General features: G+C 44.2%; 2 protein-coding genes across 4 annotated transcripts; one reads left to right on the top strand and one right to left on the bottom strand.

Moving 5' to 3' along the window:
• Window positions 1-20,131: 20,131 nt before the first annotated feature.
• Window positions 20,132-51,235, bottom strand: rag2 (recombination activating gene 2). 2 transcript variants are annotated; one of them, XM_078549581.1, is made up of 3 exons: window positions 51,092-51,235; window positions 45,357-45,442; window positions 20,132-22,363 (listed from the first exon to the last, which is right to left on the bottom strand). In XM_078549581.1, the coding sequence occupies exon 3, from the start codon at window positions 22,337-22,339 to the stop codon at window positions 20,786-20,788; it is 1,554 nt and encodes a 517-aa protein (XP_078405707.1). In that variant the 5' UTR covers window positions 22,340-22,363; window positions 45,357-45,442; window positions 51,092-51,235; the 3' UTR covers window positions 20,132-20,785. The 2 variants fall into 2 exon arrangements, with proteins under 2 accessions (XP_078405707.1, XP_078405708.1); XM_078549582.1 differs by lacking the exons at window positions 45,357-45,442; window positions 51,092-51,235 and adding an exon at window positions 24,209-24,272.
• Window positions 28,619-93,740, top strand: iftap (intraflagellar transport associated protein). Of its 2 annotated transcripts, none has more exons than XM_078549583.1 (6): window positions 28,619-28,680; window positions 57,437-57,589; window positions 71,935-72,075; window positions 81,251-81,313; window positions 91,735-91,868; window positions 93,388-93,740. In XM_078549583.1, exons 2-6 carry the CDS (start codon window positions 57,460-57,462, stop codon window positions 93,541-93,543), a joined length of 624 nt encoding a protein of 207 aa, XP_078405709.1. In that variant the 5' UTR covers window positions 28,619-28,680; window positions 57,437-57,459; the 3' UTR covers window positions 93,544-93,740. The 2 variants fall into 2 exon arrangements, with proteins under 2 accessions (XP_078405709.1, XP_078405710.1); XM_078549584.1 differs by lacking the exon at window positions 28,619-28,680 and adding an exon at window positions 44,749-44,769.
• Window positions 93,741-114,272: the final 20,532 nt, after the last annotated feature.

The following is a 114,272-nucleotide window of genomic DNA, read 5'->3' as shown; positions in this document are numbered from 1 at the left end:
TAGCAAGAGTCCGAGAACAGGTGTTGCAAGGATGGTCAAATGCACAAGTCTCTGAAGAATTAAAACCATTCTGAGTTGTCAAAATGGTATCTTGTTATGGGGAGCAAGAGTCGCTTTCTCTGTGTAAAGAAGTTTATTGGAAGAACTTCACAGAGCGCATCCTGGTATTTCAAAAATGAAGATGCTCATACAAAGTTATAACTGGTGGCCAGGTATAGACAGTGATATAGAAAAAATGGTGGAATGCTGTCTCCAGTGTCAGCAACGGCAGAAGTTGCCTGTTTCGGCTCCAGTGCATCTACAGGAGTGGCCTGGACGACCCTGGGTTAAAGCACAAATAGACTATGTAGGTCCATTTCTAGGTACCATGTTTCTTGTGATCATTGACGTACATTCAAAGTGTATGGACGTGTTTGAAGTGAGATCACTTACATTGTCTGCAACCATTGAAAAACTACCCCAAAGTTTCAGTGTTCATGGTTTACCTGAGGTTATTGTGTCAGACAATGGTACTGCTTTCACTAGCACCGAATTCCAAAGATTCATGAATCTACATGGGATTAAACATGTCAGAGCAGCACCGTAACAACCCTTGTCCAGTGGGTTAGCAGAAAGAGCAGTACAAACCTTTAAAACAGGCATGAAGAAACTATCCAAGAGAATGTTAGAAACACAAATTTCAAGACTTCTGTTCAGCTATTGTATAACTCCTCATGCGCCCACTGGTTTAACAGCTTCTGAATTGCTAATGAAGCATCGACTTCACACAAGATTGAGTCTAGTATTCCCTAATTTAAAGGGGATGGTGGAGAGAAGCCAAGGGAGTCAGGAAGTGAATTATAATGTTCACAGTAAAGGTTAAGGATTTACTGTGGGAGAAACAGTTTTTGTACCAAATTTTGCAACTGGACCAGGTTGGAAAAGTGGAAAACAGGATTGTTGGGAAAGACGTGGATCACCTCAGAAGTTGAGACACACTCTCCAACAACCAGTTACTCCACCTGCAATCAAAGTCAAACCTTTAATCTCTGAGGTGACAGATTGACAAAGAACAGACAAACCTGATGTCTCTGTTGAAGTAAATAATTCTGAGCTGCCCTTGTCTAAGGATGTCCCTGAAGCTGCAGCTCCCGATCAAACCCATCCAATGGAAGAAACTCCAGTTGTCTGTTTTCCAGCCTAATCCTGTTTATTTCCCAAAATTCTTCATTATCTCTTTTTCTTATGCCTGAGGAATATTGAAAAATAGTTTATTTTATGTAAAATAAACTAGTTGTTGGTTTGATGGTGCTCGATAGAATGCTTTCTCAGTCAAACCTTAGAGATGGAACATGTATCATTTCAGTGGATGATGTAAGGAGCAATGTTTCTCATTTTAAAAAAACCCGTATTTATATAGCACCTTTAACCTAGTTACATGTCCCAAGGTGCTCCACAGGGGCGCTTTCAAACAAAATTTGACACTAAATCCTTATTCATTGGCAGCTTCCTGTCTTGTGGGTCACGCCATGGTTGTCGACTCTGTGTGAAGCATCGCCTGGTGTGGCTCAGGGGCCTCACTCTGACATGGCCGTCTCTGTCACACTCACTGCAGAGGAAGACACTGGGCTGAGAGGGTGTGCAATTCACTGGCCTCTGCTTTCTCTGGGTCCTCTTCCCAGTTGGCTGACCTTTCCCTTTCTGCTCGTCTGTTCCGTTGCCCTTCCAGTCAACCTCCAGAGGTCATGGCCATTGGTGATTGTCTCCCAGTTGTCAGTGTCGATCTCTACCAGCTTCCTATCTTGTTTGCAGGTTACCTTGTAATGGAGGTATGGACACCCAGGTGGTTGTGACCCAGTGGCTAGTTCACCGTGTAGACAATCTTTGGGTGTACAGCCATCACCCATCCCAGTGTTATTCTCCTGCCTTCTCCCCGTATCCCTGCAAATTCCCCCTTTTCAGAGAATAATCCAATTTGTAGGGGGTGGTGTGTGTGTCGGCTTTGCCTCTGACTTCTGAGTGGTCCGAATCGCTCCCACTCCCTGGGTTCTGGACCTTGGACTTATTTTGGGGTTGTGACAAAGTGCAGCAGACAACTGGTTTTGGTGCAAGAAAAAAAACTGGGTTTATTGAAGTCACGAATGAACTTATAACATTAGGATTACACTGAGATTATACAGACCTACAAAGTACACTTAGTTAAAAATGGGGAACACACGGCATAACGAGGGAAAATCACGCTACTAATCCCCTTACCCTTGTCCCACCCCCAAAACCTAACTAAACTGAACTAGGAGAGGTCAGGGATCATGCTCGCTAACCAGGGTTCCTTGACAGTTCGAAATCCAGCCAGGTAAGCCGGTTGCAGTTTTGGGGTACGCTCTTTGTGTCCTCTGGGGCCTGCCATCCCCACGTGGTCCTGGTCTGTGGAATCTGCGAAGGTTCTTCCGTTGGGTGGAGGGCGCGGTTGTGGGTGGTCGATCTTCGTAGAGGGCTGTGGTTGCGGCCTTGTTGCCTTCAGTTGAGCCTACCACCCCGTGCCCCTCGCTGTGATGTTGCCTGTGGGTCTGCAAACCTCCAGATCTCCTCCCTCCATTTGGCTCAGCTCCCTGCTTAAACTCTGCTAATCCTCCTGTGTACGCTTTCAAAACTGCCCACCCTTCTGTCTCACTGCGCAAAACTGCCTCCCCTTCGTAACTGCTGGCCCAGTTATACTGTTTTTTTCAAAATTCTTATCTGAAACCAAATCAAGGTTATTTCTTTGTCTGATTTGGGCTTCTTCAGGTGATTGTTGTCTCGTTGTTTTTAATGGGCTCGCATGATGTTTATCATTGTCTTCCTGCCCCCGTAACTAGTCTTGAACTGAAAGCCATTGTATATGTGGAGTATTGATGGGTTTGCATAATTGCATTGATTGTGGCCTTCCTGCCTTAGTAGTTAGTAGCGTTTATTTATGCAAGATTTTGATGGACTTTAGTTTCGTGTAAGATGAAGTCTTTCTCTGGGTTGATTATTTTAAAGGGAAGAATGCGTATTCTGTCTCCTCTCGTCTGGTTACAGGCAACAATCCACACTGCACTCAACAAGCCCAGGCATGTCCAGTTCCAGGCCTTCATGGGCTGCAGGGTTCTACACTTAACTCAGCAGGTGGATCCTCTGCCATAAAAGTCCAAAAGTCATATCCTTGTTGATGATATGAAAAATGTGGGAATTTTGAGAACCTTTCAAATTCCCTCTTGAATGTCTCGATTGAACCTGCCTCCACCACACTCTCAGGCAGTGTATTCCAGATCTAACCACTTGCTGTATGAAAAAGATTTTCCTCATATTGCCATCACTTCTTTAGTCAATTACCTTAAATCTGTGCCCTCTGGTTCTCGACCCTTCCACCTATGGGAACAGTTTCTCCATATCTACTGTGTCCAGAGCCCTCAAGATTTTGAACACTTCTGTCAGGTCTCCTCTCAACCTTCTCTTCTCCAAGGAAAACAGTCCTAACTTCTCCAAGTTCCTCACCCTGGAACCATTCTCATGAATCTTTTCTGCTCTCTCTCCAATGTCTTCACATTCTTCTGAAAGTGTTTTTCTTCATTCATGGGATGTGGGTGTCACTGGCTGGGCCAGCATTTATTGGCCACCCCTAATTGCCCTTGAGAAGGTGGTGGTGAGCTGCCTTCTTGAACTTTTGCAGTCCATGTGGTGTAGGTACACCCATAGTGCTGCTAGGAAGGGAGTTCCAGGATTTTGACCCAGTGACAGTGAAGGAACTGTGATATATTTCCAAGTCAGAATGGTGAGTGACTTGGAGGGAAACTTCCAGGTAGTGGTGTTCCCATGTGCCTGTTGCCCTTGTCTTTCTAGATGGTAGTGGTCATGGGTTTTGAAGATTCTATCTAAGGAGCCTTGGTGAGTTGCTGCACTGTATCTTGTAGATGGTACACACACTGCTGCCACTGTGCGTCAGTGCTGGAGGGAGTGAATGTTTGTGGATGGGCTGCCGATCAAGTGGGCTGCTTTGCCCTGGATGGTGTTGAGCTTCTTGAGTATTGTGAGAGCAGCATTTATCCAGGCAAGTGGGGAGTATTCCATCACACTCCTGACTTGTGCTTTGTAGATGGTGGACAGGCTTTGTGGAGTCAGGAGGTTAGTTATGCGCTGCTGGATTCCTAGCCTCTGACCTGCTCTTGTAGCCACAGTATTTATATAGCTAGTCCAGAACTGATGGTGCCCAGAACTGGACACATTATTCCAGTTGAGGCTGGAATGTTTTTTCAGGTTTAACATAACCTCCTTCCTTTTATACTCCTTGTCCCTATTAATAAAGCTTAGGATACTGCACGTTTTATTCACCACTCTCTCAACCTGTTCTGTCACCTTCAATGATTTATGTACATATACAGCCAGCTCCCTCTGCTCCTGCACTCCTGTTAGAATTGTACCCTTTGTTTTATATTCTCGCTCCATGTTCTTCCTGCCAAAATGAATCACCTCACACTTCTCCATATTGAATTTTGTTTGCTAACTCTCCACACATTCCAACAGCATTAGTCGGGTGCACCTACCCATCTATGTCCATTTGAAGTTCTACACTACCCTCCTCACAGTTTACAATGCTTCCAAGTTTTGTATCATCTGCAAACTTTGAAATCATGCCCTGCACACCACAGTCTAGGTCATTAATATACATCAGGAAGAGCAAGGGTCCCAACACTGACCCCTGGGGAACTCCACTACAAACCTTCCTCCAATCTGGAAAACAAAGGTCCACCACTACTCCCTGTTTCTGTCACTCAGCTTATTTCATATCAACGTTGATTCTGTTCCTTTTATTCCACGAGCTCTAACTTTGCTCACAAGTCTGTTTTGTGTAGGGTGGTCAGATTTTCAGAAGTCAAAACTGGGATGGTGAGCTCCATGATGAACGCCATGTTGGGTGACCAGTGGCAGGAATCTGGGAGGGGAACAGCTGAAGGCAGGAGGTCATCTGATGACACAAATAATCATCTAATAATCATGAGTGTGAAAATCCTGTGACCAATTTGACTTAGTTGTTATTGCTTGCATTCCTTTTTGCTGATTTTCAGTATTATAATTTTAGGATGCCATTATATCGTGAGATTGGTGTTAATGTAATTGCATTTAAAGTGAGGGGCTGGTGTGGGGGAGGGGTTGGGCTGGTTGGAAAGGGGTGGAGGGGAAACAGAGAAAGGTGGTGAAGCCCAGCTCAGGCCTTAGCTCCAGCCCCTGTGCCCGGAATTGGTTATGGCTTCCCAGCTGGGCTTTCACTCACTGACTGCGGCTGTGGTTGTCTGCCAGCTCTGGTATGCTGCGGACAGAGCAGCCTGGGGCAGTGTGCACCATGCTACAGGGCTGTACCTGGTACGTATGTCTTGGTCCCAGTCCAGGGAGGAGGGGGCCTGTCAGTACTCTGTCAGTTGTACCCAGCATGGTGTGCAGGGAGTGGTCAATGCTTCACACATTTGAGTCCTGGGGGCTGGTGCCCTGGTACTGGGCCACAGGTTGCACAGTCACAGTCAGCTGAGGCACCTTCAGCCTGTAAATGGGGAACTGGTAACTAAGAGGGGGTCACTCAATGTTCTCATGGGGGGGTGTATCTTGGTAGGTCCCTGTGCATTGGGCCTCTGATGGGGAGGGTGAGGCCGACATGGGGCATGGGGACATTGAGAGAAAGCGGTTCCGGGGGAGGACAGGATATCAACTACTACTACAATGGGCTCCAAGGTTAAAGGGGGAGGCAGGAGCGTGATCGGAGGGAGGGAAACTTCACATGATGTTCTTCCAGGATGATAGGAGGGATTCTGAGGGTCACAGGGGGTTAGGAGGCGTTGGAAGCTGGTCTTGGAATAGAACCAGAGCAGCATTGTCTCAACAGCTAATAGAATGACACAGTTGAAAAATAACCTTGGAAAAAAATCACCGGGGAGGGGTCTGAGTGTTTGTGGGATGAGTTGATTACTGCGGTTTTGGGCTGATTGAAGGGGCACGAAATAATTACCACTTCAGGACATGGAGGGCAAGGCTGAGTTGAAGAATGTTGTAGTAGCTGAAGGTATAGCCTCTCCTGCTGTCTATCAGGGTCACGTGATGTTCTGGGAGGGCACCTGGAGGGAGGCCAAGGTTCCCCATCCACCTAGCCACTGATGGATCCCAATCATAGCTACAGCGATGGTGGGCAGGCCTGAGTGCATATCCAGCAGATACTGCTGGACCAGTGTCTCCGTGGCAACTGCCAATCTTCCACTGGTGACCTCAATGCACTCGCATGCTGGAGCCACAACATCAGAGAGAACGTGGATAGGCTCCTCCACCCTTCATTCTAATCTGTTGACGACCTCTGACAACCCTGCCTGCTGTACCCTTGCCTGTTTTTGGGACTTCAACATTTCTCTCAGGGCCAATTTCAGAGGCTGGTCATCTGACTCGGACTCAGCAGTGGCCTGGTCTCCAGCAGACCTCCGAGTGTCGGAGACCTCGGCTGTCACTGCCTCCACCTTCTGTGGAGTTACTTCTGTGCTGTGCTCACCAGATCGTGACCCCAGGCCTGCTCTAGAACTAGTTCCCTCCGAGGTGTGTGTCTCTGCGCTGGTGGAGGGTGCAGATGAACATAGTGACGGGTTCCCCTCAGGATCCTCAGGATCCTTATCCGAGGTGCTCTGGGAGCTGGGGCTAAATGGGCTGGCTGGTGCTGTCCTGGTGCCTTTTCTTGCTGGTGGCTGTAGAGAGAAGAGATAATTAGTGGTTGGCTGGACCAAAGTGGCCTCAATTCCAACATTCCCCCTCTGTTCTGGGGTCTCTCCCTCTTGTTGTGGGCGATATTGTCCTGCATAAAGACAGATGAATAGACTGTGAGCAACATGGCTGCAAGAGCAGATCATAAGCGTGCATGCCTGCTCTGTGTGCTGAGTTCTCGCCAGTAAGGGCTGATGACATGCCTTGTGCAGGATGTTACAGGAGATGATGATGTTACAGTGTATGTGAGAGAACTTTTTTTTAAATTCATTCATGGGGTGTGAGCATTGCTGGCTGGGCCAGCATTTATTGACCATCCCTAATTGCCCTTGAGAAGTTGGTGGTGAGCTGCCTTCTTGAATCTCTTGAAGGGACACCAGTGCTGATGCCCCTCCTGCTAGTAGGAAAAGGAGAAGAAAAGTGAAACACTCCCCTGCTTTATCCCCATATTCTTGCACATTCTCTCTTTTCAGGAAGCAATCCAATTCCCTTCTGAATACCTCGATCGAACCTGCCTCCACCACTCTCTCAGGAACCTGTCTCCACCACTCTCTCAGGAAGCTCATTCCAGACTCCAGCCACCCTCTGGGTGAAAAGATTTTTCCTCACATCACTTTTACTCCCTTTGCCAATTACTTTGAATCTGTGCCCATTAGTTCTTGATGCTTCCTTGAGTGGGAACAGTTTCTCAATATTTACCCTGTCCATACTCCTCAGGATCTTGAATACCTCTGTCAAGTCTCCTTTCAGCCTTCTTTTCTCAAGGAAAAATAATCCCAACCTCTCCAGTTTATCCTCATAGATCCAGTTCTTTATCCCTGGAATCATTCTTGTGAATCTCCTGTGTACTCTCTCCAATGCCTTCACGTCCTTCTTCAAGTATGGCGCTCAGAACTGGACGCAGTACTCCAGATGAGGCCTAACTAGTTTCTTATACAAGTTCAACATGACCTCCTTACTCTTGTACTCAATGCCCCTATTAATAAAGCCCAAGATACTATATGCTTTATTAATGACTCTCTCAATATGCCCTGCCATCTTCAATGACTTATGTACATATATACACTGTTATGGCACAGTGGATGGTAAATATTGAGCTGCTCAAATCCCAGAGGGAAACTTGAAACTGCCACAACTGTTTTGCAATTTGTATTTTTATTTCGAGATGCATGCCTTGAATTCAGTAGTAATAAGTCCACCAAGTCTTAGAGGTTTTTTTACAAAACTAAATTAAACATTTATTAATAAAGGCAATGATTTTAAGCACATACATAGGTCTACAAATTACTACTATGATAACTCCTAGCTCCCCACATTAATCTGACTCCAAGTTACACCTCCATTAAGGCAACAGTAAAACAACATAGATTTGAATAGACCCAGGCAAAGCACACAGTACCCTGGACAATGATATTCAAAGTGAATTCGTTTAGCTTCAGTTCCTGGAGACAACAGCTTGGTACACAGAGGCTGGAGGCTTTTCACACTTGTTGGATCTTAGAATACCTCCTTCCTTACACATAACCTCATCTCCTTTATACACGTTTCTCCCTTTTTAATGTAAATCCCATTGTACCAATATGTCTTTGCAACTTTACTTTTTCCACAATATAAATCTTCCACAGTACTCATATTATCAGTAGCCTTTCAGAATCACAGAATCACACAATGCAGAAGAGGCCCTTCGGCCCATCGAGTCTGCACCGACACATGAGGAACACCTGACCTACCTACCTAATCCCATTTACCAGCATTTGGCCCATAGCCTTGAATGTTATGACGTGCCAAGTGCTCATCCAGGTACTTTTTAAAGGATGTGAGGCAACCCGCCTCCACCACCCTCCCAGGCAGTGCATTCATGACCATCACCACCTTCTGGGTAAAAAGATTTTTCCTCACATCCCCCCTAAACCTCCTGCCCCTCACCTTGAACTTATGTCCCCTCGTGACCGACCCTTCAACTAAGGGGAACAGCTGCTCCCTATCCACCCTGTCCATGCCCCTCATAATCTTGTACACCTCGATCAGGTCGCCCCTCAGTCTTCTCTGCTCCAATGAAAACAACCCAAGTCAATCCAACCTCTCTTCATAACTTAAATGTTTCATCCCAGGCAACATCCTGGTGAATCTCCTCTGCACCCCCTCCAGTGCAATCACATCCTTCCTATAATGTGGCGACCAGAACTGCACACAGTACTCCAGCTGTGGCCTCACCAAGGTTCTATACAACTCCAACATGACCTCCCTACTTTTGTAATCTATGCCTCGATTGATAAAGGCAAGTGTCCTATATGCCTTTTTCACCACCCTACTAACATGCCCCTCTGCCTTCAGAGATCTATGGACACACACGCCAAGGTCCCTTTGTTCCTCAGGACTTCCTAGTGTCGTGCCGTTCATTGAATACTTCCTTGTCAAATTACTCCTTTCAAAGTGTATCACCTCACACATTTCAGGGTTAAATTCCACCTGCCACTTATCTGCCCATTTGACCATCCCGTCTATATCTTCCTGTAGCCCAAGACACTCAACCTCACTGTTAACCACCCGGCCAATCTTTGTGTCTTCCGCAAACTTACTAATCCTACCCCCCACATAGTCATCTATGTCGTTTATATAAATGATGAATAATAGGGGACCCAGCACAGATCCCTGTGGTACGCCACTGGACACTGGCTTCCAGTCACTAAAGCATCCTTCTGTCATCACCCTCTGTCTCCTACAACTATGTCAATTTTGAAACCATCTTATCAAATTACCCTGTATCCCATGTGCATTTGCCTTCTTTATAAGTCTCCCATGTAGGATCTTGTCAAAGGCTTTGAAATCCATTTAAACTACATCAACTGCACTACCCTCATCTACACACCTGGTCACCTCCTCAAAAAATTCAATCAAAGTTCTTAGGCATGACCTCCCTCTGACAAAGCCATGCTGACTATCCCTGATCAAACCTTGCCTCTCCAAGTGGAGATAGATTCTCTCCTTCAGAATTTTCTCCAATAGTTTCCCTACCACTGACATGAGACTCACTGGCCTGTAGTTCCCTGGCTTATGTCTACAAACCTTCTTAAATAGCGGAACCACATTAGCTGTTCTCCAGTCCTCTGGCACCTCCCTCGTGGACAGAGAGGAATTAAAAATTTGGGTCAGAGCCCCTGCGATCTCCCCCCTTGCCTCCCTCAGCAGTCTGGGACACAAATCAACCAGACCTGGAGATTTGTCCACTTTTAAGCCTGCCAACACCTCCAATCCCTTGTCACTCCCTATATCAATTTGCTTAAGAACCTCGCAGTCTCTCTCCCCAAGTTTGATACCTTCATCCTCGTTCTCTTGGGTGAAGATGGATGTGAAGTATTCGTTCAACACTCTAGCGATGTCCTCTGGCTCCACCCATAGATTGCCCCCTTGGTCCCTAATGGGCCCTACTCTTTCCCAGGTTATCTTCTTTCCATTGATATACTTATAGAATATCTTGGTATTTTCCCTACTTTTACCAGCCAGAGCCTTCTCATATCCCCTCTTTGCTCTCCTAATTGCTTTCTTAATCTCCACCCTGCACTTTCTGTTCTCCACTAATGGCTGATTTGCTCCCCTTGTACCTGCTAAAAGCCTCTCTTTTCCTTCTCATCGTATCCTGAATATCTCTGGTCATCCATGGTTCTCTGGGCTTGTTACTCCTTCCTATCACCCTAGAGGGAACATGTTGAGCCTGTCCCCTCCCCATTTCCTTTTTGAACGCTCCCCAATGCTCCTCTGTAGATTTCCCCACAAGTAGCTGTTCCCAGTCTACCTTGGCCAGATCCTGCCTTATTTTGTTAAAATCTATTCTCTCCCAATCCAAAATATTTTTTTGCAACTTGTCGATTTCTTTGTCCATAACAAACTTAAACTGTACCATGTTGTGGTCACTATCACTAAAATGCTCCCCCACCACCACCTCAGCCACCTGTCCGGCTTCATTCCCCAGAATTAGGTCCAGCACTGCATTGTCCCTTGTTGGATCCTCTACATATTGACCTAAAAAGTCCTCCTGTACACATTTCAAGAAATTGGGTAAAATAAACACACCGTTTGGCTAAGCCACTGTCAGCTAGGTGTAACACCTTACCATCTCCTTGAAATTCACTACTCGGGTTTATCTAAAAATACAAATGTTCTTCACACCTCACAGTCTAAAACTCCAGCCATGTTTACATATTTAGCATTTCAATCCTAGCTTCTCTTCTGTTACATCAAAGCCCCCAGACTAGTTTCCTGCAATTCAATTAAACCACACCCCCCACATCATACACCTACACACAGAGAAACTAATCCAAACCCCACTGTTAGCCTACCTTTGCAATAAATTACGATAATATTATGAACATTATTATATTTCCATGACAACACAGAGGTCCCTCGGTCCCTGCATCTGCTTTAGAGTTTCTCCCGTTATTTTATCCGATGGGACCTTTTCAGAATCTCAGGAATTTTGGAAAATTAAAACCAATGCATCTACTATCTCAGCAGCCACGTCTTTTAAGAACCTGAGGTGAATCCCATCAGGGCTTAGGGACTTTTCAGATTTTAGCTCTAATAATTTTCTCAGTCCCCATTCCCTGCTAATTGTAATTGTTTTAAGCTCCTCCATCCCTCCCTTTCACCTCCTGATTCACAATTATTTCTAGGATGTTATTTGTATCCTCTACAGTGAAAACAGATGCAAAATATCTGTCCATCTGCCATTTCCTTTTTTCCATTATTAATTCTCCATTCTTAATCTCTAGAAGACTAACGCTCACTTTACCTACTCTTTTCCTTTTTCAATGTCTGTAGAAACTCTTACTGTTTTTATATTTCTAGCTAGCTTCCCTTAGAGTATTCCCTTGGAATCTTTCTTTCTCATTGGAATATATCTTTTTTGAGTATTCTGAAATATCTCCTTAAATTTCTGCCATTGCATCTCTACTGACCTATCTCTTACCCAAATTTCTCAGTTCACTTTAGCCAACTTTATCTTCATGCCCTCATAATGGCCCTTATTTAAGTTTCAAACACCAGTCTTAGATCCACTTCTCTCTCCCTCAAACTGAATGTGAAATTCAATCATATTATGATCACTGCTACGTAGGGGCACCTTCATTAATTAATCCTGTCTCATTGCACATTACCAGGTCTACTATAGCCTGCTCTTTGGTTGGTGCTAAAACATGCAGCTCTAAGAAACTGACCCAAAAACACTCATTGAACTCATCATCCAGGTTACCTTTGCCAATCTGATTTGTCCAATCCACATGTAGATTAAAAACACCCATGGTTATTGTAGTATGTTTCTCACCAGCCCTGGGGCTTGTTTCTTCCTGCATACCCTGTCCTATAGTGCCATCACTGTTAGGGGATCTATAAAGCATTCCCACAAGTGACCTCTTACCTTTACTATTTACTATCTCTACCCAAATCTACATTTTGATCTCCAGAATACGGTCACCTCTCTCTATTAACCAATGTCATCCCAAATTAACAGAGCTACCCCTCCACTATTTCCTCACTTCCTGTCCTTCCTAAATGTCATGTACCCTTGAATATTCAGGTCTCAGCCTTGGTTTTCCTATAGCCATGTCTCTGTAATGGCTATCAGATCAGACATATTTATTTCTGTTTATGCTGTCAATTCATCTGTTTTGTCATGAATGCTATGTACATTCAGATACAGAGCCTTTAGTTCTGTTTTTTTCCCAATTTTTGTAACCTCTAGCCTTATCTGCTGATGCACTCTTAGGTTTGTACACTCTGTCCCATCCAGCCATGCTCTGATCATCATTTCCCCTATTCCTACCTTGCTCTTTTGCCTTGTTTAACTTATCACATCTTCCCAAACCAGATCCCTGACCCCCACTATTTAGTTTCGAGTTCTCTCTACTACTTAGTTGTACAACTCATCAGAACACTGGTCCAATCACAGTTTAGGTAGACTGTCCCAGTGGTACAGTTCTCACTTTCTCCAGTACTGGTGCCAATACCCCATGAATCAAAACCCATTTCTCCCACGCCAATCTTTGAGCCACGTATTTGACTCATGAACCTGATTTACTCGATGCCAATTTGCTCGTGGCTCAGGGATTATCCTGGAGATTATTCCCTTTAAAGTTCTGCTTTTTACTTTAGCTCATAGTTACTCATACACACTCAACAGAACCTCTTTCCTAGTTCTACCTATGCCGTTAGCACTGACATGAACCATGACCATTGGATCCTCCCATTCCCACTACAAGTTCCTCTCTAGCCCTGAGTAGATGACCTGAACCCTGACACTGGGTTAGTAACACACCCACCTGGACTCCCGCTCTTGGCTTTAGAGAGCTATGTCCACCCTCCTGAGTATACTGTCTCCAGCTACCACTACATTCCTATTAACTGCCCGTCCTCCACTTGAATGGCTTCCAGTGTCACGGTCAGTTTGCTTACCCACCCTGCAGCCACCGCTTTCACCCATATAGGTTGCAAGAACCTTGAACCTGTTGGACAATTGAAAAGGCTGAGGCTCCTCAGGCCTTCAGGGTCCCCACACCTATCTTACTCTTGGTCATACCCTCCTTCACTGACCACTGACCAAAGCAGTAAACTTTAACCTAAGGAGCGTGACCACATCCTGGTACAAAGTATCCAGGCAACCATTCCCCTCCCTGATGCATCACTTTGTCTGCAGCTTGGCCTCCCTCTCAATGACTCTGAGCCAAAGATCCTCAAGCTGCAGAACTCACTGCAACCCATTGTCCAGGATCCCCACATTCTGCAGTCGCAAAACATCACCAGTCCCACCATCTTTATTATGTGTTAATTAATTTATTTTTAATTTAGTTATCTTTTTATTAATTTACAATGAATAAACACTGCTATTTCCAATAACCTTTACTACTTTTATTAAACAATACAACAACCAATAAAACCTTATAATTACTGATAATTTGCATGGGTTTTGAAGATAAATGAGAAAAATATTCTCAAAGCAATCACTTAACCATTTTCCTGTGATGTCACATTAAATTTCTCTCAGGACTTGCCTGCTTCGGTCTGGAGCCAGAGACTGGATTGGACTGGGTAGTCATCTAGGTGGCAGGTACTGCCCCTGGGTCCTCCTTTCTCCTGCACTGTCTGCAGTAGGTGTCTGTGTCTCTGTCTGTCTAGCTGCAGCCAGTGTCTGGGTCTGTGTCTATCTGTCTGCAGTCGGTTTGTGTCTGCCTCTGCCTGTCTTCTGTCAGTTCGTCTGTGGTGTCTGCATATTTCTCTGCAGCCAACAGCAGCCTCCACGCCCCCACTCTCCCACACATCCACACATCCACACATCCACACCCCCACACCCCCACACCCCCACACATCCACACATCCACCCTCCACAACCCCACACCCCCACACCCCACACATCCACACCCCCACACCCCCACACCCCCACACATCCACACATCCACCCTCCACAACCCCACACCCCCACAACCCCACACCCCCACACATCCACACATCCACCCTCCACAACCCCACACCCCCACAACCCCACACCCCACACATCCACACCTCCACACACCCACACAGCCTCACACCCACACAGCCCCACAGCCCCACAGCCTCACACTCCACACCCCCACACTCCCACACTCCCACACATCCACCCCCACACCCCCACACATCCACCCCCACACCCCCACACGTTCACACTCCACACTCCACACTCCCACACCCCCACACTTCCACACCCCCACACATCCACACTCCACAGCCCCACACCCCCACACCCCCACACTTCCACACATCCACACATCCACACATCCACACCCCCACACATCCACACCCCCACACCCCCACACATCCACACTCCCACACCCCCACACATCCACACCCCCACACATCCACACATCCACACATGCACACCCCCACACCCCCACATATCCACACTCCATACCCCCACACCCCCACACATCCACACACGCACACCCCCACATATCCACACTCCATACCCCCACACCCCCACACATCCACACACCCACACCTCCACACATCCACACTCCAAACCCTCACACCCCCACACCCCCACACATCCACACCCCCACACATCCACACTCCATACCCCCACACCCCCACACATCAACACCTCCACACCCCCACACCCCCAAACATCCACCCTCCACACCCCCAAACATTCACACTCCACACCCCCACAACCCCACACACCCTCACACTCCCACATACCCACACCTCCATTTGAAACTGCTGCCACTCAAATGTGCCCATCAGCACCCGTAACTCTGATTGGATGCAGCTCCCTCACATGACCCACCAGCCAAAGACTTTTGTTACGGGCCCACTGATTGGTTGTGGCTTCAGCTCGGCCCTATTCACAATTTACAATTTAACAGGATTTTACTCTTAACATCAGTTATATTAGATTCTCCAGGTATGTTAACGATGAATATGAAATGGAATGCGAGGGGTGGGTTAAAGGGGAGGGGTCTCAGTGGAACTGAAAATCTGGCAATCTGTTGGGACACTGGGATGCCTAGTTCAAAACCTGGAATGTCCCAGCAAAACCGGAACAGCTGCTCACCCATGTCGTGTGGCATTTCATCAAGTGCCTTTTGAAAGTTCATGTACACCACGTCAACACATTACCCTTATCTACTCTCTCGGTTACCTTATCAAAAAACCCCAGCAAGTTAGTTAAGCATAATTTGCCCTTAACAAATCCATGCTGGCTTTCCTTAATTAACCTGCATTTGCCCAAATGACCATTAATTTTGTCCTGAATTCATTTCTAGAAAATTCCCTACCATTGAGGTGAAACTGACTGGCTGGTGGTGGTTGAACTTATCTTTACATTCTTTTATGAACAAGGGTGTAACAATTGCAAGAATGTGCCAAAGATGGTTGATCCCAGAACACAGCCCTGTTTGATCCCACTGCAGATCTCTGAGGGTTCCCATGTTTCCCTGTCTATGCTGACCTTACCCATCTTGTTGTCATGGAAATAGGGGATCATATTGAGCAGTTTTGGAGGGCAGTCAATTTTCTCCAGCAGCTTAAATGGATAGCCTCTCCTCACATGGTCGAATGCCTTGCTGAGATCGATGAAGGCAAAATATAGCGGTCTCCTTTGCTCTTGGCATTTCTCTTGTAGCTGTGGGACTGTGAAGATCATGTCAATTGTAAAACCTCCAGTTCTGAAACCACACTGGGACTTGGGGGCGATGCGTTCAGCCTGGTAAATACTTGTCTATTGCTGAAAAAAGAGACATGTCAAAGCTTTTCATCTTGAACTGATCGCAAGAATACCAATATAAGGGGTAAGATAACTATTTGTGGCCTAGAGGAAGAGAGTTCTGATTGGTTGGCAAGTGGTGTTGCCATGGAGAATGCATCACTGATGATGACTGACAGCTAACTGCCAAGCATTGTGTGAAATTTAAATCAGGCAGTTTGACCCTGCTTGGTCAAGGCTGGCACATTCCTCAGGGCAAATGCTGCCTTGATGTCAAGGGCAGTCACTCTCACCACCTCGGGAGTTCAGCTCTTTTGTCCATGTTTGAACCAAGGCTGTAATGAGGTCAGAAGCTATGTGGCCCTGGCAGAACCCAAACTGAGCGTCAGTGAGCAGGCTAATGCTGAGTAAGTGCTGCTTGATAGCACTGATGATGACCCCTTCCATTACTTTACTGATGATGGAGAGTAGACTGATGGGGCGGTAATTGGCTGGGCTGGATCTGTCCTGATTTTTGTGTACAGGACATACCTGGGCAATTTTCCACATAGCTGGGTAGATGCCAGTGTTGTAGCCGTGCTGGAACAGCTTGGTTAGGGGCGCAGCAAGTTCTGGAGCACCAGTCTTCAGTACTATTGCCGGAATATTGTCAGGGCCCATAGCCTCTGCAGTATCCAGTGCCTTCAGCCATTTCTTGATATCATGTGGAGTGAATCAAATTGGTTGAAGACTGGCATCTATGATGCTGGTGACCTCCAGAGATAGATCATCCACTCAGCACTTCTGGCTGAAGATGGTTGTGAGTGCTTCAGCCTTACCTTATGCATTAATGTGCTGGGCTCCTTCGTCATTGAGGAGGGGGTTATTTGTGGAGCTTCCTCCTCCAGTGAGTTGTTTAATTGTTCACCACCATTCATGACTGGATGTGACAGGACAGCAGGGCTTAGATCTGATCCGTTGGTTGTGGAATCGCTTAGCTCTATCACTGGCTACTTCTGCTGTTTGGCACGCATGTAGTCCTGTGTTGTAGGTTCACCAGGTTGACTCTTCATTTTTTGGTTTGCCTGGTGCTGCTCCTGGCATGCCCTCCTGCACTCTTCATTGAACCAGGGTTGATCCCCTGGCTTGATGGTAATGGTAGAGTGGGGGATATGCCGGGCCATGAGATTACAGATTGTGGTCGAGTACAATTCTGCTTCTGCTGATGGCCCACAGCACCTCATGAATGCCCAGTCTTGAGTTCTGTTGAAGGGCCATGAGGACTCGATACGTCAACTGTGCTCTTCTCCACTGATGCTGCCAGACCTGCTGAGTTTTTCCATGTATTTCTGTTTCTGTTTTTGTTTTGGATTTCCAGCATCCGCAGTTCTTTGCTTTTATCTTTGAGTTGTTAGATCTGTTTGAAATCTATCCCATTTAGCATGGTGCTAGTGCCACACAACATGATGGAGGGTATCCTCAATGTGAAGGCGGGACTTTGTCTCCATAATGACTGTGTGGTGGTCACTCCTACCGATACTGTCTGAACAGATGCATCTGCGACAGGCAGGTTGGTCCCTCTTGTTCGTTCCCTCAGTTGCTGCAATCGCTGTGGTTGTCTTGTTCTTGCACAGGGTCACAGTCATTGCATCCTGCCCATCCTGGGACACTGCCCCCTCCCTCCAGCAGAGACAGGGAAGGTCATGCAGATAGTGTGGCGGCTGTGCCTGTTTCCTGTGTTTGATGAGTTCAGGTTGTATAGCATCATCACCTGGAGCTTTATCCATGGCAACCGAGTCAATAGCTTTTGCTGAGCTCCTTCACTGTGATTTCACTATCCAGCTCTGCTATGGCAGGCTGGTTTTTGATGGTGCCTACAGGTTCCTCGATTTCTCTCTAGAGAACAACTCAAAGTAATGTTCCATGCATCTCTCCATCTCTGTATTTCAGTCGGTGATGATCTCCTCTGCCTTTGTTTTCAATGAAGTTGTTTTATTTGCTAATCGGCTCATTGCCTTTTTTGATCCCTTCATACATACCCAACCTTCTCCATGTCAAACCTCATCTGGATATTCTGGCCAGGTTGTAAACAGCAGTCATTGGTGAACCCACTCGCAGCCTGTGGCTTGGTGCCTGTTGATACCAACCACATAAAAGACCCGTGACCAGAAACTTTGGGAGTGACATCCAGAGCTCAGAGCCTAGGAAGCTAATCACAGTTACCTATGGTGGAGCGATTAAAGCCAGAGGCCAGAACTGGAGGAGCACAGAGATCTCAGGGACGGGATGGGGGGAATGGGGTGGGGAGGTGCAGTTGGATGGCTGGAGAAGGCTACAGAAATTGGGAGGGGCAAGGCAGTGGGAGAATTTGAACACACCAATTCTAAATGTAAAATCGAGGTGTTGCTGGATTGGGAGCCAATGTCGATCAGAGAGCACAGGGGTAATGGCTGAATGGGACTTGGGTGTGTCAGTAGAGTCTGCACTGCCTGAGTGACTTTCGATTGTAGGGGGTGCAAAGTTTTCTTGCAACTATGACTGGCAATGCTAAATGGAGAATAACTACAGCAAAAAAACAGAAATGTGTGAACAAGGATTGTATATGGAAATTTATTAAAGAATCCACTGTTTTTAGTATCTTCAGGATGTATCGAGGACTGAGCGGAGTGCAGCATGGATCCAAATTTTGGGAATAGTCACATTATCTCAATTTCTACAGAGCACAGCTCCTTTCAGCCTGTTACATTGTCATGTTCCATCATACTCCCCATGGAATGGTGTGTATCAGAGTTTGTGTTGATAATTGTCCCACTAAAGTCAAAGAAAACCCTCAAGTTTGTGAATATTATTTTTATTTCTTTATAGAATTAGCACCACAGAAGTCAAGTTAATAATGGTTGTTTTAACAAGCATAGCACCAAAAGTACATTTCCAATCAGGTTCTTTCAAACTTGTTTTGTGCACCAAATATTGGGTTCAGGGCAGTGACATCAAAGAAATATCAGAGCTAAAATTACAAAATAGCAAAAGTTCAACAACAAACCTCCTATGTTTCTGCACAGCATCATTTAAATATCAGTCCCCGTTTACATAATGCTGTTTATTGCTTTATAAATGTGCCCTACTCTGGCCTCCTGAACACTGAGGGCTGAATTTTCCCCCTGTCGGGGAGGAAGTTGAATGGCGGGCACGCACTTCCGATTGGTGGCCCTGATCGGGGGTGCAGCGCCATTTTACGTGGGCGGGCCAATTAAGGCCCACCCAGCGTGACGTCCACACAGAAGTGCTATGTGCTCCCTGTGCGGGTGGGGGGGATATCCCAAAATCGAGAGTGCGCTCTTTCATGCATGCGCACGATAGAGCGACTTATCTCCCTGAGGCTAAGTGCAGCCTCAGGGAAATCGGCTCAAAATGTAAAAAACCTAAAAATAGAAAAGTAAAATTTCCCAAACATGTCCCCTCATGTGATGTCACACGAGTTGGGACATGTTCATAATTTTCACAAAAACTTTATTAAAATTTTAAAAAACATACATGAAACCTCAGCCCGCCCGTGGATGAGGTTTCATGTTTTTTCTAGTTCGCACCAGGGCTCCTGGCCCTTTAATGACTTAATTGACTCTGTCACTGGCCTCAATTGGCCATTGACAGGTCGGCGGGTGCGCAGCTGATTTCGCTGTCCGCTCGCCTTCCTGAAAATTTAAATGGGGCGCGGTGACATCGGGAGATCCCCCCAACGTCACCGCATGTCATTTTAAGCGTTGGCAAGCGGGCCCCACCCCCACTCACCGACACGTAAAATCCTGCCCTGAGAATCTTGTGCAACTCACAGTGAAGTAGAAATAAAAACAGCGAATACTGAGAAAACACAACAGGTCATGAAAATTAATGTTTCAGGTCAATGTCAGAACATTTTATTCCTACCTTTCTGAACTCTTGTCCTGATGAAATGTCATCAACCTCTCTCCAGGGATGCTGCCTGACCTGCTGAATATTTCCGATTTCCAACAGAATATAGAACCATAGAATGGTTACAGCACAGGAGGCCATTCAGCCCATCCTGCCTGTACTGAGTCTCTGAAGGAGAAACAGTGTCCTTCTCCCCTGCCTTCTCCATGTAACCCTGCACATTCTTCCTTTTCAGATAATAATCCTCAATGGAATCTGCCTCCACTACACTCTCGGGCATTCCAGATCCTAACAACTCACAACGTGAAAAAGTTTCTCTTCTTGTCTCCATTTCTTCTTAAGCCAATTACCATAAATCTCTGTCTTATGGTCCTCGATCCTTCCGCCAAAGGAAACGGTTTCTCCCTATCTACACTGTCCAGACTCCTCATGATTTTGAACACCTCTATCAAATCTCCTCTCAGCCTTGTCTTCCCCAAGGAAAACAATCCCAACTTCTCCAACCTATCCACATAACTGAAGTTCCTCATCCCTGGAACTATTTTTGTGAATCTTTTCTGCACTCTTTCTACTACATACTTTGTTAAATAAGAAAATAGACAGTATTTTATTTAACAAGAAAGAATTCACAGCTTGGTGCATGTAGACTATACAATGTTGACATTGAGATGACTTTTGGCCCAATGTTTGTTGTGTACCGCATACATATTATTCAATTACACATAGTCCACACAATTATTCAATTATATATAGTCCACACAATTATTCAATTATACATAGCTTATGCAACTATGCTGGGTATTTTTGTACAGTAATATGTTTAAAATAAGCTAGATATCAGAATGCACAAATATTGCCATGACCCCAAATGTTGAATTCTAAATTGTTGCTAATTGTCAATCATTTTCAAGTCTCATTTACACTAAAAATCTCACAGTTTCAATCAAACAGTCTCTTCAGAAAGCTCTTCTTCATTGGCGTCTTTTTCAGTGTTGCTGGCGATTTCTTACGTGGGGATTTTATTGGTGTTCGCTTTATCTGCTTTTTCTTTTGTGGAGTTCGAATTCCCCTATGATGCTCGTTGCAAAAATACTTTGTGTTTTCCTGAGAAAACTGAATCAGCTGTGATTCTGAGAGATCCATGCACTGGGCATGTACCCAGTGTCCATCATCCCCTTCACTGGAGCAGAAGATCATTGCAGGTTTATTGAGTTCTGTTGAGTAATAAGGCACCCAGATGTTAACGTTCATTTTACAGGTGGAGCTGCATTTAATCCAGTAACCTTCCTCATCAGCATTGTCCAAGTTCTCTGCATCATCAGAGCAATCAGCTTCCACTTCAAAGTTAAATTCTTCTGAATCTTCAAATGTGCTGCATTCTTCCGGATCAGTAAAGGATTCCTGGCTGGCAGAGGCTTGGCTTTCTTCCTCTAACTGTCCAAAATTTGCTACATAGAAGAAGTGTGCCTCAGCTGTGTCGTGCTTGCTTTCTCCTGGGATGCCGATTAACACAGCGCTGCTTCCCATGTTGCTACCGAACCAGGTTTTGCTTGCTTTAATATCATTTGTCCATTCTGGAGGCTCCCTTTCCAGGATCTGAATGTTATCATTCTCCAAAATGATGGTATTACAAATCATTCGCTTCTGGTTCTCAGATTCATAACCACCAACAATTACGAATTCATCTTTGCTCGCCTGGGTCACTATTGCACTTGATACAGAGATGCCATCATTAAGTATTGTACACTGTACACTTGGATTGGTCCCGAACAGATCAACTTTTAGACTAAGCAACCTTGCAGGCCGATGATTGTTTTCAATGGAATGGCCACCCAATATGTAGACAGTGTCAATTTTTGCAATGGAGACATGGAATGAAAACCCATCTTCTATTTCTGGAAGTGTATGGGATGTGCAGTTCCCACTGTTTATATCAATCAGGAAAACCTGTGGTAAACAATCGACTACACTGTTCCAGTTTTCTGTGGTTCTTTGCCCTGGAGGCCGGTAACATCTACCCCCAAACAAGACACACATGGCCTGTCCCTTGTTCTGAATCACATTGATGCTGTGACCATATCTTCCTTGAGGGACATCTCCTTTAAGATTTTTCTCAATGCAGCAGAGCGATGTTCTCTTGTGACCGCTGCTGCTGTAAACCCTCATGAAGTAAAGTGAATTAGGTAATTCATTATTTGGATCTCTTCCACCATGAATGAGATATAAAAGGCTGTTTGAGTCGGAGGGATCGGAGTAATGAGTTATTGCAGGGCAGCGCAGAGGAGGGAGGTAGCATGAGTCAGGCGAAAATGAAACAGCTTTCAGTTTGAGAATGTGACCTTTGAGATGAAGGAGAAAAACTCCCGTGCTACAGGATCTCTTTGGCCACCCTTTCTGACCAAAGAAAAAGACCTCGCCATGAAAATTGAACAACGAGAATCCCGGATAGATGAGCGTAGAATTGCTGCAATCTGAAACCATTTGCAGTGACATTGCTGCTGCAGAAAGCTGATATACCTTCGAAAGGAAAAGAAATATAAAATAACATTAGAACTGAAAGATTTATCAGGGAATTGATTATTATGGATTGTGATGATGTGGAACTAACTGTTCTGCAACTTCTTTCCTGGGTGCAAAGATGTTGTTTTCCCCATAATTTGTCCGATAAATCAACAATTTAAAATGACCTTCACTTTATATTTCAAAATTCAATTACTTTAGGTTATGAAATTCTTTTACTATTAAATGATGAAAACATTGTACATTGATTATTTTGTTTTTAAAAATCCATTATTCGTAATGCATAAGCTGTAATCGCTTTTAACCTGGTTACTGCAGTTTAGTTTCAATAAATCTTCATTCAGCTCACTTTGTTTCTCTCCAGTTCCAGCTCAGGATATGCTTTGTATTTGAACTATTCTCCCTTTGGAATGTGGGGTGGGGTGGGGGGTGGGGATGGGGGTGGGGGATATTGGGGGTGTGGCAGTGTTGGGGGCAGTAGTTCTAAAAGTTACAATGGAATTCTCCAGTAGCAGAGCCATGTCATTGGAGACCCTAAATGGATTGCTCGTACATCAGCTGGAGGCGAAATTGGTTTGCAGTGTCAGGGAAATGGGTTCAGGGAATAATCCCCATGATGGAAGAGGTTGGGAGGCTGCAGATCCCTGCTGGGCATCACCATGGCTTTGCCCACCAAGTACTGAACGCTGGGGGATTCCACTGTGTACACCCTGCGACCTAAAGCGACCTCTGACTAGAACGCTCTGTTTTCATTCCCTTACCTCATGTTGTACCCATGCTGCTTCTGTCTATTCCCATAGACTTCAAATTTGCTAATTTGTGTTATTTTATCAAAAGCCATTTGGAAGTCTGTACACAACATCAAATGCACTGTCCTCATCTACCCTGATTGTTACCTCATCAAAACAAAAACAGGATTTCCCCTTAACAAATCCCTGCTGGTTCTCTCTTATTGGTCCATACTTGTCCAACTGGTTGTGAATTTTCCCATGGATTTTGTTTCTAAATGCTTTCCCATTGCCCATGGTAACCTGACTGCCCTCCTTCTCCCCTTTTTGAAAGAAGCATGTAACATTAATAATCCACCAGCCCTGCGGCACCAGCCCTGTATTTAATCGGCCAGTATCTACCGTTTCTGCCCTTGGAAACTAGAACGCACCCCACCTACCAAGTGGCTTATCTACTTAAATTCCTCTTTTATCTCATCCATTATCCCAGCAGCCTCATGGTTTACCTTAGCCTTGGGAAAGTCCTTTTCCTGGGCAAACATCTCAAGAACGAATAAAAAAAAGTAGGAATATATCCTCCATAGAGACGAGGTATAAATCCCTCACCTTAGCACCGCACCACCCACCTCTCCAAGCAACTCAACATAGAATTTTTATTTCAAATAAGATGTGTCAGTAACTCCTGATCATTTACAGAAGGTCAACAACTGCAATTATGCTGTAATTTTATGCAGTTAAAGGGCACTTAAATGGTTTTAGTACAAGTAACCTGTGAGATTAATTCAAGTTTAATGTGCAAATTCAGCAAATGTAATGGTAGGGTTGAAGGTGAATTGTCATTCAGACAAATAAAACGGTGTAAATGAAGCCATGGTGGTTTGCAACTTATGGAGTGTCTCTTGCCTGAACTTGTTGGTCAGCTTTAGCTTATTGAATTGGATTGAATTTACAGCAGAGAATCAGGCCATTCAGTCCAACTGGTCAATGTCAGTGTTTATCAGCCATGTGAGACTGCCCCAACTTTACTTCAGCTAATCCTTTCAGCACATGTCCTTCTATTCTGTTTTCCTGAGTACTTAGTGAGCGTTCCTCTCAATAAATTTATGCTTTTCACCTTGACAACTCCTTATGGTAGCAATGAAGTTCCACGCTCTTTGGGTAAAAAGGTTTCTCCAGAGCCATGCAATGAGGCAGCTGATGTTAATTGCTGCACAAACCAAATCCCAGAGGGAAACTTGGCTTATGGGCCCCAAACTTTTATTTTATATTCTGAAAATGAGAAGAAGATGCGCTGATCTGAGCAATACCAGGTCCAGGAACTCATTTGGGATTTTAAAAATTAAAAGTAAAAGTTTTATTAAACAAGAATAAAAAAACTTAAGCACACAAGATTACAGTTACACAATTAAGGTTAGTCTTACAAAACATTCCCCCAAAAACTCTCTACTTAGTCAGACCCACCATCCAGGCAACACTCCCTTATAGATATTAACTATAAAGAAATCCAGTAATATTACACAAGGCAAACTGCTGTAGCTTCAGCAAAGGCATAACACAGGACCACTACTCTCATCCACTCTGCAGTGGAATCCACTTCAGAATAAAACTGCTTGTTGTAGCCCAATGCTTTTCTGACTTGATTCTATGGCTGATTCAAACTGCATCTCCTCCCAGCCCAGAGCTAACAACTCCCAGCTCAGCTCCAGCTATCTCCATCTAAGCTCTCCACAGTAACTCTAAAATATATTTTATTTCCCCCATTTCATCTCTAGTTCCATTGTTCCCACACCTCTTTGAAACTCAAATCCTTCCAAATATAAAATCTTTTATGTCTCTGTCTTTGCTTTCGGGTCAATAAAATATAATGTCCCCATTACTATTTATCTATGGAACTCCTGCAAGATGCAAACATTTCTTAATACCTCTGACTCCCCTTTGATATTCAAATAAACTCTAAATTTGTCTAAAAATGCAAATGTTAGACCTGACCTATTCACTTGTACCTCAACCTAACACTTCCATCCTTTTCATGTTTTAAACCCCCCAGGCAACCTGGCTCATATCAATCTCTTGCCAAGTTGAATTAAATCACACACACACACACACACACACACACACACACACAGTCTTCTTTGCAGAATAACATAATATTCCCCAAAAATATAAAAATAACATCCATTCTCAAATTTCCCTCCTTAGCAAAAAATGAACCATCATAATTCCAAAAAGAAGGTTTTTGAACCTATCTCTTAACTCTTACTACATTTAACATTATACAGACAGAACTATTACACTACAGTGTACATGCGTTAGCCATGAAAATATATACAAGTCTTGGTTAAAAATAGAGTTCATTCCAGTCCATTCTCCATTTGCCAATATCCAAGTTCTCTTGAATTCTAAATTCTTGACAATGTTTCTACAATCAAATCTTTTCATCCAGCCACATGTATAATTTGTAAATGGAATGGTTGCAATAATAAACTCCACTGAAACAGCCCATTGTTTCTGTTCCAAAACTTTTCCAGAAACTCCACAGGATTATGGTCAGTATATATAACTGTGTCTGAATAATTGTTTGCAACATACACTTCAAAATGCTGCAAAGCTAACACCAAACTTAAAGTCTCTGTCCCTACAGTTGAAAATTTCTTCTGATGTACATTCCACTTCTGTGAGAAATACCCTATCGGCTTCTCAATGCCTGGTTCATCTTCTTGTAGCAACACAGCAACAACACCCACAACACTGGCATCAATACCAATATCACTGGCATCAATAACAATATCACTGGCATCAATATCAATATCACTGGCATCAATATCAATATCACTGGCATCAATACCAATATCACTGGCATCAATAGCCAACTTAAACTGCTTTGTATAATCAGGTGCTGATAGAACAGGTGAAATTGTTAGTACACCTTTCAAGCTGTCGAATGCATTCTGATACTCCTGTGTACATTGGAATTTTCTGTTCCTTTTTAGCAATCCAGTCAGCAGAGTAGCTACATTGTTAAAGTTTGGCACGAATTTCCAATAAAATCCACTCATGCCTAGAGAGCTCAGAACTTCCCATTTTGTTTCAGGCACTGGGAATTCCACATCACTCTGTACAACTGAAGCATAACCTTCCTACTCTTGCATTCAATTATCCTTGCAATAAACGATAATGTTCTATTAGCTTTCCTAATGACTTACTGTACGTTTTGTGATTCATGCACTAGGACACCCAGGCCCCTCTGCATCTCAGTGCTCTGCAATCTCTCACCATTTAGATAATATGCTACTTTTTTATTCTTCCTGCCAAAATGGACAATTTCACATTTTCCCACAATATACTCCATTTGCCAGATCTTTACCCACTCACTTAACCTATCTCCAACCTTTTGTAGCCTCCTTATGTTCTCTTCACAATTTACTTTCCTACCTATCTTTCTGTCATCAGCAAATTTAGTAGCCATACCTTTGGTCCCTTCATCCAAATCATCTAAATAAATTGTAAAAAGTTGAATGTTTCTAAGTGCCCTGCTATAACGTCTTTAATAATAGCTTCTAACATTTTCCCTATATTAGATATGAAATTAACGGGCCTATAATTTTCTGCTTTCTGTCTCGCTTTCTTTTTGAATAAAGGAATTACATTTGCTAATTTCCAATCTAATGGAATCTTCCCCGAATCGAGGGAATTTTGGAAAATTCAAACCAATGCATCAATGATCTCACTAGCCACTTCTTTTAAGACCCTAGGGTGAAGTTCAGGACCCAGGGACTTGTCTGCCCGCAGTTGCAACAATTTGCTCAGTACCACTTCTCTGGTGATTGTAATTTTCTTGAATTCCTCCCTCCCTTCCAATTCCTGACTTACAGCTATTTCTGGGATGTTACTTGTATCCCCTATAGTGAAGACCGATGCAAAATGCCTGTACAATTTATCTGCCATCTCTTTATTTTCCATTATTAATTCCCCGGACTCACTTTCTATAGGACTAACACTTACTTTAACTCTTTTCTTTTTTAAGTGTCTGCAGAAACTCTTACACTCTGTCATTATATTTCTAGCTGACTTTCTCTAGTACTCTAGGTTCTCTCTCCTTATTAATCTTGTTGTAATTCTTTGCTGTTTTTATGTTCTGTCCAATCTTCTGACCAGCCACACATCTTTGCACAAGTATATGCTTTTTCTTTAAGTTTGTTTCTATCATTAACTTTTTTAGTTAACCATAGATGGTGGGTCCTCCCTTGGAATTTTTCTTTCTTGTTGGAATGTATCTATTATGTGTATTCTCAAATATCCCCCTTAATGTCCACCACTGTATTTCTATTGGTCTATCTCTTGACCTGAATTTCCAGTTCACCTCTGCTGGCTCTGCTTTCATGCCCTCATAATTGCCCTTATTTAAGTTTAAACTATTAGTCTTAGACCCACTCTTCTTTTCCTCAAACTGAATGTAAAACTCAGTCATATTATGATCACTGCTACCTAGGGATGCCTTTGCTATGAGGTTCTCAATTAATTCTATCTTGTTACTCAATACCAGGTCTAGTATAGCCTGCTCTCTGATTGGTACCAGAACGTGCTGTTCTCAGAAACTATCTCGAAACTATTCTATGTGCTCCTTATGTATGCTACCTTTGCTTATCTGATTTTTCCAGTCTATATGTAGATTAAAATCCCCCATGGTAATCACTGTACCTTTCTGAAAAGCTCCCATTATTTCTTCTTTGATATCCTGTCCTACTATGTGATTATTGTTAGGGGGCCTGTACACCACTCCCACAAGTGACTTCATACCTTAATCATTCCTCATCTCTGCCCAAACGACTTCTACATCCTGGTTTCCTGAACTTAGATCATCTCTCTCTAATGTGCTAATATCATCTTTAATTAATCCACCTTTTCCTAGCTCCCGGTCCTTCCTAAATATCACATACCCTTCAATATTCAGGTCCCAATCTATGTCATCTTGCAGCCACATCTCTGTAACGGTTATTAGATTGTGCTTTTTTATTCCAGTTGCACTATCAGTTCATCTGTTATGTTTCGATTGTTATGTGTATTTAGATACAGGGCCTTAAGTTTTGTCCTTTTATTATTTTTGTAACCTCTAGCCCCATCTGCTGATTTACTCTTAGATTTACTCTCTGACCCTTCATGTCACCACTTGTTTATCATTTCCACATCAATACTTTCTCTCTTGCCTTGTCTCTACTCTTTGGTATACCACATCTTTACAATCCACTGTGATATTTGTGGGATTAATTATTTGGGAGCATTGGATATAACAATATATTCAACATATTTATAGGATACATCATCTTATTATGGAATGCTATAAGAGACATAAGATGACACATCTGCTCCCCACTTGCTCCCCTGGGATCCGGAACCAATTTTCAGACAGTTGATTTGTTAGGTGGGCCCATTTCCGGTGGGTACAGGCCGCTCTGCCTACTGGGAGGTGTAGTTCCCAACTCCGCCCATCAGGACCACAGCTCCCAGCATTCCCCGCGCCCCCGGCGCATGCCCAGCGCCCCGGGCCCAGCCCCGCCCACTTGGCGTTGCTAGGCGACAGGACAGAAGGTAAGAGAGCAGCAAACTCCAAAATTATTCAAATGTTCATCACAAACTCCAATTATTATATTAATTATAGAGCAGGATTATAGTAACGGCTCATTAACAACAAACTGCAGCTTGGAGCCGTCTGAGTCCTCAAACCCCAACAAATAATAGATTAAATACTCCCGGAGCAGGACCAGGACCAGGATCTGGAACAGGACCAGGATCAGGATCAGGATCAGGATCTGGAACAGGACCTGGATCAGGATCAGGACCAGGATCAGGACCAGGATCAGGATCAGGATCAGGATCAGGACCTGGATCAGGACCAGGATCAGGATCAGGACCAGGATCAGGATCAGGATCAGGACCTGGATCAGGATCAGGATCAGGAGCGGGAACAGGATCAGGAGAACCATCAGGATCTGGATCAGAAGCTGGATCAGGAGTGGGAACAGGATCTGGATCAGGAACAGGATCAGGAACAAGAGCTGGATCAGGAGCTCGATCAGGAGCAGGAGATTGACTAGGAGCAGGACCTGGACCTGGATTAGGATCAGGAGTGGGAAAAGGATCAGAAGGAGAAGGAGGAGCTGGATCAGGTGCTATCTAGATCAGGATCTGGATCAGGAGCAGGAGTGGGAACAGGATCAGGATTAGGAACAAGATTAGGAGCAAGATCTGGATCAGGATTAGGAGCAGCAGGACGAGGATCAGGAGCTGGATCTGGATCATGAGCAGAAACAGGATTTGGATATGGAGCAGGATCAGGCTTCAGATACCCTCCACTCTTCAGCATCTTCCCCCCAATCACTTGCCCAACCCTGTCCACACAGAATGACACCAGGTGCTGGTAAAACCAAACCCTAATGATCTCTCTGCCTTCAGGAGAGTGCACACCTTCTACTCTTTCACAGGATGTGGGCTTCACTGGCTGGGCCAGCATTTATTGCCCATCCCTAATTGCCCTTGAGAAGGTGGTGGTGAGCTGCTTCTTGAGCCGCTGCAGTCCATGTGGTGTAGGTACACCCACAGTGCTGTTAGGGAGGGAGTTCCAGGATTTTGACCCAGTGACGGTGAAGGAACGGTGACATGATACTGTTAGTGGATAAGATTCGGCCGAGATTCTCTTATATTTATTCACAAAGTCCCATGGGTTCTAATGAGCTCCAGGTGATCACTATCATTCAGGAATCACTGTAGAATCATAATTTATACTGTACAGAAGGATGTCGTATGGTGAATTTTACCTGTACTGCCTTTCAGAAAGAGCAATGCACACAGTCTCAGCCCTTTGTTCATTCCCTGTACATTTTTCTTTTTCCAAACATTGATTTATATCTTTTACCATTTAATACATATAGAAAGCTCTCTTTATTCATCCTGTATAAGCCTTCATCTTTCTGGATTAAATTTCATCTGACATCAGCCCATTCAGTTTACTAACCTGCCTTTGTCTTCCTGGACATAAGAACGTAAGAACTAGAAGCAGGAGTAGGCAATTCAGCCCCTCGAGAATGCCCTGCCATTCAATACGATCATGGCTGATCTCATTTCAGCCCCAACTCCAATTTCCCGCCCTCTCCCCATAACCGTTCAACTCGGTTACTAATTAAAAATCTGTCTATCTCCTCCTTAAATTTATCCAGCATCCCGGCATCCACTGCACTCTGACTCACATAGACTGTTCCAAAGTTAACCATGCTTCCTATTTTGAACAAAAACAGAATTACCTGGAAAAACTCAGCAGGTCTGGCAGCATCGGTGGAGAAGAAAAGAGTCGACGTTTCGGCTTCCTATTTTGATGTTTGTAAGTTGAAATCATGCCACTATACAATGTCTATGCCTGCAATATATATAATACAGACAAATGCATACCACTATAACATCCTCATACATTAACGTGTCCCATGTCACCACATTCCCTTTAATACTGTGTGCCTTGAACTTATCCAGAAGTCTCTTTGTTGTTAGCTATATCAAAGGCACCGAATGTATGGTAGCTAAATTTGACGATGACACCAAGACAGGTGGAAAGTAAGTTGTCAAGAGGAGGTAGAGAGTCTGCAAAGAGATATGGACAGGTTAAGTGAGTGGGCAAAAAATTTGACAGATGGAGTATAACACGGGTAAATGTGAACTTGTTCATTTTGGCAAGGAGAATAGAAAAGTAGAATACTATTTAAATGGAGGGAGATTACTGAACTCGGGGTTACAGAGGGACCTGGGTGTCCTGGTCCATGAATCACATAAAGTTCGTGTGCAGGTACAGCAAGTGATTAGGAAGGCAAATGTAATGTTGGAATTTATTGCAAGATAAATGGAATATAAAAACAGGGAAGTTTTACTGCAGCTGTACAAGGCCTTGTACAGACCACATCTGGAGCACCATGTGCAGTTTTGGTCTCCTTATTTAAAAAAAAAGATAGAATTGCTTTAGAGGCAGTTCAGAGAAGGTTCACTGGACTCATTCCTGGGATGAAGGGGTTGTCTTACGAAGAAAGGCTGAACAGGTTGGGCCTGTACCCATTGGAGATTAGAAGAATGAGAGGTGATCTTATTGAATCATATAAGATCCTGTAGGGACTGGATATTTTGGATATCTGGAGGACGTTTCCTGTTGTGGGGGAGACTAAAACTAGGGGACACAGTTTAAAAATAAGATGTCTCCCTATCAAGACAGAGATGAGGAGAAACCTTTTCTCCCAAAGGGTTGTTGCTGTATGGAGTTCTCTTATCCAGCGAGCAGTGGAGGCTAGGTCTCTGAATTTATTTAAAGCAGAGTTAGGCAGATTTTTGATAGACAAGGGAGTCAAGGGTTATGTGGGGTAGACAGGAAAGTGGAGTTGAGACCACAGTCAGATCAGCCATGATCTTATTGAAGGGCGGAACAGGCTCAAAGGGCCGAATGGCCGACTCCTGCTCCTATGTTCCTACATCCACCTGAGCAGACAGATGGGTTCTCAGTTTAATGTCTCAGCTGAAAGATGGCACATCCGACAGTGCAGTGCTCTCTCAGTACGCTACTGAAGTGTCCGCCTTAGGAATACTCTTGTCCTTTGGCACAAGCAAACATCCTTGCATGTTTGGAAGGCTGTGTTCAGAGCCTTTGCTCTTTCCTGTCTGACTTTACATATTCAAGGTTGCTTGCCATCAGGGTCCCGTGTGTTTTCCACTTTTGAGTTACACCACTTTCTATTACTCTATCCTATGGCACATGTATAATTTGTACAGTTACAACATTTTGCAAAAACAGTTTTGCTATGGGCATTTCATTTTCTCTTTTCAATTCTAATATTCCTGCTCTTGCCTTTGGGCTTGGTGCATGTGTAACACCTCAGAAAGCAATACTTTAAAAAAAATAAGTTTCAGTGACTTTTTCTCCCAAAATACAGTTCATTGAAACATGTCCCTAGAGGTACTTGTTGCAGAAAGAAATGGTGTTAACCACCGGGCCACCTGGTCTGCTGAGTAATCCAGTCTTTAGGTTTTGTCTGTATTGAAACCATTTTTTAAAAAAGAATCCGGTTTGCCTTTACGAACCAATATTGCAACACCTGTTCTTATAGTTTGTGCAAGAAATCTGACAATATCATGTCATTCACATTTCTAGAATTGTTTCTAGAATGTACTTTTAATCTGGAACTCAGATTGAAATTTTTCAATCAGCGCATTGACTAATGGGAATTTGGCTTTCTTCAGTAACCACTGAACAGCACAAAGTGAACCTCAGGCTAATTCTTCATGTTCTGAAGGTGTTTATGAAAATGGAAAATCTTCATTAGTTAAGTAATGTGTAATGAGAGGATTATGACTGGTTTTTAAAGTAGTTAGTCTTACCTCAGAAATACAATGTTTTAAACATCTCCCTAAATATGGTTTAAAACAACAGTATTGTTATAAAATCCAAAATACTGATGATTTTAGTTGAGCAGATGTAATTTAATCTTAGTATGCAAAAGAGGATTGTACAGGAATTTTTAATGACTTGGCGGGTGAATTGGGTAGTTTGGCATTTATTTGGATCTGCCACTTCTTTATTAGGTGCCAACCTTGGCTCAGTTTTAAAACTCTCATCTCTGAGGTTGTGGGTTCAAGTCCCACTCCAGAGACTTGAGCACATAATCCTGGCTGACACTTCCGTGCAATACTGGGGGAGTGCTGCACCGTTGGAGATGCTATCTTTTGGATGATATTTTAAACTCTCAATTGGATGTAAACAATCAGCGCTATATTTGAAGAGGGAAAGGGTTATTCTAGTGTCCTGGCCAACATTTATTCCTGAACCAAATCCTCCAAGTGGCTACAGGAAGGCACTTGCCTTGCTCAGTGATGTTGTCTCATTTTTAATATTTGGATTTGTTGGATCCATCTGTCTGAACTATCAGTTATACTTTCAAGTTTCAGCTTCTATTGACCTTCAAATTAATTTTGATTTTAGCTGTTTACTATTATTAAATCGTTCAGCAGTTTGAAATGGTGACAGCAAACAGTTATCTTAATGTTTTTCTTTTTATCATTACATACAGTGGTCATATATCCCTGCTGTCAGTCTGTGTTTAGTGGTGTAGAAGCAAAAGAGAAGTAAAAGCACTTAGTGTTGCCCTTATTGTCACTTCACTGACATGATATAAAACAGCAGGTAATCTCTAGCAAACATCAATCATTACAGATAACAGCAAAATACTGTGGATGCTGGAAATCTGAAACAAAAACAAAAATTGCTGGAAAAACTCAGCAGGTCTAACAGCATCTGTGGAGAACAAGGACAGAGTTAACGTTTCGAATCCAGGTGACTCTTCTTCAGAACTAAAGCAAAGTAGAAATGTGGTCAAATATATACTGTTTAAGGGGGAGTGGGACAGGTGAAGCTGGATAGAAGGCCAGTGATAGGTGGAGGCAAAGGAGAGATTGCAAAATATGTCATAAACAAAAGGTCGAAGGAGTGTTGATTGTGGTGATACTGGCTAAAGGAGGTGCTAATGGTGACATTAAGAGTAGAAAGCAGGATGATCAAGTGACAGATGGCCCTAGTGGGGGTGGGGTGGGTGGAGGGGATTATGTAGGAGAAAAGATCAAAATAGGCTAAATCATTACAAATAAATCACTACAGCCTTGGTTTAAACATGGACAAAAGAGCTGAACTTCTGAGGTGAGGTGAGAGTGACTGCCCTTGACATCAAGACAGCATTTGACCGAGTGTGGCACCAAGGAGCCCTAACAAAACTGGAGTCAATGGGAATCAGGGGGAAAACTCTCTGCTGATCTGAGTCATACCTAGAACAAAGGAAGATGGTTGTGCTTGTTGGAGGTCAGTCATCTCAGCTCCAGGACATCACAGCAGGAATTCCTCAGGGTAGTGTCCTCGGCCTAACCATCTTCAGCTGCTTCATCAATGACCTTCTTTTCATCACAAGGTCAGAAGTGGGGATGTTCACTGATGATTGCACAATGTTCAGCACCATTCACGACTCCTCAGATACTGAAGCAGTCCATGTCCAAATGCAGCAAGACCTGGACAATACCCAGGCTTGTGTGGCAAGTAACATTTGTGCCACACAAGTGCCAGGCAATGACCATCTTCAACAGGAGAGAATCCAATCATCGCCCCTTGACTTTCAATGGCATTACCATCATTGAATTCCCCACAATCAACATCCTGGGGGTTACCAGAAACTGAACTGGACTAGCCACATAAATACTGTGGCTACAAGAGCAGGTCAGAGGCTAGGAATCCTGCGACGAGTAACTCACCTCCTGACTCCCCAAAACCTGTCCAAGGCACAAGTCAGGAGTGTGATGGAATACTCTCCACTTGCCTGGATGAGTGCAGCTCCCACAACACTCAAGAAGCTGGACACTGTCCAGGACAAAGCAGCCGCTTGATTGGCACCACATCCACAAACATTCACTCCATCCACCACCGAAGCACAGTAGCAGCAGTGTGTACCATCTACAAGATGCACTGCAGGAATTCACCGAGACTCCTTAGACAGCACCTTCCAAACCTATGACCACTACCATCTAGAAGAACAAAGACAGCAGATAGATGGGCACACCACCATCTGGAACTTCCCCTCCAAGTCACCCACTATCCTGACTTGGAAATATATCGCCGTTCATTCACTGTCGCTGGGTCAAAATACTGGAACTCCCTTCCTAACAGCACTGTGGGTGTACCTACACCACATGGACTGCAGCGGTTCAAGAAGGCAGTTCACCACTATTGATGGGCAATAAATACTGGCCCAGCCTGCGAAGCCCACATCCCATGAATGAATAATAAAAAAATACTTAAATTCTCTTAAGACCCAAAGATAAAAACAAAAAGCTAAAAGCTACTGCGGATGCTGGAAATCCAAAACAAAAACAGAATTACCTGGAAAAACTCAGCAAGTCCGGCAGCATCGGCGGAGAAGAAATCAGTTAACGTTTCGAGTCTTCATGACCCTTCGGCAGAACTTCAGACCCTGTTGCATTGTGATCCACAGGCATACTTTTAGTAGACCTTCTGCTGTCAGCTAACTGTATGAGTTACAGTGGCCTTGGCAAATGGTTTCTACATGATTCATATATTTTGGTTTTTCGTAAAGTTGCTTTATGCTGCTGCTGATGCACAGCATTTGTACTGAATGACACAGTGTTACTCCAAAACTGAGTGAACAATAAATACTGCAGCAGAGAGGATCGAATATTTTACAGAAACATTTCAGTAGTTGATATTCTATTCGGTGGTGTTATCTAGGACTTTCAGTGCTTATTACACCTATTGTCAGTTTTGAATGTCCATGACTGAAGAGACTGCAACATGGAGACAATGTGCAGAATAGATTTTTGTTTTCAGTTTTCATGGTTAATGATGACCATGGCAGATCAGGAATTAAATAATATTTTTCTTTCGCCTAAGTATTAGCTAAAATTCAACTTTTATACAAAATTTACATTTATAGTAGTCTTTGTCCAAATTTGTAATTAGTTTGCCTTTTGCTTGTGGAGTAACCCTTTGGAGTTTTACACATTTTAAAAAGAATCTAACCAATATCCAATTTGGTAATCATATTCTTATTCATATAACAGAAACAGAAGGGAGTTTGTGGGCTGTCCTTCCCTGATCCTCCTCCAGTTCTCTTTCCTTAAGGAGAGAATCAGGTTGGAGACAGTTTCACCTTGACCAACTGCCCTCTGGTACCTCACCCAGCTGACCAGCTTTGATCACATCTGTCCTCAAATATCGAACTTGTCAGGGTGCAGACAACTACAGCTATCATTTTCATGGGCTTTGGATTTAAATTCTGAGGCAGACACAATTGGAAACTAACTGATCTATTTCGAGAGTTTAAGTTCAAAATGTTTATTTCCAGACTGTGACCCGAGCAGGTTATAGGGTAACTAAATGGCTCTATAGTGTTTCAAAAACTACAGTATAGACCAACAAATACCAGAGGATGTAACATCATCAAACTTCAATAAAAAAACAAACTTTCTCACAACCTGGGTTATAAAATGGTTGCTTGTCACTGTCCGTAGTTAATGTTAAGTCTATTTCAGTTTATCTTTTCTCTCTATCCTCTGTGCTAAATGTATTTCGAGTTACCTTAGCTTTCTTCCAATACAATGACAGCTGTGAAATATTACAGGTTTTTAATCACTGTCTTTCCTGGTTCCAGATTTCCTTTGAATAAAACTGGAGTAGATTAGTTCCCGGCCTATTCGATTTTCTGATCCATTTTGCTATCTGCATTACTATTCTTTGAATACAGAAATTGCCCTTAATCGGTATTGATAAGACATTTGTATATTAATCCAGCATGGAGATTCTTAGAGAGAGAGTAAGTAGAGCACAAATATGATCATCAGCTTTAATCAGCTGTGTAAGGACATGACTTTTCTCCCCCACTCAATTTTCTGGACCGTTTTCTCTCTGAGTCACAAATAGTAGTTATTTTAACTTTATTTTCAGCTTGTCCCTTTTTAATATATGACATGATGGCATTAACAGAGTTTATTTTCTGTTTAACCATAACATTCATGGATAATATTTTGTGACAAAGTGTATTTAATGTTTTTCTAGACTAAGTTATTTATGCAGAGACTGGCTCTGTTTATAATAACCCCTGGACACCACTCAGCAACATTTCTATACTTCATAAGGCTGTGATCAATCAATCAATAACAACAATGCACAACTTTAAATATGTAAATAATCTATTGACACATGATTGCTCTGGGCTGGATCAGCCACTCTGGCAGGCCTATATCCTTACCTCGAATCAAGTTTTTCAGACAATTTTACCAGCACAGGACAGAGCACTTTAGGAGACTGAACTTGCTTGTAGAATTAGGAGGTGCAGAACACTTGGTAAGTACGTAGCATAAAACAGCGTAGGAGATTTTTGAGAGAGTTTACAGCTGGGTGCAGATGGTACCAAATACTATCCTGATCAGAGTAACTGTCTGATTGCTGGTGCACAACAGATGCAACAATGACGTGGCGTGTTCTAAATGAACAAGATAACCAATACATCAATGCATTTGCTACTATCTGTAAAGTTCAATCTGAAGTCCTTTATTAACACTCACATCCTCCCAAAACTTGGTCAAATCCTTCAAAGTGGTTAGTTATCTTATTACGAATCTCATTTTAAATTAAAACCGGGGCTTCAATGTTAAGGAGAGACTTTCTGTTGGTTTATGCCAGTGATTTCAGTGCAACCTGGGTGGAATTGTGCAAACCAGCACAAAATAATTGAGGCATTTTAAATGTGCATTACGCCCAAAACTACTTTGTGTTTTCTGTGATCTTTTACACTGGGTTCAATATTCAGTCTGACCCCCTTCGCCAAGTTCCAACTTGAGAGATTCCACTAATTGCGCTTTTTGGAAAAGCTCCTCAGACTATGCTCTATTTTGGACATCGCAGGTACTAAGTTTTAAGTTTTATTTAGAGTTTATCATGTCAAAAAATGTTTACTAAGAAACTGAGGTGTAAATTAAGAAACTATTAAATAGTTCAGTGTAGTTTTTTAAAGTAATTTTAAGTGATTTAAAACCAAGTTACATACAGATGTAGGATTGCACACCCTTATTACAAATGCTTATTTTTGGTGATAAACCCATTTTCAGTTATATTAATAAAGTTGCACCAGGTTAGCACTCTTAAATACGTCTATGAATACTCTTTAATGGAAAGAAACGACAGATTTACGTTCTATAACGCTGCCTAATTGTGCTGGTTCATTGAAGATTTTACATTTCTGATTAAACAAATTATGTTTGGCAGAAACTTGGATTGTAACCTAACCCGTGCAATTCTGAGCTGTAATTTCCTGATTCTATCCAAAGTGGAAACTCTGCTCCAATTTAATATGATTTTTAGCAAAAAACATTTTCTAAAAAGAATCACCCAAGCTGTATGCTGTGGAAGACAGTGGTTATGTTTATATGAAGTTGTTTGTGTTATAATGCAAATACATGCTAATATTTATTCAGTAACCAGACAAACAGATTCAGGTGGCAGCTCAATAATAATGGTAAATAGATAATAGAAGGTGCTCAGGATCAGTTCTAAAAAGCATTGTACTCTTGATTATAAGGAGGTCTTGTGGTGTAGTGGGTCATGTCCCTGCCTCTGAGCTAGAAGCTCCAGGTTCCAGCTCCACCCCAGGACCTGATGGCCATGGAAGGTGTGTTCACCATGTGGTCAGACAGGCTGAGTATCAACCTGAAAACCCTTCCAACAAACACCACTGAGAGGCGGTAAGAGCAGGATAGATTCCTGGTCAGCCATATGATAGAAAGAAATTGGAGCCTCTACCATCACTATCCATAGCTCCAGACTACAACATAAAAGTGTATGTTACCATAGCAACTCGGACTGCCTGAGTGAACCGTAACACACCACACCCCCTCTTGACTATGGATTGTATTGAATTCATAGACATAGGGCAGAATCGTCCCAGATTTGCACTAAGTGCAGTAGCAGGCGGGGAAAACGATGTATTACTATCATGTTTAAGCAATTTATTGGAGCTCTTTGAAGGAGTCACGAGCTGTGGATAAAGGGGAACTGGTGGATGTACTGTGCTTTGATTTCAAGAAGGCATTTGATAAGGTGCCACATCAAAGGTTATTGCAGAAAATAAAAGCTCATGGTAAAGGGGGTAACATTTGGCATGGATAGAAAATTGACTGGCTAACAGGAAGCAGAGAGTTGGCATAAGTGGGTCTTTTTCTGGTTGGCAGGATGTGACGAGTGTTGTGCCACAGGGATCAGTGCTGGGGCCTCAACTTTTTACAATTTATATAAATGACTTGGATGAAGGGACTGAAGGAATGGTGGCTAAACTTGCTGACAACACAAAGACAGGTAGGAAAGTAAATTGTGAAGAGGACATAAGGAGGCTGAAAAGTGACATAGATAGGTTAAGTGAGTGGGCAAAGATCTGGCAAATGGAGTATAATGTGGGCAAATGTGAAATTGTTCATTTTAGCAGGAAGAATAAAATGGAAGCTTGTTATCTAAATGGTGAGAGATTGCAGAGCTCTGAGATTCAGAGGGATCTGGGTGTCCTAGTGCATGAATCACAGAAGGTTAGTATGCATGTACAGCAGGTAATTAGGTAAGCTAATAGATAACTTATTCTGAGGGGAATTGAATACAAAATTAGGGAGGCTATGCTTCAGTTGTATTGGTGAGACCACAGATGGAGTATTGTGTACAGTACTGGTCTCCTTATTTAAAGAAAGATGTAAATGCATTAGAAGCAGTTCAGAGAAGGTTTACTAGACTAATGCCAGGAATGGGCGGATTGTCTTATGAGGAAAGGTTGGACAGGTTAGGTTCGTATCCGCTGGAATTTAGAAGAGTAAAAGGCGACTTAATTGAAACCTTTCAGATCCTGAGGGGTCTTGACAGGGTGGATGTGGAGAGGATGTTTCCTCTTGTGGGAGAATTTAGAATTAGGGGTCACTGTTTAAAAATAAGGGGTCGCTCATTTGACAGAGATGAGGAATTTTTTCTCTCAGAGGGTAGTGAGTCTTTGGAACTCCCTTTCTCAAAAGGAGATAGAAGCAGAGTCTTTGAATATTTTTAAGGCAGAGCTAGATAGAGTCTTGATTAACAAGGGGGTGAAAGGTTATCAGGGGGTAGGCAGGAATGTGGGGTTGAGGTTACATTCAGATCAGCCATGATCTTATTGAAGATTGAAGGTAGGCAGGCTCAAGGGTCCGAGTGGCCTACCCCTGCTCCTAATTAGTATGTTCGTATGTAAGGTGGGGCTGACCCCCATCTCTTCAGCATCTGTGACCAGTGATGCTGTGCTCTTGAAGGGGTCAGGTGCTGAAGGCGTACAAAGGATCAGAAGCTTTTAAAGTTTCATGGCTGCATCGCCATGATAAGACCCTGATCACAGAGCCCAAGCGAGTTGCCCTCGGCCAGACAAGAGTCAGACATTCTCTATGTGAAGATCTATGGAGTGTCCTCACTGCATGTCGTCATCATCCTCCTGCAACTGAGTGACTATTAGGGCCTCCACTGCATCTCTGTGACAGGAGCATTATCACAGAGGGTATGTGCGCTACCATAACCCAGACTGGAGTTAAATGTTCAGAGATATAATGCGTGGATCTATGGTGTCTCCTCACTCATATCATCATCATCCTCCACAAATCTAGCAGCTATGAGGGCCTCCCAAGCATGCCTGCCTTGTCTAGCCAGTGCCTCATCCCTGTCAACATCACCTTTGAGGTCCTCTTCACTCTCATCACTGTCGACGTCCTCCTCATTGGAGGAGACCTCCAGCTCCTCCATCTCCTCCTTAGCCAGCTCCTCTCCCCTTTGCTGCACCAGGTTGTAAAGGATGCAGCAGGTGATGATGATGCGTGACACCCTCTGCGGACTGTATTGCAGGACTCCACCAGACTGGTCCCGGCACTAGAACCTCATCTTCAGTATCCCGATGGTTTGTACCAAGTTGCAAGTTGCAGCCCCTGTGGACCCTGGAAGATGTCAGGGATCTGTGACTGACTGAGGATGTAGGAGTCATGGACACTCCCTGGAAACCGTGCGCATGTCTGCAGGATGTGTTTGTGGTGGTCACACACCAGCTGCACATTCAGAGAATGGAATCCCTTGCAGTGACCTAGTTGACTGTGTGTTGCGACGGAGATCTGAGCGCCACCTGAGTGCAGTCGATGGCACCCTGCACACGTGGCAAACCTAATATCTGGGCAAATCCAATCGCTTGTGCATCCTGGCTGTCCTGGTCCCAGGCAAAATGCACAAAGTTGTGTGCCGTCACACAAATGGCATCTGTGACCTCAAGAATGCTTTTGAGGATGGAGGCTTGCAATATCCCACAGAGAGGAGCCCTGAAAGGAGCCACTTGCGTAAAAATTGAGCGCCGTGGTCACTCTCATGGCCACTGCCCAGGGATGCCCTCCATGTCCCCGTGGCACCAAATCCTGTAGTAGCTGGCAGATGTGACTGACTAGTTATCTAGACATGCGCAATCTTCGGTGACACTGGTTCTTGGTCATCTGCAGGAATGAAAGGCGGCATCTATAGAGCTTGGGTCTAGCTGGGCGTTGACCCGTGACGGCTCACTGTGACTCTTCAGCGGTGTGTGCGGGAGCCCCAGCTGCCCCTTCTTCCAGAGGATGCTGCTTCTCCCTCTGCATAGCCAGGCACCTCCGTCGCTCTTTTCTCCATTGTCTTCACTCTCTGAAATCCATGAGGCATACAGCTAGTTCACCAGGCTCCATGATCCTGATGTACTCCTCCCGCAGGATGAAAGAGAGAAACGTGTGGGTTAGCATGGGTGTACTAAGAACCTCTCCTGGTTAAGTCTGAAGGCCCCTTAACGCATCCTGGAGAGTGCTGGCCACCACTTGGATGGCTACAGATTAGTGCGTTGCATGGCTACCTGAAACCCCACCTTCCTCAGCCCCACTCCACCTGACCGATTGGCAGCAGCTTCGGACATTGGACTGCATGCTGTGCTCTCAGGTCAGGCACAGGCATTCTCCTAACCCACACTGCAAGGCTGCACTGTTAGCCTGAACCATGGGGGATACTGGTCCAAACCGGGATGGTGACATTGCAAGGGGCTGTGAGCACCTCCACCAGTGACTGCTCCATGGCCAGATTTAGCGAGGGGATTGTACAACACGCCCAGTCGTCCAACTTGTCTGGAGTCCACTTAAACGCTCATTAGTTTGCAGTCTGTGCCCGAGGGGTAAAAAGCTCTGGAGCATTTGGTGACACTTTGATGCCTCTGTGTTGCTTGAGTGGGCAGATAAGCCAGAGGCCCGAATCCACACATGTCAAAAAGGCTGCGTCTGAACTGTCTCAGCTGAAGAGTGTCAATGTGGCAATCACTTTGTTAAAGACAATTGCTAGTTAAACAGGTGATGGGCATTGATTATCCCATCTAAATAGAATAAAGAGATACAGCTGGAACACTGTGTGGGGAAGCTACTTGGAAGTCAGTAGCACTGAGGACTTGTCTTGAAAATAAACCAGCTTGAACCAAAAGACCAGCCTGGATTAATTCTTCCACCGCAACCTCTTATTGTGACTAACACAAGGAATGGTCACTTTATACTAGGTTTCCCTAATGCGTAGCCACTTTCCTTCCCCCCACCCCGCGCGTGCTTATGTACTACCTTCAATTACAGGGCAGCTCTTGCCCCCCTCCACCTTCCAACGCGCCTCAACTTTGAAGTCCAACAGGCGACCTGGGCGAGTGCTGCGCAACGTTACTGCGTACTCACCTCTGAGTCCTCCTCAAAGTGTAGCCTGCCAAGTGCACACCTTATATGCTGTTGTGAAACACATCAGTGTGCAATCACGCCGATGTGGGCAGACAATCCAACGGGGAGATGATTCTAGCGGGCTGGCCTTATAATGATATGCAGATATATTATAATGAGGTTCCCGATGTTCAATGGCGGGAAATGCAGCCCACCATTGACGGGTTAAGCGGACGATCGCAAACAGGTTTCACAATGTCGTAAAATTGATTTCTGGCCTTCTTGCCATATTGTCCACTCATGCTGCCGAGCACGCCCAATGCCTGTGGGCATGGAAAATCCTGCTCATAATTTGGGACTTCTGATGGCAACGGCCTTGGCTTGTTCTCCACAGAAATAGTCACTACTTTATTAGACAAATTTATTAATCCTTAACTGGTCAATAATTGCAAATTGGCTAGTTAAGTGCAAAGAGGCTGCTCATCATGGCACCCACTTCCTGACTGGAATGGAGGTGAGTGGGTAATTTTCCTGTGAATCATAGTCTCTAGACTCATAGACGTTTATAGCACAGAAGGAGGCCATTCAGCCCATTGTGTCCATGCTGGTCAACAAAGATCTGACTACACTAATCCCATTTTCCAGCACTTGGCCCATAGCCCTGGGGACCTTCAGACTGTGGCCTTTGCATCTCTGCATGGGCAGCCGTGGTCACTGGCAGCTGTGGAGCAGATGAGGGATCTGACGGAGAGGCTGGTGATGTGGAAGAAAATGAGAGTGTTGAGAAGCTTCTGGTACCTTCACCCTCCTCAGTTACCTCCACAGCCCTGGGTTGGCCTTCATGTTGGGTTGTTGGGGCTGACTGCAGATGTGTAGCAGTTGTCTGTTCCAACAGCCAACATTTCAACAGTGTGATGACAGCGCTCATACTCTGGCCTGATGCCGGCGACTGAGGGAGCCTGGCTGAATCGCTGCTCTTGCATCCACTCTGAGTATTGCTGCATGTGTGGCCAATCTCTCATGGTCGGAGCTGATGGAGTTGAGTCCCTGAGCCAATGTGGAGCTCATAATGGTGATGGACTCCTCTTTTTGCAATCTCACTGCCTCAGGGAACTCTGCCAGATGTGCATACATCAGCTACTGATTGGGCAAATATTGTGTCTCAAAAGTGACTTTTGTGGCTCCATGTTCCTTCCCACTGGAGCATCATTCTGACTTTCCTCCCTCCTCCAAGGGCACTGTACACTGCTATCTCTGACTCTGACTCCTCCTCCTGCACTCTGATGCGGTGACTTTCACCCTATGCCACTGACTCTACATGTGCTATATCCCTCTGATGCACTGGTATCTGAGTTGGCGGAGTGTGGGCTAGTAAGCTGTGATGCTGCCCCCTTGGCTATCTCTTCCCCCTCCTGACACCTGAGGGATGAGGTAGACTGGGGTTGCTGGGGGATGGTGAGTGAGCAAAGTTGAGACCTGTGTGGGACACAGTGAGATATTTAGGTATAGCCCTTCACATTGTGAAAGCACACTCTGATGCATGTCACTGTCTTTAACCATGCTCGTGCTGCCCTTATCACGTAATGCCATCCTTGCACTCCCTGTCCATTGCCAAAGTCCCATTGTGCTCAGTGAACTGACATCGTGACCTCTACCATTACCACCATGTGCCAAGGTGATTTTAACACTGCCTTTATCACCTGCTACCGGTGATTTACCATAAGCACAGACAGCTGCTCAAGGACCCTGGCAATCTCCATGGCCAGTTATTCAACTGAGTGAATTGTTCTCAGCCAGGCTGACCCACCCCCAGGCCGGGCCATCTCCTTAGTGTTCTTCACCCTTTTTCGACTGCAACAACAACCTGAATTTATGTTAACTGATATCTCGTGAATGCAGCGAAATTTCTCTTCATCGTATCTGTGCATCACAGTGCTCTCTCACATCTGTTCTCCATGTACCTACATGAGCTGCTTACACACACAAGCATCAAAGCTAAAGCAGAGGTATGTGCCAGGTCTTGCACCTTAGCTGCAGCATTCAGATATGACCCTTCCCGTAGACCTCTGTGTGGATGAGTCAAGCTACTCACGTTGCCAGAATGTAGCAGGTTATTGAACCTTTTCCTGCACTGAATCCAGAATGCTCATGCTCTCCTGCTGCGCTCACCCCAGCTGCAAATTGCATTCAGGCTTTCTTGGTTGTGGCAGGTGGATACTGAGGGCCAGCAAGCTACAGGACAGATCTCCTCCTCTGAACCTCTTCCACTAACACCTGAAGGTCCTGATCAGAAAATCATGGGGCAGCTGGACCCATCCCTTCCCCCACCTCTCCTCTGTTTGACATCCTATCAATAAAAATGTAAGGTGAAAAGGTTTGTGAGCCATTCAGATTACAGTGCTCTCATTCACTTTTCTGCGCTTACATACACTAACCATTTTCTGTAAATCATCAATGATTACTGTTAAAATGCTCTGTGCAAATGCTGGGTGCCATGCGTGTTGCAGTTGTCATTCAAAGATAGCGTGTTGCGCTCCGTGACCACTGATATCCCTACTGGTTTCCTCCCTTTTAGTCACACTGTTATGCTGTGACAGTGTGCAGCTGTGAGGAATTTGGTGAAGGGTCATCAGTTTGGGTGCATCCTGATGGATGGATGGCAAGAGGGAAGTGGATGGGATAATGAGCATGGCATGGTTCATCATTCATCCACTGAGTCTTGTCAGCTAACTACATTGCTGCAGAATATCTGTATCAGGTAGTGGTGGCAAGACGATGCCATCTCCCTGGCTGTGTCATGTGGACCCACACCATGCTTTCAGTGGTTCAGTAGAGTACACTTTAATTAGGCAGCAAGAATGACAATTCTCCCTTGGGAAAGCCCATGATAGGCCATCTGTTCCAGGGTCAGCTAACAGGTGAACAACATTAACAACTTGGACACTCACCTGACAAGTCAATGACCTTTCCTCTGAGGCACAGGGACTTCACCATGGACGACTGACCTCTCAAATGAGCTTTTCTGAAGGCATTGCTAAAAAAAGAGACATTTTTTGTTGAAGCTTTTCATTTTGCACTCATCAGGACAATTTGCAAGAAAATACCGATGTCAGGGGAAACAACATATTTATACTGAATGAGAAGAAAGTGCTGATTGGTTGGCAGGTGGACTCTGATTGGTAAAGACATTGCCATGGAAAATGCACCAGTTGATGGTGACTGAGAGTTAACTGCCAAGCATTGTTTGAAATTTTAACTAGGCAGTTTGACTCTGATTGGTCAAGGCATTGCGCTGAGGAATGAATCATCGAATGGCTGTCACTTATTTTGTTTAACTGAAACAGGCGCAGTGTGTGGTATTGTGGCAGGACTGTAGAGCGGGCAGCCCAGTTTTAACGAAACCTCATCCAAGGGCGGGAGAAAAAGGGTCTGCAGCATTGCCATTGTGAGTAGTGAGGAGTTTAGGAGATAGCTTGCTGCTGGTTGCTTATTTGAACTTGACAGCTTTATCTCTGTCCTGAGCTTCTAAGCATTTCTAGGCTTCATTTCAGGACTCATTGGTGTCTCCAAGGCCCCTGGAAAATTTTGACCGTGTGGACCCTTCTAGGCACCAGACAGCCTTCTGTAGCCTGGTTATGGGGATTGTGCTCTCCGCTAGTGGCACCTCCTCTGAGGAGGGAGAGAGGGGTAGAAGGGAGAGGAGGCCGGGTGTCCCTATGCAGCTTCCAGGGGAGGAGAGGCAGAGACACAAGGGGTGCAGGGCCAGCAGGTAGTCCAAGGTGGAAGGGGTCACAGAAGACGCCACTATCCTGCTGCCAGGGTTTACAGGCAGCGATGCAGCTACCTCAATATGTCTGAGTTGCAATACCGAAGGAGGCTCCGTCTCTCCGGGGAGACTGTTACCTCGATTTGTCAGATGATTGGGCCTGAGGTCAACTCCAACTGTGTGGGTGGACAGCCCATGCCAGTGGCTCTGAAGGTCACAGTGGCCCTCAATATCTATGCCTCTGGCTCTTTCCAGGGGTCAGTGGGATATCTTTGTGGAGTCTCCCAATCAGCTGTCCACAGCTGGTGACTGATGCTCTGTTCAGGTGGGTAATGACATTTATTCATTACCGTATGGATGGGGCCAGCCAGGCTGAGGGACCCAGAGGGTTTGCAGCGATTGCTGGGTTCCTCCGCGTCCAGGATGCAATCGACTGCACACATGTGGCCATCAAGGCACCGGTGAGTCAGCCGGGTGCCTTCATTAACAGGAAGGGATTCCACTCGTTGAGCGTCCAAGTACTTTGTGACCACAAGGCACAGATTCTGCAAGTCTGTGCAAGGTACCCTGGCAGCTCCCATTACGCGTTCATCCTGAGACACTCCCAGGTGCTGAGGCTGTTCACTGCTCCAGCTCGACTAGATGGATGGCTGCTGGGTAACAAGGGCTATCTGCTGAAAAGGTGGTTTCTGACACCTCTCCACCACCCAAAAACAGATGCTGAGCAGTGTTATAATAGGAGTCATGCCTCCACAAGGGCAGTGACAGAGAGGACTATAGGTCTTCTGAAGATGCACTTCCAATGCCTGGACCGTTCAGGGGAAGCACTCCAATACCCCAGAGCGGGTGTCACTGATAGTGGTTGCATGCTGCACTCTCCACAATCTGGCACTGGCAAGGGGGGACCCACTGGGGGAAGAGGATCTTGAGGCAGCTTCACAGGCCACAGATGATGAACCCAGTGGTAAGGCAGAAGAGGAGCCTGGTGAGGAGAACAGCGAGGATGTGGAGGCAGATCTCTGGATCCTTCAGGGTGGCAGGGACACCAGGGATGCCTTCATCCAATGCTCCTTCAGCTAGGCTGCCAAAGATCTGCTTCCACCTCAGACCAGGGATGCTGCTTCCAACCTGAATGTTTGAAATGACCCTTTCCTTTGAACCCAAAGTGCCTGTGCAATAAAATTTAGAGCCACTCATGTCCAGCATTACATACTGGCGTACCCTGCGCCTACAAAACAAGTGAAGCCTACTCAGGCCATTAAGACAAAAGCAAAATTTATATCATGTTGCCACTCACATCAAATGAACATGATATCTGGTGTTAATGGCCACACCAGTAAAAAATTGTCAAAATATGGCAGAACAGGAGCTCACCCATGAACAGTCCCTCTTGTGCTCATGGTGCCTTAAACTTACGTTTGTGAGTGCTGCGTCTTGTTGCCTGCAAACCCCCTCCCCCGCCCCCTCACTTGCAGCGGCATTGGAGGCAAAAACAGAAAATGCTGGAAAAACTCAGCATGTCTGACAGCATCTGTGGAGAGAGCAACAGAGTTAACGTTTCAAGTTCGTATGACCCTTCTTCAGAGCAGCGTTGGAGGCAGCCTGCTGACTCTGCTGTCCTGTTGGCCTTGATGACTTTGGCAGTCGTCCTCTGGCCAGTGGAGCCTGTGCTGGACCCGCCTGGGAGGGAGCGGCCAGTGCCATGGCTGGCATTACCCAGCATCACAGTCTCATCAGATGCCACGGTCACTGGCAAAGGGGCGGAGGAGCTGCTGCCATCACCCAGAGCGCCCTGAGAGGAGCCCACAGAGATGACAAGCAGCTGATGTGCCAATGTGAGGTCGCTCTGGACCTTCCTGCTTGCCATTGATGGATGGGCACCCAGGTTCCTCATCCATCTCCCACACTGGCACTGACCACCTGAGCTCAGTGCCTGTGTGAGGGCTTGCAGGTCCGTGCGCAACCCCAGGAACCCCTGATTTTGTCCCTGGAGCTGCCTCTCCATGAGAGTCACCACTGTCCCCATGGAGGAGGCAGTGCGCTTGGCGGAGGGTCAACACAGTGCTCACACTCCGCATGGACTCCTCCACAACAGAGACCATGGCACACATACCCTCATGGATCTTGGCAAGATCCTCGCACACATCCTGCTGGGCATTTGGCATCTGCCACCTAATGGACGACTCCAGAGGCTCATCATCTGACTTCAAATCAGCATCGTTCTGGTCTCCGGCAGTCCTCCGACTGCCTGCACCCTGGGCACTCTCTGCCTCTGCCTGCTCCTCAAGCGAGTGTGAAATGCCCTCAGCAATGCGCACCAACATTCTAGCCGATGATCTAATGCTCACTGAGGTGCAGGTATCTGTGCTGGTGCTTGGAGCAGAGAGCGGGTTTGACTCAGGTGCATCCAAAGCCCAGTGGTCCTCTGGCATCAAGGGTGGCTCTTTGGGGTCCTGCATTAGTGGCCGAGCTGGTGATTCTAGGGGAGAACAAGGACATGTCATTAGTTTAAGTTGTCACACTGCCACTGTGCATGCCAAGCGCCCTGGTGAGACAATGGGGACCTGCATCATGGTGCCATCATCTTTCAATGATCAATGGGGACTCCAGGTTTGAGGCTCCCATTAATGATGAGACTACACAAGAATGTTTGCACAATCCGACACACTCACCTCTGTGCACTGCACTCTTACTTTTGTCAGAAACCCCTGTCTCTCCTCGACCAGCTAACCGAGGTGGGTGGCAGCTCTCCAGCTCCGAGGCATCCCTATCGTACCTCGTCAGAATGAGGAGCTTTGGGGGGCCTCCGCCTGTCTTAGTTCTTTCGTTGGTGTTACAGCTTCTGTTCTGAAATGACAGAGGAGCATTGATTGGTCCAATCTCTATCTGCATCGCCATTGCAGCCTGGCAGCTCCCCTCCGCCCCTCTCCCCCCCAACGTCACAAGTTCACCCAGCAGGAGGTATTTACAATGCTAGGGCCTTGGGACAGATGAGAGCGTGAAGGGCAAAGGGTCAGCGTGCATGGGAGGATTCTTGTGTATGGCTCACAAAGGCCCTGGCAGATACCTTTGCCTCCCTGCAGATGCCTGATTCTAGGGGTGGTGGGGTGTCCCTTGAAAGATGTGAGGGCGAGGGTGGCGCGGTGTGGTATGCACAGCTTAAGGACTATTGCAAATAAACCACACCAGACGTGATTAAAGTGCAAATGAACTATATTTATAAAAGTGTGATAAGTGTAATAATCATAGTGCAACCACTTGTGAAATCAGAACTTGTTAATTTTTCTTTCCCTAACACTTCTTCTAAGTGCTGTCCTGACATCTGCAGCAGGGGTGGAGACAACCTGCTGACCAGTTGACACTGTTGCCTTGGATGAACTTGGCGGATGTCCTGAGGCCTGAGGAATGGAGGGCCCTGGCTCACTTTGGCTGTCCTGCAGTGGGGCAGCTGCTCCCTCTGCAGTCACAGATAATGAGGTTGAAAGTGTTACAGGCAAAGGGAATTCGGAAGAGCTGGATACACTCTTGAGTGTCCTGAGTGGAGGTCCCAGGGGTGTGCAACTGCCGTGCCTCCTCCCTTTGAGTGTCTGAAGGCCCCCGCCTGACTCCTTGAGGGGAAAGGGCAACTGGAGGGAGGTTGAGGTGCCCCGTCCCCATCTTGTGTAGCTACTGCAAAAGCTCACCCATGGCTAGAGCGATGGAGTGCAGGTCTGTGTGCATCTCTGGCAGAATCTGCTGAACCAGGTTCTTCATGGAGTCTGCCACCCTCCCCCTGGAGACCTCCATGTGTGCACAGGTTGGCATAACTTCATTAGCCAGCAGGCAGATGCTCTTCTCTACCTCACGTGCCACCCTGATGAGGGCCTCTGACATCGCTGCCTGATTCTCCCCCGTTTCTTACTGCCTCTCCAGCATCTCTTGGAAGGCCTGTCATCAGGCGCAATCCTCCAGGTGCCTCTTCCCCAGCATTCCTTTAAGTGCCGGTGATCTTGGTCTGACACTGCCCCCTCTCCTGCTGCACACGCATTTCTGTGCAGTGACCACCAGCACGTGAGACCATTCCTAAACTAGTAATACCCACTGAGGTGTGTGTCTCTGGGCTGGTGGAGGGTGCAGGTGTCTGCTGTGCCTCTACTGGTGCATTTTCTATATCAGCGATGTCCTTGCTCCCCTCTGGGTTTGTCCGAGTGCTGGGCAGGGCTTCTTCACTTTCGGGCCTTGCCCTCTTCCTGGTGGCACCTGTAAGTGAGAAAGGAGAGAGCGAGTGACTGCATGAGCTGCCTCCAAAATGGGGGACCAGCAACCTTTATGAGAAGCATGGATCCTTACCTAATGGAGGCTGCAAGCCAATCTCTCCATCTCCGATGGATCTGTCCTGCTCCATCCCTACCAGCTGGGCTGCCCACTCCTCAAAGTCGGTCTGTTCTTTGAAGTGTGGCCAACCCCCTCCTGTCTTCTCCCTCTCTCTTCTACTTTGGCTTAACTTCTCCTGCAAAAATAGAGAAGATGGGGTTGAGAGAATTGGGTTTCATGTATCTTTCCCATGCTTCCAGCCTTACAAAATAAGCCATTGGATTGTGTGACATGTGATTGATGCACTTCAGGTTGTCCAGAAGGGTTCTGGGCCAGCACCCTCCAGAGCGGTGAGCCCAGACAGATAGAATGATAAGGCTCACAGAGACATGTGGTTAGCGTGCTTGCTGCTGCCCTCAACACCTGAGCCCCTTCACCCCATCCCCCCAGACAGCATGTGAGCTCTCTGTGTGGAAGGGTCAGGGACCCACAGTGGTCTCTCTGCCTGCAGAGCAGACGGACTACAGTGGGGCTGTGAGGCATCACCTTATCATGTTGCCACTGAGGCCCATGTCCCTTGTGCCATTCATTGAGGTGAGTGTGAGCAGCTGAGGATTCACTTACCCTGGTGGAGCGGATGAGGTCATTCATCCTTTTGCAGCATTGCAGGGCAGTCCTCTGCTGGAGGCCCTGGGCACTGACTACCCTGGAGACTTGCTCCCATGCAGGGGTTCATCTCCCTGCTCGGCCTCCTCCTCCCATCCTGTGGCTAGAGGACGTCCCTCCTGGCCTCCACTTGGTTGAGTGGGACGCGCAGGGAGGCATTGCTGAATTTGGGTGCCGGAGCTCCCTATCCTCTTCGGGCCATCTCCTTCCTCAGTGTTCTGTCCGGGTGCCTTTAAAATATGGAAATTATGGTGGGGCGCGCACCATCCAGCCCGCTTTGCTGTGAACAGCATCGGGAAACCTCCGACTGCAGAGTTAATGAGGCTGGGGTGGCACAATGCTATTCCCGGCAGCCTCCGCGATGGGAAACACTCCCTGTCCTCGCCCCGCCCAGGACTTAGCCCCGGAATGGAAGCTCCCACCCGTAAAGCTGTGGAGAGAGAGAGTAAGGGCAGTTGATTGCTCCAGCTAACAGCTGGTCCAAACCGTGTCGTCCTATGCTTTAAGAAAAAAAGGATACTTTAAATTGCTTACCTGTTTTGCCTTTCTTAAGATGCCTTACAGTCATTCAGAATAGGTGATGATTAAATGTTTAAAAGAAAGTTTTCTCTCTAATTTATGTAGAAGAACGGACATTCCTTAATTTTTGGCCAAAGCAAAATTTGGATGATTTGATGGCTGTAATCCAGTCCTTGATCTCCACTCCAGTTCTGTATGTGGTATGTTCAGAGCTCCGTGCTGCTGCAGTGCATATGTTGGACTTGATACTTTGTGAATTTGTTTCAGTGAAACAAACTTAAAAATGTTAAGAAGTGCACAATATTGAGTCCGTGTTTTCAAAATGTATAGTATTTAGTGAACTGATCACTGGAATAGAATCCTCATTATTCTGTAATGTATGATTATAAAAGGTACACACTGCATCTCCCTGACCGGTTACATTCTTTATAATGTACCTTGCCAAATGTTACATTTTTTGTGGTTGTTACTGTATGAGGAGCTCTTCTAAGAAAGGGAGTTGACAGATGCCTACATCTCATCAGTTCAAACCACACAAAGATAACCTCTTTGCCTTGTTTAATTATTCACAATTGAATGCTTCTCCAAGATTTAGAGATTTAGATTAGTATGCTTATAGCTTAGTTTATTGTTTTTATTAAGTATTTGGATGCCATTCTCATTGTGAAACAGAAAACAAAGTCCTGGATTATTGGTGTTCAGGTGCAAGTTGTAGGGTAAGGTCAGCCCACTAGAATAAATATTTGGTCCTCTTAGTATCCTTAGGATCACCACAGGATAAGGAACAGGTTATGTATGACAGTAGCTTTAAAAAGGCTGATGGTCACTTTAAAGCAACTGAGTATAAAAATAGAGGTGGATGAGGTTGAGTAATGCTCCATTCAGTGACATAGCTTTGGAGGTCATGCAGGGAAGAACTTATCTTTTCAGATGAGAACCATCCTGCAGTAAACAGCAACGTCAAAGCAATGTGGATGAAAGTGATAGAGCATGGGAATGTTATTTTACCCAAGGTCAAAACCTTGGAGCAGGGAGGAAGAAATTTGCTGTGCTGTGCAATGTTTCTTAGGTAAGGTTAACTAAAGGAGTTCGGGAAAGCATCAAACTTAAGGAAAAAGCATTTAACCGCAGAAAGATGAGTGGCAGGTTAGATGATTGGTCAGAATATAAAGAACAGCACAGAATGACCAAAAGGTTAATCAGGAGAAAAAAATTAGAGTATGAGAGGAAGCTAGCTAGAAATGCAAAAAATGGATAGCAAGAGTTTCTACAGGTATTTAAACAGGAAAAGAGTAGGTAAAGTGAGTGTTGGTCCCCCAGAGAGTGAGAATGGGAAGTTAATAGTAGGTAATAAGGAAATGGCAGATGAAATGAAAAAATATTTTGCTTCTGTCTTCACTATAGAGGATACAAAAAACATTCCAGCAATAGCTGTAAATCAGGAGGTGGGAGAGAGGAAATTGGTGAAATTGCAATCACTAGGAAAGCGGTACTGTGCAAACTGATGGAGCTGCAGACTGACAAGTCTCCAGATGGACTTCATCCTAGGGTCTTAAAAGAGGTTGCTAATGAAGTAGTAGATGTTGGTGCTAATCTTCCAAAATTCCCTAGATTCAGGAAAGGTTCCATGAGGAAAGTAGCAAATATGGCCCCTCTACTCAAGAAGGGAGGGAGGCTGAAAACAGGAAACTATAGGCAGTTAGCTTGACATCTGTCGTTGGAAAGGTGTTAGAATCGATCATTAAAGAGGTTATAGGAAGGCACTTAGAAAAGCTCAAGAAAGAGCCAGCATAGTTTTAGGAAAGGGAAATCATGTTTAACCAATTTATTAGAATTCTTTGAAGGAGTAACATGTGCTGTGGATAAAGGGGAGCCTGTAGATGTACTGTACTTGGATTTCCAGAAGGCATTTGATAAGGTGCCACATCAAAGTTTATTGGAGAAAATAGAAGCGCATAGTGTAGGGGGTAACGTATTAGCATGGATAGAAGATTGGCTGACTGGCAGAAAACAGAGTGTATGCATAAATGGGTCCTTGTCAGATTGACAGAATGTGACGAGTGGAGTCCCACAGGGGTCTGTGCTGGGGACTCAAGCTTTTACAATTTACATTAAAGACTTAGATGGGGCGGGGTGGGGGGGGAGGGGGGGCGGGTGCAGTGAAGGTATGGTAGCTAAATTTGCAGATGACACAAAGATAGGTTTGAAAGTATGTTGTGCAGAAGGCATAAAAGGTTTGCAGATATAGATAAGTTGAGTGAGTGGGAAAAAATCTGGCAGATGGAGTATAATGTGGGAAAATGTGAAGTTATTCACTTTGGCAGGAAGAATAGAAAACAGGGTATTACTTAAACGGAGAACGACTGCAGAATTCTGAGGTGCAGAGGGACCTGGGTGTTCTAGTACATGAGTCACAAAAGGTTAGTGTGCAGGTACAGCAAGTAATCAATAAGGCTAATGGAATGCTATCCTTTATTAGGAGAAGAATTGAACATCAAAGTAAGCGCAGGCTAGATGAGTATTGTTGATTTTCGATCCCTTTTTATTCCGTACTCATCTAGCCCGCACTTGCAAAACCCAAAACAAAATGTCTACTTTTCGATGTGATTCTACGTTTGGGCAGCACTGTTACTCAGTTTGTGCTAGGCTATGTAGTGTTGACTATATGTCCCATTAAATGTGACAACCTAGAAGCACTAAGTACACTGTCAGAACTGGGAGTCTTAAATCTCATGTTCATATGCTCACAGAAGGTGACTGTTGACTCGAATGATTGGATGGCACATGTCTACTGTTTTACCCCCTTCCTGACATATATCCCTTTAATATTTGCAGATGTGACACCTCTCTAGCACAATAAAAGAGAAAAAGAATAAAATAAACAAAGGATACAAACTATGTGAGTTTGGGAATGGCCTTCTACCTGCCGTATCCCACTGTGTCTTTACCACCCGCCCCAGAATCTCCATGGCTCTCCTCTCACAAAGATTCAAGGGTCACAGATTTGGTGATTTGGCCCCTTCTCTATCTACATTTTCTGCCTCTAGTTACCTCCGAATGTAGATGACTTTGTATATGTCCACTTATGAAAGCCTAACCCTGTCTTTACAAGTGGCAGATAAAGACAGAGCATGGTGGGGTGTGTAGTTGGCTGTAAGACCTTGATGAACGAAAAGAGTATTAACGCTTTCTGAACTGAGTTTCCATGATCTATGACAGCAGATGTTGGGAACTAAAAGGAGTCACGTGTCAGCCGAGGTCCTGTCTGCTTGCTCAGGTAGATCTAAAAAAATAATCCCTCGGCAGTTTTTGAAGAAGAGCAGAATTCTCTCAGTGCACAGCATTGTGTCCTTAACTGACAGCACCAAAACAGATTAACAAGACACGCATCTCAACCTCTTTGTGGAATCTACAAATGGTCAGTTGTGGCACATTTTGGGACATCTTGAGAATATGAAATTCACTATATAAATTGCAAGTTCTTCAATCTTTCTTTCTCTAGGAAAATTGTTCTGGCACTTGTACGAAAGTAAACAGCACAAGGAGAAAATACCAAAGAACATAATTTAGTTCAGTTTGAATTCCTGCAGCATAATTTCTACAACACAACGGTGCTATAAGAAAGTTGTCTGATCACTTACTTGATAACAGTTGCGTTGTCAAGGATATCATTTGCCAGTCCAGGGTGTCGGTTGCCACCTCAACAAATATATAAATTATGTAATTGATTAGAAGAAATTACAAACAGTTTTTTCAGGTATTTTAAATTTCTGCAGCAGTTTGTATGTTTCCTAACTCAGTTGTCAGTGATAGAAGTAAAAACAATTGATAACAAGAATGTTTCCTGTTACAAAACCACTGAGTTTTGCATGAACCATTCAGAAAGCCTTGTGTAAACATTTTATGCTGGTTCATTTCGAGTGTCCCCAGAGAACAGATTTGCAGAAGTTGGAGTTTTGCTCTATTGCAGATTTTAACTGTTATTTTTTAAAATGCTAGACAGCATACTTCGTGATGCATCATCCTGGTTTCGTTGTTAAAAAGCATTTTAAATTTCAGAAGCAGGTGTATTTAGAGCATTTTATGTTCCATTTTGCCTTGAGAGTTTCTCAGTTAAAATGCGAGAAATGTGTTTTTTAAGCAGTTCAATTTTACCTCCTTTAATGATAAATCACAATTACATCAGTAAATAACAAGTGGCAAAACTGTCATTCTCAATAAAAATCCTACTGGAATCAATTTCAGCAAGATACATAAGGCTGTTTAGTGTTTTTGTCTGAGTTTCCACTTAGCTTTATTAGCTGCATTTATGCAACAGTTTTTGCTGCAGTATTTTTAGAAAAAGTCACCAATGTCCTTGCTTTTCACCAAACTGTAAACTAAAGAAAATGGTCAAGAAATTTGATGGCACCACACCTGTAATTTAGACACCAAGTGAGTGCCTCAATATCCCATATGGTGAACTGGGAACGACACTAGGTGCTGCCATATTGGATTAGACAGCCCTGTCCAGTGTACCCACCGGAACAATTTAAGATCATGAAGAAAATATTCAAATTAGGGTCCTACACTTGCTGTTTTAGGGCCAACCTTGTTAGATGTTTAAAGAAGAATGCTTGTCACGGTTGAATAGCTGGTAGGCAGTGTGTAAGATGTTGGGTGTGGGAAAACAAGGGTTGAAATAGCAGTGAGTGTGTGAATATAAGAAGAAGAAGGTGGAGTGAGTGTTTTGTAGTGATTATAGAAGAGTGATGGAAAACAGGGAGGGAGTATTGTGAGTAGTGAGGTTTGAGGTGTGAGCAGAGAATTAGAGAGCAGCAATTCTTACCTTGGCAACCTTGGTCATTTCATTGAATTTTTTTTTTCCCTCCAGCATTATAGTCATGACCTGGAAGATAGGTTCCTGGCATTGGCCTTATCAACATCCTCTTTCCAATGATGGTGAAGGTGTAATCTGGAGGGCTTCCTGCCCCAAGCGGAGAGCAGGATTTCCCTCCTCCTGTCCGCTGCCTGCACCAGGGGTCTCCAATGTGCAGAGAACCTGGGTGCCCTGTCTGGACCCCTTACAATCAAATTAGCCCTTTGAGAATGACTCTTCATGTCTGTAGCCAAAGTGCACCTGTCCTTTAATAGTGCTAGCTCCCTTTAAGTGGTTTCGGAGATGCCCGATTTCCTGACACAATATTCTCGCGACCACGCATTTGCAATTTTACATGGAAATGCTGAAGTTGCGGTCAGTGATTCTCTGATGCTCCACAGGATGTGTTGTTGAAGTCCCTGCAGAGGGAATTCATTATGATGAAAATTCCATAGGTTTTAACTTTGCTGCTTTAAAGTTTGTTTATGATTTTTCACTTTCTTTCTAAATGTCCTGTGTACCCTAATCTTTATTTTGCTGTGGTGATTAAAAAGTGATGGATAATCAGTACATCTTGTTTCCTGGTTTAAAAACAAAAAAATACTGGAAATACTCAGCATCTATGGAGAGAAACAGAAATAATGTTTCAGGCTGATGATCTTTCATCAGAACAGGTTACTTGCCAGTTAGCTGTTGGTGAGAATCCTTCAATGTGATTGGCTGCTTAACCTGTTTGATGACAGCACTTTTGCTGGACACTGGCAGAATCCAGACTCTCTGGTAGTTGTCCGTAGAAAGGTGAAAGATTGCTAGATCTTTGTGGGCAACTTTCTTTGAAATTAGTGGTGAGTGCTACTGAGCAAAATACCCAGGCCCATATGTTGTATCTTTCATGTAACTACTCCTACCATTCTTTTATATTCTAGATTAAATATCTACTGCATTAAATATGCCTGCTGTGGTGGCATCGCAAATTATGGAGGAAGGAGGAATAGCCTTTGATGTTTTGGAAAGGTTTTGTAGCAGCCATGAACAAACATATGCTGAATTCCTGGAATCGTTTATGCACCTTAGGAAAGGTAAGCAGCTTTGTCAGGCGATGAGTCTTGAATAATGGATGAAGACAAGGGAAGTACAGAGGGATAGAGTTTCCGTTTTGGGCACAATTGGCGATTCCAGTGCAAATGACGTCCAAATTGCACCTGATTTGAAAAGTGTTGCCCCCTCCCCACCCCTCAAACCCACTCCTGGTTCTGCTCAATCCGATTTGTATATCACCAATTTAAAATCTGCAATGAACTAGCATAATTAGACAGCATATTAAAATGTCATTTTAAAAAATGCTTTAAAAATTAATCCCTGATATATTTTAAGAGTGGTAACTTGGTAAAGTTTGATTAATTTAGCTGAAAATGGGTTTATCATAAGAAAATAATCATTTTAAAACAGCGTCAATTCACCACTTGTGACTAACCTGATTTCAAATGACTGAACATTTTAAAATAAATGCATAACTATTTTCTAGTTAATTGGTGTACTCAGTTCCTTTATAAATTGAAAAAAAGTTCATTCAAAACCTTACAAAATGTACCTCTTTGTGTCCTTGTCCCCAAAAGATCCAGCTTCATTTGTGGAACTCGCAAAAGGCCCATAGATGAGCACAATTAGTGTAAACTCCCAATGGTGATTAATTCACTCTGGGGAGCATGGAGTATTTTGTGAGTGGGCCCTGCTTCTAGGATGATGGCTGGAATTTTCCGCTCCCGCTAGGGTTGGGAATTGTGGTGGGTGGGAATGCAATACTGGACGGAATCATCCCAGATTAGCACTAAGTGCGGTAGCGGGTGGGTAAAACAACGTTTTACCCGCGGGCTGCGATGGCGGCTTCTCACGCCGTATTATCCTAAACCTGCTGCATTAATTACGCATTCCTGGGAAACATACCATTTCCATGGTGGGCAGGCTCCGATTTGCATGCCACACCATCACCTCGCTGCTTCATCATGCCGGGCACCATATTTAAAGTGCAGCCGCGCACACACCTCTCAGTGCTTCCAGCCCAGGACTGCTGCAAATAAGACATGGCTCCAAAAGGTAAGAAGACTGCAGCCCCCAGATCTAGTGGCACGTCCCTCAAGTGCCTTTTGGACACAGTGGAGGTCCACCATGATGACCTCTAACCACTCTCTGGCCGCTGGAGGGGCAGCAACATTACCACTTCGGCTTGGTAGGCGATGGCAGTAGTGATGGGTGCCAATGCTGCACAGAAGAGGTTGGCAATCCAATGCAGACAGAGGATAAATGATCTTATCCGTGCCACCAGGGCGTGGCAATCATCTGATCACTTTAAACTCACACACTCACAAGGCCATCACACATTCACTGGCATCTCACTCACTGCCAGCCCGAGGGACATCACCACCCACTCTCTCACACACACCCTCACATCTCCATCTGGCCTCATCTCCTCTGGAGACTGTCTCCTCAGCCCTCACCATCTTGAGGCCACTTGCATAGATCAACTTGTGCCCCCACACAAACCCTGGGATTACCCCCCTTCCTCTGTACAGTCCTCACCCTGCAGCCTCTTCCTTTGCCTGAGGCCACTTCTCCCCCTTCCCCAAGCAAGCCTTAGCCCTGCAGCCATACAAAGCCAATCCCGCCTTATGGCTGGTCTGGTAGGTAGAGACCTGCCCGTGACCCCCCCTAAAAGTGATGTGCTGTTTGCGAAACCTGGCGCTGATGACTGCGAGTGCTGCCCAAAGCAAGGTAGGCAAACAAACCTCGAAGTCCCGAGAGAAGTGCAGCTCACCCGGAGCACGTCACTTATGTACAGTTGTGAATTGCCGACATGGGCGGATGACCCAGTGTTTGGGGAATGAGTCCAGCGGGCTAGCCTGATAATGAAATGCAGATGTATTAAAAATAGGTTCCCGACATCTGATGGCGGGAAACGCAGCCTGCTATCGACAGGCTGAGCGGACAGTCATAATCTGGTTTCACAACGTTGTGAAGTCGATTTTTGGCCCTCTCGCCACATTATCCTCTCATGCCTCCGAGCACAGACGATGCCAGTGGGCATGGACAATTCTGCCCATTCACTGTGAGGTTAAAAGGTGGATATCCATGAGTGGGAAAATAAGTTGGAATTTTCCCTTCAGGACTTTCATGGTGGCCTAATGCCAGGTCGACCTTCCCACTGATCCCTGTCGGGAACCCTGACATGAATCATAGCATGTCATGAATACCCATTAAAATCACAACTCACCGGAATCACATTTTCCCTCCTAATTCAGTGCCACAGATGCCACAGTGTCAGGTAAGTATTTACTACTTTTATCGCTTATAGCTTTTAAGGTCATATTTTGTGGTTCATCGTTTGTAAGGGCTATATTCTGTAACAACAAGGAGCAGGGAAGAAGGGCCCTAGAGCAATTGATATTATTTGATATTAAGTATCTTCCAAAAGGTTTAATTTAATTTAAAGGGCTAAGTCATGGCAGGAGAGCTCAAAGCCATGGTGTGCTCCTCCTGCTCTATGTGGGAAGCCGGGAACATTTCCACTGCCCGGGGCCAGCATGTATGTGGGAAATGTCTCCAGCTGCAGCTCCTGGAGGCCTGAGTTTCAGAACTGGAGCGGCGTCTGGGGACACTGTGGAGCATCCACGAGATGGAGAGTATCGTGAATAGCACGTATAGAGAGATGGTCACACCACAGGCTAAGAGTCCACAAGCAGGAAGGGACAGAGCAAGAGGACTAGGCAGGCAGTGCAGGAATCTCCTGTGGCTACTCCCCTGCAAAACAGATATACCGCTTTGGATACTGTTGAGGGGAATGGCCTCTCAGGGGAAAGCAGCAACAGCCAAATTCGTTGCACCACGGTTGGCTCTGCTGCACAGGGGAGGAGTAAAAAGTGTGGGAATGTAATAGTTATAGGGGATTCAATTGTAAGGGGAATAGATAGGTGTTTCTGTGGCAGCAAACGTGACTGCAGTATGGTATGTTGCCTCCCTGGTGCTAGTGTCAAGGATGTCTCAGAGCGGCTACAGGACATTATGAAGGGGGAGGGTGAACAGCCAGTGGTCGTGGTACACATTGGCACAAACAACGTAGGCAAAAAAAGGGATGAGTTCCTAAAAGCAGAATATAGGAGGATGCAGCGATGCTTCAGTGTGATTTGGATAAGCTGAGTGAGTGGGCAAATGCATGGCAGATGCAGTATAATGTGGATAAATGTGAGGTTATCCACTTTGGTAGCCAAAACAGGAAGGCAGATTATTATCTGAATGGTTATAAATTGAGAGAGGGGAATGTGCAACGAGACCTGGGTGTCCTCGTACACCAGTTGCTGAAGGTAAGCATGTAGGTGCAGCAGGCGGTAAAGAAGGCAAATGGTATGTTGGTCTTTATAGCGAGAGGATTCGAGTACAGGAGCAGGGATGTCTTGCTGCAATTATACAGGGCCTTGGTGAGACCATATCTGGAATATTGTGTGCAATTTTGGTCTCCTTATCTGAGGAAGGATGTTGTTGCTATAGAGGGAGTGCAGCGAGGGTTTACCAGGCTGATTCCTGGGATGACAGGACTGACACATGAGGGGAGATTGAATCTGGAGTTCAGAAGAATGAGGGGGGATCTCATAGAAATGTATAAAATTCTAATAGGACTAGACAGGATAGATGCAGGAAGGCTGTTCCCGATGGTGGGGGAGTCCAGAACTAGGGGTCACAGTCTGAGGATACAGGGTAGACCATTTAGGATTGAGATGAGGAGAAATTCCTTCACCTGGAGAGTGGTGAGCCTGTGGAATTCGCTACCACGGAAAGTAGTTGAGGCCAAAACATTGTATGTTTTCAAGAAGGAGTTAGATGTAGCTCTTGGGGCAAAAGGGATCAAAGGTTATGGGGAGAAAGCGGGAGCAGGCTATTGAGTTGGATCAGCCATGATCATAATGAATGGCGGAGCAGGCTCAAAGGGCTGAATGGCCTACTCCTGCTCCTAGTTTCTACATCAGTGGGTAATTAGACTTGTCTGATTTACAACCGGATGAAAGTGGTGTGCACCTGCCTGCCTTCACTTCACTTGCAACATAGAGGTGCGTACACGCAGTTTTCACTTACTTTTCACTGCGCTGCCACCATCTCCCACCACTGCTCCGACCACTGGCAAAGCTGCTCTCTCAGGTGAGACCAGGGTGCAGTGGGCATGCAGGGCTACATAATCTCAGCAGAGACTGGTATGAGGGCAGGCAGGGCTGCACTCTACCTGGAGAGATGAGACTGTGGAAAGCCGGGGGGGAATAGGCGCATTCATGCTGGGATGGGAGGCGGAGATGACCAAGGGAGGGAGTGAGGGGATAGGAGGCAGAGGAATGATGGGGTGGAGGGTTATGAGGAATTCACCAAGGCTCCTTAGACAACACCTTCCAAACCCACCATCACTACCATCTAGAAGGACAAGGGCAGCAGATATATGGGAACACCACCATCTGGAAGTTCCCCTCCAAGCCACTCACCATCCTGACTTGGAAGTATATCGCCGTTCCTTCACTGTTGCTGGGTCAAAATCCTGGAACTCCCTCCCTAACAGCACTGTGGGTGTACCTACACCACATGGACTGCAGCAGTTCAAGAAGGCAGCTCACCACCACCTTCTGAAGGGCAACTAGGGATGGGCAATAAATGCTGGCCCAGACAGCGAAGCCTACATTCCGTGAATAAATAATATAAAAAAGGAACAAAGCATAGAGGGCTGGCATGCAGAGGAATGGCTGAGACTGGGTGGACTGGAGCCTGATATGGAAAGGGTGGACACAGGCTCATGACGGGTTTGGGTGAGGTTTAGTTTTGGATGAGAGGAATAGGGTTCACACAGGTTCATGAGTGGGGGAGGGGTGACTTAGAGCATGAAAGGGAAGGGCTGTACACAGACCCGTGACTGGGGGGTGTGGTTTGATGGAACTGGGAGGGTAAGTGGTAGTCAGTCAAGTAGTCACGTCTCTTTGGAGCACATTGTCGGGATGGGGAATCGAAGCCAGTTCTGGGGCTCTGCGAGCCATGTTACAGGTCAATGCATGGCACACATGTCATGGCCCTGGCCCAGGGAGGGGGAAGCACTGTGGGGTGGTGGACATAATGGTGTGCAGGGTGTGGTCAGTGTCTCACACATGGTGGTCCTGGGGGTTCTTGGCTCAGTACCGGGTTGCAAATGGTATTGTTATGGGCAGGCAAGGCATCTGCAGCCTGTAGATGGGGAACATGTAATACGGGAGGTGGGTGGTGGGGACTACGTAAAGCTCCAGTGAGGGTGCTCTCAGTTTGTGATGCTACAGACGGCCTCAAGATGGGGAGGGCTGAGGTCCGCATGGGGCATAGGGACATCCAGGCATACGGGGAGGTGATGGCATAGTGGTGTTGTCACTGGACTATTATTCCAGAGACCCAGGTTGATGTCCTGGGGACCCAGGCTTGAATCTCGCCATGGCAGATGGTGAAATTTGAATTCAATAAAAATCTGGAATTAAAAGCCTGATGATGACCATGAAGCCATTGTCGATTGTTGTAAAAACTCATCTGGATCACTAATGTCCTTTAGGGAAGGAAATCTGTCGTCCTTACCTGGTCTGGCTGACATGTGACTCCAGATCCAAAGCATATGATTGACCCTTAAAATGCCCTCTGCACAGAGGCAATAAATGCTGGTCTAGCCAGCGACACCCTTATCCCATGAACGAATAAAAAGAAACATCTACAGTGATAGATTCAGTGGGGAGGGGGAAGGACAGGAATGTCCACATTGATTGCAATGGGCTCCAGGGTTACAGGGGGAGGCTTAAGAGTGACCGGAGGGAATTTTATCTGTACATTGTGTGTGTCATGAAAATATGATAATTTTCATAATATAACTGTGATTTATTGTAATGGTAGGCGTGTGCGTGTGTGTGTGTGTCTGTGTGTGTGTGTGTGTGTGTGTCTGTGTGTGTGTCTGTGTGTGTGTGTGTGTGTGTGTGTCTGTGTGTGTCTGTGTGTGTGTGTCTGTGTGTGTGTGTCTGTGATTTAATTGAATTGGAGACAGCTGGCCTGGAGGCTTTGACATATGAAAAGGGAAGCTCGGTTTGAAATGCTAAATATGTAAACATGGATGAAGTTTTAGAACGTGAGGTATGAGGAACATTTGCATTTTTAGATAAACCAGAGTAGTTTGAATTTCAAAGGGATTTTAAGATGTTAGATTTAGCCATAAGAAGCTAAGCCAAACAGTGTGTTTATTTTTTCCAAAGGTTACTGATAAAATTAGTACCATGAAAGATATTTATTATGAGAAAAGTAAAGTTGCAAAAACATATGGGAACAATGGAATTTGCATTAAAAGGGAGAAATGTGTATAAAGGAGATGAGGTTATGTGTAAGGAGGAAGGCATTGTAAGGCCTAACACAAGTGTGAAAAACCTCCAGCCTCTGTGCATCAAGTTGCTGTCTACAGGAACCGAAGCTTAGAAAACTCACTTTGAATATCACTCTCCAGGGTATAGTGTGCTTTGTCTGGCTCAGTTTAAATCTATCTGTTTTTACTGTTGCCTTAATGGAGGTGTAATTGGGAGCCAAGTTAATTAGGGGATTTAGGAGTTACTGTATTAGTAGGTTGTACACCTATGTATGTGCTTGAAATCTTTTCTTTTGTTAATTTTTTTTCAGCCATGGGATGTGGGCTTCGCTGTCTGGGCCAGTATTTATTGCCCATCCGTAGTTGCCCTTGAGAAGGTGGTGGTGAGCTGCCTTCTTGAACTGCTGCAGTCCATGTGGTGCAGGTACACCCACAGTGTTGTTAGGGAGGGATTTCCAGGATTTTAACCCAGCGACAGTGAAGGAACAGCGATATATTTCCAAGTCAGGGTGGTGAGTGACTTGGAGGGGAGCTTCCAGGTGGTGGTGTTCCTATCTCTCTGCTGCCCTTGCCCTTCTAGATGGTAGCGGTCGTGGGTTTGGAAGGTACTGTCAAAGGAGCCTTGGTGAATTCCTGCAATGCATCCTGTAGATGGTACACACGACTGCTACTGTGCGTTGGTGGTAGATGGAGTGAATGTTTGTAGATGTAGTTCCAATCAAGTGGGCTGCATTGTCCTGGATGGTGTCAAGCTTCTTGAGTGTTGTGGAAGCTGCACTCATCCAGGCAAGTGGAGAGTATTCCATCACAATCCTGACTTGTGCCTTGTAGATGGTGGACAGGGTTTGGGGAGTCAGGAGGTGAGTTACTCATTGCACGATTCCTAGCCTCTGATCTGTTCTTGTAGCCGCAGTATTTATATGGTTAGTCCAGTTCAGTTTCTGGTCAATGGTAATGCCCAGGATGTTGATAGTGGGGGATTCAGCGATGGTAATGCCATTGAACATCAAGGGGCGATGGTTGGATTCTCTCTTATTGGAGATGGTTATTGCCTGGCACTTGTGTGGCACAAATGTTACTTGCCACATATCAGCCCAAGCCTGGTTATTGTTCAGGTCTTGCTGCATTTGGACATGGACTGCTTCAGTATCTGAGGAGTTGCGAATGGTGCTGAACATTGTGCAATCATCATCAAACATTCCCACTTCTGACCGTATGTTAGAAGGAAAGTCATTGATGAAGCAACTGAAGCTGGTTGGGCCGAGGACACCACCCTGAGGAGCACCTGCAGTGATGTCCTGGAGCTGAGATGACTGACCTCCAATGATCACAACCATCTCCCTTTGTGCTAGGTATGACTCCAACCAGCAGAGAGTTTTCCCCCTGATTCCCATTGACTTCAGCTTTGCTAGGGCTGCTTGATGCCACACTCTGTTAAATGCTGCCGTGATTTCAAGGACAGTCACTCTCACTTCACCTCGGGAGCTCAGCTCTTTTGTCCATGTTTGGACCAAGGCTGCAATGAGGTCAGGAGCTGAGTGGCCCTGGCGGAACCCAAACTGTGCATCAGCGAGCAGGTTATTGCTAAGCAAGTGCCACTTGATAGCACTGTTGATGTCCCCTTCCATTACTTAACTGATGTTTGAGAGTAGGCTGATGGGGCGGTAATTGGCCGGGTTGGATTTGTCCTGCTTTTTGTGTACAGGACATACCTGGGCAATTTTCCACATAGTCGAGTAGATGCCAGTGTTGTAGCTATAGTGAAACAGCTTGGCTAGGGGCGTGGCAAGTCCTGGAGTACAGATCCACAGTACTATTGCCGGAATATTGTCAGGGCCCATAGCCTTTGCAGTATCCAATGCCTTCAGCCGTTTCTTGATATCACGTGGAGTGAATCGAATTGGCTGAAGACTGGCACCTGTGATGCTGGGGACCTCTGGAGGAGGCCGAGATGGATCTTCCACTCGGCACTTCTGGCTGAAGATTGTAGCAAATGCTTCAGCCTTATCTTTTGCACTGATGTGCTGGGCTCCTCCATCATTGAGGATGGGGATATTTGTGGAGCTTTCTCCTCCAGCGAGTTGTTTAATTGTCCACCACCATTCACGACTGGATGTGGCAGGACTGCAGAGCTTAGATCTGATCCGTTGGTTGTGGGATTGCTTAGCTCTGCCTATCACTTGCTGCTTATGATGGTTGGAATGCAAATAGTCCTGTGTAATAGCTTCACCAGGTTGACACCTCATTTTTAAGTATGCCTGGTGCTGCTCCTGGCATGCCCTTCTGCATTCTTCATTGAGCCAGGGTTGATCCCCTGGCTTGATGGTAATGGTAGAGTGGGGGATATGCCGGGCCATGAGGTTACAGATTGTGTTCGAGTACAATTCTGCTGCTGATGGCCCACAGCACCTCATGGATGCCCAGTCTTGAGTTGCTAAATCTGTTCGAAATCTATCCCATTTAGCACAGTGGTAGTAGTGGCACACAACATGATGGAGGGCATCCTCAATGTGAAGGTGGGATTTTGTCTCCACAATGATATTGTCCAGCACTATTGTTTTAGTAATGCTAATTTCCTTCAATTCCTCCTTCTCACTAGGCCCTTGGTTCCCTACTATTTCTGGGAAGCTATGTGTCTTCCTCCGTGAAGACAGAACTACAGTAGCTGTTTAATTGCTTTGCCATTTCCTTATTTTCTATTATAAATTCTCCCGTTTCAGACTGTAAGACATTTGTCTTCACTACTCTTTTTTTTTACATACTTATAGAAGTTTAACTGTCTGCTTTTATGTTCCTTGCAAGTTTACTCTCATATTCTATTTTTCCACACTTAATCAGTCTCTTGGTCCTCCTCTGCTGAATTCTAAACTGCTCCCAATGCTCAGGCTTGCTACTTTATCTAGCAACTTTATATGACTCCTCTTTGGATCTAATTCTATCCTTAATTTCTTTTGTTAGCTGTGATTGGGTCACTTCTCCTCTTGTGTATTTGCGCCAGAAAGGAATATATAACCGTGGCAATGCATACATTCGTTCCTTAAATATTAACCATTGTCTGTCCACCATCATGAGTTTTAATGAAGTTCCCCAATCTATCTTAGCCAACTCACGCCTCATACCTTCGTAGTTTCCTTTGTTAAGATTTAGGACCCTGGAGCAGAATTTTTAGATTGGTGTGTGGGCATGTGCCCGACCCGCTCGAGCGTAAAATAGCACGTGATGACGTTGGATGAGCGTCAAAAGTTGGAAGTGTGTCCACTGACCATTAAGAGGTCAATTAAGCCTGTTAAATTTCCAATTGTCCCCGATTTTTTGTGGTTTGCCCAATCTTCTGTTTGGCAGACGGGCAAATCTGCCAGGTGGACTTTGCATTTTTGATGAAACCTCATCCAAGGGCGAGATGAGGTTTCCGTTATTAAATTTAAAAAAATGTATGGCCAGAATTTTTGTCATGTATTATGTTCAGGTGACTGATTCTGATGCGTCCACATTTTTTTTCCAGATTTTAAAATCTTTATTTATTGGTTTTAAATTCTTCAGCTCCCTGAAGCAGTTCTCTGTCTTCATGGAGCTTTCATTCCGAGCCCCACTACGTCCGCACTTATGTCAGCACCCGCCCTCCTTCCATCCCCATCCCGGCAGCGCTGAGCATTTCAGCGCGTGTTTCACGCCTGGCCGTTAATTGGCTAGCCAGTGTGAAATCGCGGTCGGAGGCGGATCGCGGGCAGCAGTCCATTCCCCGGCTGTTCCTGAGCCCGCCGATCGCACCCACACAGCGACCTAAAATTCCTGCCCCTAGTTTCAGACCGGACCACTTCACTTTCCATCCTAATGAAGAATTCTATCATTGTTATGGTCACTGTTCCCTAAAGGATTCCACACAACAAGATTATCAATTAAATCCTTCTCATTGCACAATACCAAATCTAGAATAGCCGGTTCTCTAGTCGGTTCCTAGGCGAGATTGGCCTTTCCCAGCATTCACCCACACCCTCCACCAGCGCAGAGTCACATACCTCGGAGGGTCCTAGATCTCAGTTGGGCAGCCCTCAAAGTGCTAGAGACCTGGCCTGTCACTGCCTCTGACTGTTGGGGAGACGTGTCAGTGAGGTGGTCTCCAGATAGTGAAGCTGAGCCTAACTGAGATCTAAGAGCCCCCCGAGGTGTGTGCCCCTGCGCTGGTGGAGGGTGTGGGTGAATGCAGTGACGGCTCGATGTCCAGTGGGTCCTCAGCATCATCATCCAAGATGGACTGGGAGCTGCAGCTGAGGGGCTGGCTGGAGGTGTGTCTCAGCCTGCTCCTGCTGGTGTCTGGAAGAGAGCAAAGATGGAATTAGTTCCTGAGGAAGCTGAATCCCAACATTACGTTTAATTCACTGTGAAGGTCATGATGTGCTTGACGAATGGTAGGTTCATCCGTGCTGCTTTCCTGGGAAAGGCCGATCTCACCTTTGCCTCAGGAGCGATCCCTGCCCTCCCCTACCATCTCAGCTGCCTCCTCCTTGGATGGAGTCAGTGTCTGTATTTTGGGGATTCCCCCGCCGGTCTGGGATCTCTCTCTCATTGTGGTCCAGCTTTGCCTGCATAAAGACAGATGGCATGGAATGTGATGAGAACGGGTAGAGGAGAAGCTGGGAAGTGGGCATGGCCGCTGTGTGTACTGTGCCCTCCCCAGTAAGGGCAGAAGATGTTGAATGTGCAGGATGATTCATGAAATGGTGCTGATGTCTGTGTGAGACATCCAGTGCAGGTGTCCCTTCTGCAAATAGAGTTTGAGATCCATGGGGGCACTGGTTTAAAATTAGGGGTCGCCCTTATAGGACAGAGATGAGGAGAATGTTTTTCTCTCAGACAGTTGTGTGACTTTGGAACTCTGCCTCAGAAGGTGGTGGAGGTGGGGGTCATTGAATATTTTTAAGGTGAAGGTAGCTAGAATCCTGTAGGCAAGGGAATCAAAGGTTATTGGGGGTAGATGGGAATGTGGAATTCGAAACACAAACAGATCAGCAATGATCTTATTGAATGGCGGTGCAGGTTCGAGGGGCCGAATAGCCTACATCTGTTCCTATTTCATATGTTTGGTTGTGGACTGTAACCCTTAGAGTGCCTGATGTCATTATGAGAGTGTGAGTCTAGAGCGAGTAGAAGGTAGACTTACCCTGGCAGAGTGGATGAGATCATTCGTCTTCTTCCTGCATTGCAGCACATTTCTTTTCTTTGTGCCACTAGTATAGAACTCCCTGGCGGCCTCCTCCCAGGCCAGTGAGGTCAGTTTGGCCACCCTCCTGCTGCCATCCCTCAGGTGAGGAAAACCTGAATCTAAGGGTGAAAAAGCTTATCAGCATCGAAATAAACTGCTAATTCCATCCATAAGTAGCAGAAAGAAGTTTTTCAAAACATTAACCAATTTCCGGTGATGTTGCACATGTGGAGTCATGACCAGGTAGAGGTTCTTAGGTGAAATGTACAGGCAGTCCTCAGACTTACAACACAATTGGTTCCTGAAATCCTCATCTTAAGTTAAAATGTCGTAACTCGGAACCAATTTTCCCATAAGAACAATGTTATAAATGGGGGTGAAAGTAAAATACTGTGGATGCTGGAAATCTGAAATAAAAACAGAATATGCTGGAAAAGCTCAGCAGCTCTGACAGCATCTGCGGAGTGAGAAACAGAATTAATGTTTCGAGTCTGTATGACTCTTCAAATGTTATAAATGGGGTCCTATTATGTAATAAATGGGGGATTGGTTCCTGAACCAAAGCCCGATACCCTATTTTGTACTCAATCAATTATAGACGAATAACATAGCAACATTAATCTATTTATGTTTTTTTTATTCATTCATGGGATGTGGACATCACTGGCTAGGCTAGAATTTATTGCCCATCCCTAATTGCCCTTGTTCAGATGGCATTTAGGAGTCAACCACATTGCTGTGGGTCTGGAGTCACATGTAGGCCACACCAGGTAAGGTCATCAGATTTACTCCCCTAAAGGGCATTAGTGAACCAGATGGGTTTTTACAACAATCGGCAATGGTTTCATGTCATCATCAGACTTTTAATTCCAGATTTTTATCTGCCATGGTGGGATTCGATCCCAGGTCCTCAGAATATTACCATGGGTCTCTGGAATACCAGTCCAGTGACAATACCACTATGCCAACCTCCCTCGGTAATAGCAATCATATTGGCATTTAAAAATCACATAATAAGCTAAAAATACATGTAGAAATATAGTACCGTACTGCAGTAAAGGCATCGGAACCACAACTGAGGGTTTTGAGTTAGAGAGATTGGCAGTGCAGAACGTTGATGTGCAGGTATGAACATTTGAACTTGTTTGCTGGCGTGGCGTCGTAAAGTCAAAACTGATGTGGGAAAGTCAAAACATGATGTCAATTTATAAATGTCGGAAGTGCCATTTATCGTAACTCAAACACAAAGCCGAAAATACTGGAAATATGCGGCAGGTCTGGCAGCATCTGTAGAGAGAGAAGCAGAGTTACTGTTTCAGCTCAATGACGTTTTGTCAGAGCTGTGGGCAGAAATTTCCCCCAGTCAAGGGCTGGGGTTGTGTGGGGGTGGGCGTGAACCCGATCGGCACCTCTGATCGGGGCCACGCTGCCATTCTCCTGGGAAGTGCTGAGCGTTCCCTGTGCGGGCGGGGGGGATTCCCTGAGTCAAGGCCTGTGCTCTTTCGCGCATGCCTCAGGGAGGAAGAAAGGTGAAAAAAATATATAAGGACCTGTCCCGTCATGTGAAACTGTCACATGAGCTGGGACATGTCCAGTAATTTTTTCAAAAGTTTTTATTTAATTAATGAACCCTTCATGAAACCTCATCCCACCCGTGGATGAGGTTTAATGAAACATGCAAAGGCCGCCTGGGCTTTTTGCCTGCCCGACAACCTTAAGGTTGGACGGGCAGCATTCTTAACAACTTTAATTACTTTCTTAATGGCCTTAATAGGCCTTTGACAGTTTGGTGGGAGCACAGCTGAGGGCCACTGAACTGACAATCTAAATGACATGCCTGATGTCGCCATGCATCATTTTACACATCGGTGAGCAGGCCCCACCCCTGCTTGCCAAGCCGAAAATTCTTCCCTGTGTTTTTATTTCAGATTTCCAGCATCTGTAGTATTTTGCTCTTGTTGTTTGCAGACGTAATTTAGTCCCTATTTTTAAAGCCATAAATTCGGTCCCTATTTTAATAAGATATTGAAGTCGTATTGTTCATAGTAACTAGTAAGATTGGGTGCAACTTGGGAACCAGTAGGTTGGGGTATAGGAACATTTCTGCAGCCTAAACTGAGGAGCTGGAAAGCTCATAACTGAAATTCTAAAGTGTAATTATAGCATGACAAATTTATATACACGGTATGATAAATAAGATTATTAATGGAAGCAGTTGACAGAAAAGCGTGCCATAAATGATACAACAGGAAGGATGGTTTTGTAGAGAGGAAGCGTACATAGATGTAAGATTTTTAAAATATAGACTACATTAACAGTGGTGAGCATCAGTGTGAAAATTATGTTCATTGAACTCATTATTTGGATCGCATCAAAGACCACAAAGCTATGTATTCTAAGAAAATTTGTAGTTTGACAGCCTGTTATAAAGCAAAAGTTCTGGAAGTGGTTATTTTGAGTTCACTTTGTACTGGTATGACTAGCAAAAGAGAGCCTCCAGCTAAAATCAAAGGACATTCTATTTGTGGTTACCTCTTGGGTCTATTTCTAAAAGGTCACAGTACTTGCTCTATATTGCACCACAACTTTCACTTTTCCTCATGTACTTTCTAAAAGTTACTGCTTGAATTTGAGCGCAGTTGCTGTTTGAAAAGCTTGTCCTTCACATTGGTTCATATTGCAGATTCAAAGGTCTGCTCTTCAAATGAATTATTCAGTGAAAGATACTTTGCATTTTCTAGGTGCAAATTAGTACCCGGCTTTACGGATTTAACTTGTAAACTAGAATGATATAAAAGGTTACCTATGTAAATTTCTTGATGTATTTGCCCTTTATTCAGAGGACCTGAAGAAACAAAAGGTGTCACCTCCTGAAGTTGGCAGCACAACAGAAGACAATGAATACAAACTAGTTCCGAGGGAATGGTCAGAGAATTCACGACAGAGAGGAGGAGAGCCACCTCAGGATGACCAAGAGGCAAGTTTGTGTTAGAAGCAGATGAAATTTACAAGTTATCATTCAATATAGTTGCAATGTGAAAAACCGTTAGGTTTCTTTTAATGCAGAGAGGCAGTTGTTTGGCATTCATGAGGACTGCATAAGGAAACTCAGGCTGAACATGGAGGCACTTTAAAGGGCAGTTACTGTTTTATATTGAAATTTGTAGCTGATTTAGGTTTACCAAAAAGTTGTGCAGTTACTGATTATTCAGCATACTTTAAAATAAGCAAGATGACACTATCATGTAAAGAAATTTGAAAAGTTTACAAAGTACCTCCATTTTATGTTATCCACATTTTGTTTTTCTGTCTAGCAAACTTACACAAGGTCATTTGGAAACTACTGGGAGTAATTTCAAAAAAGATGTTTAAATACTATTGATTATACTTTCAATACTCTATGACATAGAAACATACGAATTAGGAGCAGGAGTTGGCCATCCATCCCCTCGAGCCTGCTCCACCATTCAATAAGACCATGGCTGAACTGATTGTGGCCTCAACTCCACATTCCTGCCTGAATCTTCGGCTCGGCGAGTGGGGACGGGGCTCGCTCGCTGAGGTGTAAAATGATGAGTGGTGATGTCGGGCGTGTGTCCTGATGTCACTGCACGTCATTCAGACTTTCAGTTGGGCTGGCACGCACCCGAGTCGGCTGCACACCTGCCGAACTGTCAAAGGCCTATTAAGGCTATTTAACTCTCAATTAAAATAATTACCTTAAGATTGGGGGGCAGGCGAAGAGCCCAGGCGGCCTTCGCATTTTTCATGGAACCTCATCCACGGGCGGGATAAGGTTTCATGAATGGTTTTAAATTTTGACAAAAATTGTTATTGAAATTAATGCGCATGTCCCAGCTTATGTGACAGTTTTACATGAGGGGATATGTCATAAAAGTTTTCTCACCACTTTATAAAAATTTTTGGACTTAAAACTAATCTCCATGAGGCACCTCTGTGCCTCAGGGAGATTTCTGCGCTCTTTCACGCAGCGCATTCCTGACTCAGGCAACTTCCACCCTGCCCGCACAGGGAGTGCACAGCGCTTCCGGGTGCATGTCACGCTGGGTGTAGCCTTAACTGGCCCCACGTAAAATGGTGGCGCGGAACCAATCGGGAGCGCTGATTGGGTCTGCGCCCGCCTGTGCCCGCTCCTGCCTGTGCCCGCTCCTGCCTGTGCCTGCTCCTGCCTGCGCCCGCTCCTGCCTGCGCCCGCTCCCGCTCCGCCTGCCTGCCCGACAGGCAGAAAATTCTGCTCCATATCTCCATTTTAAATGGGAGACCCCTTGTTTTTAAACTGTGTCCCCTAGTTCTAGTCTCTCCCACAAATGACTATTTAAAAACTGGTTTAAGAGGATTACTGAGACCCTAATAGGAGAATTAACTTGTACATTGAAAATTGAATTATTTCAAAGCTACATGGTTTAATGACTGCTTCCCTGTTGACAATTCGGCTTTATCATATTGTCAGCCTCTGTAATTAATTAAAGCTAGCTTATTTGATGTATTTAAATAAATATAACTCAAGAGTCAACAGCAAAAATCAAGGAAGAAATATGTTAATCATAATTAACGATAATTATATTTCGTTAAAAAGATGCTGATAGTGAGGTGCTCTTGGAAATTGCACTTGTATTTTTTTCCATTAACAGTTTGCATAGCAATGCTAATATTGGAACAGTTTTCCTAACAGAAATCAAGCCAAAATCTTCATCTTATATTATAGTTTTAGGTACTTAACTCTTCTGAAATTAAAACTTGCAGCAATATAAGCACGCACCACCAAACCCCAGCATCTTCCACTGATTTTTTTGTGTACTTTGTTTTTGCCGAAGAGCTGACTGTTTACAGATTCTGAGAATGGGGCTTGATGATGGCTGGAAGAGTTAAAGTGACCATTCCAAGTTTAATTATTTGTCTTTTCCGCTTTAGGCAGTTTAATATTTCAATGTAAAAGGAAGGAACCAGAGTGGTTATTTCTGTAACATTGATACTAGGAGAATCATGATAACCAGGAGATTGCAACTATATTCCGTTCTGTTTTGGTCTCGTTTGTATTTGTACTTGGCAAGAAAAGTCACATTTTGACTTCCACTTTTAGCGAGCGATCTCAAGCTCATAGGGAGCTGGTATGCTTGCTTCTGACGTGTTTAACTAAAAAACCTCAACATAATTGATGTTCGAATTGCATGTCCCTGTTACGAGCTTGTAGAAATTGGAAAGATGATAGCCCATTCTAAAAGGGAGCTGAAGATTAGACTTTAAATACTATTCCAGCACAGCAATAACTCTGGCTTCTACCCGAAAAAGTGGAAAATTGCCCAAATTGCTCATTCACAAGTTCTGCAGCCCCTTTCATTTAGATTTAGGATGCAGGCCTTCAGGTCCAGGGGATTTGTCAGCCTTTAATCCCATTAGTTTTCCCAGTACTTTTCCTCTAGTGATCATGATAGTTTCAAGTTCCTCCCTCCCTTTTGTCACTTGATTTTCTACTATTTTTGGGATGCTCTTTGTATCTTCTACTGTGAAGACAGATACAAAAATACTTGTTCAAAGTCTCTGCCATTTCCTTGTTTCCCATTATTAATTCCTCAGTCTCACCCTCTAAGGGACCAGTGGTCACTTTAGCTACTCTTTTCCCTTTTATATATTTGTAGAAGCTTTCACTGTCTGTTTTTATATTCTTGTTAGTTTTCTCTCATACTCTAATTTTGCTCTCTTTATTTTATTCTTTAGTCATCCTTTGCTGGTTTCTAAAATTTTCCCAATCTTCAGGCCTACCACTAATCTTTGTACCATTGTACGCCTTTTCTTTCAATTTGATGCCATCCTTAACTTCCCTCGTTAGCCATGAATAGAGCATCCTTCTCATAGAGTCTTTCTCATATATCTTTCTTCTCATATCTTTGTTGAGAGTTATGAAATATCTCAAATAACTGCCACTGCTTCTCCACCGTCTTACCTTTTAATCTCTTTTCCTATCCCACTTTTGCCAATTCTGTCTTCATACCCTTGTAGTTATCTTTATTTAATTTTAACATGCTAGTTTTAGACCCCCATTTCTCACCCTCAAATTGAATATGAAATCCTGTCATGTTATGATCACTCTTGTCTAGAGGACCTTTTACTATGAGGTCACTAATTAATCCATTGACCAGAATCTGAACTGGACCAGCCGCATAAATACTGGGGCTACAAGAGTAGGTTAGAATCTGGGTGTTCTGCAGTGAGTGACTATCCCCCATCCCAAATTCTTTCCACTGTCCACAAGGCACAAGTCAGGAAGGTGATGCAATACTCTCCACTTGCCTGGTGACTGCAGCTCCAACAGCATTTAAGAGGCTCAACAACACCAGGACAAAGCAGCCCGCTTGATATGTATCCCATTCAACACTTTAGACCTTTGCTTCCTTTGCTGCCAGTTCACTGTGGTTCGAGATCCAAAACTGCAGCAACTGGCTAATGCTTCTTTGTAGCACCTCTCAGAACTGTGACCTCTACCTGAAAGGACAAGGGAAGCAGGCCTATGGGAATACCATTACCTCCAAATTATATACCATCCTGAGATGGCAGTATATCACTGTTCCTTCATTGTTGCTTGGTTAAAATCCTGGAACACCCTCCCTAACAGCACTATGGGAGTACCTTCACCAGTGATGTCCACATCCTGTGAATGAATAAAAAAAGTAATCGTTTGTTGACCAGTTTGTATGGGTCACTGATATTTTTGCAATTATATTGAATGGTACATCACCAGCTCCTGGAGCTAATTATTGAATAGCAGTCACAGGTTGACCTGAACTATTCTTCCCCTCTTTCTCCTCTCTCCATCCCCAACAGCAAAGAAAAAGAAAGACAGACTTACATGCACATAGTGCCTTTCATGACTTCAGGATGTCCCAAAGAGAATTACAGCCAATGATAATGTTTTCAAGTGTGGCTGTTGTAACACTGGAAACACAACAGTCAATTTGCGAGCAGCCACAAGCATTAATGTGATCATTTCAATATACATACAGCAGCAGTGGCTGTTATATTTACATACATGTACCAACAGTGGCTGTTATATTTACATACATGTACCAGCAGTGGCTGTTATAATTATATACATGTACCAGCAGTGGCTGTTATATTTACATACATGTACCAGCAGTGGCTGTTATAATTATATACATGTACCAGCAATGGCTGTTATATTTACATACATGTACCAGCAGTGGCTGTTATATTTACATACATGTACCAGCAGTGGCTGTTATAATTATATACATGTACCAGCAGTGGCTGTTATATTTACATACATTTACCAGCAGTGGCTGTTATATTTACATACATGTACCAGCAGTGGCTGTTATATTTACATACATGTACCAGCAGTGGCTGTTATAATTATATACATGTACCAGCAGTGGCTGTTATATTTACATACATGTACCAGCAGTAGCTGTTATAATTATATACATGTACCAGCAATGGCTGTTATATTTACATACATGTACCAGCAGTGGCTATTATAATTATATACTTGTACCAGCAGTGGCTGTTATATTTACATGCATGTACCAGCAGTGGCTGTTAGCCAATGTATTAAAAAATCACCTAAGTGGGGATTTGTTACTCTGTTACAGAATGGTAGGTCATGTGTTTTTAAAGTGTTAAATCATACTGCAGCTTGGCAAGGCTGCCATTTTGAAGGTGGTTGACTGAACCTGATGTGTTTGCATCCTTTTTTTTTTGATCTGCTACCTTAGGCAGCATTTAGTACAGATGCAACCCCATAACTTTGCCTGGCATTCCTTTCATATCTGACTGGAAGACCAGATAAGGGAGATGTGCCCAAAGAATCATTTATTAAAAAAAACATTAATCGCTTAAAAAATAATATCGAGGAACACATTAAACAGAAAGCCCCCAGACAACTTTGAGAGACTTGAGACATTGGCGTCAGTTCCACTGATGCAGAAAAGGCCAGGAGGAGACATAATAGATGTTTTAAAAATTAGAAAGGGTTTTGAATGGGAAATATTACTTTCTGTAGTTGGGGAGTCAGAATGAAATGATCATTTTAAAGTGGTCACTAGGAGAGAAAAACTAAATGTATTTATGTGGAAAGTTGGTCAAACTTGGAATGCTTTGCAATAGGGTGTTAGTTGTGGCAGAGACCTTTTTATGTTTTAAGGGAAGAGTAGACATAACATTTGAGGTAGAGGAGGATGAAGGGCATTGGGATTAGATTTGGACTGATCTAGCAAGAACCAGCACAAATGTGATGGCCAAATGACCTCTTCCTTTCCTGTAAACTTCAATTTTTCTAGATAACATTCCTTTAATGGTGGTGCTTTTTAAAGACTTTGTAATTATACGGATTTTCTGATTTTGAGATTTACTGCCTCTCCTGTATTTGGACCAATTAAGTATACAAAAGATATTGGGCAGAAATTTGCCCTCGGATGGCGGGCGGGTTCCACCGGCTTGGTGGTGGGCGGGCAGCCGAACTCCGCCACCGAAACGGGGCCGGCCGCCATTTGGAGTGGGCGGGCCAATTAAGGCCCGTCCAGCAGCCTGCCCGACGGGAAGTGCTATGCGCATCCTGTGCGGGGGGAGGGAATCCCCAGCTGCCAAAGTGCGATCTTTTGCGCATGCGTGCACTGCTCCCTGAGGCAAAGTCCTGTCTCAGGGAGTTTACTGACAGCTAAGAAAAGTCAAAAAATAGAGAAATATTAAAATTATTAACATGTCCCCCTCATGTGACAATGTCACACGAGATGGGACATGTTAATAAGAAAGACATGAAGTTTATTAAATTTTTAAAAAACGGACATGAAACCTCATCCCGCCAGCGGATGAAGTTTCATCAATAATCTGGAGCCCGCTGGGGCTCCCGGCCTGCCTGCTAGCATTAAGCTTGGCCGAGCAGGGTCTTTAACAAGGTGAATTAGCCTGTCAATGGCCTTAATTGGCCATTGACAGGTCGGTGGGTGGACAGCTGATTTCACTGTCCACCCGCCTTCCTGAAAATTTAAAGGGACCGGGATGATGTCGGGGGTTCCTCCCAACGTCATCCCGAGTCATTTTCTCCTCGGCGAGCGGACCCCGCCCCCAAATCGCCGACAGGAAAATTCTGGCCTTTGTTTGTTTCACACAAACTGGATTTCAAAACAGTAAAACAATTGTGTGAATTTTTTTCAGACTATAGTTAAAGGCTAAGGGCAGAATTTGCGGTAGATATTTGCTCTACAGACCAGTTGCTATGGGATGAAATTCAAGTTTTAACAAATGGTGCTAGAGTACCTGAATGAGTAACCTTAGAAAAGTCATATTTCAAATGTGTATGTTCCTATAATTTTGTTAACAGCTTATTAGATCCAGGTAAAAATAGACATGTACTTATTTGACTGCCTAGAAACCACAGTAATAAGATTGTATTTTTCCAGAATTTTTAACATTTGGCTGAAATATTTTTCAAATGCCTAATAGTTGTGTTATTAAAATGAAGGACTGAAGCTTAATGTGTTTGAGAATATTGTATACACGGTCTACATTGATTTCCTTTAAATAAACCTGGGCCATGGTAGATAACAAACCTGGCCTGGCTGTTTGAGTTGACAGTAATAGGTGCTACGTAGAATCTTTAAATGAAGACAAGCTTTGCATAGGACTGACATGTAAAAGGATAGTCTTTTTTCGTAAAACAAATTATATTTTAATAATTGATTGCATTCCTAACTAAATAATTTACTCCAGGAATTTGACACTGTTACTTCTGTGTTCAGATTTTGTGACACTTTAAGTCCTGTTACATACTTGACTGTGTTACTTGCAACAAATGTTTCCTGTTTGTGTTAACCATATAGAACAGTTTTTACCATGTTTATGGTAGAGTGAGCAGTGTGCATTTCTTTTGTTTCGTACAGAATATATTACTTCATCTTAGCAGTATGACAAATGTAGTTATAAAATGAAATAACATTTTGAATGCTTTATGGAGACTCAAGAAAAATGTTATGTTTTTTCTATTCATCTAATAATTGAATGTAGTAATTAGCATTGTAAACCTGAAACAAAAAAATGCAGTAAAGTGCTAACATTTTGTTACTGCAAATTACAAAGGATGCCCAGTGCCAGAATTCCAACCTTCTTGCCAAATGGCCTGTTTCATTGGTTTCTTGCCTATTTAAAAAATCCCACTCCTTTATGAAACTGGAGAAACTGGCCTCTGAGGCTGCTTGTTCAGGGTTAGTGTTGGAAAATCACCTATACCTTTGCTAAAGCAGGCATGCTTCCTACAGGCAGAGTCTATTACCTGCCAACTGTCTCTAGACCACAGAGTAAGCTGTTCTGGTAAATTAAGTGGTACAGTATAATTAGAATAGAATAGTCAGAATAGTTACAGCACAGGAGGAGGGCATTTGCCCCATTGAGTCCATGCTGGCTTTCTGTAAAAGCAATTTAACTAGATTCAATCCCTGGCCCTTTCCTCACAGCCCTGCATTTTTTTCCTTCAGGTGCTTTGCAAGTGATGATTTGAATCTGCCTCCCCTACCCTTTCAGGCAGTGCATTCCAGATCATAACCACAATATATGTTTAGGTCAAATGGAATATAATTTTAATTTTAAATTTAAATGAAATTTTGAATTTAAATTGCCCTGGTTTGAGTGACTAAACCTTCTAGCAGCAAGGTGTTAGCATTTTCCTGTAATGTATTAGACTGCTTCAAGATTATAAGTTATAGTCGCAAAGAAAACAATGGGAAGGTGGACAGAAAGTCATAATTTAATATTTATTATTGATATAAAAGTTCTCTTAAATATTTTTAAAACATTTAAATTAAAAAAATTAGAAAACATCTCCTTTATGTGTAGGCCTTGGGGTTGAGCCCAAGACTGACTGATAATGTTCACATATGAGCTGCACAAGTTTACTGTATACAACACTCCTGTCCACTATTTAATGCCTGCATAAAGGTACACACATGGCAAAGTGACACAAGCATGCTAAATACATTTCTTATTCATTTATGGGATGTGGGTGTCACTGGCTGGGCCAACATTTATTTCCCATCCCTAATTGCCCTTGAGAAGGTGGTGGTGAGCTGCCTTCTTGAACCGCTGCAGTCCATGTGGTGTAGGTACACCCACAGTCCTTGTATGGAGGGAGCTCCAGGATTTTGACCCAGCGACAGTGAAGGAACGGCGATATATTTCCAAGTCAGGATGGTGAGTGACTTGGAGGGGAACTTCCAGGTGGTGGTGTTCCCATCTATCTGGTGCCCTTGTCCTTCTAGATGGTAGTGGTCATAGCTTTGGAAGGTGCTGTCTAAGGAGCCTTGGTGAATTCCTGCAGTGCGTCTTGTAGATGCTACATACAGTTACATGTGATCATTATCAATTTGGAAGTTCTTTCTTCTCATCTCTGTTTTGTTAAGAGGTCTAATGGACACAGAGGGGAGTCAAATTTTAACCCCCAACATGATGGATGGTCGGGAGTTAAATTGGTAAAAATATGGAACAGGACCTTAACTGCCAGGAATGCACCAACTTCTAGATTAACCAGGGCAAGTTGGGATCGTCTGAGTAACCCGCCCAGGAGAGGCACATCAGTGATCCCAATATTTAAATGAGGCTCTATTCCTCAGATTTTAGGAATGATTTAAATTTAATGGCTGCAAATTGGGTTTCCCAGAGTCTGGAAAACACGGCAGCGGATAGGAGGCGAATTTGGCAGAAACTCCTCCTTTCTGTTAATTGCTGATGTTCCAAATGCAGAAATCTCCCAGTAAATACTGGGGCCAGAGTCTCAATGATTAATTCCATTTTGATATCATTTAAAAGGCTCTATTTAAATCTTTAGTTAAAAGAGCATTTGGAAATGACTTTTTGTTTCCCTTTGCATGTCATCCTTTGCTTCAGGGAATAGTGTACTGGAAGCAGTGGTTATTTTATCAGACAGTGTAATAATGCTTCCTTGTTGGACTTTCTCTCAATATTTCAAACTTTCCACTGTAAGGTCTAATACAGTACATGGTACTGGGCAGCCAGAATAGATATCTATAGATAACAAATAGGTTTCACAAGTTTACTGTTTGGTTTTGAAGATGTTAATCATTGAAGAATTTGTGTTCACATTTTGCTTGTCTTTTAATTTATTTAAGGTAGGCAATTACATTGGCACTGAGGAAATGGATAGTGAGAAAGTTACTGCATACCGAAGTGATGCTGGTAGGTGCCAGTATTTTGTATAGCTGTTTTTGTTATGCTGCAATCATTTAAACTGAGCAAGTGAATTTACCAAGTTATGTTGTCAGCACCTGTTCAGAAGCCTTTGATTTCAAAAATGAAGACTTCTCTGTCAGACAGATATGTTAGCGTTTATATCTGTCTTAATTCTCAATGTATTCTCATATCCGGAAAAGTGTTTAGCATACCTTTCCAGGTGATACCTCAGTGTCACATTAGCTGAAATAGTTTCCAATCACTGTAGAACAATTTGCCAAGAATAAATCCATTCAATTCCAAATCCAGTCAAAATTAGACACTATCCAGTAGTTCAATCCTTACATTTCAATATTATAAACTGCTAAAAGCTTTCACTCATCAATGAGAATTTTAAATTATCTAAAGCACTTGGTTAGCATGAACTAAATTCATTAGTTAAAATCATAGAATGTTACAGCACAGCCATTCGGCCCATTGTGCCTGAGCCTTTGAAAGAGTTATCCAATAAACCCCTCCCCCCTGTTCTTTTCTATAGCCCTGTCAAGTTTTCCCTTCAAGTGTTCAGCCAATACCCTTTTGAATATCACGTTGAGGCTCCTTCCACCACCCTTTCAGTCAGCGCATTCAAGTGACAATAACATGCTGAGTGAAAAAATGTTTGGCTGGATTTTGTGGGGCAGTGTTGTCCCCGCCCTCTATAAGTCTAGGGGGAGCCTGCCTAGGCAAAAGAACAGCTGCCCCTGGCCGTTAATAGGCTGTAGGTGGAATTTCTGCCCTTCAGAGACAGGAAGTCCCTCCTCAGTGAGCTGCCAACCTATCAGAGGCCAGCAGCTGTCAAGTACCGACAGCACCACTGGGAACGGTGGCCACTGCTGGGACTGCACTCGAGACTTGAGGAGTTGAGCTGCGCCGACTCACGTAAGTGGGGGTTTCACTGGATGTCAAGCTGGCAGGCCCTGGCTAGGGGGGGTGGTGGGGGTCAAGGTTTGGGAGACCATGGGGGGATGGGAACCTGGGGTGGGTAACACCTTAATTGGGCCCTCTGATGGGCCAAAGGGACCTGTTAAGGACCTCACCCGCCACCAGCCCATGCAGGGAAACCTGTCAGACTGGGTGCTTGGCGTGGGCCTCTCTCACCACTGGCTATATCCTGGGAGCAGTGACAGGATGAGGCCCTCAAGTAGGCATTAATTGTCCATTTGAGGGCCTCAATTGGCCCACTGGCTGGCAGGCTGCCCAATGCCACTCCTGCTACTGATAAAACTGCAGGAGGAGCAGGGACAGGCTGTGGTGGGTAGGCCACCCGTTAGATTCAGAGCCGCCAGTGTGGGGTGGGGGGGGCGTTGCCTCTAATTCTTTTGTCTATCACCATAAATCTGCTTCTCTGGTCACTGACCCTTGTGCCAATGGAAACATTTCTCTTTATTTACTCTATCAAAATATTTCACGATTTTGGACACCGCTATCAAAACTCCTCTTAATCTTCTCTGCTCTAAGGAGAAGAACCCCAGTCTCTCTGGTCTCTCCACATAACAAGTCCCTCATCAATGGTCCCATTCTAGTAAATCTCTTCTGTTCACTGTCCAAGCCCTTGACATTTTTCCTAAAACGTGGTACCCAGAATGGAACACTACTCTGGCTGAACACAAACATCTTTCATAAATCTGTGCTGGACTTTCACTTATTAACAAATACTTTTCCAAAGTACCCATTAATTCTGCCCTGGGTTAATGAAAGCTTCTCCAACACGGGCATTAGGCTGACTGACCTGCTGTTCCTGTGTTTATTCCTTCCCCCTTTTTTAAACAGAGTGAAACATTTGCAATCCTCCAGTCTTCTGTTAGTACAAGAATACCCTGTACATTGTTCAATGGTTTTGGCTTAACCTTGAATTATGGCTAACATGATTGGTAAGAATATTTGGAACTAGTTTAAAATAATTGATTACTAATCATTTTATGAACTCACAAGCAAGTTCTACCTCTTTAGTTGCATCACATTGGTAGGAGGCTTCTCAGTTGCAATTATGAATATTCACACAGTTAATGCATTGATTTTAATCTTTTTCTACTGAGCACAAGATGGTTTTGTTTTATTGTGAATTGAATTGCTGGAAGTATTTAGCGCCCTCTATATTTGAGTGTGAGTTATTAGTGATTCTAGCAACTGCTGCCCGGGGGCTGTCCCGGCTATTCCACGGTTGCCTCTGTCTGGGTTGTTCTGCGCCATTGCAACTCATCAAAACACAGATGGGCAGATAAGCAACAAAACAGCAACCATCACTAATGACTACACTCATTGGCTAAGCAATTGGCCCAATGCTGTAATTGGGACATCATGATAAAACTACTTTTTGATGTATTGATGCTGTGTTTTCTCAAATAGAAACAGGAAACAAAAGCTAAATTTGGCTTGTATTGGATTTGTGCAATATGTCCTCTGTGTGGTGAGACACCTAGAGCTACACTACTTAGTCCTTACATAACTGCAATCTATTCATATTAAAACAGAGGCTATTAGGTAATTTATTGAATGCAATTGGATTTAAAAAGAATAATTCTTAGGACATGGGCATTGGTATCAAAGCCAACGTTTATTGCCATTTGCTAGTTGCCGAGATGGACCTTCTTGAGCTGCTGCAGTCCTTTGTGTGAAGGTACTCCCACAACGCTGACAGGTAGGTTATTGCAGGATTCTGATCCGTGGATGATGAAGGAAAGATGGTAGATGTCTATATCAGGATGGTCTGATTTTGGAGGGAAACTTGGAAGTGGTGGTATTCCCATGTCCTTGCTGTCTTTGAACTTCTAGTGGGTGGGTGTTGTGGATTTGAGAGGTGCTACCAAAGAATCCTGGGCGAGTTGTTGCAGAGCATTCTGTAAATAATACCTATTGCAGCCCAGATAAGGTGGCTGTTTAAGCTTTTGCACAAAGTGCTGGTCAAGTGAACTGTTTTGTCCTAGATCATATTGAAATTCCTGACTGTAGTATTCTATCGGTTTCCCAGATTTATGCTGTGTAGATGGTGGAGAGGCTTTGACCAGTCAGCAATTGCTAGACAATTGCAAATCACATCTAACAGTAGATATTTTGTTTTGAGTTCTGCAAGCACATTCTGGTTGAGTCTGGTCTGTCTGTACCCTGACTATTATGAACAGCACACTAACGTCTACTGTTGGATGTGATTCTGCAATTGGCAGTGCTTGCTGAACAATCCCTAAGTGTGCTTATAGCTGCACTGAAAAACAATTAAACATCAGTTGAGCTTTTAGCATGTCTCATTTATGCTTGCTTGAAGCAACAAACATTCATACGCAGGGATCCGTTCTCTGCACTCAAATGGAATATGTTCAAACCTTGTGCCTTATTTGAACTACCCAGGAGCTTGGGGAGCCCATAGTTCCCTGTTGCTTTCCCCATGGCAACAACTTGGCCAATCAGAGTCAATTTCCCAACCAGTCAGCACCCTTTTTTCCCGTTGTATAAATTATTGTGGTCATTTGAAATTTGGCATTCTTGCATTTGTCCTGATTACCTTTGGCAACATGTTCCTCTGTTCAGTAGTTTATAGGGTTAAATCATTAAAAAAGTATTGCTTTTCTGATCTCAGCAAGGGTGGCAACATGAGCATTACAATTTTATTGTGTATACCTGGGAAAAATCAACATGGTTCTCACCCCTGATTTTGTCATAGGAAGCCCTGTGGCACAGTGGTAGTATCCCTACCTCTGGGCCAGAAGGTTCAGGTTCAGGTCCCATGCCAGGACTAGTTGGCCATGGAAGGATGGCTCATGATGTGGTTCTATGGGTTAGTCATCAGTCTGGAAATCCTTCCATCATCTCCCCACTACTCCCCAGAGGGAAATGCTTGTGTGTGAAGTAATGCTTTAAAAAATACCTCCCTGATTTCTAAATAATAAATCCTACAGAAGTGTGGGCATCAAGTAAGTACAGATTTGGACTTGCCTGTGTTTTCCATGCGACTGAAAGGCAATCTGACAATCTGGCTCTGATGTTTAAAAGGAAGTTGAGAGGGAACAGGAGGCGGTTTTGTGTTTGCAAAACCTGAAAGAACAAGGGTGGAATTTAACGGCAGTGGGATTTTACACTCCCGCTGAAGTCAATGGTGTTTAGAATGGCTCGCAGCATTTTACAGCCCCATCCCCACTGCAACGGGGTCGTAAAATTCCGGCCCAAGTTTCTCTCAGGTCCTGCCAAATTTGATGGCTATAGCTGATTAACATTTTTTGTCTCTGTTTCTTGGCCACAGTCAACCAGACTGAGAGACTGGCTGAATTGGGCACCAGGTTGCATCCAGAAAATGGACAGGATGAAGGAAGGGATTGGGAAGGCTGTGGAGGAATGGGGAGGGGAAAGACAGAACGTTTGGGGTGGGTGTTGGGGGTGGTAGGTGGGGGGAGATCAGAAGGATCAGGAGGAGATCAGAAAGGTTAAGGGTGGCTCTCAGAAGGATTGGAAGCAGAGATTGGATGCTGCAACCAGAGAGCGCAAAGGAGGGCGGAGATCAGGAAGGCCAGACCATGAACACTGTCCACCATTTTGATATCCCCCCACCAACCCAGGTGCCAGTCTGTATCTTGTTCTCATGTTTTTGTTTTCAGAGAGCGCTGACCCTTTCTCTGCTATTAACACATTTTGCTATTTTGTTTTCAGACAGCGCTGGCCTTTATTCCGCTATTAACACGTGCTTTAATCTTTAATACTATCATTACCACTCCCTTTGTCTTGTGTTCCATGACATCTTTGTCATTTAATCTTTCCTCAACCTCCAACCTAACCCTGACCTTCTATTTTGTTCCATCTGCACCTTTTTCAACCGGATAAAACCTACCATATTTCTACCTCTCTCCAGCTCGGAGGAAGTCATTTTAGACTCAAAACGTTATGTATATACGAATGAGGAGCAGGAGTAGGCCACTCGGCCCCTCAAGCCTACCTACTCCGCCATTCAATACGATCATGGCTGATCTGATTGTAACCTCAACCCCACATTCCTGCCTACCCCCGATAACTTTTCACCCCCTTGCTTATCAAGAATCTTTCTAGCTCTGCCTTAAAAATATTCAAAGACTCTGCTTCCACTGCCTTTTGAGGAAGGGAGTTCCAAAGACTCACGACTCTCTGAGAGAAAAAAATTCTCCTCATCTCTGTCTTGAATGGGCGACCCCTTATTTTTAAACAATGACCACTAGCTCTAGGTTCTTCCACAAAGAGGAAACATTGTCTCCTCATCCACCCTGTCAAGACCCCTCAGGATCTTATATATTTCAATCAGTTGCTTCTTACTCTTCTAAACTCCAGCGGATACAAGGCCAGCTTGTCCAACCTTTCCTCATAAGCCAAACCACCCATTCCAGGTGTTGGTCTAGTAAATGTTCTCTGAACTGCTTCTCATGCATTTATATCGTCCTTTAAATAAGGAGACCAGTACTGTACACAGTACTCCAGATGTGGTCTCACCAATGTCCTGTACGACTGAAACATAACCTCCCTACTTTTGTATTCAATTCCCCTTGCAATAAATAATAACATTCTATTAGTTTTCCTAATGACTTGCTGTATATTATTGGCTAGACCCTGGGATGTCGGGGGAGATCCAGTTAGGGACCAATAACGTTTTGTTTGAAGCAGATAAAGTTTGACAGTCAAGACACTTACTAAGTGAATAAAGCCATAAGATTCCACAGGATTGGAACAAACAAAAATAAACTTAACTGTACAAGTTCAGAAAGTTAAAAGAATTTACCGTATCTTATACTCTAACATTCAAGGTAAATATGATGTATGTGTGAATTAACATGCGAACTGTGGTCGGACACACCATACTACACAACAGATGCAACCAAAACAGATTCCATGAATTTCTCAACAGCCCACCCAGATGTTTGTCACATTGTGAGCCAGCCAATCTCACTGAAATTTTGGCTTTTCCACAAGGATTTCCAGTTTCCACATCTGGAATCTCACCTTGGGATTCTCTTCAAAAGTTGCTCCCATTTGGACGGCTTCAACAATGACCCACCTCACAGGATTTCAATCTCAGCTTCCCACATTCTTTTCCCTGGATCTCCAAGTACACTCAAGCTGCACCTTCTACACACGATCTCAGATCTTTGGCCATGCCAAACAGAACCACTTCTCCAAAGGGGTACCTTTTCCCCAACGGCCCATAGCACGGAGTCAACAACCTTCGGCTGCCTTCTCGAATTCTCAAGACTCCTCTTGTGTCCACTTCACTCAAAGTCTGCTCCCTGCAAGCTCTTTATTGAATTTGGGGACTACTACTCTGCTCCTTTCTTTAACTTCACTATTTCTGTTTCTTGGCCTTGTCTCTTACCTGGGACTTCCTTTTTGGGACCTTCTCCCTGTCCCCCTCCCGTGTCCTGCTCCCTGGGACACCTACAAGATGATAGTGCTTCATATCAGGTCCTCTGACCTACATTTTCATGCTGTTCTGCTTCTTTTCTTCTGCACAGACATGTAGGGCTGGTCCCCGCCTGAAGAACATAAAAACCTTGAGCTGCGCATGTGCAGCCATTTCCTGGCCTGAGGTTCATCAGGGACTGCAGTCCCTGACCTCCGAACTTCAAACTATGGTAAGTATTTAAGGCCAGAGTCTTCGGGTCAGCGTGCAGGGGTGGGCCCCACTTACCGATGCGTAAAATGGCGTGTGGTGATGTCACTGCACGTCATTGGGTCAAAATCCTGGAACTCCCTCCCTAACAGCACTGTGGGTGGACCTACACCACATGGACTGCAGCGGCTCAAGAAGGCAGCTCACCACCACCTTCTCAAGGGCAATTAGGAAAGGCAATAAATGCCGGTTTAGTCAGCGATGCCCACATTCCATGACCAAATTCAAAAAAAAGTATTTCATTGGTTGTAAAGTATGTTAGAACATTTGGAGGTTGTGAAAAGGGCTTTTTTAAGTGTAAGTTCTATCTTTTGTGAATGTATGCTAATAATGGAATAATTCCAGGCTATGTCCCGATGTTGACTCTGTTGTATAATGATCTAGTTATGTTAATGGATTTCCTTTTGTTAACATTGCTGTCTTGTGTAATTTTCCTGTTAAGTGAACAGTGCTATAGCAATAGATGATGGGCTTTTTGACTCAGTTTGTGCCAGTTAAGCTTCAGAGCCTCTGTGGATTAAATTATTCATTTTGGGCTATCATAGCACTATCTAACGATACATAGAACCTGGACACATTAGATATTACAGTATCACTTTAGGACAACAGCAGATGAAGTACTGTTCACCATAGTTATCACACCCAAACCCTTCCAAAACGACTTGGTTCACCACAGTACTGGTACCCACAATCAGTCAACATTTTTCCTCCATATGCACAATGGCTTTTATCTTCATTACCCACTCATGTAGAAAATCAGCTGCTTAGTTCTCTGCCCAAAACTGATGATCATTTTATGATAGCCAGTGGGCAGTGTATGTACATAAGTGTTTTCATTTGTGTTAACTGTGGCTTGACTGGCAACGAATACTTCAAACAGCTCAGCCTGATCCATAATAAAAAAGAAAGCTCTGATACTTCAACTTATCTCTCCTACTTCCCAATCCAAGATCTGTGCTTCATTGAGAAGACAGCGACAAAACTGGCATGCTGTCAGATTGTTGTCTGTTTCTTCTCCTTTATTCAGTTATTTTCCATAAATGTCCATCATAATCACTGCAGTGCAAGATAACTCAGACAGCAGGCATTAGGGTGGAAGACTGATATCAACATCCTGCTGTTCATTAATATTTTAGCCCCTTTTTTAACGAGGTTAGAACATCACAAGGTCCATGATGATCGTATCAAATGAAAATGAGCTATGTCACCATGTTAAAGTGAGATCTTTTTTATAAATAACTTTTGTCCCTCTTGCCCATGAGTTTTGGGAGGGATGCACCTGTGGCTAGATGACATCATCTGTGAAATGTAACCATAAATTTCAAATCATAACAAAACATCCTATCCGAAAACTTCTCTATCCTTCAATGTTGCTTTAAAGTCCAATAAAATGTGTAGTCTGTTTTTCTTATTAAAAACATGTGTTTAATTTTGTAAAGCAGCTTTTCTATAATGAGAATATCAGCATAGGAGAATCTGTTTTCATAATTTTTATCCTAATTTAAGATGTCTTAACCTCTTTTTTGAAATTTTGATGTACTTAAATAAATCTGAAGCAGTGTGAATGGGCTGAAGCAGTCCGTGTCCATATGCAGCAAGACCTGGATCACATTCAGGCTCGGTGACATTCATGCCACACAAGTGCCAGGCAATGACCATCTCCAACAAGAGAGAATCTAACCATCGCCCCTTGACATTCAATGACATTACCATCACCGAATCCACCACTGTCAACATCCTAGAGCTTCCCCTCCAAGCCACTCACCATCCTGATTTGGAAATATATCGCCGTTCCTTCACTGTTGCTGGGTCAAAATCTTGGAACTCCATTCCTAACAGCACTGTGGGTGTACCTGCACCACAGGGACTGCAGCGGTTCAAGAAGGCAGCTCTCCACCACCTTCTCAAGGGTAATAAATGCTGTTCTAGCCAGTGACACCCAGATCCCTTGAATGAATAAAAAAAAGAAGCACCATTAACTTGCTTAGCTGGAAGGACAGGTGGATAACCACACCTCGTATTACAGTCTCAACATTGGCTCAGTGGTAACGCTGTCACTTATCAATCAGAAGGTCATGGGCTCAGAATCTAGGCTGACACTTAAATGCGTTGCTAAGGGATTGTTGCATCTGTCAGAAATGCCGTATGAGGATAAGTGCTTATGCCCTATCAGGTAGTGTACAAGATCCCATGATGCTATTTGAGGAAGAGCAGGGTAGCAAGCAACACCACTAAACAGGAAATCTGTTCATTCATCTCATTGTGTAAAGCGGTGGCTATGTTTCCTTACCACACTTCCAAAATAATTAATTGGCCATATGTACTTTTAGATATCCTGGCGTCATGGAAGACACTATATGCAAGCTTCTTTTTCAATATTGTTCTGTGGCTGGCTGTGAGTGTGCCCTAAGGTAATTTGCCTACACATTTTTCCCCTGAGAATATGCCTCTTTCTTGCTTACACCATGACTCATATTGAGAACTTGCTTTGTGAGGAAACTGAGTGGTGAGCAGAATCCTGTTATTCCAGTGTATAGTATGTTGGAAATTAATAGCAAGCTGTGGCATGCACAGCTTGCCACCCTGAAACAGCTTTCAACAAATTTCAATTACTGAATATAATAAAATAGGATTGAAGGATTACGTGGAATAAAAAGTTGTTTAATAGTTCAAGGACTAAACCTAAAACAGAAATACTGGTTATTTTTGTGGTACAAAGGTATTGCATTAATCCTCAGTCAATCCCATTTTTAAAAAATGTTTTCTGATGAGGGTCATGCTGGCAAGGTCACATTTGTTAAGAAGTTGGTGGTGGGCCTTCTCCTTGAACCCCTGCCGTCCTTTTGTACTGGTGCTCCCACAATGCAAATTCATAGGGCAGAATTTTGCCCTTATCTGGCGGGCTTGATGGGGGCAGTCTGGAAGCTGACCGCCCGCCTGTGATTGGGGCCGGACCGCGATTTCATGCTGGCAGGCCAATTAAGGTCCACCCAGCGTGAAACACGAGCGGCAGCGCAGCCTGTGCGGGCGGGGGGGGTGGGTGGGCGAGCGGGGAACTTGGCGCATGCGTGCGAGTGAGCGTTTAAAAATCTCCCTGAGGAACAGAGCTGCCTCAGGGACATGCAGGGTTTTAAAATTTATAAATAAAGATTTTTAAAATGTTTTAAAACATTTCCCCTCTTGTAACTCTGTCACATAAATGAAATTTTAAAAGTTTATTTTACTTTTGTTTGATGTTGGACACCTCATCCCACCCGTGGACGTGGCTTCCAAAAAAATTCAAAGGCCACTTGGTCTTTTTGCCTGCCCGCCAACCATAAGGTTGGACGGGCTGTGAAAAATTTAGATTAATTACCTTTTTAATGAGCTTAATAGGCCTCCTAATTGTCGGCGGGTGTGCTGTCAATTCCCGTGCATACCTGCTGACTGAAATATCATGCGACTGCGCATTGACGTCGGGACGTTCGGCCGATGTCAACGTACGTCATTTTACACTCGAGCGGGTCGGGTGTGCGCCCGCCCACTCAGGTAAAAATTTTTGCCCACAGGTTTTTAAAAAAAAGTTAATCATTTATGTTGCTGGTAATTGTCATTCATAAGGGAAAGTAATCTTCAAAATATGAAGAGAATTTAACTCCACTGTGTTGTGATTTTCTAATTGGATTTGTTTACGTGTTCTCATTTCTATGTTATTTATTTGCCAAATTTTGCCCTGCTGAAATATTTATAAACATTTCCAGTTTGTGTTATTCTCTGCCACTGAATCTAGGACGAGACATACTCCCGGGTGAAATAAAAGAGGAGAGTGCTGCCGATTATTCTCATTGCGAATGTAAACACACATCACTTAACTTCAAAGTGAATCCGAATGTTGAAGAGTTTAATAATAAAACACATGATCAGGTATATCAATTATTTAAGAACTCTTGAAAATATTTTAGAAGCTTTACCCTGCTGCAGAGTAGTTTGTTGCTTTTCTGCATTGCTCTTTCTCACAGATCATACTTTCTGTCAACCACTGATTTACTCAAATCCAAATTGCATTTGTTTTTGCCTGTCTGAACATTCAAATCCAAAATACTTTGTAGATGGACTGTTTTTTTCTGTGCTCTGCATGGAAGTAGTAATAGGCAGCTTTTGAATTAAGATACATTTCCTGCTTTCAGTCTATCTTTATTTTTGAAAAGGAATGCTTTCTTCTAATTAATATTAATTATTGAATGTTGGAGCAGGCTCGAGGGGCCGAATGGCCTACTTCTGCTCCTGTTTCATATGTTCGTAATGAGGGGAGAAACAGTGTGAGAATAATGCAGGTTTTGTCAGGCTGTCGGAGTTTTTGTTTGCAACCTTATATTTGTTCTAATATAAAAGTTCTTAAAAGGTAAGAATATACTATCTAGACATTGGCCCAGATTTTGTAAAGGCAATGAAGGTGAAAGTGTCAACATTCACTGTTATTACTTCAACTGCAACTTTGGGAGTCTGCACATGCACAGAATAACTTGGAGATCCAGAAGTTGCTGTTGGTGATTCTGCCCTTCACCAGAGGGTGTGCTGTTCAGGTTCCCCCTGGATGCAGCACATAAGTAATCAGTGAATTGATGAAAAGTTCCACTTTTACACTGTCTTGTTTCAAATCCCTTGTCAAAGTTACACCTTGCTGAATGAGGTGTAACTAGGTTTTTAATAGTATACTGGGTTCATAATTGCTGCTAAGCAAGCTCACTGTCCCTGAGAAGCTGATTTTATATTTGTGGAATGTCAGATTTCTCCATTACAATAAAAAACATCTGCACGTTTTAAAATCTTTTTGAAGTTTGTTTATATTTTAGCTTCTATCTTAATCCAATCACAATTATTTATTTCATCCCCCAAAAAAATCCAAATTAAAAGTGATAATAATCCGTGCTTTTAACTACATGGTTTGCCGTCTGTGGAAATACTTCAATGTGATTGGCTGTTTACTTTGCTTTGCTGACATCACTGTTGCCGACTGCCGAGAGATCCCCTTGACTTGCCACCAGATTTTAAACTGCTGTTGGAAAGGGACAAATCCATACCTCAGAGATTGCTAGATCTTTGTGGGCTGCTTTCTTTGAGCTTAGAGGTGAATGCTGTTGCTTTGTCACTGACTGTGAAACTTGGCCCATTTTAATCTGAGAAGGTTCCGTTGATCAGTGTGAACATGGGGCTGCACAGAGATTTTATACAGCTTGCAGTTTTAAAAAAATATTATCTTTTCTCCCTGGAAGCACTCAGCATTATTTTATGTTGATTCAGGGCAGAGCAGGTATTAGTTCTCACATCCATATTTTGACACCTTGTCATTTAACACACAATCATGTGACATCTGGCATTAGAAGATCATGTCCCCATCATAAGCTGCCAGCAATAAAATGTATTTCTCCTTATTTTTCATCAGGTACTGACAGATGAAGTCCAACCTTTCACATTGGATGAAAATTTTGACTATGACTGTGTCCATCTCAAGCCCAAATACACTGAGGCTGAACTTCAAACTATCTCTGTCTCGTCAAAACAGAGGACAGATGGTGGAGAATTTAATGCAAAAAGCTAAAGGATTCTGCCATTTCTTGGTGCAGGCAATCAGGCTGTTAGATTTGAAGCAGAATCTGGAAGTGAGACATTTTCAACCCCAAGAAGAACCATTATGGGTTGAAATCATGCTGTGCAATATTAACACATTTCATGTTTTGTTAATGGCATTGACTCTTACTTTAAACCATTAAAATAGACAGAAATATTTAATATGAACATGTGATGCATTGTTATTAATATTTCTGGTAAAAAGCACAAGTTTATCCAATTACTTAAGGATTAGAAGCAAAAAAAACTGCGGATGCTGGAAATCTAAAACAAAAATAAAAATACCTGGAAAAACTCAGCCGGTCTGGCAGCATCTGCGGAGAGGAACACAGTTAACGTTTCGAGTTCTGTTGAAGAGTCATACGGACTTGAAACGTTAACTGTGTTCCTCTCCGCAGATGCTGCCTGACCTGCTGAGTTTTTCCAAGTATTTTTTATTTTTGTTTTACATAAGGATTAGTATTTGCAACACAAAAGTGCTCATGCATTTCTTCTTCCCACTTTTACTCAGAAGCTGATTTTGTTATCTATTAAAAATAAAAAAAACATAGGAATAATTTATATAGAAGAGAAATAGCAATACTTTCTCATTGTTGGGTAAATCAGATCAGTCTTTTGAAAAATATACAAATTAAATGGAAATATTCATTTAAGTTTTCATTGTAACAGGTGACATATAGCTAGATGGTCCACAAAGACAGAAAGCTAACCCGTCTATTGTCAGTTATATATAGAGGAGAATCATTTGTATGTGGACTTGCTATTTCTTTTTGTGCTAATATAAACTTACTATGAACATGGAAGCTTGTTTCTGATGCTCTGTTTTCTTGATGCCTCACTGATATTGACAAAAGAATATGAATGCCTTGTAATTCCATTGCACAGCCTCATGGAGAAATAATCACCCAATTATTGAGAAATTCTTTGCATAGTATATCCAACAGAGGGAGTGAATTTCCTCCTGCAGTAGGTTGAACCAAATGGTAAAGGAACTCCCCATGCCAGATAATTGGTACCCAAGAAGTATCCTCGTTTAGAGGTTCAGGTAATGATACAAACGACAAATATGTGGTTTATGATGGCTCTTTGAACTTTGCGATAAAATTGTAAAAAATACCTTTCAAATCACATCATATATCCGATTTTATTTTAAGTAATAGTGTTACAAATATATAATTTCATGATTCATATGCTTTTGGATTATAACTTTTAGTTTGGGAATTGAAATTTTAAAATGTAAGATAAATGAAAATTTCCGGTTTGAGAAGGTGATAAATAGACCTAGGGCGGAATTTTCTGCCTGTCGGGCGGGCTGGGCGGGAGTGGGCGTGGGCGGGCACACATCCAACCGGCGCCCCCCATCGTCTGGGTGCCGCCATTTTACGTGGGCGGGCCAATTTAGGCCCACCTAGTGTGACACGCACCCGGAAGCGCTGTGCACTCCCTGTGCAGGCTGGGGTGGGGGGGCGGGGGGAGGGTCCCTGTGTCAGGAGTGTGCTCTTTTGTGCATGCGTGCGAAAGAGCACAGAAACCTCCCTGAGGCAAGGTGCTGCCTCAGAGAGATCAGCTGAAATCATAAAAATTTAATGAGGAACAAAAAAAAATTCAATGACATGTCCCCTCATGTGACACTGTCACATGGGCTGGGACATGGCCTTAAATTTTATTCAAACTTTTTGGATTAAATTTAATTCATGCATGAAACCTCATCCTGCACGTGGATGAAGTTTCGTGCTTTATGCAAAGGTCACTGGGGCTCTTCGCCTGCCCGCCAACCTTAATGTTGAACGGGCAGCTCCACTAACAAGGTCAATAAGGCCTTAACAGGCCTTAATTGGCCTTTGACAGTTTGGTGGGCGTGCAGCCCACTCGGCTGTGCGCCCGCTGAACTAAAAGTCTGAATGATGCGCCGTGGCACCGGGATGCACGGCCAATATCACCGCTCGTCGTTTTAGGCCCCGGCAAGCGAGCCCTGCCCCATTCGCCGAACAGAAAATTTTCCCCCTAAAGTAATTGCAATTCATAGGGTGGCCTATGTTTATTTTATAAGGTCACAGTGGAAAGTATTGGAAACTAAACAATGGGCCACCTGAGCTTCTTGGTGGAGAAGGGGTGTCTTCAGCTGTCTCAATAAGGGGTTTAAATTATTCATGTGGCTTCCCAGGTTTGAGAATTAGGGATAATCAGTTTAAATCACTGTCTGGGACATCCCAGGTGTGCCACATTGCTGTGGGGATATGTTGCAGGGCATTTTTTTTTGTTTTAGGGTTTTATCTGGCTGATTTCCCATAGAAGTCGGCAGTCAGCCTGGGAGCAGCTTTAAGACAGACACAGAGAGGGAAAGAGAATCTACCAGGAGCTGCAGACCAGTCGCAGTTTTTGATTTGGAGTCACCAAGCAAGAATGCAGCAAGGCCCAAACTTGAACTGGGGTGTCCACAATTGTGAGATGTTGAAGGAAAGTTGGAGGGTTCACCTAGTTGGATGCCAGTGGAAAGACCTGAAGAAATCTCATACCTCAGAGAATAGTGGGAACACCCAGGAGAATCAAAGTGAATTCCTGAGAGCTGTGGCACACCTTGTTTTTGTCCCAGAAGAAGTGAATGAACCTCAAGATCCTGTAAAGTATAGGGAAACTCTTGGGTGGAAATAAAATTAGAACGAGGAATGTTCTATTAAGATTTTTGGGTGTAAAGTGTAAATGATTACAGATAATAGTGTTAAGTTGTTAGTACCTGTTCTGTTTAACTCTTGTACAGTAAAATTTTTCGTTTAAAACATAAAATCTTGTGGCATAATTCTTTCAGTTAATAATTGGGAGTTCAAATTTGTTTTTAAAAGTTACTAGTCTCTACAATATACAGTGGAGATGAATGAGGTGACTTTATTTCTTTCTCTTGGATTTGTGTTTTTGTTGCTGATAGAAGATATCATGCTAATCACCAGCTAATGTGCTTTGTTGCCACTGAAACGTGAATTCATCTTCGTGGGAGCACGAGTGACTGGGATGCAATTTGCTTTATCAATTGACAAGGCACATTTGATTTCTTGGAAATAGTATATATATATTTTAATCTGAACTTGGAAATTTATGGAACTTTGCCTGGAATGCAATTAGTATTAGTATAGTTTATTTTACATTATATTTCAGAATATTCTGCTTCCTTAGTGGTTTTAGTGGCTTATGTGCTTCAAGGAATGAGGCTGTTTTTGTTGCTTACTATTACTTTAGTTTAAAATTTTTGTTTATTTATAATCTCTGCTAAGTTTCATTGCAATTGCTGCTTTGTGCTCATCCTCATTATCCAACCTTAACAGCAAAGGGGAAATAATGCACTCTGCTCACTTTTACTCTCCAGTGCTAGTTCAGTAAATAGAGGACTAGAACTGAAAAAATAAGGCTTTATTTTCTGTTCTTTATCTGTAGTTCAGCAATAAAAAGCATTCCAGATTGAGAACATTTACAACGATTTTAAAATGTGACAGAAAGTAAATTCTGCTTAAGCAATCCAGATAACATTTGGCAAGGTTTAACTTGGAACAAACAACATTTCTCAAGGATTTAGTAGCAGGATAAGAATTTATTTCAGCAGTTGCTGACCAAATTGAAAATGCAGGATTTTTATTCTAGAGCTTTAGATAAGGTAAATAATATAACCTACGTCTTAAAATATTGTATTTATATGCTTATGGTGGTACAGCAAAGGAACGGATCCTCCTGCTGATACAGATAATGGCTTTTGTTGTTACTTTGCAAGCGCTCAAGAAATTTCTGGTAGTTCAGAATGTTTGTTTATGAAAGTGTAAACACAACAGCTCTCAATTAATGGGAAGGCTTCAGCCTCTTATTATTTAATCACAGAATCACAGAATTTTAACAGCATAGAAGGGGGCCATTCGGTCCATCATATCTGCACCGGCCCTCCCAATGAACATTATGACCTAATGCTATTGCCCTGCCTTTTCCCTGTACCCTTGCACATTGTTTCTATTCAAATTATCTAATGCCCTCTTGAATGCCTCAAATCCTTCAACAGGCTTTTTGTAGCTTATTTCTGCTCCTCCCCCCCTCAACCCATCCCCACTCACCACAATTTGTGAGACCGAGAAGTAATGTACATTCCCGTCTTTCTGATGCTGTATGCTTTTTTGACCTTTTGTTTTTGAAAGGATATTACAGACCAGTTTGCTATATATGGTGACGGATACCAACAAATGGATTCTGACATGATTGGTTCAGTGAAATTGGTAGTTATTTAGGGAAATGCTTTTTTGTTTCAAGAGAGATGGTTCATTAATCTAGAGGCAGACCTGAGTCATACTCTCATTTTGCAAAATTTCTGCAATTGACTGAGAAAAAACTGTCTTACTGATTTGCAGGATTCGAATGCTGCTGCCAGTTATGGGCTCTCATTGATCCATTGCTGGCTGACTCACATCTCAAGGGTCAAAGGATGAAAATGTTGGAGCTGTAAATCAGGGAAGGTGCTGAGAATGTATAAGTGAACAGCATTTTAAATCATGTGATTCATTCATTTCCAAACATAAACAGTTTTGCATAAATGTACAAGCAAAGATATTTGCGCTTCCCTCTGTGAAGTTGTGTTTGCAGTGATCAAGGTGGTGAACAGGATGCAGTAATGTAGTGATTATGTCACTAAACCAAAAGTCCATAGGTCTGGACTAATGATCCCGAGTTCAAATTCCACCCTGACGCAAGGGAACTTAAATTCAATTAATTAGATAAATCTGGAATAAAAAAACTAGTCTTAGTAATGGCGACCATGAAACTACTGTATTGTTATAAAGGCCCATCTGGTTCACTTAATGTCCTTTAGGAAAGAAAATCTGCTGCCCTTATCCAGTCTGGCTTATATGTGACTCCAGACTCTCAGCTATGTGATTGACTCTTAACTGCCCTCTGAAATGGCCTAGCAAGCTAGCTAGGCAGATCAGCAGCACCTTCTCCAGGACAATTAGGAATAGGAAATAAATGCTGGCCTTGCTGCAAATGCCAAGGATTCCATTATCTATCATGAATCACAAAAAGCAGGACAAGTCCAACCCAGCCAATTACCATCCCATCAGTCTATCTCGATCATCAGTAAAGTAATCAACAGTGCGATCAAGCGGCACTTGCTTAGCAATAACCTGCTCACTGATGCTCAGTTTGGATTCCGCCAGGATCACTCAGCTCCTGACCTCATTACAGCCTTTGTTCAAACATGGACAAAAGAGCTGAACTCCCGAGGTGAGGTGAGAGTGACTGTCCTTGACATCAAGGCAGCATTTGACCAAATGTGGCATCAAGGAGCCCTAGCAAAACTGGAGTCAATGGGAATCAGGGGAAAAATCTCCACCAGTTGGAGTCATACTTAGCACAAAGGAAGATGGTTGTTGTTGTTGGAGGTCAGTCATCCCAGTTCCAGGACATCACTGCATGAATTCCTCAGGGTAGTGTCCTTGGCCCAACCATCTTCAGCTACTTCATCAATGACCTTCCTTCCAGCATAAGGTCAGAAGTCGGGATGTTCGCTGATGATTGCACAATGTTCAGCACCATTCGTGACTCCTCAGATACTGAAGCAGTCCATGTCCAAATGCAGCAAGACTTGGACAATATCCAGGCTTGGGCTGACAAGTGGCAAATAACATTTGCGCCACACAAGTGCCAGGCAATGACCATCTCCAACAAGAGAGAATCTAACCATCGCCCCTTGACATACAATGGCATTACCATCACTGAATTCCCCCACTATCAACATCCTGAGGGTTACCATTGACCAGAAACTCAACTGAACTAGCCATATAAATATTGTGGCTACAGGAGGCTAGGAATCCTGCAGAGATTAACTCATCTCCTGACTCCCCAAAGCCTGTCCACAATCTACAAGGCGCAATTCAGGAGTGTGATGGAATACTCCCCACTTGCCTGGATGAGTGCAGCTCCAACAACAATCAAGAAGCTTGATATCATCCAGAATAAAGCAGCCCACTTGATTAACACCCCATCCACAAACATTCACTCCTTCCACCACCGACATACAGTAGCAGCAGTGTGTGTACCATCTACAAGATGCACTGCAGCAATTCACCAAGCCTCCTTAGACAGCACCTTCCAAACCCGCGATTGCTACCAGCTAGAAGGACAAGGACAGCAGGTAGATGGGAACACCACCACCCGGAAGTTCGCCTCCAAGTCACTTCCCACCCTGATTTGGAAATATATCACCGTTCCTTCACTGTCGCTGGGTCAAAATTCCTGGAACTCCCTAACAGCACTGTGGGTGTACCCACACCACATGGACTACAGCGGTTCAAGAAGGCAGCTCACCACCACCTTCTCAAGGGCAATTAGGGATGGGGAAAAAATGCTGACCCAGCCAACGATGCCCACATTGCATGAATGAATATTTTTAAAAATTAGGTCGACTTTTCTAACTGGGCTGTTTACCATTCATGTGCTGTGATTGTCGAATTTCTGATCTTGTTTTCCTTTTGTTATCAATGTTTTCATTTTCACAAAAGTAAACTGAGAAATTCTCATATTAAACACTTCAATGTAGAACTGCAAGAACCTTTTGTGGATTTATCCGGATTGTTTTAGAACTTTCAACACCTGCTTTTTGTCCTAAAATATAGAATGTAGAATTGATAATTTGGGAACATTTGCAGGCATTGGAATCTCTTGATAATTAATTACAAATTGCAAATGAATTTGATGTTATGAGGTTGTCCTGCAGTTTTACTGTCACCATGTTAATGACACTGAATAGCCTGACCATTTCCACTGACACATGAAGCTCACGCAAAAATGGATCAAAAACCGGAGAGTGGGGAACCAGTTTGCAATCGTCCACTCAGCCCGCCAATCGTGGGCCGCGTTCTCTGCCATTGGATGCCAGGAAACTCATTGTAATACATCAGCATATACCATTATTAGGCCTGCCCGCCGGAATCGTTCCCCCCACCCAACCCCCCAACCTCCATGTTGCCCATGTCGGTGGGAAAGCAGACCGGTACAGAACAAACCTTAACAACTGTGACGTGCTGAAGTCGGGACTTACCGCCAGGGCCTTGCTCACATCACTGACGCCTGAGGAGCAGAAGATACTGGAGCCCCACAGCAACGGCACCCTGGGGGAACGTCCATGGCCTGCTGGGTGGATTCTCACGGACATGGCTCTGCTGCAAAGCAGCTCACAGAAGCTGGAAATTCACCGTTGATGCTCACAACGGATGATGGTCGAGGGGGTGGGAGAGGAAGGTCTAGGATCAGCTGGGAGAGGAAGAGATATCGGGTGAGGGTGAGGTTGGGAGGGGGGAGTGAAGGTGTCGGGGGGGAGGTTGGGAGGGGGAGGAGGGGTTAATGGGGAGAAGACAGCAACTGGGGAGGTAGATGTAAAAGGGTGGAAGGTGCAAGGGAAGGATTGCGGAGAGGGGAGGGTTTCCAGGGGGAGGAAGGAGTGCGGTGTGGAGGGGGGCGGTGGGGGGTGGTGTTCTGTAGCAGGAAGGGATGCATCGAGGGGAAGGAGTACGGGTGGGGAGGACTGGGGGGAAGGGGTTCTGGGGCAGGAGGGATTCCGGGGGAGGGGAAGGGGTTCCGGAGGGAAGGGGTTCAAGGGGGGAGGGGTTCTGGGGGGAAGGGGTTCTGGGGGGAAGGTGTTCTGGAGGGGAGGTGTTCTGGGGGGGAGGGGTGCAGAGAGCGTAAGGGACGCGGAGTGGGGAACGTCCAGGTGAATGTGCTCGGGGAGGGAGGGGTCGGATAGGTCCATGTCTGCCTCCTGGGGAGTGAATTGAGGGTGGGTGTGGTATGGAGGAAGGGTGAGAATGACAAGGGCAGATGAGACGGTAGGGTGGGAGGGTGAGGGCTCTATGGTATCGGTAGATGGGATGGCGAGGGTGGTTGGTGGGAATCAGAGGCAGACACAGACCATGGGGGTGGGAAGGAGAATGTTGGGGACGTTAATGTGGATGGGGGTGGGATTTTCAGGAAGGAAGGGAATGTGCGCGTTCACCTGGACATCCCCGAAAGAAAGGATTGTGGCTGGTAGGTCATGGAGGGGAGATGGAAGGTGATGTCAGGGCGGCGACAGTGATGGGAGAGAGGAAATGGGTGACTGGGGGCAGGGAAAAGACGGGGAGCGCACAATGTAGTGAAACCAGAGCATGCGGCTAAATCGAAAGTGAAACAAGAGTCATGGTGGGCAAGATCAGGTGCTGCATGGGAGTGTGATCAGTGGGTGGGTATTGTTGCAGGTCAGCTCAGATGGACAACTGAAAGCGAATCCCAGCAGGCAGCATTGAAAACGCTCAGGAAATTGGGATGAGTGTGAAACGTGAAGGGTCAGAGTCCGTGGGAGAGTTTGTAAGAGGCTCCGAAAGGCCCTGCCATGTGCACACTTTTCCCTCCAGAATCAATTGTGGCCGGCTGCTCCCTCTGAGGTGACGGGTCTTCCAGGCTGCTTATTTCCACCTCTTCACTGGAGGAGGTGTCCTTTTGGCTGCAGGTGAGGATGTGGATGGAGCTGAGGGACTGGCTGGCTGAGGGTGTCGGTCACTTGGCAGAGCTCCCTGTGAACCAATTGTAGAGATAATGAGTACATGGCAGCAGAGTCAAAAGCAGGAGAGAGAGCACTCACAGTTGCATTGAGGGAGGGATGATGTGGTGCAGGATCCTCAGGTGGGTGTTTGCCACCAGCCTCACCGTCACTGCAGGCAGGGTCCACATCCTCACCAGTCAGCGTGATGGCACTCTCCACAAAGTGAGTGAGGGGCCTAATGTGGGCCACCCCCAGTCTGGGACCTCTCCCTGCTGCTGTGAGCCGGCTTCTCCTGCTTGGAAACAGATGGAGAGAGTGTGAGCAGGACACATGGCACTGTGTGGAATGTTTGTGTGGTGAGCGGAGCCATGGACGGGATGAGGATGTGAGCTCCAGAGGATATGAGCCTGATGGAGATGTGAGGGTGTGTGTGAGCGTTAGTGGTGTTGTCCCTTGAGGTGTGAGATCCCTGTGGATGTGTGATGGGTTTGTGAGTGTGTGAGTTGAGAGTGATGAGAAGAGTGACTTACCCTGGCAGAACAAAGGAGATCATTCATCCTGTAGTGGCACTGGGTGGTTGTCCTCCTTTGCAGGGTGTTGGCGCTGACCACCGCTGCCACCACCTCCCAAGGCCGGTTGGTAACACTGCGGCCCATCCTGTGGCCAGAGTAGGGGTAGAGGACATCACAGCAGATCCCCATGGCATCCAAAAGATGTTCCAGTGACAAGTTGCTAAACCTGGTGGCTGCAGTCCTCTTACTTTTCATGGACATTTTCCCTGCAGTAGTCATGGCTTGAAAGCACTAAGATGTGCTTGTGGCTGGACTCATGGCGCCCGGCAAGTAGCGAGGTGATGGCGGGTGGGTGAATGAGAGCCCGCCTGCCAACAAAACGACGCGTTTCCTGGGAATGTATATTTAATGCGTTGGGTTTGGGACAATACGGTGTGAAAACCCACCATCGTGGCCAGTGGGTAAAACAATGTTTACTCGCCCACTACCACACTTAGTACAAATCTGGGGAAACTCCGCCCATGAACTATTATTCTGTTATCCTTGTTTTATCTTGCTCATTTTTATCAACAACTGCAACTGATGACATATAGTTTGATTGCAAAGCACTATTTCACATTGATTGCAAGCGGAATACCAGGTAGAATGGAGTTTACAGCTAAAAGGATTAGGACTGGGTCATTTGCACCATTGATAGTTTGTATCACTAAAGTTTGCCGTGTTTCTTTAAACCAGTGCACAATGTGTAAGGTATTTGCAGATGGTTCAAGCTTGCATTTGTAACGAAGAAGCCTCAGGCCACAGAGAAGACCACATGAGTTTCAGTTACACGCACCACAAAGATGTGTGTATGTGATTATGGGCTTTCCCACTCCAAACAGTTCAGATGTGGGTTAAAATGACAGTTGCCACAGGTGGGCGAGGGTATAGCACATGTGGTAAGAATTACCTCAAACTGAGGGAGCTCCAATGCGATTGGATCGTTTCTAGGCCATTAGAAGAAGTTGCATTGAACAACCTGTCAGGTGCTTAATGCTTTGGGTGTCTCAGTGCAGAATTGTTATCTTTTCACAAAGGTATTTGTTGAGTCAAACAAAACTATGCAAAATATTAACACAGACCCATGTCATCAGTAAAAATTGGTTATGTCTGGGCCTGACAGTGTGATAGAACTGTGTAACGAGCTGACCACACAGGGGTGTGAGCTAACTGAAGCATCTGTTACAGCACAAAGGTACAATAACTGCTTTCATTTTATTTAGGCCAGAATCATTAATCAATTCCCATTCAGTTTTATAAATTAAGTTTGACTCATCAGTAATTGGTTATTTGATTCATTGTTAAAGCTTTAAGAACTCAAGTAATATTTTTATGTACAAATGAAAATAATGTTTGTCTCATTTGGTCGTTGTTGCATATTGAAGACAATGCTACTTGATTCCGTAACTTAAGCATTAAAGGGACATGGTTTGTGCTCTCTTTCACCTGTGGACCCAACCCAGAATGTGTGACAAAGCAGGATCTATTGTCTTTATAAATTTATATGCTGAATGGAAGAGAGTTGCATTGAGTATAATTCCTGGGCTTTCATAGATGGTGCCCAGACTTGCTGTAAAACATTGCCAGGATGTGTCATGTGAAGATGGAAGATGTGCCATCTCCTCTCCCATCTGTGTGTTGAACTGTTATGTAAGTTCAACACAGAGACCTTGCACATCAATCATCCCAAATTTCAGCCATTACAACTATGCCTGAGCTCTGGTATATTCCTAGGGACACAATTTATAGGCCAAATTTAAGGACACATAATAACAGGATGAAAGTGTCTCTGGGCACATTGCAGTGTTCCCAAGTGCAACTAGTTTTAGTAATCTCAACCAAGTTCCCTACTAGTATTGTACTCTAGACTCGAACATACAAACATATGATCATATGAAATAGGAGCAGAAGTAGGCCATTCAGCCCCCTCAAGCCTGCTGCACTATTCAATAAGATCATGGCTGATCTGTTTGTGTTTCGAGTTCCACATTCCCATCTACCCCCCCGATAACCTTTGGTTCCCTTGCCTAACAAGAATCTATCTACCTCTGCCTTATAAATATTCAATGACCCCGCCTCCACCACCTTCTGAGGCAGAGAGTTCCAAAGTCGCACAACCTTCTGAGAGAAAAAATTAACTCATCTCTGTCCTAAAAGTGTGACCCCTAATTTTAAAACAGTGCCCCCTAGTTCTGGGCTCACCCACAAGAGGAAACATCCTTTCCACATCCACCTTGTCAAGGCCGTTCAGGATCTTGTATACTTCAATAAAGTCACCGCTCACTCTTCTAAACTCCAGTGGAAACAAGCCCAGTTTGTTCAACCTTTCCTCATAAGACAACCCACTCATTGCAGGTATCAATCTAGTAAACCTCCTCTGAACCATCTCCAATGCATTTACATCCTTCCTTAAATAAGGAGACCAAAACTGCACACAGTATTCGAGGTGTGGTCTCACCAATGCCCTGTATAACTGAAGCATAACATCCTTACTTTTATGTTTGATCCCTCTCGTAATAAAGGATAACATTCCATTAGCCTTCTTAATTACTTGCTGTACCTGCATACTAACTTTTTGTGACTCATGCACAAGAACACCTAGATCCCTCTGCACCTCGGAATTCTGCAGTCATTCTCCATTTAAGTAATACTCTGCTTTTTTACTCTTCCTGCCAAAGTGAACAACTTCACATTTTCCCACATTATACTCCACCTGTCAGATTTCTGCCCACTCACTGAACCTATCTATACCTGTCTGCAACCTCCTTATGTCCTCTTCACAACATACTTTCCTACCTATCTTTGTGCCATCTGCAAATTTAGCTGCCATGCCTTCACTCCCCTCATCTAAGTCATTGATATAAATTGTAAAAAGTTGAGGCCCCAGTACAGACCCCTGCAGGACTCCACTTGCCACATCCTGCCAATCAGAAAAAGACTAATTTATGCATACTCCCTGTTTCCTGCCAGCCAGCCAATCTTCAATCCAATTCAATGTATTACCCCCTACGCCATGAGCTTTCAAATTCTACAGTAACCTTTGATATGGCACCTTATCAAACCTCTTCTGGAAATCCAAGTACAGTACATCTACAGGCTCCCCTTTATCCACAGCACATGTTACTCCTTCAAAGAATTCTGATAAATTGGTTAAACATGATTTCCCTTTCACAAAACCATATTGAAACTACCCCATTGCCTTGAGTTTCTCTAAGTGCCCAGCTATAAGCTCCTTAATGATCAAATATAGCACCTTCCCCACGACAGATGTAAAGCTAACTGACCTAGAGTTTCCTGCCCCCCTCCCTTCTTGAATAGAGGGATTATATTCGCTACTTTCCAGTGTGATGGAACCTTTCCAGAATCTGGCGAATTTTGGAAAAATTAATACCAATGCGTCTATGACCTCGTTAGCCACCTCTTTAAAGACCCTAGGATGAAGTGCATCTGGACCCTGACACTTGTCAGCCTGCAGCTCCATCAGTTTGCTCAGTATCACTTCCCTAGTGATTGTAATTTCACCAAGTTCCCCTCTCCCCATCACATCCTGATTTACAGCTATTACTCATATCTATCATTTGACATTAATGCATGCTAAAGTTGGAGTCTTACCCAAGGTATAAAGATGGTGTCAAAAATAGAAATGTAATTTTAATGTATTGACATATAATAGGCATTGGGGATATTGTATGAGAAGAATTTTATATAGGCTTAGTTCACCTTGCAACTCACAGCACCATACCTGAGCTAGGTGTTCGTGAAATAAGGTGCAAAAATTGTTAAATGTCATCAGATGTCCTGGGGTAACTGGCTGGTTCCACAAGCATGAACCTGGGACATGTTGTGCCCATTGGGTTGATGCTGAAACCAGGCAGCCATCATGAAGGGCTTGATAGGGAAGGGTGTGCTTGGACAGGAGAGTTGTGTGGGATAATTGAGAGGTGGCCAAGCAGGGGTCAGCAATGGTCTTTGGGATTGCTGTTTTGTACTATAACAGTCCTGAATCTGCTCTACACCCTATTCATGGCCAATATACCCATCTTGAGGTTTGGTACCCAAAACTGGATGTCAGTATTCCAGATGGGGTCTGAGCAATGCAAATGCAGAAGTTAGTGAGAGTACAAGTGACAATGGGGCAAGAGCCTATCTTTGTGACAGGAATACGTCTATATTTAAATAATCGTTTGTTAGTACAGAACTTGAGGATTGCTGATGAAAGAGACATGCTCTCGAAGCTTTTTACTCATCTGATTGGAAGAGGCAATTAACTGTTTGCTTGGCAGTTAACTGCTCCCTGGGCATTCCCCATGGCAACACTTCTACCAATCAGAGTACTCTTGCCAACCAATCACCACTCTCTTCTCATGCAGTATTAATTGTTGTTCCCTTTGAGATTTGGTATCCTTGAGAATCTGTCCTGATGAGTGCAAGACGAAAAGCTTCAACAGAATGTCTCCTTTCTGAGCAATTCTTCATCATGATGCATAACACTGTTCAGCATCTCAGTCACTGTGTTACACTATCAAAAAATCATCCAAAAGTGAATATCACCACCCTGTAAGGACTATAGTTTGTGAAATCATATGAATTAATTGATCAGATTGGAATCTTGTAATCACTTCCTGATCTTCATGATTCTACATGTAATCCACCTGATTAAATTACAATTCTAAGGCAAGGTTGTAATACAGAGGGTTCAGAAGGAAACAGAGTCATTTACTCAATGCAATCAGATTCCACCTGATGTTCAATATAATCGATAGAGTGACTATTGTTCCATGATGTTAGTGATAGGATTGGGATAATTGCTGCATTTGTGGAATGTGATTACCCCTTACAAAATAATCTTCTGAAGCAGTGTTTTGCTATGTGACATATGGAAATTTGGGATTGGTAAGCATTTAACTTGTTTGTCCTGAATCAATTTGCATAATCACTATAGGTTGATATTATTATATGGAGACAATATCTGACACCTGTCCCCCCCACTAAACTAATACTGGATTACTCACTGTTCTTGATTTTTTCAAAAACTAAAAGTAAAATGGCCTTCCATTTCCAGGCTTTTCCACTTTCAGAGAAACACCTTCAGCTCGAGAAACAAATATGGAAGAAAGTTAACAATCCCTTTTTCTTTTAGAAAACATTAACTTATACAGCTGATTGAATGGGGATGAAAGGAAATGGAGTGGGTGTCACTCGGAGAAAGCTCCAATATTTGTCAAAGAATATCCAAGAGAAGTATCGTAATTGTAAACTTTCATAATGGCTACTTTTTCAAAAAGTTGAAGGCAGTGTCACTGGTCCATTCAGCAGTTAGATGTCAGCTGGAGGCATTATGGAGATTTGCAATTATTGGACAGATGACAATATTCTGGATGTCATCAGGAATTTGGCACTTTCCTTTTCTTTAAGTGCTCATGTCTTTATCTGCCACCAAAATTGCTTATGTTTTTAACAGGTCAGATTCTTTTATGTGGTATTTGCAAATACAGATGTAAATCTCTTCTGAAAGCACTCTAAGTACTTTGAGAAAGATTGCTGTATTTCTTTTCCAGGATCCTTCATGTGATTTTCTATTTAGTTTCAGAAATTCAAGTTGAGTTTGACAATGATTTCTATGCTGTTAAATTGCTTCTCCCTGACACTGGCCTTGATTATTGTGATAACATTTCCTAAAATTGAAAAGATAAGTTTTGAAATTATTCAGCTTCAAACAAATAGTAGCGAATAATCATCTTTTGTTTCACATATATTTTCAGATGACATTTTCACCCCCTTCCCCTGCCGCAAAAGAACCCTCCCATTTTCCTCTCAATACCGGCTCCTCACTGATGATCTCCAACAGGAGCTGCACATTGGGTGTGATACACGGAACAGACCATCTCCTGTCTGATGTGCTCCATCCAGTGGCTCAGATGAAAACTGACAAAACTTGTAAGTATGAACAGAAAATGCTGGCAAAGATCTGGCAGCATCTAGCGAGAGGGAACCAGGAATTCAGATCGATGACCTTTCATCAAAACTGGGAAAAACTGGAGATGTAACAGTTTTTAAACAAGTGAAAGGAGGGGTCACTGGGAAAAAGAACAAAAAGGAAGGTGTCTGATTGGGTGGAAGGTAGGAGAGATTAAATGACAAAAGGGTTTATGGTGCAAGGTCACCATGGTAGCAATGTGTTTATGGAGTTTATAAAATTGTTTTGTTTTGGGGCTGTCTCTTTAATTTAAGGTAAAATGAAGGGGGTCATGTGACCTGTTCAGGAGTCTGCCTGACAACAAGGAGGGGCGGTTTGATAGTTGGATTATAAACTGTGCTGTAAATGGTCCATTTAGCTCCAAGATGGAAGAGAGCTGGGCTCTCAGCATTTCTGCCTGGATACAGGGCCCATGTACTTAACTGGGAGACAATGTGGGTCGGTGAGCACAGGGATGATGGGTAAATGGGGTGCAGGTTAAGATAAGGGCAGCAGAGTTTTGGGTGAACTTGTGTTTATGAAAGGTGGAAGCTGGGGGGCCAGCCAATGGTACATTGGGATCAGCAAGTCTCGAGGTAACAAAGACATGGGCAAGGATTTCAGCAGCAAATGACCTGAGGCAGAGGCAGAATCTGCTGATGTCACAGTGCTGGGAATAGACAATCTCAGAGTTAACGAGGATAACAAGATTGTGAAGAATCTGGTTCAGCTTCACTCAGTTGCCAGAGAGAGGAATGGAGTCACTGGCGAAGGAAGAGTTTCTGGTGGATACTGAAGTCAGCAGCTTCCGTCTTCTCAACATTTAGTTGGAAAAAAATTCTGCTCTTCCAATATTTGGATGTTGGGCAAGAAGCCTGGCAGTTAAAGGCGGTGAGAAGCTCATGAGAGGCGGCAGAGTTGGTTTTAAAGCTCCACCAGTGATTGTGTGAAGGTGGGGAACAAATATCCATTTGATCCTTGGTGACGTCATGGTAACAGGTATTTATTCTCAAGTTTCCTGTTGCCGAATGGTGTCAGTTTTGAGATTTAGCTCTCATTAAATTCAAACAAGCGTTTCCAGTGTGGTCTGTGTCCATGGTATGTACTTTACTGCAGTGTGGTCTGTGTCCATGGTATGTACTTTACCGCAGTGTGGTCTGTGTCCATGGTATGTACTTTAGCGCAGTGTGGTCTGTGTCCATGGTATGTACTTTAGCGCAGTGTGGTCTGTGTCCATGGTATGTACTTTAGCGCAGTGTGGTCTGTGTCCATGGTATGTACTTTACCGCAGTGTGGTCTGTGTCCATGGTATGTACTTTACCGCAGTGTGGTCTGTGTCCATGGTATGTACTTTACCGCAGTGTGGTCTGTGTCCATGGTATGTACTTTAGCGCAGTGTGGTCTGTGTCCATGGTATGTACTTTAGCGCAGTGTGGTCTGTGTCCATGGTATGTACTTTACCGCAGTGTGGTCTGTGTCCATGGTATGTACTTTACCGCAGTGTGGTCTGTGTCCATGGTATGTACTTTACCACAGTGTGGTCTGTGTCCATGGTATGTACTTTACCGCAGTGTGGTCTGTGTCCATGGTATGTACTTTAGCGCAGTGTGGTCTGTGTCCATGGTATGTACTTTAGCGCAGTGTGGTCTGTGTCCATGGTATGTACTTTAGCGCAGTGTGGTCTGTGTCCATGGTATGTACTTTAGCGCAGTGTGGTCTGTGTCCATGGTATGTACTTTACCGCAGTGTGGTCTGTGTCCATGGTATGTACTTTACCGCAGTGTGGTCTGTGTCCATGGTATGTACTTTAGCGCAGTGTGGTCTGTGTCCATGGTATGTACTTTACCGCAGTGTGGTCTGTGTCCATGGTATGTACTTTACCGCAGTGTGGTCTGTGTCCATGGTATGTACTTTACCGCAGTGTGGGCTGTGTCCATGGTATGTACTTTACCGCAGTGTGGTCTGTGTCCATGGTATGTACTTTACCGCAGTGTGGTCTGTGTCCATGGTATGTACTTTAGCGCAGTGTGGTCTGTGTCCATGGTATGTACTTTAGCGCAGTGTGGTCTGTGTCCATGGTATGTACTTTAGCGCAGTGTGGTCTGTGTCCATGGTATGTACTTTACCGCAGTGTGGTCTGTGTCCATGGTATGTACTTTACCGCAGTGTGGTCTGTGTCCATGGTATGTACTTTACCGCAGTGTGGTCTGTGTCCATGGTATGTACTTTACCGCAGTGTGGTCTGTGTCCATGGTATGTACTTTAGCGCAGTGTGGTCTGTGTCCATGGTATGTACTTTAGCGCAGTGTGGTCTGTGTCCATGGTATGTACTTTACCACAGTGTGGTCTGTGTCCATGGTATGTACTTTAGCGCAGTGTGGTCTGTGTCCATGGTATGTACTTTACCGCAGTGTGGTCTGTGTCCATGGTATGTACTTTAGCGCAGTGTGGTCTGTGTCCATGGTATGTACTTTACCGCAGTGTGGTCTGTGTCCATGGTTTGTACTTTACCGCAGTGTGGGCTGTGTCCATGGTATGTACTTTACCGCAGTGTGGTCTGTGTCCATGGTATGTACTTTACCGCAGTGTGGTCTGTGTCCATGGTATGTACTTTACCGCAGTGTGGTCTGTGTCCATGGTTTGTACTTTACCGCAGTGTGGGCTGTGTCCATGGTATGTACTTTACCGCAGTGTGGTCTGTGTCCATGGTATGTACTTTACCGCAGTGTGGTCTGTGTCCATGGTATGTACTTTACCGCAGTGTGGTCTGTGTCCATGGTATGTACTTTAGCGCAGTGTGGTCTGTGTCCATGGTATGTACTTTAGCGCAGTGTGGTCTGTGTCCATGGTATGTACTTTAGCGCAGTGTGGTCTGTGTCCATGGTATGTACTTTACCGCAGTGTGGGCTGTGTCCATGGTATGTACTTTACCACAGTGACAATATGAAAAGCTAACAATTGTCCAACAGGAAACACTGGATTTTACACCCCCCACCCCCCCACCCCCGGCCCAGCAGCCGATGTGTTTGAAGGTGGGGGCCATGGAACATACAGTAAAATACAACATATGGCCTTCCGGCCTGCCTCTGACCTGTCTCCCACTTTACAGTGGGCGGCGAGGAGGCAGGCAGTCCACCCCTGGCCTATTGAGGCTCTTGAGTAGCCGATTAGCAGCCACAGAAGTGCCTCGGTTTACCTCTGCCGCTGTTTTAACAACAGCAGGGAAGCCCCCACCTGGTGGGGTGGGGTGGGGGGGGGAATAGCCCAGCAGATTTTACTGCAGGGGTTGATGTTGGGCAAGGTGAGGGCCGGATCTCCTTTGGGGATCCCCTGTGCCCAGTGGAGACATGCTCCCAAGGTTATATTCCCCTTTATCCCTCCCCCCAGTCTCTCAAACCCAGCCTCCACCCCCATCCTACACCCCTTGCTGGGGTTTGCCAGACAGGGCCCCCTGATACCCTGCTCTGAGCTGAAGTTCAGCATCCAGCCTAAAGTGTGCGAGATTTATGTGATAGCCAGACACAAGCACTCATATAACCACTCATAGTAATGTCAGAGCTACAAATCCTATTATCGGGTTATAGTACAGAACTCCCACAAAAATCCCTGGGGAATAAAGCCACCCTTCCCTTGGCAGAAATCACCAATTACTTCATTGGTACATGATCTAATCTACACTTCCCCAGCTTTTCTGTGGATGCTAAAGTCTTGAGAGTCAGGGAGAACTGGGTCATGCAATTTCACCCCTGATAATTTCAATCTATCACTCAATTATTCTCCATAATGGACTAGATGTGAGAGTAAAGATTGCAGAAATGCATAGTATCATTAACATGATATTCTCTCACTGAAAATAAAACCTCTAATAATGCTGCATGATGCAGGGTAGCTCAGTTAATGCTGGACTAATCATCACTTGCTTTCTGCATCAATCTCTGCCTCAGAAATACTGGTGCTTTTAGATGACACCACATGGTGGCAGTCTTGTATTATGGAGCGAGATGATAGGTATATATCTTTAGGAAGCTCTGAACTAAATTCTAAGTTTGCTGCCAAGCTACATGCTCTTCACATTAAATTTATCTGGAAAATCACAACATTACCATCCCATATACCTAATAAAGTCACAATGTAGCATAATTTAAATCTGATCACAAACAGGTAGAATTAATGATGGTGAAATTGGACTCAGTAGCCTTTGTCTCTTGGGAGCAATGAGGTCCCTTGAGGTTGAAAAATGCTGTTAGTGATGCACATGTCATGATAATAGTTGATTGTGGAAGTGGACTCCAGTGTTAGGTACTATACGGTACTCTGTACTAGATAGGGGGTCACCTGAACTGGGGGTTGAAGGTCAGATATCACATGTTGGAACCTGTCTTGATAGAATTAAGTTACTGCAGACATGTGTTTATGTTAAGAAAAAGTATTATCAATAAAGTTAGCTCAGCTACAATGTCAACAGCCTGTGTGCATCGTTGAAACAAGAAACAAGACAACCTCTGTTGAAGGGTCGTGAGGACTCGAAACGTCGACTCTTTTCTTCTCCGCCGATGCTGCCAGACCTGCTGAGTTTTTCCAGGTAATTCTGTTCTTGTTTAAGACAATGCACATGTCCTGATGCAAACTGCATTGGAAGCCACATTGGTAAAGGAATGAACATATACAACCCTAATGTTCACCCGTGTGCAAAGCAGGTCAATCATGACCTTAGTCATTGTGCAACAGCAGCTTCTCTCTCACAGTTTCTCCGTCACTCACAGTTTCTCCCTCACTCACAGTTTCTCTCTCACTCACACCGCTCCAGCCAAAGTCAAAGCTTTCCTTAAACCCTCACATGAGTTCACGAGGATGAAAGATCCCCAAGCAGCTATTTAAAGGGATCAGCAACCACTTTCAGGTTAGTTGTTGGTTTATTTCTCCTGGCTGTTGATAGAATCACTGAACAGTTAGTGCACAGTGTCCATGCTGTACCCCTGCGACTACAACACAGCTAGTCCCACTCCCGTGCCCTTACGCCATCACCTTGCTGCCCCATCATATTGCTTCCCTTTTGAAAGTCACAATTGATCCTCCCTCCAAAATAAATGTTACAGTGCAGAAAGAGGTAACTTTTAAAAATTCATTGGCTGTGGGCATCGCTGGCTAGGCTGGCATTTATTGCCCATTCCTAATCCAGAGGGCATTTAAGAGTCAGGTCTGGAGTCACATGTAGGCCAGACCAGGTAAGGACAGTAGATTTCCTTCCCTAAAGAGCATTAGTGAACCAGATGGGTTTTTACAACAATTGACAACAGTTTCATGGTCATCATCAGACTTTTATTAAATTCAAATGCTACCATCTGCTGTGGCAGGATTTGAACCCAGCTCCCCAGAGCATTACCCTGGGTCTCAGGATTATTCGTCTAGCAGCAATACCACTACACCATCACCTCCTCCATTCAGCCCATCATGTCGGTGCTGGCCATAAAAAGAGAAGAAACTAGCCGCTCATTTTAATCCCACTTTTCAGCCCCTGGTCTGTGGCCCTGCAGGTTACAGGACTTCAGGTGCAGATCCAGATACCTTTGAAATGAGGTGAGTATTTCAGCCTCAACCACCAATTTAGGCAGTGAATTCCAGACACTCACTGCCCTCTGAATGAAAAGTTT

The sequence above is a fragment of the Cetorhinus maximus genome, chromosome 9, assembly GCF_964194155.1.
Source record: "Cetorhinus maximus chromosome 9, sCetMax3.hap1.1, whole genome shotgun sequence".
NCBI classification, from domain to species: domain Eukaryota; kingdom Metazoa; phylum Chordata; class Chondrichthyes; order Lamniformes; family Cetorhinidae; genus Cetorhinus; species Cetorhinus maximus.
The sequence above is the reverse complement of the archived record's forward strand: the minus strand, read 5'-3'. Positions and strand labels throughout refer to the sequence as shown.

What these genes read in the sequence shown, in the direction of transcription:
- rag2 (XM_078549581.1), bottom strand. Translation starts at nt 22,339, where the DNA reads ATGTCACTGCAAATGGTTTCAGATTGCAGCAATTCTACGCTCATCTAT.
- iftap (XM_078549583.1), top strand. Translation starts at nt 57,460, where the DNA reads ATGCCTGCTGTGGTGGCATCGCAAATTATGGAGGAAGGAGGAATAGCC. An exon ending in GTTTATGCACCTTAGGAAAG is followed by an intron (nt 57,590 to 71,934) that starts GTAAGCAGCTTT and finishes CCCTTTATTCAG; the next exon opens with AGGACCTGAAGAAACAAAAG. An exon ending in ATAATAAAACACATGATCAG is followed by an intron (nt 91,869 to 93,387) that starts GTATATCAATTA and finishes ATTTTTCATCAG; the next exon opens with GTACTGACAGATGAAGTCCA.